The sequence below is a fragment of the Perca fluviatilis genome, chromosome 3 (genome assembly GCF_010015445.1).
Source record: "Perca fluviatilis chromosome 3, GENO_Pfluv_1.0, whole genome shotgun sequence".
Lineage (NCBI taxonomy): Eukaryota > Metazoa > Chordata > Actinopteri > Perciformes > Percidae > Perca > Perca fluviatilis.
The window spans coordinates 42762155-42906333 of NC_053114.1; the positions used below are offsets into that span (position 1 = coordinate 42762155).

The following is a 144179-nucleotide window of genomic DNA, read 5'->3' on the forward strand; positions in this document are numbered from 1 at the left end:
TAAATCTATTAGAACGTGATACCCTCACGTTATTTTGAAGATTTACGTGTTGCTGTCACGTTTTTTATACTAATGTATTTCAATGAGAAGCATCTTACGTAATCACAGCACGAAACTTTCTGCCAGTCGGGCTGCAGCAGAGAAGCTGGATACAGCTTTGATATTATTGGTGTTTTTAGCCCAATAACCGCTGTTTTAATCAACATTTATTCACCAGATCTTATCAGTTTATATGTATTTCTTTTAATGTTATTATTTCGGCCACGGAAGCTGGATTGCTTTGTTGTTTATTGATATTTTTAAAACTATAACGCTACATCTTTCAACATGTATTTAGCTGTTATCATGGTATGCATTTCTTTATTTTAATAATATTATTTCGGTCTTATTACCGGTGAAATATTACAGTAAATAAGACAGAACAGTAGGTTACGATATGAGCCGAGCTGGGCGCATTCAAAGCCGATGTCCCACGATGCAACGCGGGCATTCATTCACAGAATCAGACAGCGATCAGCGGGTCTTTAACGCCTGTATCACTTCAATGTACGTTAGGGATCACGTAGAGCGTTGTTATAGCGACTACAACAACGGCGGGGTGATCAGGACCCCGACGCCAATCTTCTTTCAGCGGATCGATTTATAGCTCTCCTCCAGAGGGAACAGAACTGCGTCCATGGCAACGCTCTGCTGCATGGCAACGCTGTGTTATACTTAGCAACGGTCTGTTATCAAGAAAATAACAGACCGTATTCTACATTAGAATTCAAGCAAGCCATGTAATAAATATAATATAATATAATATATATAATCAGTGGTTTTGTCACCAGCAACAACGTGTTGCTCAGTTTTGTTCCAGTAAGTTATGCACCGTTTAAAAAAATCAGCTGAAGACTCCGGAAGTGACGTCGTAATTACCGCTCGGCGGGTAGAAAAGATACAAATACATAATATTCGTAATATTGATGTTTTTGTCTAACGTTGTATTTGAGGAGTTAAACAATAAAAATAGCAATAATAATAAAATACAGTTTCATGTATTTGTCTCATGTACTGTTTGCTCGGCCGGCCGGCGGGCGGCCTCAATCTGAAATGGAACGAAGCCGAACACGTCCGCCCACCCACCCCAGAAGAACTACAATGCTCAAGCTTTGTAACAGATTCTGGGCCGCGTCTATAGTGGGAGTTGTAGTTTTTAAATATATTGGTATATTTCTCATAAGTAGAAGTTGGTAGTGTAGAATTTTGGATACACCCTGGGTTTTTTGGGGATGGGGAACACACTGGTGTCATCAGATTTTAAAAATCGAATCGTTAAACAGGTGAAAATAGCTTATTACCATATTTGACAGTGCTTACAGTGGGTAAACTTTGGTGACCATCTCTACATGATAGCTGAGGTCCAGAGCTTTTTTATGTGTGTTGCACCTTCTGTATCTAAATGACATCAGCTGAAGACTCCGGAAGTAGTAATTACCGCTCGGCGGATAGAAAAGATTGCTGCACGTAAAAAAATAAAACAAATTGCTGCACATTGTACGTGAGAATTTATAAAATTAAAAAAAAAAGTTTTATGCTAAGCACTTTGATTTGCCTTGTCGCAGAAAAATACTAGGCCTATATAAACAAACTATAGTTGAGTGTTTAGAACTACAGCCTAATAGCTTTTTGACTAATTGGCATTTGTTTTGACTTGTAGGCTACTGTTGTAGCAGTTCTGTTCCCTCTGGAGGAGATCTATAGAACATAGAGCTAAAGAACAAAAGATTGAGATGGATGTGAACACCTCGGAGCATACTGGAGTTTTATCAGGTATGTCTGTTGTTGTTGTTGTTGTTGTATACTTTGAGCTGGTGTTTGATCTGTGATGTTATTTCTTTGACTGTGAAGCACTGTGTGACCGGTGTCTGGGTAAGCTGCTATATAAATGAACCCGTCTATTGCAGCAATCGGAAGGGTCCTGGGTTCATTTCTGTGGGGTTGAGATGTAGGGGCACTGGAAAAACACAATTTCTAAGATTCAAATATATTCTGCCTATTTTGCAGGTTGCTTTTTTTTCCAATGGAAAACTTTTGGGGCATTTTAGGCATTCATTTTTTTACAGCTGAAGAAATGAAAGGGGAGAGAGAGGGGGAACGACATGCAGCAAAGGGCCGCAGGATGGAGCCGAACCCTCTATACATGGGCACGAGATGAGAAGGGTATGTATCGACTTGTCTTACTCTGGGGGTTACGGTGAATAAGCTAAATTCCCAATAAGTCGGCGTGTTCCTTTAAAGAACACCTTCACAGATTATCACTTGTATGAATTTATAAAATATGATGCCTTACAGAGTCAATAAAACCATCCAAATATTCAAAATAGGCTGCATACATTAGCTCCTACAGTACAAACATATAATATAATGCATTGTGCTTAAGTATCTAAATACATGGGCGCACGCCCCGACAGGTAAGCTACCCAGGTGCCCGGGTTTCTTTCTCTTTTTAAACAGTTGTGTCATTGTGTGGGACAACATACCTTTCAGCTGAGCTGCTAAAACTTTCCACTCCTAACATGTGACAGTGCGTCTTGGCATCAGCCCAGTGAGGAAAATGAAAGAACACCTTCACAGATTATCACTTGTATGAATTTATAAAATGTGATGCCTTACAGAGTCAATAAAACCATCCAAATAGTCAAAATAAGCAGCACACATTAGCTCCTACAGTACAAAAATATTATATAATGCATTGTGCTTAAAGGTGCTGTAGGTAGGATTGTGAAGATCCAGGACTTAACCAAAGAATTTGAACATCAACAACTTCTCAGCCCCTCCCCCCACAAGGTAAAATGAATGCGTGTCCATGAGCAGTGATTGAAACGCAGTTAGACACCCCCACCCCTGGCCCTGATTGGTGAAGATGAACAGGGAGCGGTGAACATTCATACCCCAACACATTCTCCCTCAAATCCTTATTTAGTAAAAATAAGTTGAACATATACACATGATGTGAACTCAATATTACAACAGTGGCTGTGCTTGTGACTCTTGTTGCAGAGAAACATTCATGGCTGCAAGGTGAATTCAGAACACTTGGTTTTTTTTCACCAAATTTTGAACAAACATGGCACCAAAGCTGCAATATTCATCCAATATTGAAGCATTCAAAAAGTAGATAAATATACCAGCAAATTTGTCATAAATCTTCTCAATAATGTAATGTTTAGCTCTAACACGCTGCTACAGGAGTTTCTTGCTGAAGCGAGTCGTAGTTAACTTAAAGCTTTTATGTTGCTTTTATATATGTTACGATATCATACAAAGGTGATGGCGTTGTGACAGTAAAAGAGTTTTGTCATATTCAGCAATGTGAGAAATCTGCTCAAAGACTGTGTTCAGATGATCAGCTGTGATCGATAACGCTGAGTCACTGTCTGAATGTCTCACAGATCTGCAGACGTCACATATCTTTCTGTTCGGGACTCGGAGAGATCAGCAAACATGGCGGTCATCCTCTCTGAACTCTGCATGTCTCTGTGACCTTTGACCCTCGGCAGACGTGTTGCTTTTCTGCTGATTTCACTTCAACTGAAACACGTTGATTTAACCTTCTTTTGCCGGCTAAATTTAACTGTAACGACCGCTGTCAGGACCCTAACCTCACAGTGACCGGTCCCCAGCTCACAGTCATCTTTTCTTGGCTAAACCTAACTTTCATGTGACCGGTCGGTCGTTACCATAATTTCGCAAGGTATCATACAAATTGTTGTGCGTAGGTTTTCGTGCGGCGATATCATCTGAACCTGTTCATGGGAATGCGTTGCACATGTACTGTTTATCTAAGTCACATTTCTGCTGACACTGAAGACAAAGGTGAGCTGCTTTCCTGTATAGCTGCAGGTGCAACGAAGGATGGGCTCGGAAAATGTTTCTCAGAACATGTTTCTCAGAACATGGCATGACAATAAACTGTACATTCTACATACTGAAATGATGACTAACCCAGACCCACATGCTGGAGTTGGCTCAGCAGCGAGGCAAAGCAGCTATATTTGTTTCGCACATTTCAGCAACAGGGCAATTCAAAGTGCTTTACATAAAACATTAAAGAGCAGTTAATAACAATTAAAAAATTAAAAACATCAACAACTGCATCAAAAAGAAAGGTCTTCAGCCTTGATTTAAAAGAGCTGAGAGTTGGGGCAGACCTGCAGGTTTCTGGGAGTTTGTTCCAGATATGTGGAGCATAAAAACTGAACGCTGCTTCTCCCTGTTTAGTTCTGACTCTGGGGACAACAAGTAGACCTGTCCCAGACCACCTGAGAGGTCTGGGTAGTTCATAGTGTAGCAACAGATCAGAAATGTATTTTGGCCCTAAGCCGTTTAGTGATTAATTAACCAGCCAAATCAATTCTTTGAGGGACAGGAAGCCAGTGCAAAGACTTCAGTACTGGAGTGATGTGATCCACTTTCTTGGTCTTAGTGAGGACTCGGGCAGCAGCGCTCTGATTCAGCTGCAGCTGTCTGATTGACTTTTTAGGGAGACCTGTAAAGACACCGTTTCATTTGTCAAGTCTATTAAAGATAAAAACATGGAAAAAAAATTCCAAATCCTGCTGAGATATAAGTCCTTTAACCCTTGATATATTCTTAAGGTAATAATAATAAGGTGATAATAGGCTGACTTTGTAATTGTCTTAATGTGGCTGTTGAAATGCAGGTCTGAGTCCATGACTACACCAAGATTTCTGGTATTCTTGTTGTTTTTAACATTGTCGTTTGAAGCTAAGCAATCACTTTTAATGGTTCCTCTTTTGCTCCAAAAACAACCACCTCCACATCTAGTCCTTAATTTGTTAAATGCACTTACTCAGTTTTTGTATTGGACTCTAGTTCCCTGGTGATAGGGTTATGTAAATTTGTGTGTCGTCGCATAACTGTGGTAACTTATTTTGTAGTTTTCCATAATCTGAGCCAGTGGAAGCATGTAGATGTTAAACAGAAAAGGCCCCAGAATTATGCTCCGATGCATAATTACCTATAGACACAAAGTAGTCCCTATTCTTTAAGTAGGATTCAAACCAGTTTAGCACTGAGCCAGAAAGTCCAACCCAGTTTTCCAATCGGTCTAGTAATATGTCATGGTCGACCCTGTCAAATGCTGCACTGAGATAAAGTCATACTAAAACTTCTGCCAGTTCTGCGACTATCTGTGTTTAAGTGGATGTCATTTGGGGCGGCCTCTAGCTCACCCAGTAAGAGCGTTCACCCCATGTTGGCTGTGTCCTGCAGCAGCCCGGGTTCAAATCTGACCTGCTGCCCTTTGCTGCTTGTCATCCCCCATCTTTCTCTCCCTCTTTCAAGTCTATCCACTGTCACTTCATAACAAAGGGGAAAAGCCCCCCAAAAAATTAACTTTAAAAAAAATGTCATGTGTCATTAAAGACTTTAACAAGAGCCGTCTCAGTGCTGTGGTGTGGTCGAAAACCCGACTAGAAGGCAACTGTTATTGACAAGAAAAGGTTGAGTTGAAAAAACGCTTTTTCACTTATTTTACTTAAAAATGTAAGTTTTGATACCGGCCTATAATTGCTCATTAGTGACGTGTCTAGATTGTTCTTTTTTAAGAGTGGCTTGATGACTGCAGTTTTCAGGGCTTGTGGGAAGATACCAGAAAGAAGAGACAGGTTTACAATCTGTAGAAGATCTAAAGCCAAACAATTTGACATTTTTTTGAAAAAGCCCATTGGTAGAATATCAAGACAACAGGAGCAGCAGCCCTGCTGCTGAGAAACGGGATGCAAATATATAAGTTTCAAACAAGATGTTAAAAGATAACATAAAATTAATTCTGCATCTGATTTGTGGGTGTGCCAGCTGCCTCTCTGAGTGGCACAGGCACACCCGTCATTATCCCACAGCTTTTAATAGAACAAAGGAATAATGTTTCTCGGTTGCATATGGAGAGTATTATGCATACCTATATTTTGATTCATTTAATATTATTGCTTCCTCAATACAGACAGAAATAATTATTAGTGATGGTTTATTGCTGCTTGCATGCGATGCAGGAGACGTTTGTTCATACTCTGTGGAGAAAGTTTCTCATCTGTATTCTGTATGGTGTGTTGTTTGTCATCTTGTCTTGTTTCTGACATTCCTTTTTCATCAGCCATCAAAACCTTATTCAAATTATGTAAATAGAATTACTTCATGCCATAAATGGAGAAATACCTCAGCAAAACAAAAGACAACATTGTTTCAGATTGACAGTCTAAGTTAAGTGGCAAGTCTTGAATACCAAGTCAAAGTTGAGCCGTTTATAAATATAAGTCAAGCAAGTCTCAACTCCTCAAATTTGTTGCTCGAGTCTGACTCGAGTCAAGTTGTGCGACTCGAGTCCCCCGCCACTGAAACACACTGACCACATTGCTAATCATCATGCCATTTAATGTTTCTCATTTGACGCCAGTAGCTCCAGGCTTGAGGAGTATCAGAATACATTAAATAGAGTGTTTTATTTATATGTAATTAGGATACAAAAAAAAAGGTCACTGTGTTCATAAGACATAATTAGATTTAACGATACATTAAGTAAAAATGGGAATTATGAGCAAGGTTACATTTTTAAAAGTATAGTTGGCTGCAGTGCATCTTCTAAAAACACAGTTAAACCTTTTAAACTGGTTTAACTATTACCTGTTGGCTCTGGGTTTAGGATTACTGATGCCAGGTAGTGAATATGAATGCCGGTAACTTTTGAAAACACAGGTGAAACTAGTCCTACTACATTCTTCATTATTCTAACATATCATTTAGAAAAAAAACATGTATTGTCTTCATTTCCTTGCAGAAGAGTATTTAAGTAGCAGATCCCACTGAAGATGAGGCATTCAGGAGAATGGCTTCTCTCACAGTGCTGCTGCTGCATCTGCTGCTCATGCTCTCATCTGCCTCTGCATGGTACTACTCGTACTATGGCGGATCACTGACCTTCACCCCAAAAGCACAGTATTCAGATGGGACTTATAAGGTAAGTTAAACATTGGGTGTCAAGCAAATCTCATTAGAGGGTATCCAGACACATCCTGATTAAGTTAGGTATTTTCATTGTCAGAGAAAAAGAAGATTTCCTCTTAAATCTAATATAATGAATTATGATAGTCGGATCACTTCTAGATACACGTACATTTAAAGTTTGGCTGGCTTCATTGTTGATTAATCTGTTGATTGTTTTCTCAATTAATCGATTAGTTGTTTGGTCTATAAAATTACCAGATGGGGAAAAATGTTTTTCCCAAACCCAAGATGACGTCCTCAAATGTCTTGTTTTGCCGACAACTCAAAAATATATGACATACTTTGCAGCTGTATTTAACACCTGCTTTTCCACATTTTACATTTTTGCTAACCTAAAGTTCAACAAACTGTGGGTCGATTGCTACATGTGTTATCTTTGCATAATCTTTTTACAGGTGGAACTTCACAACAAGCAAACTACAATTTACTGCAATTTGAATTACTACTCATGCTCTTCTGGTGACTGTGGGACCCAGACCGAAACCACCAGCACAGCTTTTTACAGTAATTCCTTGGGTTTCTACTGGTGCCAATATGACGCGGTGAACAAAATAAACCTCAACAGCAACCTCCCCTTTGAGATTAGGTGAGATATTACTTATAGCATTTCTTAAAGAGCCTCTATTATATACCTTTTTAGCATCATATTTGTACTCTTGGTGTCTACTAGAATATGTTTACATGCTTTGATGTTCAAAAAACACATTATGTTTCTCATACTGCCCATTGCTGCAGCACCTCTGTCTGAAACACTCTGTCCGAGCTCTTGGCCCGCCTTCCTGAAAAGCCCTGTCTGCTCTGATTGGTCAGCTGACGCACTCTGTTGTGATTGGTCAACCAAAATCAAACCAGCAGCATTTTCAAACACTGATTAAGAAATTTCAAACATTTGTATTGTAATTAAGAACATGTGAATATAGTTTGGAGCTAACATCGGATTGCTACTTCCCACTGTGCCATTTTATTGATAATTATTTGCTATATTGTACTCATTATTCCATTATTTTTTCACACAGATACCCCACTAATGTCATACCTTACATCGGTCTGGGCGTCTGGGCATCAAACTTCAGGAACTCAATGGGTAACTGGATAATGACAGCACATGTGGACCTGGGAACCAGATCTGATACTGGTGAATCCAACAGATCCCCCATCATTGATATGCTGCCTGTTCTCAGGTAATGACATGCTTTTTACTTTAGAAAATACATGCAGCTTCTTTAACTAGTTAGGGGATTAAATGGTTTTGCTGCTAGAATATACATAATATTCAGGAGAGTGTTTATGAGGCAGGTATGATTTTTACTATTGTCACATTCATAGACTGTAAAAATTGTGGACGTAGCATCCGTGACGTCACCCATTGGCTGGTGGGCTGTCTTTTTGAAGGCGTTGAGTTTGTCGATACTGCTGTCGCCATCTTGTGTTTTTGCAACCCGACGATTTTTGAAGAGAGGGCAGAGCTGGGGAGGATGACGCAGCTCAGCCAGTGTCGTTTATGGTTGGAATGGCGCTGCGCTAAGCTAAATGCTAAAAAGGGAAAGTTGACGATTTTCAACCCTTCTGAGCCAAGTCATCCAGTGGAGATTTATTGGTAGCTAAACGCAGACCTCTGGGTACTGCCACCGTTCATCTGCAAAGCAGAACAGAAAATCGTCACACTTTACATAAAGTTACCAGCTAACGCTGAACAAGATATTTGTAGGAGACCAAATGTCCCAATAAACTTTGATGGAGTGAAAACACACAGTGAGAGGGTCAAAGTTTAAGACGAAAACACGGACACCAAAAAACAAGGTTCAGGTCTATTTTAATGTACGCATTGCTAAGCCTCTATCAAAGCATTCCCTGCTTTCTCATTTATTCTAAAATAAATGGGATCATAATTTACAAAATGAACATCATACTGTGTTGAAGAAGACTTGAAACTAGTGATTGAGACCATAAAGTCATTATGAAAATCTATACTGAGGTAAATTATAGAGTGTGGTCTAGACCTTCTCTATCTGTAAAGTGTCCTGAGATAACTCTTGTTATGATTTGATACTATAAATAAAATAAAATTGAATTGAATTGAATTAAATCAAGTGGGAGGTAGGCTCATTTTATCATAGACTTATATAGAAACAGACTTCTTTTTGGAGCCAGTGGAGTCGCCCCCTGCTGGAAATAAGATAGAATGCAGCTTTAAGTCACTTCTGAATTGGCTTCACTTTCAGGCCCGGAAGCTTTGTCCATTATTTGTACAGTCTATGGTCACAATACACACTAAGTACAACTGAGCCTGATGGGAATGTCATTATTGTTGCAAGCTTTTCATTCGAAAACAAAGATAGAGCTAAAGCAGACATCAGGGGCTCATCAAAATCATTTTCATCCTGGGAGACATAGTTGTGTGTACCAAATTTCATGGCATTCCTTTAGTTGTTGAGACATTTCACTCACAACCAAAACTGTGAACCTGCTGGTTGCGCTAGATGGAATACAAAAGTCATTAGGATTAATTCTCATGGTACCATCGATATCTGATCCAGATTTCATGACAATCCATTAAACCGTTGTTGAGATATTTCAGTCTAAACCAAAGTGTTGAACCAACTGACTGACACCTTATCCAAGTATAAACTGGGGAATCAGTGTGTGTGTGTGTGTGTGTGTGTGTGTGTGTGTTTGTCTCTATTGTCCACTCTACTTCACACATGGTTTCCTGGGTATCCTATGGAATTTCGGAAAACAGTTTGGATATTGGATATTAATAAACTGGGAATAAAACTAAACAACCCACAATAAATGTTGAGGAAAAAAGACAAAAGAAGAGCTGCCATAACGCTCGCTCTTTCTTGTCTACCCTTCACAATACAAGCACATATTAAATTTACTCAGAGCATTTCGCAAAGAGGTAGGCTTATGCAATAAAAAGGCATTTTTGCCGAAACTAGATATCAAACAAAAGCCAGACACTATACACAGCAGAGGATAACGTCATCTCGGAGCAGACGGGCAAAGAGAGCTCTCTTCCTCCATCTCACTGACTCCCTCTGGGTCCGGTTGTTTAAGTGTGCTGATAACTTAACACTACAGGCACATCTTAAATGGGCACTGTACTAGTAATTTTACATTCTGCTAAGGTCTAGTCAAAGACCAATCTCCATGATGGTGGATGATGAAGTTGAATATTCTTTTAGACACAGACTGTTCCTGATTCAGTTGATTCACTTGTTACAGAGTAACGAGGAACTGCCCACGATCATTCAACATGGCAGTCTTTGATCCGGATGGTGACAAAGTCAGATGCAGGGTACCAACAAACTCAAATACAAATGAGTGTGGGCTGTGTGGGCTGACTGCAGGTTTCTCTTTAGATCAGGTAAGGAATTGGCCAAAGTTTCCATCTATCTATCTATCTATCTATCTATCTATCTATCTATCTATCTATCTATCTATCTATCTATCTATCTATCTATCTATCTATCTATCTATCTATCTATCTATCTATCTATCTATCTATCTATCTATCTATCTATCTATCTATGTAATGATAACACCTCACAACACCATTCCGAGTAAGAAAAATCATGATAATGATTTGCACTTTTGTGCGTGACTTGTGCCAGGGCTAGCATCGCTAATCATAGCTTACATCAACTTTTACTAGCAGTGATTTTAAATGGATTTCTCCAAATAGCATGCCAAACTTTACCTGTTGAGTAGAAACTTCGCGACTGAGGCATCAGTGGGAAGCCCAACCTGTGCTTTTAGCGCACGCCAGCGTGTGAAAAATTCTCCAAAAAACACTCCGGTCTTGTTTCTTTCTTCAGAGACCTTTCTCTTTTTATCATACAATTCCTAGACACTTTTTCTCTTGCGACCCTCAGACATTTTGAAAAAACACGGTGAGAACGGCGAGCTTCAATGAATGGCTGAAACCGTAGCTAACTACGTATGCTCACCACACATATACACCTGAAAGTGCGCATGCGCAGAAAGCAAAAACTACCTAGGGACCTAGGGACGAGCGCGTACGACGGCCTTACATAAAGATATCACCAGAATGATTGACAACTAGGAGGACCAATAGTCTTGATGATCCACCCAGAAAAAGAAAATCCTCCATAATACCTTTAACTGATGATTTTAGCAACCTATGTCTACAAGAGAGGGCAAGTTAGATGTTAGTAATTTAATGTTAGCTATGTGTTAGCAAGCTAAGCTACTTTTGCTTTCTGATTCATCCAAATTCCACTGTTACACAACTTGCATACTGTTAAATGTGGCCATATGCAGTGGACTAATGCAGAGACTACTCACACTCAACGGGGGCCATCTTTGCTAAGACCAAAAGCTACGGGACCACCAACGTATTTTTGAAACTTCTGAATGGGTGAGGAAGTGGTTACTATTGAAATGGCAAAACATGAACTATAACGAACTATGTAATTAGGGCCCGAGAACCGACAGCGGCCCTATTGAAATTCAATTCAATTCAATTCAATTTTATTTATAGTATCAAATCATAACAAAAGTTATCTCGAGACACTTTACAGATAGAGTAGGTCTAGACCACACTCTATAATTTCCAAATCCCCAACAATTACAGTAATTCCATCAAGAGCAAGAAACTGAAGGAATTATTATTATTCCTTTGTCCAGAAAATTAATAATCTTTTTGAGGGGCTTTACAGTTACTAAAATGAACGGTTGCATCAAGCCTGGTGAAAATGTATGTACTTTAAGGGTTTCGGGAATAGGCGCACAAAAATGGCTCGCTAGCGCCCCCTACAAAATTAAAATAAATGGAGCCCTTGCAGTACGTTTAACGTAGACTAATGAAACGTGGTACACATATGTAGCATGTGAAGATGTACAAAAAAGCTCATTGGAGCCATACTCTAAACCAAACAGGAAGTATGCCATTTTGAATTGAAAGTTCAAAATAAGTGTGATTTTGGCCATTTCCCCTTGCCGTACTTTAACGAACTTCTACTAGAGATTTCATCCGATCAACTTCAAATTTGGTCTGTGCCATCTTAAGACCTTAAAGGAGAATTCCGGCCAATTTTTACGTTAATCTTGATCGCTATAGCTACGCGAGTACTTTCGATAGAAAACCCCCCGACCCGAATTAGTGCAGCTAACACGGAGAAGCTGCAGCTACGTACTACAAGCGTCCCCTGACCTAAAACGGCAGTGGTCGGGGCAAGTTTTAGAGTGCCTCTGTGCCTCTTAACAGACACAAAATGCAATTAATATGTCTGTGCCACATGAATAGGGCCCTTACGTGTCAACAAGATGCGTTTTCAACTCAGACATTGTTTAAATTCACCTACCCTGGTCCCTGTCAAGGGGGTAAGATTCGCTTCAGAAGTCGAGCCATCTATGGCGCCATTTTGTTGCTACCTTTATACATTGTTTATTTCTAAAGAAACACGACAATGTATAAAAGGCTCCATTACCTTGTACCTCACGTTATGGCTCCGTAGCAGACGCTTTTGTAAAAATAGGCTAACGATTGGGTCATAACCACGAGACTTACTGTCACACAGTAGAGGAATTACCGTATAGTACAGGAGAAGCTCGCAGGCAGTTTCGACTTACATTAGCTGTTTAGGTTTAATTACTAATGTTAACTAGCATGTTAGTTAGCAATAATTAGCCTGTGCTTATGTTATCTCCTTACATATACCTACACTCTCCATCTCTGTAAGATTGGGAATGATTGAGATTTCTCTTGGCACAGCTACCAGAAGACTTACAACTTTCAGACACGTTGCTCACGTCACATTTACGTTGTCTCTCTCAGTTGGAGGCTGCGCAGTAAAGCTGGCCATCACTGGTCTCCGTCCAGAGCAACGGGGTCTATTGGTCCATTTTATATATGTCAATGGTCCCTGTCTCGATCCTGCTGGTAGCTAGCTTGCCCTGCTAGCTGATAGCCGTTAGCTGCTAGCTGCCGTCCGTTGAGTGTATTCAGACAGGCTTCTGTGATAATCATCCCAATAACAATCCACGGAGCGGCGGTAGTGTGGCTATGTCCTCCAGAGGACAGGTCATGTCACGTCTTGAAGTGTATTCAAGAAAAAATAAAAAAAACAGTAGTGTGGTAGTAGCTGTTAGCTGCTAGCTGCCCTCCAGTGAGTGTGTACAGCCAGATAGCTGTTAGCTGCCCTCCGGTGAGTGTGTACAGCCAGATAGCTGTTAGCCGTTAGCTGCCCTCCAGTGAGTGTGTACAGCCAGATAGCTGTTAGCTGTTAGCTGCCCTCCGGTGAGTGTGTACAGCCAGATAGCTGTTAGCCGTTAGCTGCCGTCCGGTGAGTGTATTCAGCCAGGCTTCTGTGATAATCATCCCAATAAAAATCCACGGAGCGCCCGGTGGTCTGGTGGATGTCCTGCATAGGACAGATCATGCCTTCGCAGCGAAAGGTTTAGATTATTTCCCCCTCAAAATAGGTAATTGAGCACTGTAGTGGTTATGACCATATCAGTGACTATGTAACTACATGGAAACGGGATAAACGATGTCTGTGGCTTGCACAGTAATAGCGTTACTGAAGCTTAGCTGTAGCATCGCGCTGTCTCCCGGGAATTCAGTTGTAGCAGGAAAAGGTAAACAGTAGTGTGCAGATTGGAGCGTATTGTGTGAAGAGTGAAGACCGGAGTTGTTAATAAGGGAAGAAGCTTGGAGTATGAAGAATATAGCAGATATACAACACACGGAAGAGCCTTTTGAGTTTGATGGTCGTCCTTATTTATTCGAACCCGAGTATACAGACGAAGAACTAGCCTCACAAGAGTTGGAAACGCATTTGAATGAGAAGGTGTGTCCAAACTTTTGGCCTGTACTGTATGTATATATATATATATATATATATATATATATATATATATATATATATATATATATATATATATATATATATATATATATATATATATATATAAAAAGTCCATGGAATAAAAATTCAGAATAGAAAGATCCGTGGTTTCACCCTGCACGTTGAAAAAGTGACACCAAGTGATCCCTACCAACAGTGTTTTAAAATTACCCCCACGGAATACCAAGAGTGTCAAATATCGCCATGGCTTGCATCTGAATTAGTTGAAAGCCACCTGTGTCTAACGCACACTAAAGGATACTTTTTGCACCAAAGGCTCATGATCACGCATCAGTTTTTGATGCCCTGGGAGTGAGACTGTGTTGTTGGTATGTATATTGTGTAATGAAAGTATCTCTCCTTTTTGTCAGAACTCCTGCTCCCTAAAGTATATAAACAGTAATCAATATGGAAACCATCCAATTGAGCTTGTGGTGGAGGACTTTCCCAACAAACCCATTACACTGTCCTACTCTGATGGATCCTACACGACAAAGCACCCTCTTTCAGTGTTGAGGCTTAAACGAGCAGCAACCAGAGCCACCCTAACTACAGCTGCACCAACAACAGTCGCTCCAACAGCTGCTTCAACCACAGCCGCTCCAACAACAGTCGCTCCAACAGCCGCTCCAACAACAGCTGCTCCAACAGACGCAACAACAACAGCCGCTCCAACAACAGCCGCTCCAACAGCCGCAACAACAACAGCCGCTCCAACAACAGCCGCTCCAACAGCCGCAACAACAACAGCCGCTCCAACAACAGTCGCTCCAACAGACGCAACAACAACAGCCGCTCCAACAACAGCCGCTCCAACAGACGCAACAACAACAGCCGCTCCAACAACAGTCGCTCCAACAGACGCTCCAACAACAGTCGCTCCAACAACAGCCGCTCCAACAACAGTCGCTCCAACAACAGTCGCTCCAACAGACGCTCCAACAACAGTCGCTCCAACAACAGCCGCTCCAACAACAGTCGCTCCAACAACAGTCGCTCCAACAGACGCTCCAACAACAGCCGCTCCAACAACAGTCGCTCCAACAGACGATCCAACAACAGCCGCTCCAACAACAGCCGCTCCAACAGCCGCTCCAACAACAGCCGCTCCAACAACAGTCGCTCCAACAGACGCTCCAACAACAGCCGCTCCAACAGCTGTTCCAACCACAGCCGCTCCAACAACAGTCGCTCCAACAGACGCTCCAACAACAGCCGCTCCAACAACAGTCGCCCAACAGACGGCTCCAACAACAGCCGCTCCAACAACAGTCGCTCCAACAGACGCTCCAACAACAGCCGCTCCAACAACAGTCGCTCCAACAGACGCTCCAACAACAGCCGCTCCAACAACAGTCGCTCCAACAGCCGCTCCAACAACAGTCGCTCCAACAACAGTCTCTACCACTACAGCCACTCCAACAACAGTCTCTACCACTACAGTCGCTCCAACCACAGCTGCTCCAACAACCACACAGCCTTACCGAACAACAATTGCTCCTTTGAGCAAGCTTCCTCTGCAGTTCACGGTTTATGGTATGGTTATGTTCTATATATTCAAACAACCAGGGGTGGAACCAGACATTGTTAACAGCACATCAAACCCATATAGGGGGTCCTGCGGCATCCTCTGTAGGGCAGCAGCTATATGCGCTACTTTTCAAGCCATTTAATTTTAGAATGCCTAAACACCTGCACATCATTTTGGGAAAAACATGATAGGTGCCAAATCTGTAGAGCTGACATCCTATTTTGTGTCTAATAGCTCTATGACCTAAAACCAGAACAGGACAAATGTTAAGGCTGACTTATTTTCACTCTTGTCACCTAAAAAGAGGCAGATATTGTCTGATACTGTTTTTGAGTTACATAAGGTAACGCCGTAAACAGCATTACTAATCTTGAGAGTTCAGGATACAAGGCTATAGTTTCGCAGTAGATCTTTTTCTTCATTGATTTACTGATCCAGTCAAAGACACTGAAGGGAAGTGACAAAACGTTGAAGTTATTTTATAAACCTAAAATATTTCGGGCTTGTGAGAATCCCTCCCCCTGCTGCACCACTGTTAAAAAGACTGATTTGAATATTAACATTTCATAAACTTTTTTAATCTCCTCCCTTCTGATTTTCAGTGGACTATCACAATGCCCCTTCATGCCTCGATGGGGATTACTTTCCCGTTTTCTCGTCACCAACTCCGCGTAATGGAGTGAATCTTCCTGCGTATGTCAACCGCACCCTCGAAATCAAAGTCAAATCTGAAGCACAATACACCACGTAAGGAATAATAAAATCATCGTATAATTTTGCAGAAATGTGTTTTTTATGCGTTACTGTAATGTGCACCAATATGACACTTTTGACAAGGTTTTTAAATCTACTTTGAAAGAATGTTACCCATTTCAAAGTTATGAAAGCATTATTTCTCCTGTAGGATTTATGACTTGATTGTCACTGGACCAAAGGGCATTTCAAAGCAGAAAATCTCCACAGAAGAATTTATCATAAATTGGACTCCAACTGAAAATGAATTGAATGATCATTTTCCTATTTGCTTCATTTCGGAAGCAAGAGACATGTGAGTTTTTATACCTAATAGTCTTTTATTTTGTTTTTTGTAAAATTTTGCATCAGCTAATTGGATCATTAATTCCCTGGCACAACAGTTCATATCATTAAACTATCCATTCTCTCCAATGTTTTATTCTAGGTATTACCAAGTCTTTCAATCAGAGCCACGCTGTGTGATCGTGGATGTTGGATCCGATGGTTAGTTGACTTTATTTTAACTCTAGGGATATAGTTTTATTTTTTAATGGATGAATGAAATGTTTGTCTTTAAGTGGATAGATTTCAAGTTTAACGTAATTTACCAACACAAATAAATGTTCACCCTTTTTTTTTAGAAACCACTGTGACATGCAATGAAACAACGATAACTGTGGAAGTGGAGAAGTCCTACCTCATCAGACACAACGAGGGCAAATTGCATCTGAACGACTTCAGCGAAGCTTCCTGCGACCTGACAACACGCTCCAACACTACCCACCTGGTGGCTGTCATGACGCTGAACACATGTGGAACCACCGTAGAGGTACAGGACGCAAAACTGTACCACATCTGTGTACCACATCTGTATTCAGCAATTATTTTAATCAAAGAACTCAACAATGTGGTTCCACAAGTGAAAATCCCATTCCCCTGTAGATGCCACAAGTCCGTACTACACTACCCACAATCCTAAGTGTGACAATGATGTCTCTGTTTGGTGGAGCTCACTGTTACTATGGAAATGTTTACCGAATCCAAAAACCGACTAGCGAATTGCTACAATTGAAGTCTATGGTTGTTTAGGTACCCATTCGTGTACTTTTGCCTTTTTCCATTGTCAAAATGTTCTTTTGCAGAAAATCTAATGTTTTATAGTCACATTTCATCTCGTAGTTGGTTGACTTGGTTCCAGGCTTAAAACTCTTTGGCTTAGCACAACTTGTTTCATTGTTTATTTGGCTGGTCAGGTTTTAGTTTTTGCGATTTAGCTCCAATAGCTAAATTGTCTTTGTTGGAGAGCAATGTAAAGTCAGCATGCCTGGTAGCTAGACTTATGACTAGTGATGAATGGCTCGCCAGAATTGGCCAAAATAGACCGTGGATTTTGAAACCAACAACAAAGTACCAGAAGTGCTACCAGCTGAAGCTAACTGTCAGCTCCAGTCTGCTAGCGAAGTTGTAAATGGATCATTTTGGTCATCTGATCCCGAAACAGCTGAGGGCACCAAACTAAACTTAGACAACTTCTTGGTTGTAACATGTGAAAATAGATTCATAATGCATTTTATTTTAGATATCAGTCTCCAAACTCACTAGTAACGGCTTCATTCATCAACACATTTGAAGATTTGTTTCTTAAATTTATTCGGTTACACTTTACTTGAAGGTATCTACATAAGAGTGACATGACACTGTCATGAACGTGTCATAAACATTATAAACAAGTCATAAATGTTTATGACATAAAGCTTCTTTTAGTAAGTGTCATTCGGTTTTGTCATGATAAGTTATGGTTAGGGTTAGGGTTCTGCGTAATGACTGTGTCATGACAGTGTCATGTGTTCATGACAGTGTCATGTCACTCTTATGTAGATACCTTCAAGTAAAGTGTTACCATTTATTCTTTAATCTAATAAGACTGTCTGACTTATACATGTCACTATTTAAGTATTGACTTGTAGTAGTAACAACTATTCCTATTGCTTCCTCTCCTAATTAAATTCTCTTTCATTTTTAGGAGGATGAAAACAACATCATCTTCAAAAACATGATCACATCCGGTGACCCAACTGAAATCATTTCCAGAAAAAATGACGTTGAGATCGTCTTTTCCTGCGCCTATCCAAAGCGAACCAACCTGACACTGGGATTCACGCACAAGAACCCGTACGTCTTCACAGAGAAGGGCTTCGGGGCTTTCACCTTCCAGTTTGAATTCTTCCAGAGCCAGCGGTTCAGAAAACAAATTGAAAGCAGCACACTTACCCAGTGGAGGTGTACCTCAAACAGATGATCTTCATGCAGATCGAGGCGACCACTTCCATCCCCAACACAGAGCTGTTTGTGGAGTCCTGCAAGGCGACTCCATATGACAACCCAAACTCTCGCATCAGCTACACCATCATCGAAAATGGGTAGGTGTACGCAGTGAAAAGGCTTTTGTTTGGTACCAGAAATGTCTCTTTTTATCAGTTATTAACCATTGTATCTGCATCATGCCACAGGTGTGTAAGAGACAACACGGTGGAAATCTACAACAGCTCCAAATCTCAATTCAGATTTGGAATGGAGGCTTTTGAGTTCATTGGTGCTCATGAACAGGTAAGGTGTATGTTATAATGTATAATGTAAATTATATCTTTAAATCTTCACAACCTTTCCCCACCTAAAAATTTAATTTAATAGCATGATTATAAATTTAAAAAAAAAACTCTGCCGTGTTCAACAAATACAATTATTTATCTTCTTTAAATGGCATCTCTTTGGTGTGAATGCAAAATGTCCCACCGTTGGGAAATACCTGACATCAAAACCCTTATGTTGGTGTTAAAATATCAGATTTTAGGGACTCTGAAAGTTGGAATTAAGCAGTTCAGTCAGGAACACTCTCATCATAGATTTAACCGTTGATTGCACTAAATGGAAATACAGTTATGCTTGGCGCTGATGGCTCCGCTCTTGATAAGGCTCCCTGGACCAGCCAAGCAGCATGCTAAGCTGAGACAGAAAGCACCATGCAGAAACCCCCCTGGGAAAAAAAAAAAGAGTGAGCCAAAAGAAAGACATTGCAAAGCATTTTAAAGTTTGATTCATGTTAGGACTCTGAACTTGTAAGGTGGAGGCTGGGGTGGTGGAGGCAAAGTGTTGCCAGCGGCAGCAGCTGTGAGTGAAGCAGCGTCAGTGTAGCAGGGACCAGTGAGGAGGGAGTCACATTAAAAAGCACCACCTTGATGTAGGAATGGCTGTGATTGGTGAGTGTATGATAGGAATGATAATTTAATCAGCAGACGTATGACTTCCATGTCCTGCATGAAATAACGCTGAGCTTACTTAAATGAAAATGCACTTGCACAATAGTCTTCATTACACACATACTTTGTTTAGAACGTACATAGAACTTTTTACGACTTTACCTCTGTGTGTCTGCAGGTGTACATCACTTGCTCGGTCATCCTGTGTGAGACTGGCGTTCGCGGGAGCAGGTGTTCTCAAGGATGCATCAACTCCAACTCAGGGAACCTTCGGGTCAAAAGAGAAGCTGTGGCCCAGTCTTCCCGCCACACCATTTCCCAGGGACCTTTGCACCTGGCTAAAACTTCTGACAGCCAAGGTGAGTGTGCACATACACCAGCATATACTATCAAATCACCAGATACACTGAGGTCACGTATGTAAATTAAACATGGCTGCTGCTGAAGGGTTGGGTGGTTTGTCAGGCTCCACTCCAATCCTTTTTAACTTATTTTTTCTGCTACTAATTGGCAGAATAGCCTTTGCCTTTAACCAACTAGTTACTGGCTCAAGAACAAAACAAAGAAACCAGTTAAATAACAATCAAAAGATGAAGGAAATGGTCATTACTACTCTGCTGTTGGCTTCTGCTGTCACTACTTGGTCAACATTTAAAAGCCAAATAAACAGATGTCCCAGGTTGATAACGACCAGTCGGTAAATACAAATAGAATGCCGAGATTGAACTTTTTCGGATGTGGATATCTTGTCATCTACTCGATCAACAAACAATTGGATCACCCTGTTGCGCCATGCCGAGCAAACAAAAAACCAACATCGCCATCTGCTCACGAGAAACAATTTGAGTTCCCCCCGCCGCGGCATGAAGAAAGTAGGACAACCAGAGAAGAAGCAATTGGCATGGTTTCAACGTTCCCTTGATTCTGATCCTACTGTCTGGGGACGGCAACTAAACCCAGGTCCAATTACTAACCTTTCCCCGGAGGGTGTACGCGGGTGGACTGCGCAGCTGGCGCGAGCCTCGGAGGGACGGACATCTTCGCAGAGGCAACATCAATTCCACCACGGTAAACACGGTGTCCAATCAGTAAGAAAACAACGAGAATTCAGATTCTTTCAGACTGTAAATCACGCAAGGGTAATATGGGGAGCCTACATCTAAACCTAAAGGCATTCTGGGTGGGACACTTGAACATTCCGATTATATTGCCAAAATGTGATCAGATTCAACATCTGCTAACCGACTCTAATTTAGACTTTTTGGCATTGAGTGAAACATGGCTGCACAGTAACATCCCAACCAGTATGATTAATGTCCCCGGTTACAGAAAGGACAGAACATCCGCAAAGGTGGCGGGGGGCTACTATTCTATATTAGAGACACTCTGAATTGTAATGAAATCAAACTGGATACACCATTAGAATGTTTGGCTTTGAATGTTGTATTATCCCCTAAGATGAATTGTAACATTGTAGTGCTATATAATCCACCATCCCATGATGTTTCATTTTATGATAACTTAGATAAACTTTTTAAATATGTAAATAGTCGAACCGAATCTATCTTTTTGGTGATTTTAATATTAACTGGTTAGAGAAAACCGTAGAAAAATATAAAGAAGATGCTGTTAAAACACAGTTTTCAGCATAATATGAAGGGCCCAACAAGGATTACACGGAAATTAAAACTATAATAGATTTGATAGTCACTAACAGACCTAGCGAATCATTAGAACGTATAATCTGTTAACGGGGCTCTCTGATCATAATATGACTTTGGCTGTCCGAAAACTTACTAAACAGCGGTCACCAATATTTGGGAAGAAAAATAAATCAGAGAACACGGTCATCCCCAAAAATAAGCTGACACAAGTTAAAATGATCTAAATAACCTAGACTGGAATAACATTTTGCAAACGAATGATTTGGAAAATTGTTGTAACTCCCTGTCAAAAAACCTCACAAATCTGATTGGGAAATACACAAAGACATTTAAAGGTAAACAACGAAAAACCTCCCTACCATGGCTGAATAATGATATTCTTCAGCTAATGAAAAAAAGGGGACTATGCATTGGAAAAAATCGCTGCTTTCTAAAACAAATACTGATCTCCTCATCTTTAAAGGATTGAGAAATGCAGTAGTTAGAGAACTGCGTATGGTAAAGACCGCTTATTTTATGCAACTGATTGAGGAATCTGAAGGAAACAGCGCATCCCTTTGGAAGCACCTCAATTGCCTCACTAAACTCAAGCCCAGTCACAAAAACAAATAACTGAATTAGAAGTAAATGGAGTTACCATCCATCCATCCATCTATCTTTGTCTGCTTATCCGGTGTCGGGTCGCGGGGGAGCAGCTCCAGCAGGGGACCCCAAACTTCCCTTTCCCCGAGCAACATTAACCAGCTCCGACGGGGGATCCCGAGGCGTTCCCAGGCCAGGTTGGAGATATAATCCCTCCACCTAGTCCTGGGTTCTCCCCGAGCGCCCTCCTCCCAGCTGGACGCGCGGGGGGGACCACCTCCCTAGGGAGGCGCCCAGGGGCATCCTTACCAGATGCCCGAACCACCTCAACTGGCTCCTTTCGACACAAAGGAGCAGCTGCCTACTCGAGCTCCTCACGGATGACTGAGCTTCTCACCCTATCTCTAAGGGAGACACCAGACACCCTCCTGAGGAAACCCATTTCGGCGCTTGTACCCCGGATCTCGTTCTTTTTGGTCATGACCCTACCTTCATGACCATAGGTGAGGGTAGGAACGGAAACCGGATCAGATCGAGAGCTTTGCCTTCTGGCTCAGCTCTTCACAACGGTGCGATAGATGGAATGTAATACACGACCCCTGCTGAGAACCATGGCCTCCGATTTAGAGGTGCTGATCCTCATCCCAACCGCTTCACACTTGGCTGCGAACCAATCCAGTGAGTGCTGAAGGTCACAGGCCGATGATGCCATCAGGACCACATCATCTGCAAAGAGCAGCGATGAGATCCCCAGCCCAACGAACTGCAACCCCTCCCCACCCCGTACTCCTCGATATCCTGTCCATAAATATTACCAACAGTATGGTGACAAAGCGCAGCCCTGGCAGAGGCCAACCCTCACCTGAACGAGTCCAACTTACTGCGAGAACCCGGACACAGCTCTCACTTTGGTCGTATAGAGATTGGATGGCCCTGAGTAGAGACTCCCTCACCCCATACTCCCGCAGCACCTCCCACAGTATCTCCCGGGGGACCCGGTCATCCACGCTTTTTCCAAATACAAAACACATGTAGACCGGTTAGGGCATACTCCCAGGCTCCCTCCAGGATCCTTGCGAGTGAAGATCTGGTCCATTGTTCCACGACCAGGACGGAACTGCCATTGTTCCTCCTCAACCCGAGGTTCAACTATCGGCCGAACCCTCCTTTCCAGCACCTTGGAGTAGACTTTACCAGGGAGGCTGAGAAGTGTGATACCCCTGTAATTGGCGCACACCCTCTGGTCCCCTTTTAAAAGGGGAACCACCACCCCAGTCTGCCACTCCTTTGGCACTGTTCCAGACTTCCACGCAATGTTGAAGAGAGCGGTCAACCAGGACTGCCCCTCCACACCCAGAGCCTTGAGCATTTCTGGACGGATCTCATCAATCCCCCGGGGCTTTGCCACTGTGGAGTTGTTTGACTACATCAGTGACTTCCGCCTGGGAAATCGACGATAATCCCCCGTCATCCTCCAGCTCTGCCTCTAACATAGAGGGCGTATTGGTCGGATTCAGGAGTTCTTCAAAGTGCTCCTTCCACTGCCCTATTACCTCCTCAGTTGAGGTCAACAGTGTCCCATCCTTACTGTACACAGCTTGGATGGTTCCCCGCTTCCCCCTCCTGAGGTGGCGAACAGTTTTCCAGAAGCACTTTGGTGCCGACCAAAAGTCCTTCTCCATGTCTCTCCAAACTTCTCCCACACCCGCTGCTTTGCCTCTTTCACGGCAAATTTACACGTTTGGGCTTACCAGGTCTGTCCAGAGTCTTCCCCACCCCTGACCCAACTCACCACCAGATGGTGATCGGTTGACAACTCTGCCCCTCTCTTCACCCGAGTGTCCAAAACATACGGCCTCAGATCAGATGAAACGATTATAAAATCGATCATTGACCTTCGCGCCTAGGGTGCTCTGGTACCAGGTACACTTATGAGCATCCCTATGTTCGAACATGGAAGTTACCAGTACTAACAATTTAACTATTGCAAATTAATTTAATAACTTTTTGTTCAGTCAGTGGAGGAGCTTGCTGAGAATTTTGAACCAGCAACCCTATCACAGACCACAAAGTATGAGTCATCAAAGCTTTTCCAAATTAAGGAGGTCAGTAAGGATAAAGTACATAACATAGTTAATAAACTAAATAAGTCTAAGGCAAAGGATATGTTTGGGTTGGACACTGCCTTTATTAGAACTCACTGTTCTGCCTTGGTTAAACCGGCAACCCACTTGGTAAATCTTTCCATAAGAATGGGTAAATTCTCACAAAGTTGGAAACAAGCTATCATTACTCCAATTTTTAAGGCCGGTTGCAAAGGACCAAGCTGAGGCCAATTTCAATACTGCCTGCTCTTTCCAAAATTTTAGAAAAGATTATCACAGAACAGCTAGTAGAGCATTTTGAAAGTAATAAACTTATCAACTCCAAACAGTTTGGATTTAGACAAGGGTACTCTACAGAAATGGCTACCTTACCGAGAACATTAAGAGTAAGTTGGACAAGGGTAATGTTGTGGGAGCTGTGTTTATAGACCTAAAAAGGCCTTTGACACTGTGAACCACAACATACTCCTGAATAAACTAACCACCTTCAATTTCTCTGAATATGCTATCGGTTGGTTTGCATCATATCTGGAGCATAGAGAGCAACGTGTTAAAATAAAAACTGAACTCTCAATGCCCCTACAATCCACAATGGGTATCCCACAGGGTTCCATCTTGGGGCCTCTGCTCTTTAGTTTATATATAAACGATTTACCAACATGCTGTCAGTCAGCTAACTGTCAAATGTATGCTGACGATACTGTGATTTATGCATCAGCTAGGACACCAAGCGCAGTAGCAGAGACCCTGACCAAGGAAATGGAGGGTATATCCTAGTGGCTTAAAGATAACCATCTGACGCTCAACATCAAAAAGACTGTATCTATGTGCTTCTCTATAAGAGGGAAAGCCAAGCGTATTATCAAAATAGACCAAGAGGTCATACAGGTAGTTGAGGAATTTTAATTTCTCGGTATTATTCCGGGATTCCCAACTCAAATTCAATAAACACATTAATAAACTCTGTAAGACTGTGCAGACAAACCTGAACTGTTTTAGAATGATGAGGCATTACATACCTGTTAAGGCAGCTGTATTGTTTTTTCATGCCATGATACTCTCTCACTTATCCTATTGGTGTTACTGTATGGGGCCAAGCTTCCCAGACAACAGTCAAAACTATCATATCATTATATAAACAGGCACTGTAAATAATGGATCGGAAACCAACAATGTGGCACCACTGTTTGATAGTACAGAAATACAAGCTTTTAAATTTTGATAGCTTTATTAAGTTTTCTTTTCTTAAACTGACTTTCAAATGTGCAAATAATCTAGCTCCAGCCATACTCTGTCCTTTTGTGATAAAAACAAATACAAGGAGAGTGGCCACTAGGGGGAGGAGGTGGCAACTGCACAGCAGAGGGCGCAAAACTACTTTCGGCCAGTCATGTTTTTCAGTGATATGGACCCATCTCTGGAATAATTTACCAATCAAAATAAAAACCACAAACTGAACTGAAAACATTTAATAGAATGGTGAAATACTGGCTGAAAGAAACCAAAAATGTAAGCACTGAGTCAGTTGTGTTGTAGTAATGTATTATCTGTGGATGCATGGCTGTTTGCATATGGCTGCCAAAGTTATGGTTAGGGTATAGGTGAGTGAGTGTGAGTGTCCGGTGCGCGGGGGTTTGTGTTGTTACGTGATATGCTGTTCTGTGTAATGTGGTCACGATTCTGTGAAATGTTGATGTAATAGTATATAACGTATTAGCTGCATGATTGTGTAATTCACACTATGTAGTTTTCTTTATATAAAATTATATTTGGATTAACTTTTTAGAAATGCCTGACCAAGGACTGGGGTTGCAAATTAGCCAATTGGCTAGAAACCTTTTATGCAACACATCTACTCACATTGTTATGGCTTGATGATATGGTATGATAATTGTATGTAATAATGTGCGCTGCATTGTCCTTGATAAATAAACTACTACAAAAAACAATTCAGTTTGCAAATTCAGCAGCGGGGAGATGATGCTGATTAATCCAAACACTCAAATCTCTTATTTCGTTTAATGTGTTTTATGTTTGGACACAGCTATTCACACTGGCCTGATATATAAATATACATATATCATGTTATTGATCTAAATTTTAGTCTGTTTGTTTTCCATTTCAGCATCTGGCCCGAGCCTGAATATGGGCCTGAACATCATCTTCATTGTTGGCTGCCTCCTGGCATGTGGAGTGGTGATCTACAGATCGAGGAGGTCCAAAGCTAAATACCAACCGCGCCAACCTTTGAGACAGACTGAAGACAGAGACGCCATTTAGCTCCAGTCTGATTATGAGAAAGATTCTCAGCTACGATGTAATGTTTTTTTAATCTTTTTAGGGTATTAGTGGTTTGAAACATTATATAAGATGTGCGTACATGCAAGAAAGCATTTAATCTGAATATATCTTTTTATTTACTTGTGGAAAGTGGTTCTGCCTGCTGTGAAGCATCTAATCTGCCACATACTCTATTTAACAAAAGAAGATGAATTAATCCCAACTTTATTGAGATGATTCGATGCATTCCGGCTTTGTTCATTTTTAAAAACATGCTGACATTTCAAGCCTTTTGCCATCAAATAATTGTTGGATTAGCCCCGTTATTCTACCACTACACTGGTGGTTTGAATCATTGTCACACAGTGACGCAGTGCGTACACAGGTTTAGTCAGCACATCAGCTGCTTGGAAATTTGGAAAAAGAAAATTCCTGTGGGCAATAACATTTGAGTCACTTGATATACAGTATATAAACTTGCTGATGAAGTATGATTCAAATGTCTGCTCATAACGAAATAATGCCTGCCTTGACTTTTATATTTACAGACACACATTTTTACCTCCAAGGTTTGAAACACACATTTAAGAGACAAATAATGAACAATAAAAGACATAATGGGTAAAATAATGGGTCTTTTTGATGTCATCTTATTTATTTGTTTTGATTTGTCTAAAGTAACATCGTAATGTGCAGTTATTTTCTTTTAACCAACACAAAACATCTCTGTCTAACCTCGATATGTCGCAGCCGTTCACAATGTGTATGATGTGGCAGTTGATATTGCAAAGACGATAAAAAATTAATATATTGTGCAGCCCTACACTCAGTGATAGCAGTGTAGAAGTGCACCATCATAGTCTTTGACATGTTAAACTGTTGCAGGAAGTACATCCTCTGCTGGGCTTTTGGAGGTCCTGGGGGAAGATGGCGCCCAGAAAGCGGCGGTAACTCCACAATGTTGTCTGCAGAGTCACCCAGGATGATGGGTAAATCGCTATTTTTGAAACATTAAGAAGGTTCGACACAACATGAAACTTTGCTCCAAGTATCACCAGGGGATCTACACATGGACTCAGCATTGAGAACATTGGTTGTGTTCACAGAGTTTACTAAAAAGAGGTTTTGAACAAGTCACTTTAGCAGTTGGTTTTCTGCTCGCCGCCATTTTGCCAGTCAAAAAGTGTTGATCTCCGTGATTTTGATGCGATCATTGTAGTGCCCCTAGCACTCTCATTCAAAAGGCCATTTGACCGAAAACGAAAATACGGTAAATCTTAAAAGTGGCGTTTCCGTCCTAATTATGCTTTTAAACAAAAGTTTGACTCGGGTACATTTACAAAAACACCCTGGGTTGCATTTTGGCGATAGTTGCGCTTTAAATGATGGAACATCCAAAAGTCATTATACAAATGAGCAAAGCAATGTAGACTATTAATACATGTTCTAATTACACACAACTGCAGGGGAAAATAAGGTGGGACTGTGATTCATTACCACCTCAGTGTTTTTTCTAAGAATATAGGCGAGGTTACCAGTCAACCACGAAATAAGCCTTTTTTTATGATTAAATGATTGTGTTTTAATTAACTGAAAAAGTTAGATGTGTAATGCCCTTTGTCTAATGACGCAGATGATGTAGGAATGCAAGTTTCTTTGGATAAAAGCCTCATGTAAATAAATGTAATTTCAGGACTCCTGAAGCATTGCCAGGCAAGATGTTGAATTACTGGCACTGCTATTGTTCAGAGCTGGCACCGCACCAGCTGCATTACTTGTGCTCTACCTAAAGTGTGTAGGGTAGTCCTATTCAGTGCCTGAGTTGGTCCAAAACAGGTGCCAGTACTAATTCAGTAGTTCCATGACATGATTATTGCATGTGTCTATGTATATCTTGTACAGGTGACACGAATATATAGATACAGTATATATTATTCATGAATTCACCTATTCGATGATTCAGTCTAAGGAGCCTGATTCGACCGCCAATCTCACAGTCAAAAAGAATCATTCCATTTGGGCTCTATGAGGGTGCTGAATGTCTGATTTTAAATAAAATTGCTTGGATTTTTCCCAATAAATTGTGATATGTAGCCAATTTTTGTATAAATATCAGCCTATTAAAGCAACAACAAGGATTCTTTTGTACCTTAAAATAATGTTTCCAAAATTATTTCAGTGGATCATCAACTCGTAACAGGGTGAACGGCACTGCTGCATTCGCTTTGAGGCCCTCTATCGGCTATAACCGCACTATGCAAGTTTGCCAGATGAGGGTTGTGGATCTGTAGTTCAAATGAGACATAATGGGACAATTCCGCTTCCAACCTGTAGGGGGACCAAAGAGGAAAAGTGCTTTGGTGTTGCTTTAATAATACTGTCAATAACAATTAGAAGTAAGGGTAATGAGTACAGGTGAATACTGGCCTGTTCTAGGCACTAATCTTATTAGCAGTAGAGCGATATGAGGGGGATTTAATCTCCCTTGTTAGCAAAATGACCAAAATGCGCGGCCATGTTTTTAACCGTTACAAGTTTGGTATATGAACTAGTATTTGCAATATATCTCTATATACCCACTGGCACGTTGTATTGCCAATGGGTGAACGGATTGTAACGTAACTTAAAAAACAGAGACCTTCCGTGACTTTCTTGGTTGCCTATAACAACCTGTGGACTGATTTCTATGGAAAACCCAAATATGTGACGTTTATGCGTGGCCTGAGCGCTTTGCCTTTCTTAGCAGGTGACCATAATCATAATCATGTGTGGAATCATCATATCTATGTATCTAATCTCTTATTTTGGAAATTGTCAGCACATCAATAAAGATAAGAAAATGTCTATTTATCATATGAGAACAAACTATTAGTTTCACTTCAGTAAGTGAACGTATTCTTAGATATTCAGGTGACTTGGACCATTGCCTAGTCTCACCCTACTCATAACCAGATAATCGCAGGTGTTCAGGTTTCTCAAAGCATTCATTGCATGAAAAATGACACTGATAAGCCTATTGGAGTCCATGGTATGTGGGTATTTACTTCCTTGTAGATTTAGCTTGATAGGCGTTAGACTGGCAGTGCGTGTTTAGACCAGGTTTGTAACTTTAAACCTTTCCATTTAAAATGTAAAAGAATAGCATCTGGACTGTAAATCTATGTGATTAATCCATTTAAAAAAAACAACAAAGAAGTTGTTCAAGTTCTTTTATTGTCATGTATCAGCCCAGTCTCTCTCCCAACTCATGAAATACGGCAGCTTGGTTGTTGGCAATACGTTCCAAACTGTGATGCTTCACTGTGCAAGCAGTGGCCTTTAGGTTTTATAGTAATTATGATGGGAGTAGGGGTGGGCATTCGATAAAATTTTCTTACTCGATCATCGATCGACTATTGATTAATCATTAATATTTTTATATTAAAATTCATTATTTATTTAAAGTGATGGTTCGGATTAATTTACCCTAGGGTCCTTTGCACCATGACCTCGAGCCAAACACCCCCCCAGAAGCTTTTTTCACCTGGGTCTAACACTGGGCGAGTTAGCGTAGAGTAGCGTTAGCCGCTGAGTAGCTTAGCGCGGGGCTAATGGACCCACGTTTGTATCTCTTAAATGACCCCACTAATAATGCCCGAAATGATACCAAAGGTCTACACTAGTACATATAGGAATGCTGTCATAAAATGATGGATTGGAAAGTTTGTAAGTACACCAGAAGTTTATGAACCCTTGCCTGCTCTCTTCTGCTCTCTGTTGCTGCTGCTACCTGCAGTTAGACGAGTGCTTAGGGCCGTCTATAAATTACAACACCGAAAAGAGATACAACAAAAATATGTATTCATTTAATGATTAAATAAGGTAATGTCTCCAAACTTACCTCAATTATTACTTGTCTCCTGCTACTTATATTACAGCACTTACTTTAAAAAATAAGTTAAATTAAAAAATATTTTTGTTGCATCTCTTTTCGGTGTTGTAATTTGTAGATGTCCCTAAGCACTCGTCTCACAGCAGCAACAACAACAGCAGAGAGCAGAAGCCAGCAGGCAAGTGTTATTTACATAAACTTCCATACCTGTCAAGTATCCCGTTTTGGCCGGGAAAATCACGTATTTTACCCTTCTTTCCCGCCGTCCTCCCATATTAGTATTTTCCCGTAAATCTCCCGTATTTTAACCTGCGTTATTAAAAAATAATAATAGCCCGAACCCGAGCGGAGTAAAAAAAAAAAAAAACATTCCCAATCTGAGCTCTGTCACTAGCCTCGCGATAACCTGCAGTAGGCAGTAGCCCATAGATATATGGGCAGTAGCCTACTACAGGTACTGTAGGTGGCAGTTGTCGCGAGGTTAGTGTGTGAGGTCAGATGATGAATGACAACGCAGGGAAAAAAGAAGAAAACAAAAACAGAGACGGATGATGGACGCTATTTCAGAGACGGTGCGCTGCCAAAACGTATGAAGGCTTTACTATGCATTCCCCAAAGCAATGCAAGTTGAGAAAGGGTGTTTAGCATGGTACGAAAGATTGTTACAGAGAATAGGATGACGTTAGACAACAGAACTGTCTGCGCTCTACTCTCATGTAACATGAACCACTCTGGCCCCGCCCACAAATACACTCCTTCCAAAACAGTCTTAAAGAATGCAAAGTCTGCAACAAATTTGTACAATAACTCACTAAAAGAGTAAAGAAAAGTCATGTGAAATGAAAAGAAAAACTGTAAAAGAAAAGCAATATGAAATGAAAAGTGTGGAATGAAAATAAAATGTAAATGTAAAGACAAGCAAAGTTATAAATTGTAAATGTTTTCAGCATTTTGCATCAAGTGGTGATTTTAGCTTTCTTGTACACCTGTGGGGTGGTGGGACTGCTCGCGGTGGGCGCCGGAAAATTTCCCTTATTTTCAAATCCAAAACTTGACAGGTATGTAAACTTCTGGTGTACTTACAAACTTTCCAATCCATCGTTTTATGAGTGCATAACCTATATATACTAGTGTAGACCTTTGGTATCATTTCGGGCATTATTAGTGGGGTCATTTAAGAGATAAAAACGTGGCTCCATTAGCCCCGCGCTAAGCTATTCAGCGGCTAACGCTACTCTACGCTAACTCGCCCAATGTTAGACCCAGGTGAAAAAAGCTTCTGGGGGGGTGTTTGGCTCGAGGTCATGGTGCAAAGGACCCTAGGGTGAATTACTCCGAACCATCACTTTAACTTCTAAAAAATTAAAAATGTAATGAAAATACAAAAATACAGCATGTTTTTCAGGTCAGACACGACCGCTACCCGGTGACCGTCAGTCCAGCCGCCGAAAACACCTGCGCTGCCGAGATGCACAGGTACCTCCGCGCTAACTTGGCCAGCCCGGGGAACCTTATTCCGTTCTTCGTAGTGAGTTTCTACCAGTCTGGTGATGGTACGTTGTGACGGAATGTGATATGCTGGTTCCAATATCCATTTCAATGAACTTGCAGATCCCTTGGGTAATTTTCTCTGCTCGTTGAGCATCGCAGCTCCTCCGTGCTAACGCCGAGTTTATACTAGTGCCCTATATTTAGAGAGTGTGGCCAACTAGGGAATTGAATGTTCTGAGCTATCCCGTTATGCGATTGGTTCAGAGGTGGTCACGTGTTTCGTGGACTCCATGTTGGATACCAACATTCATCTGATTCCCATTGACATAGCGCAGGGAATAGTGGAAAAAAATAATAAATTATTTTAAAAAATGACATAAATCACTGAAAACATGCCCAACTGTTGCGCGTTTGGTTGCAATGAAAGACAGGGAAGCAGCAAAAGATTTTCACAAGTGAACCAAAAAGGCAAAAAGTATGGAAGCTGTTCATTATTGTGTGAGGTAACTTTCAATTTCTCTCTTCGATATGATAACTAATTACATAGGACAAATATAGTAATACCATTGTTAATGTGTACCATGCTGTCAAAGTTCTATCACTGCTTTAGAAATGAATGAAGTTTGAAGTTAGGGAAAGTGAAACATGGACGGGGGATGTTGTTCAGCTTTTCACAAGTTTAGACAGCTAGCTAACGCTACGCCGACGTTTGCTAATGTTAACGCAACAGCGTTAGCCTAGCCGGCTAGGTAAATATTACGACTGGCTTCGGAGTTTCCTATATCTGCGTCCACGTTGTCAACATAAGACCTGTGGTGTTAGTGATCCTTTTGTACCATAATTTAAATATTGAGCTCCGCTCCGCTGAGATTGGTGGGTTTGTGTTACGTTACACACAAAGCTAGCTATAGTTAGCCTGTATGCTAGCGGACATTAGAAAAGTAAACCCTACCAAGAGACTTATTAGGCGTCGTGGTCACTCACTACATGGGCATTTTTTAGAGGCCCATTTACGATATAGAAGGTAAATATACACTGGAATATTTCCGTAAGGGCCTTTCACATATTGACAAACGTTGATAATAACATGTAGGCTATATGCCTGTTTAAGGTGAAAATATACGATTTATTTCAAGATAGCATATCCGCCCCATAGGGTTACACTGTAGTCAACTGACATTGGTATCCAATGCCCATGCTTTGAGTTGGCCACACTCTCTAAATATAGGGCACTAGTTTATGTTAGGTTGAGACTGAGAGCAGGATGCACCACGGCCGCCACCAACATTAACCAGGGTCGGCTGCACTTTGTTTAGTGGTAGGCTACATAATTTGAGTCGTGACCGTGTTGTACTTACACGGCTTCTCAGTGTTTGCAGTGAACTAAGTCGTTTTTAAAATCAAAATGGTCCCACGCCACACTTCGCCGTGTGCTCTTCATGATTACTTTTGAAATCAAAACGGAAACTCGCAGCCAGGTAACTGAGTATGGAGTCAAATATTGCCCTTGGGTGGTAAAATGTTTAATTGCTGCCACACTGTGAAATAAATTTAATTGCTTCAAGACTCACACTACACAACGCAACCAGCATTAGTTTAATCGATAACAAATTAACGTGATCAACGAAATTCTTAATAATAAATTATCGATCGTCAAGAAATCATGCCCATCCCTAGATGGGAGCAAAGGCGGAACTCGGGTAACAAAGTATAAAGAGCGATAAAAGCAACTTAAAGCGGTGACGTTCAAGGGACCGCTAGAGCGTCCATGAAACATTTCAACAAGTTGCCTTGGAAATTGAATATCACAGAGCATCATTGTAAGTGTCAGGTTTACATGGACTTTCAGTTGGTTTTCATGGATTTTCAGTTGGTTGTCATGGACTTTCAGTTTGTTTTCCCATTCACTGTCATCAGCACTCATTGTTCACACCTGCAGTCCATCAGCACTGATCACTCACACCTGCACGTTGTTAAGCCACGTCATCAGTTCACCACCTTCACCTCATCAGTCCACCATCTTTATAAGCAGCAGAGGCACATTCATTCTTGGTCTGGTCTTGTACGTCTATATGTCGAGGTATGTCTATGTGTACGCTTGTGTCACGACTTTTAGACTTGCTCTCATTTCCTACCTGTTGGAGTGCTGCCTGTGGACCTGCTCTCTGTTCCTCCTGTTGGATTTTGTATAATAAAGTTCAACTTCACTTACCTCCATCCTGACTCCTGCTCCGTCCGTGACAGTAAGGGCTACTTCTTGCAGCAACTGACCTCACTCTGAACATAATATATAATATTTAATTCAATTTTAGTGACAAATCATAACAGATGGGCACTTTACAGAGAGATTATACAGTATATCTGTAACAAATATACTCTTCCCTAAAACTACTAACAGTAGAATCTAATATAAACAAAATATTGTCAAATACTATAAAAAGCCTAAAATAGCCTGACGTGGCCATACTCAGATTCTAGTCAGAATGTGAACTTCCCGACCTCGAATTTTGTGGGCGGGGCTAAGTTCGGCTGGCATCCAGGCTAATAAAAACTTAGAATTACCTGAGCACTTTCAAATATTGCTGGGCCAATAATTCCGCTGAAAACTTGAAAACCAATTATTCTCTCGTAGTTAGTCTATATCCACGGTGTTCCTCTTCCGACGTTCCTTCCTCTTTCTTTGTGTTGGAATTTTAAACTCTGTTAGATTTGTGAGGACTATGTTAACTGCTCCTCAGATCTCTGCAGGGTAAATCCAGACAGCTAGCTAGACTATCTGTCCAATCAGAGTTTTCTCTCGCACGAATAAAACAACTTTTGAACGTACATATGGCACCTAAGGCTATTTTGCAGTGGCTCCATGTGTGATTGGTTTAAAGAAATGCCAATAAACTAGAGCATGTTTTTCTCCCATCCCAGAATGCTATGTGGACTAGCCAGACCTTCCTCCGCACCGCTGTAGAGGAAAGTCTGGCAAAGCGACACTACTCCTAGTAGACAGTTGGTCTACAGCATCAGGAAGTGTTGGGATGGGATTGCCTATGCGTAAACATATTTTTTAAACAGTCTAGGAGCGGCATTTGCTGGTTGTATTTAGCTGCTACAGAGCTCCAGTACGGCGGCTACCAGTGGCAGTTGTTTAGCCGCCAATAGGTGACTGTGAGTGGTCACAGGCACTGTAAGATGACAGTCCTTTCAGGGGCCATGGTAGTGAAATTTAGCCAGAAAAAGTGAGCGTCATGCAGCGATGACAGTTAAGTTTAGGAAAAGGATCGTAGTTGGGATTAAAACACTCCCGAGGGACGAACGAGCATTTCCAGGGTGAAAGTATTTTGTTGTCGCCGCAAAGTGAACTTCGCTCTCCGGCTTGAAAGTGCTGTGTTTTTTCTTGGATATTGAAGTTCATTAATTAAGTGTTTTGCCATGGATAGCCAAGTTGTGCTCTATCCATGGTATAAGGGGGATTTAATTCTTTAATGTTTTGCCCCCCCCCTCTGCTTTTTTCACAAATTGCATCCTGCACGTACGTAATTTACATTTATATGCACTTAAGTATATAACTTACGTTACGTAACAAACTTACCTTTTGTTACCTAAACTACAATCATTTTCTAATCCTAAACAAGTAGTTTTGTTGCCTAAACCGACCCAAACTGTAACCTTTTCACAACATGTTGTGCAAAGCGGACGTTAGAGGGGTTCTTTGAGCGTCATAGGGCCACTGAACAAGCTGCTGTATTTGATGAGTTGGGATGTATAGCAATAAATGGTTAATTAATAAAAACACCTTCTTGAAGATGCAGCACAATGAGTGATAAATTCTGCAGGGTGCATAATAAAGCCGTCAAAGTTACACAGAACAGAAACCAAATCTGTCGATTATGGAGTTATATTCCTATCTTTAATCAAGAGCGCATTCTTTCAATTTGAGAGCATTTCTCACTGATATTACGTTCAGATTTTGTAATAATTTCCCTCAAAACCTTGCTCTCACACTCAAATAGTCACTGCTCGCTTGGATTTGCTCTGCTTGTGCCCAAAGTTTGTGCTTCGCGCTTGGATTTGCTCTGCCTGCACTCAAACTTTCTGCTTGGACTCAGATATGTTGTTGTTTGGACAGATTTCCTGCTCTCAGCTTTGAACCTTCTCCGCCGACTCTGATTCTGCTCACTTGCAAAGTTTCTGCTCTCGATTTTCTCCTGCGGCGGTTTTTTTTGTGTGTTATAACCCTATCAAAAGTCAACAACCAATAGAATGCCAGCTGTAGTGTTGACCAATGAAATGATCCCAACCCCGTTGAGGGTGCGTTCACTTTACTTTAGAACGTGTGTTGAGGGCGGCTGCACTGTAACCTGACTGTAACCAAGTTTATATATCCCTGCGCCCGTTTATAGATTTATTATAAGTATATGTCAACAATATGCACAGAATGGTCGACGCCTTTCACCTGCACCCGTCAGGAAACGGGAGAAAGCTTTGAAGTGGGACGTATGAAGTTATGTCCACAACTACGCGGGTGAGTAACATAACTTAAGCACCTAGCTAGCTAGCTAGCATATGGCCTAGCATTGATGTCCAGAAACAAATAGAGGTGGTTTAATGTACCTAAACAATGATCAATGATTACCAAATTTCTCTCTCATATTGCTCCTCATAACCACTGAAAACTGTCAAAAAATCTAACCCAAAGTCCAATTATTATGGACGTTATGTGACTGATAACTAATTGATATCTGATTGATCATTGTTTAGGTACATTAAGTTACCACGTTAAGCTTTTCACGTTAAAGCGTTAGAATGTCCCGGCTGCTGTTGAGGGAAACTGTAGTCTATAACTTCCTGAGCGACTGATCGTCCATTTTTGCCCCTTTACATAATAAATATGGCTATGAAATGGAACATGAAATACATAAATGAGGCAATACATATATAGGCATTAGTCATTATAGTTCAATAGCCTAAATACATATGTTTTACTTATATTTATTTCAGGGACTTTTATTTATTCCGTCTATTTATATGCACGTTTTATTCAAAGGAAGTTTAGTTATCTCACAGGCTCAGACTAAAAGCAGCAGCAAGCCTGCCTGACATCAGTGCATAGCATATCACTGCAAAGTAAATAAAATATGAATAAATCCCGTAGCGGTAGATTCCCAGGTCAGCTAGAGCGTGGTCGCAGCTCTGCAGACGGACCAGAGTCAGTCAGCACCGGGAGCGAACCGCGGGGACCAAGCTCACAGGGCTGGTAGCTAGCTGCTAGCTAGCTGCAGCAGCTAATATTAGAATATTAGACCGAGCACCGGAGGTCGAGATCCCCAGGATTTAAAACGAAAATCAAATAACCATTTTGTTTTTAATACCTGTTTATGAAATGAAAATCAAATGAACGAAAAAGTACACCGGATCCAGTCTGTTAAGTACAATTTCACCACTAATAAAACAGATCTAGAGATGATATGCTTTATTTGCAACTTAAATGTAATTTTTTAATTAATACAAAGCAAACTGAGCAGAAAGAACAAGTATTTTGTTGGTTTGTTTCTCTTCTTCCAGGTGTGACGCAGTACCCCTGTTGAGCTGCATCACAGCTGCACTATGTGCATGGACCTGTGCCAGTCAGCACATCACTCACCTGTGTGCAGAGGACAGGCAGCAGTAGCACAAACCAAGAAGGTTGGCAAGTCTGATAATAATGCAATTGTAAAAATAATAATAATATAATAGTAAAATCATGTTACATACACTTATGTTTCTTGCTTAAATTCACAGGGTGCACAACCAGGCCTGGGAGAGAAAATTACTGATGTCCACAAAACCAAATCAGAGAAGGTAAGGTAAGATAGTAATGATGTTAAAGCAAGCTATGTACACCTAATATATTACGTGTTGATGTCTATGAATCTGTCTTTAATAGGAGCATACTATACAAAGACAACAGTGGAGAGTTCCTGGATCGGTCTGTCCTCAAAGTGCCAGAGATCTACAAGGACTTCAACCCTTTTCTGCACCATCAGCGTATAATCAAAGTGATAAAAGAGAGAACAAATTATTGTTTTCTCTGTTGACATGAATAGGTGCCTGTAATGTCTGTCCATATATTCAATCAATTCAATAAATGTTGATAAGTATCACTGCTATTTCTTAAATCATTGTAGTTTTTCAGAGCAATAAGATACAGATTATTAAAACCATGTTCACATTTGCAACAAATTAAAACCCTGATCAAGGCAAATTGTTTTTCATGTTCCATAACATTTATAAAAAAAAAACAGTACAATTAAATTTACCAGAGCTGACACTTGGTAAATAGCTTTAATTTACCTTGTCAAAACAATGAGTAATTCATAACAAATTGCACAATATTTGACACAAAACCTTAAAAGTGTATGGTTCATACACGGTGAAGCAGTACAATGTGCCTATAGGATTTACTGTAGCAGGAACATTGATATTGGCAAACAGATGACCCAGGTTCAGGTGAGTTTGTGAGCAGGGTTATGAATAAAGATAAGATAGGCCTAGTGTTCACAAGAGGGATGATTCAGGTATGGCAACACAAATTAAGAATAATTCAATTAAATAGGAGGTATGTACAACTAGTAGAAGATAAATTAACTATACAAGAGCAATTAAGGTAAAGTTTTGAGGTGGCAAGCTAAAGTATAGTCAATAGCATGGAGTCAAGTCAACAGTGTACACCAGAATAATATATACTGTGATTAAGTAATGATACTTACTGTTGTCTGTACTAATATAACACAAAAAAATAATACAGTGTTTGATGCAGTATGGAGAACAACCAAGTCCCATATGAACCCAAGAGACTTTAAGTGCAGCTGTTGATGATGTTCACTACAAACAAAACTTGCAGATGGTTGTAGTCTGTAGCCAGTCATACAGTAGGTAGATCTGGAGCAGATGGTTGTAGTCTGTAGCCAGTCATACAGTAGGTAGATCTGGAGCAGATGGTTGTAGTCTGTAGCAAGCCGTACAGCAGGTAGATCTGGAGCAGATGGTTGTAGTCTGTAGCCAGTCATACAGTAGGTAGATCTGGAGCAGATGGTTGTAGTCTGTAGCCAGCCATACAGTAGGTAGATCTGGAGTAGCAGGGTGAATTCTAGCTATCATGGGTTGGTGATATAACACACAGATCAACAGGGTCAAACCCCTCAGCCCCACCTGGATGAAAAGAAAGTAAAACAAAATACTTGTTTTTTCAGTTCAGTTTGCTTTGTATTAATTAAACAAATAACTGCTATTTAAGGAGCAAATAAGAAACCATATCATTTCTAGATCTGTTTTATTATAGTGATAAAATTGAACTTAACATTACGTTTTATACAGATTGCTATGAATCTATTTTCAAACTAATGTTATATGAAGGAATGAAGACTAAATTCTGATGAACAACACACAACAATGATGCAAAAACTGACACAAACAATCCAGTTTCTTGTGTTCTTTCAGTTATATTACAGTTTATGTTTTACTACTGGCTCTAACATGAAATTAGCCAAATCCCAGGAACATGGTTAACCAAACGAGGAAAAAATACAAAGTAGGGTCATCACATATACACACACTGTCCGTCATATGTCGTTCAATCTAGCTAGCTATACAATAAAGAACATATATTTGTTTCTGGACATCAAGCTAGGCTATATGCTAGCGCCATATGCTAGCTAGCTAGCTAGGTGCTTAAGTTATGTTACTCACCCTCGTAGTTGTGGACATAACTTCATACGTCCCACTTCAAAGCTTTCTCCCGCTTCCTAACGGGTGCAGGTGAAAGTCGCGTCGACCATCTCTGTGCACATTGTTGACATATACTTATAATAAAGCTATAAACGGCGCGGGGATATATAAACTTGGTTACAGTCAGGTTACAGTGCAGCCGCCCTCAACACACGTTCTAAAGTAAAGTGAACGCACCCTCAACGGGGTTGGGATCATTTCATTGGTCAACACTACAGCTGGCATTCTATTGGTTGTTGACTTTTGATAGGGTTATAACACACAAAAATCCAAGCGCCGCAGGAGAAATCCGAGAGCAGAAACTTTGCAAGTGAGCAGAATCAGCCTGAGTGCGAGCGAGAAGGTTCAAAGCTGAGAGCAGGAAATCTGTCCAAACAACAACATATCTGAGTCCAAGCAGAAAGTTTGAGTGCAAGCAGAGCAAATCCAAGCGAGCACAAACTTTGAGCACAAGCAGAGCAAATCCAGCCGCGAGCACAAACTTTGAGCACAAGCAGAGCAAATCCAAGCGCCGAGCACAAACTTTGAGCACAAGCAGAGCAAATCCAAGCGCGAGCAGTGACTATTTGAGTGTGAGAGCAAGGTTTTGAGGGAAATTATTACAAAATCTGAAAGTAATATCAGTGAGAAATGCTCTCAAATTGAAAGAATGCGCTTTGATTAAAGATAGGAATATAACTCCATAGTCGATAAGATATGAGATCAACTTGAAGATAAGGCAAGCTATACCATCTATCTATCTAGCTATAAATTACTGGAATGTCTGTCTGTGTGTCTGTGTGTCTGTTATTTGCATATCTCTTGTCCGATGGATTTCAAACTTGACAGGTGTCTTGCTATGGGCAAGAGTAAGTGCATTGCCAAGTTTGACATTGTTTGGATTAGAAATGCAAAAGATATTGTTAAATATATATTGGTAAAAGAAGCACACATTGGCTTTTGCTGCTGGCCACTCCCACTCTCATACTGCACACTGAGTGAGCGCAATGCAGGACCAGAGACAGAGAGGGTCAAAGAAAGCAGCGGAACTTTGGCAGCTGAAATGTGAAATACACCTTAGACCCACAAAAATGTGCAAAGTAGCACTACTTTGGACTGTCTTTGACTTTGAATAAACAAACGACAATTCCCGAATTTAAGGCCGTTTCAGAATCCCACACATGCAAAGCACAACCAGCTTCAGACAAGTGGCAAGAAAAGCGTGATGCCACTTATAGGCAGACATAGTATTAAATTGCTGTGAGCTGTAGCCTACATTCACCACTTCTAAACAGAGGCAGAACATAACGTAATCTTGGAGATTATTCCTTCACAGCGCTGTGGATTCTCAGACCTGAACCGGGAAGACACAGCAGTACTAAACTGGTTTGAATTCTACTTAAATAATAGGTACTACTTTGTGTCTATAGGTAATTATGCATATACAAATATGACATATATATATATAACAAATTAAGGACTGGATGTGCCAGAACTTTCTTAAATTAAATTTGTTGGTGGTTGTTTTAGGAGCAAAAGAGGAATAATTAAAAGTGAGCGCTCAGCTTTCTTTCTGCTACACTATAAACCATCCAGACCTCTTAGGTCTGCTTTCTGTCCCCAGAGTCAGACCTAAACAGGGGGAAGCAGCGTTTAGTTTTTATGCTCCGCATATCTGGAACAAACTCCCAGAAATGCAGGTCCACCGCAACTCTCAGTTCTTTTAAATCAAGGCTGAAGACCTTTCTTTTTAATGCTGCCTATCTTTAAATAATTGTTAATTTCTTATACTGCACTGTAACTTTTATTCTCGTATTTTATCTGTTTTTAATTTTTTTATTGTTTTTAACTGCTCTTTAATGTTTCATGTAAATCATTTTTAATTGCCCTGTTGCTGAAATTTGCGAAATGTGCCTTGCCTCGCTGCTGAGCCAACTCCAGCATGTGGGTCTTAGTCATCATTTCAGTATGTAGAATGTACTGTTTATTGTTTTAAGTCATGCCATGTTCTAAGAAACATTGTCTGTGCCCAGAATTATACTGTTTATTGATCCCCAGTGGGGAAATTAAAATTTACACTCTGTTTGTTAGAACAGACACACAGGCCTGAAATACACACAGACATGCTCAGGAGGTACGGTGCCTTGCTCAAGAGAACCTGGCAGTGCCCAGGAGGTGAACTGGCATCTCTCCAGCTACCAATCCACACTCTGTACTTTGGTCCGTACTGGGACTTGAACCACGACCCTCCGGTTCCCAGCCCAAGTCCATACGGACTGAGATACTGCCACCCCCACATGAAAACCTACCTTGCAAAATTATGGCGATCTCCGACCAGTCACATGAAAGTTAAGTTTAGCCAAGAAAAAAATTACTGTGAGCTGGGGACCGGTCACTCTAAAATTTGACTCTTTTGATGTTACAATGCCATCACCTTTGTATGATATCGTACAAATAATGCCGACCGATTACGTGACAAAGTTTAGCCGACCGGTCCCGTGACAGTTACGTTTGGCTGTTTTTACAGTTAATAGCCAAGAATAACATGACAGTGAGCCAGGTACTGGTCACTGTGTGGACGGTCCTTACAGCTGTGAAGACAGTTTTATTTAGACATCAAAACAACTAGTCATAGGAAAGATAAAGGAGGATTGTTATGGTGACAAGAGAGAAAAACCTGGACGGTAACAACAGCTATAAAACCCAACCAGTTACTGGCAGTGGTTGCTACGCCAACACAGTCCGATCTTTTGACCTGAGTGAAGTTGAAGGTGAAAAAAAGGTGCGCGTGATGCTGCCGAGAGGAACAACTGAAGCAACATACCTTCATTGCATAAAACAAAGGGACTGTGATGAGAGATGTAGAAAAGCTGGTTGTTCTAGGAGGAGGAAGGCATATTACTGTTCTGAAAAACATCTGATTGATGCTGTTACAACTGCTTAACAGATAAGGTATCAGAATGGTTTCATTCACTAAAGTTTCTCTTTTGAAGGGGAGAAACCTGGTAGTAAACATATATTTTAGCATTTTTATGACAGCACACTATTTTTTTAATTTTTCCTGCATTCAGTTCTATATATATGGATGTCTGCAACCATTTTGGTTTAAAGCTGTCTTGCACTACAATAGAGCTGCAAAGATGTATCGATTAGTTGTCGACTATTAAATCAATCACCAACTGTTATGATTTGAGTAATCGGTTTGAGTCAATTTTTATGAAAATAAAAGTAAATATGTTCTAGTTTCTTCTCTCCTCTGTGACAGTAAACTGAATATCTATATATATCAGAATAAGACATATACACATTAAATAGATAAAATATACAAAAGTATTAAAGGTAAATAGAAAAAACAGACAGGTAAAAAATAAATATATAATACAGTATATATATACATATATAAATGTATATATATGTTTTATATACACATATACTAGCTGGGTAGTGTGGATGAATAGAAATGGCATATTGCACAGTAGTATCTTCTGACATTTTATAAACCAAACAACGAATTAATTAATTGAGAAAATAATCTACAGATTGATTGACAATGAAAATAGTCTTTGGTTGCAGCCCTAACACTAAAATGAGAGTGCTTCGGTTTCAATTTCTCTAACATTTGCAATGAGAACAGTATGTATTCATTCTGCCAGCAAACATTCTTTTGCCATAGAAGAGTTCTGTTTCATTTTCACGCTACATGTTGTTTTAAAGGAGGCGTTTACAGTATAAAATACTTTCAATTCGGTCTGTTTTTCTGTAAAACTGGTTTTGCAGCTAACCCATTGTTCTGGAACATTGTGTGCATACTGTGCCATTAAACTAGGCAGGACCAGCGTCTCCGACCAGCCTTTCAGTGTATATAAAGATGTTGCAGGTGCATGTGAGCGGCAGAGGATCTGGAGATAGAGGTGAGTTTGGGACTTCATGGCTTCCACACTGGTACTCCTGCTTCCGATGCTCCTGGCCTCGCTGGCCTCTGCGTCACATCACTTTGGGGGAAGCGCAACCTACACCTACAAAGGAAGAAACCCTGATGGGACATTTAAAGTGAGTGGTACAACTTTTAATGGTATGCAACATGCATTATAGAATATAATGCATATATATTATATGAATACGTTTTCCTTGTTACGTGACAGGGATGCTTTATTAAATCCCTTTATTATTCGTTTTTATTGTGTTGGATTACTCTGATTAGAATATCGAAAGTCTTACATTTATTTCAGATGCAGTCTTTGCTATTTATGTACTGGTTTTTGTCTCATGTTTGTAATTTTGTTCATTTTTAAATTTTCTTTTGGTATTATTTTGCCTCTTTCATTTGACTTTCAATTTGTTATTGGGTCTTATTTTTTAATATTGTTTCTCTTGTGAAGCACTTTGTGACTTTGCATGTAAAAGGTGCTATATTAAATAAACATTATTATTTGTAATTATTACTTTGCCAGGGCTTTATTGATGAATGTCCTGGAAAAGTAAAACTCCCCCTGATACTAATGTTAATGAAAGGGCTGCAGCCTTTTTAACTATTCAAGATATTTTTAAGTTTTACAACTCCAAGTGTAAGGACAAGTTATTTATCGTTAGTGCTTGGGGATTATTTTACATACTGCCACTGTCGGATGGAAACCTTGTATATCCGAAAACCTTGTTTTGCAGGAAATACATTTTTAAAAAACATTATACTGAGCACTTTACCTCAGACAAAGTCAGACGAAATTGCTTCATCATTGTTTAAATATTTGTAAAAATCCACAGACAGACATAAAAGGAGATAATTATTTTGATATTGTCTTATCTTGCTGGTTTTGTATTGTTTATTATCGCTGCTTTAATTGCTGTTCAATTGTTTTGTTGCTGTCTGTTATTTCTGTGTTCCTTTAATTGTAAAGTGCACTGAGACCATGTTTAATGGTGATTTTACAATTACAAAGGTCCCATGACATGGTGCTCTTTGGATGCTTTTATAAAGACCTTAGTGGTCCCCTAATACTGTATCTGAAGTCTCTTTTATATAGACCTTAGTGGTCCCCTAATACTGTATCTGAAGTCTCTTTTATATAGACCTTAGTGGTCCCCTAATACTGTATCTGAAGTCTCTTTTATATAGACCTTAGTGGTCCCCTAATACTGTATCTGAAGTCTCTTTTATATAGGCCTTAGTGGTCCCCTAATACTGTATCTGAAGTCTCTTTCCCGAAATTCAGCCTTGGTGCAGAACTACAGCCACTAGAGCCAGTCCCACAATGAGCTTTCCTTAGGATGTGCCATTTCTTTGTCTGTAGCTATTGAGGAGGAGATAGGGGGGGCAAGGTGGAGGGTGGGGGTGTGGCCTTGACCAACTACCACTTTGCTCGTTTGAAAGCCATGATGTCTCTCTCTCTCTCATGGGTGGGCCAAATTCTCTGGGCGGGCAAAGCAGAGAAAGGGGAGGTAACCTTATAAGGAGCAAGATTCCAGAACAGCTCATCTGAGCTTTCATTTTCTCAAAGGCAGAGCAGGATACCCAGGGCTCGGTTTACACCTATCACCATTTCAAGCCAACTGGGGACCATAGGCAGGCTGGGGGAACTCATATTAATGTTAAAAAACCTCATAAAGTGAATTTTTCATGCCATGGGACCTTTAATTGCTGTTCAATTGTTTTGTTGCTGTCTGTTATTTCTGTGTTCCTTTTAATTGTAAAGTGCACTGAGACCATGTTTAATGGTAATTTTACACTTTAAATGAAATTTGATTGATTGATTAATCAATAGCATGGATTTGCAAAAAATGTGTCGGGCAAAGAAGCCTATCATACTTTAGCATGGGTTTTTGGCACAACATGTACAGGAACTCTATGTCCATATTTCTTCATCCCTGAGTGTGGGTCTTAATTTATGACATGTTTTGACTTAAATGTTAAAATTTTACCAGCCACTCAATAGATAACCATTGTTCTTTTGGGCTGGTGAGTGGAGCAAATCTACCAGCCAAGTGAATATTTTTACCAAAATTTGGCTGGTCAATGGTTCTAATTTTAAACCCTGGTTTCAACCCTAAATTGTTCATTAGTTATTTCTAATATTTTGTATTTTTGCACATTTCAACACTTTTTTTCTTCAAGAATACCAGTGTGTCTATAGAATACCTGTTTTTTTTAATGATATAAGATATGGCCTTTAACGTGTGTTGTTACTGTTGTTGATCAAATGTGATGTGATATCTTTCCGCAGGTGGACTTTCGCAACCGGGCAACCTATGATGGGTGTCAGTACTCCCATGACTGGTATTGTTACAACGGCAACTGTGGCAGGAACCCCAGCAATCAAGTAGGCGTACTTGACAGGAGCACCAATGCACCCCAATATAACAGGGAATGGTGTGAAACTGAAACAGTCAGTACGAGAAATGTCCCAACTGACAGACCTTTTCAAATGAGGTAAGCATTCCTTTTCACTTAAATCATATTCATATTGTTGCTGCTGTTGTTAACAAAGTTTGTGGAGCATCATCTTTTTCAATAACCCTGCTTAATTAAGGTCCCATATTATGCTAATTTTCAGGTTCATATTTGTATTTTGGGCTTTTACTAGAACATATTTACATGCTTTAATGTTCAAAAGACAGATTATTTTTCTCATACTGTCTGTCTGAATATAACTGTATTCTCCCTCGGCTCGAAACGCTCCGTTTTAGCGCCTGTCTCTTTAAGCCCCCCTCCTGAAAAAGCCCAGACTGCTCTGATTGATCAGTGTTACCGGGTCTTTCGCATCTGTGCTCTCGGAGTCTCTGCACCGTCATTGAAGCCGGGGAATGACTGTTACAGCACTGCAGCGGCACTTTCTACATATATATATAGTATAGCTATGACATCACAATCTTACAGAAGTCCTAATCGGTCGTTTAAAGACACCGTTTCTGACTACTGGCTGTGTGCATTTCTCTGTGGATTGAGTGTTTTGGTACTTTTCACAGTATTTATATGGCACCTCGATCTGCTTTTTTTAATAAAAAAAAATACATGAAAATCTTAATTTTTACAATATGGGACCTTTAAAGTCATCCAGTATTTTAAAAGTGTTGTTTTCACACATACCAGGGCAGACAGCTGTTGTTGGATCGCAAATCGTAATGGGCTTTCTAATTGGAGACTACTGACTTCAGTGGATTTGGGATCAAGATCTGACACCGGAGAACCCAACCACTCACCTGACATTGCCATTCTACCTTTCCTACGGTGAGTCCCCTGCAGTTGGCATGAAACAGTTTGGTTAACCCTAGTCACCACATTGCCAGACCTTTCTCCACAGAGCTGGAATACGGTCTGGCTACACCACAGATGCATTCTGGGATAGGAGAAAAAACTGTGTTTTTTGCATTTCTTTAGACCAATCACAATCGTCCTGGGTGGCGCTAAGCTCTGGATGCAGCGACGATGGCTCTGCTAAATAGTCTCGGGAAGGAACTTTTGCACACTGCTAAATAAAACACCACAATATTAAATGAAGTTAACTGTTTACACAATACAGTAATGTGAACTATTTAACCCTCAGGCCCTCCTCAAAAAAAATAACACTGGACACCTTCGAGGCAAAAATGTCCACGCACACAAAAACTGTTTTTAAATCATCATATATCAATTTTTCTGCTTTTTTTTCATAGATCACTTAAACAACTTCTAACTTCTTCAAAACTACCAAACATTCAATAGTTTTTCAGGATTTTAACCCTTTAAATGCCAGTTTAATTCTTTAAAGCAATTATTATTTATGAAAAACCCAACAGAACATTAATTATTTTCCATAAAATAAATCATAGGAGAATGGGGCTTTGGTGGTGATTAGAGTCTTGGATATTTCAAAGATAAGCAACAAAACTGATTTGATTGCATCTGTATTTTTTTTATGTCACACACCCACCCACATACATAACACACACCACACACACACACACACACACACACACACACACACACACACACACACACACACACACACACACACACACACACACACACACACACACACAGCTCCATAATATAACTGTAAAAAATACAATGATTTCATGCATCGGCCTAAAAGGGCAAAATGGTTGAATCTGGTGAAATACTGTAAAAATGTCAAATATGACCACTTTTGTTCAAAATGAAATGCTGACATTACAGAATGCATGGTTTTATACTGTAAAGGCAGTGAGATCAAAAAACATGTTGTTATAATGGAAGTCAATGGGGCATTTTTGTCCACGAAGGTGTCCAGAGGGAGTATCTGGAACTACATAAACAATACTAATGCAATCAAATCAGTTTTGTTGCTTATCTTTGACATATCCAAGACTCTAATCACCGCCAAAGTCCCATCTCCATATTATTCATTATATGGGAAAAAAAATAATTTTTTGTGTGTGTTTTTTTTTTTTTTTTATAAATAATGACATACTTCAAATAAATAAACTGGCATTAAAAGGTTTAAAATCCTGAAAATGATGGAATGTTTGGTGATTTTGATTAAGTTAGAAGTTGTTTAAGTGATTTATGAAAAAAAAGCAGAAAAAAATATTGATATATGATGATTTAATAACAGTTTTTGTGTGCATGGACATTTTTGCCTCAAAGGTGTCCAGAGGGTACAAAATGAATCATTTAAGTATAAAAAAACATGTAAGAGTAAAAAACACTGGATTTAAAAAAATTTACTAAAAAGAAAGGTTCCCCACAAAATCATCATATATATCATATATATATTCCCACAGAGAGCGGAAGGTAACGGGCAAAGCCTGACGTCTGGCGTGTCATACTTTATCGTGGAAATGTACTTTGTTGATCTAGACTGCGCTAACATTTAATCATTTTGTTAAATAATCTGTGGGATCATGTTCTACTTTGCTGCCCCCCAGTGGTAGTACGAAAGGTGCATGGTGGTAGTTGGAAAGCAGTTCAACTCCAAAAATAGTGAAATGAATGGGCCGAAAGCAAAAGATAACCTGCGACTATTTATACTGGGATTGTACACTATAGTACTGTACAAAGTATGTCTGCAGAATAATTTGGAAAATGCTGTAATCACATAAAATGAATTGCTTTATATTCATGTTTTCATCTAATAAAAATGAGGGTGTTCACTTAACATGGATCTTTGACATTTTTTATTTTCTGAATTTTCCTGTTGACAACAGACAACACCTTTACCTTTACTAGCATGTCACTGACTTTGTATTACTTCTTGCATTTGCTGATTGGATCCTTTTGTGTAAAATATCCTTCTGTAGAAGATAATTGATGTTGATGTGTCTATTCAAGAGTTCCCCAGAACTGCCCACGGACATACAAGCTGATGTCCTTTGACCCTGATGGCGACAGAGTTCGATGCAGATATGGAAGTGTCAGTGATGGAGAGTGCAGCACGTGTAACCAACCCTCAGGCTTTATCTTAGATGAGGTAAGTTGAAAAATAAATTTCCTAATACACTGAATAATACCTGACTGAAGCTTTGCCTCCCTTAACTACTAAATGTTCACATTGTTAGGGCTCTTGCTCATTACACTACCTCAACTCCAACGCCAACCCCAGCCCTTATGGATTTGAGTTGGTGGTGGAGGACTTCCCGCAAAGGCACATTACTCTGGCCTACACTGATGGGGGCAGAGACTCCAGGGCTCCACTGACAGCGAGGAGAAAGAGACAGGTCACATATCCAGCAGCATATACCAGCGTATCCCCATGGGGGTCTTGGGGGCAAACTACAGCTGAACCCACAACTGCAATACCAACCACAATCCCATGGTGGAACTGGTTTAGTACTACAACCCAACCCACAACTGCAGCACAAACCACAACTGCAGCACCAACCACAACCCCATGGTGGGGCTGGTGGTATACTACAGCCCAACCCACAACTGCAGCACCAACCACAACTGCAGCACCAACCACAACTGCAGCACCAACCACAACCCCATGGTGGGGCTGGTGGTATACTACAGCCCAACCCACAACTACAGTCCCACCCACAACTGCAGCACCAACCACAACCCCATGGTGGAGCTGGTGGTATACTACAACTACAGCCCAACCCACAACTACAGCTGAACCCACAACTGCAGCACCAACCACAACTGCAGCACCAACCACAACCCCATGGTGGGGCTGGTGGTATACTACAGCCCAACCCACAACTGCAGCACCAACCACAACCCCATGGTGGGGCTGGTGGTATACTACAGCCCAACCCACAACTACAGCACCAACCACAACCCCATGGTGGGGCTGGTGGTATCCTACAACCCAATCCCCAACTACAGTCCCACCCACAACCTCATGGGGCTGGTGGTATACTACAACCCAATCCCCAACTACAACCCCACCCACAACTCCATGGTGGTATACTACAATCCCATGGTGGTTTTCTACAACTGCACCACCTGCAACTACTACAGTCTACACGTACACAACGTACCCTAGCACCACAAGAAACCTGCACGCCACCACTTCTCCTCTCAGTAAACTACCTTTGCAATTCTCCTTACTTGGTGAGTCAGGGTTTTGCTTGTCCTCATTTTGTCTGGTGCCATTTTCAATGAGTCAATCCACATAAAAATAACCTGTTGCTGCACCGCTTTCACTGGGTTGCGACTTTCCTGCATGTTGCAGCTCTGGCAACAACTTAATGTGTGATGTTACACATGGCAGCAGCCATCATTTGAGAAATATTTAAGAGTAATTTGTTTTCTTTTCAACTTGGACCCTATTTTTCCATGAATTGGTGTCTACGTGAATAACCTGAACAAAAATCTTTGAAAGTGGTCCAATATTGACCAAGAACGCAGTTAGCGGCAGCCCATAACCGTAGGGCTGCACGATTATGGCCAAAATGATAATCACGATTATTTTGATCAATATTGAGATCACGATTAATTATCACGATTATTTGTTGATTTTAGCCAAAACAAATTATATTGTCACATAATTAGATAATTATAACTGCTTTTACATCCATATTGTGCTACATTCCTACTAATACATCCATATTGTGCTACATTCCTCCTTTATTGAAGGATACTGTGAAGGAGTATGCCATTTCAGCTGTTTCGCGACCGCTTTCCACACGTGCAGGTTTGCCGTGAAAGATACAGGCAACGCAATTTTCTGTTCACGTTAACGGCGCATGTGGTGCCTGGTATCTACCAGACGAAATAGCTACGCGGTTTTCTGTGGCTCATTACACTGCCACTTACATGTCTGCGTTGCGCTCTGATGCTCCGAAACCCACGTTAGAGGCAACATAAACATCGCTGAATGTCACGCTAGTAAACACTAACACGTTACACAGCAGGTAACGTTAGCCTACCGTTAGCCACAGTAAACACTAATAACACGTTACACAGCAGGTAACGTTAGCCTACCGTTAGCCACAGTGGTAACTGGATTAAACACGGCTAAAATGCTGACTGCTAAACAGTGTAGTGTGTCTGTATTTCACTGTAGGGTTCCAACAGCGGGACGTCCAACAGTCTGCTGCTAAAGCTATGAGCTAAAAGACACAAACTAGCACTGGTCACTGCTGTTGTCTGAAAAACAACACAGACGGGACAAAACGTTGCGTTGACTGGTAAACTGGTAAACATTGTGACCGGCTTATGATGACCGACTGCTACCTGTTGTGGAATTTTCCTCACGTTACTCTATCCTCTGTGACTGTCTACATCTAGAAACTAAGCTGCGCGGTGCAGGGAACAGCTCTGATTGGCTCATGGAGACATGTGATCAGACAGTGGTTTATGGAGCGCTAGATTGGCTTTGCAAAAACTGTTCTATGAAGGGAATGACGCATTTTAAATATCGCTCGATCACGCAAATTTGATCGTGGGAAGCCAAAATTGTGATCGTGATTAAAATTCGATTAATTGTGCAGCCCTACATAACCGGGCTGCAAAGTTAAAGGCAAAGTTTATTTAGCCTAAGAAGTAGGAACATTTTCTAAACCTGTGAAGGAACACTTATAAGTTAATCTAAAAACAAAAAAATCATTACATTAGGAGATAATTAGCTTTTACTGGACAATAGCCTAAGAGTAATCAATGCCCAACCCAAATTTCAGGAAGAAATACACAGAACACACACGCTGTCAGTGTCAGCTACAGCCTGAAGTTACAGCAGATATTTTGCCTTTAATGGATAATGACAATAACACTTTCCGCGACAGCTTTAAAGTGTTGACCAACAGACAGTGTGAAAAAGTGGCAGCTTTCTCATGTATTGATTACTTTTTGCACTTTGGAATTTGAATGAATTTTTGTTTTTTCAACTCCAGTGGACCCACCTGCTCCCTCATGTCAGGTGGGACACTACTTGCCTCAGTTTGTGCACCCTACACCTGGAAATGGAGCACGCATCCAAGCAGAGATCAGCAAAGAAGTGGAGATCAGAGTCAAAGCACAAGCTGCATACGCAACGTAAGTGAGAACCGACGTTATTGGTGTAGCCATCGTCGAAACTTTGTCATCATTTTAACAAGTAAGTGTAACATCAGCCATAAGAGGAAATCTCTGCTCTCCTTGTTTTGTTTTCATACAGAATACAAGATATCATCATCACTGGGCCACTGAATATCAGCAAGCACAGGACCTCATATGACGAGTTTGCCATTAAGTGGTCGCCTAACCTGGATGACCTGGGACACCATTACCCAATCTGCTTTGCTGTTGAATCAGTGACCGGGTGAGCCTTTGGTTTGATTGCTTGATTGAAATTTATTTCAAACATGTTAAAGAAAACAGAAAATAATGACATTACACACAATAGAAAGCCTAGAGATACATGAATGACAAACACTTGATGATTTGGGAAGAAGTATACACTTCTTTAATCCCACCCCTTCCCCATAAGTCGCTGTTAGTAAAAAAAAAAGCCTCAGTTACACTTTTTTTTTCAACTCATCCAAATATATAATTTTACTAACCAAGTATCCTACAAAATATGGTTAATTTCTCATGTGTTCATGTGTTCAAATATATATAATAATTACTTGCATTTATTATTTTTTTTTTATATTGATGTAATCAAAAATATAAATTCATTCATAAATTCAAAATTGAAAAAGTGGGAACTAAGACAGAATAATTATCATCTAAATAAATCAACAAACAATGATAATCAAACCCCTTCATCCCTGGTCCCGGTGAGAAACATTTCCTTATATCTCTTTTTGAACTGTTTCATGTTTGGACATTGCTTGAGTTCCTCATTCAAGCTGTTCCATAATTTTACACCCCAAACAGAAATAACGTACGCACCTTTCCAATTTGGAATTTATATAATCCCCTTAAACCAGGGGTCTTCAATGGTTTTCAAGGCAAAGATCCCTTAACTGAGAGTAAGACAGGGCAGGGACCTCCTACTACATATTATATAAATTAAGTTGCATATTAAACTGGGTCTACAATTACATGTAGGCCTGCCTAAAGCCTTAATACATACCCTCTTGAATAGAATAACAAGCTTTTAAAATAGCCTCATATAGTTCATTCATTTAAAAAATCTGGTTTTAATTTTAAAACATGCATGTGGCACAGTGAATCCTCAGGATGAACTCTATCTGTGGATGGCTACCTTAGTGACTACCTTATCTATCCTCAGTGGTGATTTATATTTGCTAATAATATGTTGTGATTATTTGACTTTCTAATTTTTGAAAAAAACTTTCAAAAGTTAACAATAATTTGAAGGCCCCCCTGCAGTGACTCTGAGGACCCCCTAGGGGTCCCGGACCCCCTGTTGAAGATCCCTGCCTTTAACTATAACTCCCTTCTCTTTCAATGATTTTTTTTTTTTTTGTCGGTAGTTGATTATTTTGTGCTTTACACAATAATTGTGCTGTTTGAAATTTAGCCAGGTCTGCCAACTTTAATACTTCTAACTGTATAAATAATGAATTTGTATGAAGTCATTTCCTTTATGGTAGAACTAGTATGCACAGAATGAGTGTGTGAAACCAGGATTTCACTTTGACACATTTTGCAGATCTGCTGGAACCCCTCTTCCAGGCACAACCCTCAGTTACCATTACCACCCCTCCCCATCCTCACAGTAAGTAACCTTTCTTTGTGTTCTGTGTTTTTTTAAATACATGTCTTAGCGATAAGGTAGAGTGCATATAGCTCTTGATGCAACTAGACTGAGAGATTGAAATGAAGAAAGCTGTGAACATAAAAAAATGAACCGATTAAGCGGCCAATTTCAAATAATTCACATTCATTCATTAAACATGAAGTCAGAAGCAACTGTGTATCACAAGATAGACTATACAAAGCCCGACAGCTTCTGCCTTTTCAAACAGAAATGCTCAGCTCTTTAAATGACTTACATTGGTTACATTTAATTGAGATCGCTGCGAGGGATAGGTAGACTTTAAAGTTTTAAATCCGTGTTCGCTGATGCCTTTCAGGTCTGGGGTCTATCAGTCCGAGATGAGGTGTGTTCTGGTTGACGTCCGGAAGGAGCAAGGTGAGTCCAAGGCCTTCTTCAATGTTAACATTTTGTAGTTGAACTGCAGCTCTAACGGTGAATATTTTAACAAATATATAACATGCTAAATGATATGTTGGTGCCAAATATTGGCCGTATGGCTGGAGTATTGGCTGATAAACACCTGCTTGCTTACATAGTTTAGTTTATTGGTTTAGACATATACAAATACTACAGATTAATATACACATAATCAATAAAAGATTTGATGGAGAGGTGCAACAAACCCTCAGAGTAGTGTTCATTTTGTCACCTATTTTTAATTTAGTCTTAGTCTTAGTCTTGTGCGAAAAAATTTTGTTAGTCAAGTTTTAGTTGACTAAAAGTCTCGTCATTTTAGTCTAGTTTTAGTCAAAAGAGAACTCAAGGTATCTTAGTCAAGTTTTAGTCAAAACATTTTAGTCTTTTTTTTAATAAATAATTTCTGATAACCATTTCAGTCAAATAGTTATAAAAATAAATAAATTATATAAAGTTATATAAATATTGAGCCTCTTCCTTATTTCACCAGTAAATGACAAAAACAACAACTGCATGGGAAAGGGATATTTTACAATAAAATAAATGCAGCACGAAACTGGCGAGGCGGTAGATAACGGTAACAGCTGAATATTCTATCTCATGATGAAAAAGTAGAGACGATTATAGACAAAAATGAAGAGAGATTTTATCTTAGTTTTTATTTTATGCAAAACATTTTAGTCTTGTCTTTTTTCGTCAACAATAATGCATGTTAATTTAGTCTTAGTCAGCGTTTTTGGACATCGGCGCAGTCTCGTCATTGTCTCGTCTTAAGCCCCGTTTACACGAAGGGAAGACGCAGATATTTTCCTGCGGTTTGGCCTCTCATTTACACGAAAACCCCGTTTTTATCACAGAAAACGATTATTTCTAAAAACTCCGGCCAAAGTGGAGATTTTGGAAAACTTCGTTTGCACGTTTGCATGTAAACTGAGACAAACGGAGGTTTAGGCAGCCGAGAGAGAGAAAGAGGACGTGATTGGTTGTTGTTGCTATTGTCGGGATTCTGATTGGCTAACGTGGGCTTGAGCTTCTTGTTACACTGCCACCTACAGGTTTGGCATGCTCTTGACTGCATTGACGGCATATATACACTGGTACATATAAACGAACACTTTTCTGAAAACCGAGAGGTTGAAATGTCCGTTTATGAAAATAGCCGGCCACGTGTAAACGTAGCATTAGTCATGGAAAAAAAGGTCGTTGACGAACATATTTAGTCTCGTCTCGTCTGACGAAATTAACACTACCTCAGAGGGGCTCAATCTGGGCACTCTCCAATGCATATTCCAATTAAAGTAGAGAGAAACTAAAATACTAAGGGAAAAGAAAAAAAAAAAAAGCCCAAACTAAAATGACACACATTATCAAATCAACAGATTAAATATGAAAGGTAACATAATACAAGGAGTTACATGGGTTGTTAACAAGACATCTCATAGGGATAACATTACACAGACAAAAACAAACCTTTAACAGCTTAAATCGTACACGTACTAGCTTTGAAAAATCTCCTAGTTACAATATAGAAATAGCAACATAAAACATATCAATAAAGAATGAATTATTATATATATATGTAATGTAAATTACATTCCTGCATTAAGCGACATTTTCATGTCAAAAATATTGCATAATGCAGGTTATATCACACAATATTCTTTAGAAAATATTTGTATTCAATTTTTTTTATTTAATACCTCTTGAGGAATACCTCTTGAGATGTGTCATCTCATTGTAGAGAGGGTCCTCGGTAGAACTAGACAGTACAGAAGACAAGACATTGCAGTACAACGTACACATTCACTCACATACAAGCTTACAAACTCCCCCTAACACACCCCCCCACCCACACACACACACACACACACACACACACACACACACACACACACACACACACACACACACCCATGCCCAGACATCACTAGTATTAGAAATGATCATAACCGAAATGTACGAGTAGGGATTAAAAACAAAAAGATAGAGAAATAACAGAAAACTGTGAGAAATCAGACTAACCAAAAACTATAACACCAAAAAGAAATCAAGCATTAGTTAAAGAAATGTTCAGCTTTTTTTTAAATGGTTTGAAAATGTCTCTCTCCTTAGTTAAATCCCATGTGAGCTGCGGCGAGTCCACAATGACGGTAGAGGTTGAGAAATCTTCGTTCCGTGGACTCAGTGAGGAACATTTGCGGCTCAGTGACCCCAGCAACACCGCCTGCAGCCTCCAGAGCTACTCCAACAGCACTCACATCATCGCCGTCGTCCCCCTCAACGCTTGCGGCACTCAGATTGAGGTAACGTCGGCTCATTTGTTTCATCACCTGCTGCGTAGAGCTGGCCGCTATGGAGAAAATCAAACACCTCGAAAAACGGTCTGGACGATATTGTACAAATGGTGCTTTCACCAAATATTTACCCAATGAGATTTCAGAAAGTTCAGAAAAGTATATAACTTTACTGTAATGCAGCCTTTAAAACCAGGAAAAGACGACAATTGTGTCATATTACGATATTACAATCCAAAATCTAAGAAGATATCATATATCATATCATGATATTGATGTACATTGATGTATTGCCCAGCCTGCTGTGCTTTCAACTTTCATATTTTCTCCTCTGGGAAAACACGGCCGCGTTGCATTGTGGTATACGAGAGTAAAATGCAGGGTACATCGTATATACACTCAAATTAGCAGTGCATTGTGGCTATTTTTTAGTGGGCTATATAGTGAATGAAATTAACCAAGGAGAATTTGAACACCACTACAAAATGTCAAACACACTATATAGTGCACTCTCTGTGATAGGGAATGGTTTCCAACACAGCTTGAGGTGCTAAACCTATTCTAGTAGACCCCAAGAGTACAAATACGATGCTGAAAAGGAGTATAATAGGGGCTCTTTAATGCATAACCTTTATCTCTGCAGGAAGATGAGGAAAACCTGATCTTCAAGAATGAAATCACCACGGTCGACAGCACAGAGTACCTGATCACCAGGAAGAACCAGCTGGAGGTGCAGTTCTACTGCCAGTACCCCAAAAGTGGGAATGTGACACTGGGCTTCACGGCGCACAGGAGGAACGTCACAGTGTGGGAGAAAGGCTTCGGCACGTTCACCTACCAGTTTGAGTTCTATCCCAACGCCCAATTCCAAACCCAGATCGATCCAAATGATTACCCTCTGGAGTACGACATAGGGAGCCGGATTTACATGCAGATAGAGGCCACCACCTCCGTCGAAAACACTGAGCTGTTTGTGGAGTCCTGCAGAGCGGCACCATATGACAACCCAAACTACTGGCCAACCTACCCCATCATTGACAACGGGTAGGCATGACTACACCCCCTGGTGGCAACAGAGGACGTAACAATGTGTTTTTAAAGAGCAGCTATTATACTACTTTTCTAGTCTTAGTTGTTTTTTATACTTTACTTTAAATTGTTCTCAGTCACACAGTAAACTAGACAGGGCAACAATAAAAAAAACACACACACGTTGAGTGCGTTCCATTTTCCTCGGGAACTCAGAGCTGGGAATCACGTCACACCCGAGTTGAATGTGTTCCATTTACAAGTTTATTTGATTAGGACAATGCACATTAATAAACATAAATGCACCATTGTTAGCCAGTCTGCTAATGTTCAACTGTAGTACTAGCATGCATGTCTTTATGGTGGGAAGAAACCAGAGCACCCAGAGGAAACCTACACAAACACAGGGAGAACATGCAAACTCCACACAGAAAGGCCCAGAACAACCTGGACTGGCACCTAGAACCTTCTTGCTGTGAGGCAGAAGCGCTAACCACTGAGCCACCGTGCTGCCTTTCCAAATTCATTGTTTTCATTAGCTCTAGCCAGGTTAGCCATTGCTAGCTATACCTGTTGATAACAACGCTGTTTTTTGTGCATAAAAACATGTCCACAGATAGAAGAATGACTGGACTGTTTGATTTAGTGAGACACAAATAAGACAGAAGTGCTTTTAACTGTATGTTACTACAACTTTCACTATATTGATGCACGGAGCAGCCATGTTGGATCCAACTCGGGGTACTGCGAGGTGTTCCAATTTCCGACTTCGGAAATCCGAGGTCATGGGGAGTGTTTCCGACTTTGACCTCGGAAAATCCTTCTTCCCTTACCTCGCCTCGGATGATCATTTAAAATAGCGGTAGCGGTAAAGCTATGGCTCACCAATCAGCCAGTCTCCATCTTTGGCATTACCCACACTCCTTATCCTTATCATGTAAATACCTTCAATAGAACAATACCTCTTCCTCTATAATAGCATCCATTGTAATACATAGAGTTACAGAGGCAATGTTTCTTATGTTTGGTTTGCTCTGACTAGGTGTAATGTGGACCCGACTGTTGAAATCCATTCCCCTGCCCACCAGAGACAATTCCAGTTCAGCATGGAGGCCTTCAAGTTCATCGGCTTGCACGACCAGGTAAAGAACGGACTACGCGTTTAGTTTAGTTTATTTCGATCACATAGATACACAACATCACGTACAAAACAAAAATGTCACCTAAATTCATACAGTGTCATCTTAACTGATTTATAATCAATACTGACCGAAAAGGTGCAGGTTGAAGCTTATTACACCAACCCTTTTTACGTTCTATTTTATTCATATTTTGTTCTTAGGTCCTTCAGAATCTTATCAGTCTTATTAAATGTATTATTATCTTCTGTATGTTGTATACATAATACATAGAATAGAATAGGTCTTTATTGTCATTGTAACAGGTACAACGGAATTTAAAGTGCTCTCCAGTCAGTGCATCATTCATTGAGTCTATAAAAATATAATATAAAGTAAGTGCTAGTGTTACTTAAAAAAAGAATAAATAGAAACATATAGCAGCATTAGCAGCACACATAAACACACACAGTCATACACACCCAGGCATTGCATACAAACAGTATGAACATACATCTACAGACATGCTCTCTTTCTGTCATTAGATTTATCTATTTCCCATCAGCTTCCATATTGCACATTATTATATAATATACATCCATATTATTATTTCACATAAATACATACAAGTTCTACACACAGTCCAACTGGAACACAACCGTAACAGGATGAGGACAAATAAATACCAGTACAAGGTGCATGGATAGCAGTAACCTACACAGGGTAGGAAAAGTGCACATCAGCCTACAAAGTTGACACAATATAATCAACAACGACCATCGTCAACAACATCAGCATCCATTACATCACATCACCAACCCCTTTTATCAACGTTTCTGACATCCTCAACACATAGTCAACCGACTCGAACATATAACCAACCAAGGAATAAAGAAAGAAAAGAATTTTAAAAAATGGAAGAAATGAGGTAGCCAAAGTGTGGGGTCTGGGTGTCCTCCCCCAGGGTTATTTTGAGCATCAAAGACTAATATCCTGCATTCTGATACACTTTTATGCACCAATTACTGGTGGCAATACCTTTATTTAGCCTATGAGAAGGAAAACACCTTAATGACATTCAAAATATATAAAAAATATAACGGAATATATAGCAGTAAGGGGGGCTTTCACATCAGGGACCTAAGCCTGGATCACAAAATGTGACGCCAAAGCAACGAGGACAAAATAAAATAGGCTGCTTATATTAGTCTTAAATGTGAGGTGAAGGAGGATACCGTTAGTGTAGGCGGAGCATTGGGGCCCGGTCGCTACGCACACATTACGCACTGCCCTCGGATCGATGAAAGATGAGAAAAGTCTCTCGGCATGTTCTGCAGCGTTAGTTTAGTTTGCTGTCCCATTACTCGACCCCGTATTTGTGAATACAAATATCTGAAGGGAAAGTTCTGTCACAAAAGTATGTTGCGTATCATTGCACATTTTGAAGTGGGTATATGGGAATCCTGGAGATTTCTTAGTGGGTATACTGCGTATACCTGCGTATCACGTAGACTACACCACTGACGTGAGCTATTTAAATTAGCTGATACATGGTTAAACTTCATTAGCTGTTACCAGTGTAACCAGTAACCAGTGTCTCCGCGTGTACTTCGTCCACAGCAATCCCACCAATCGGTCCCAAAATGTCCCAGTTAGAGAGGAAATGCCGTAAATATATTCTTTGTAAATCTTAGGACAGACGGCGGCATGTGTGCTGATATAATGACAGCGTGTTCTGTTGCATTCAGGTGTACATCAGCTGTTCAGTGCTGATATGTGCGGCAGGGAGCCCCGGCACCAGCTGCTCACGGGGATGCCTCAACTCCACATCAGCCGGTCACCAACATCACCGCCGAAGGAGAGAGGCTGCCACTCAGACTGCGAGCCACTTCATTTCCCAGGGTCCTCTGCGCCTAAGGAGAGCCGCAGAAAGCTCCGAGAGCCCAGGTATGAAAACGAGAGAGTGTTTTTCTTACATGACAGCACACCTTGCCTCACTTGAGTCCCAGTTGGACTTTGGACAAGATTGAAATTGTGCTTCTCTTTTTCTCCAGTGATCAACCTGAATCTGAACCTGGTTTTCATCGCTGGATGTCTCCTTGCAGCCGTTGGCATGATCAGTGCCGTGGTCATCTACAAAGCCAAAATATCAAGGGTCAAATACCAACCTTTGCCCGCATTTGAAAGTTAAGACAGAATACCAGTTAGCAATGTATTAATCACATTTGACTATACATAAAGCTATTTTGATTTGCTATGCTATCAAATCTTGAGGATTCATGTATCTAATTATTCACCCATTTAACCCTTGTGTTGTCAACCATGCAACTTTTAGTTTTTTCTGTGTCACAATTTTAAATGAAAACCTTTTTTTCAACCTTTTTGTTGTTATTTTTCGACACTTGTCACTTATCACAATGGTTTTGTCGAATTTTTTTTCCAGGTTTTTTCGTCACTATTTGACGTTTTTGTCGATTTTCTTCAAAAAAAAATTTGTCGGTTTTTTTTTTTTCAGTTTTTTGTCACTATTTACGACGTTTTTGTCATTCTTTTTTTTTTCAAATGCTATCAAATTAAATAAAACACCCAAATTCAGTAAAAGTAGTGAACTGATCATTTATTTTACCTGTGAAAAGTAATGGTTGTATGGAACCATCCACATTGGTTTCTTTGACAATTGGTGACAAGAAATCCAAATTTCTGATATGGAAACTTTTTAAAAATGGGTCAAATTTGACCCGAGGACAACAGGAGGGTTAAATGAATAACGTTTATATTGACACCTTTTTCGAAATGTCTACAGCTATGTACGAGGAAATTCTTCAGCTAGGAAAAATCTGTGGGAAATGGAATCTAGAAAGGTTTTTAATTAAAGTTTTATAATAATCAACATTGAAAAGATCACTGCTGCTGCTGCTGGTCTCTTGTGGTGTTTTCCGTGACTCTGTATGACCGTGGGAGCCCATGTAGCTTTACAAATGCTTCCTCTGTTATGTATTATGATTGTAAACAAGTATCTTGATTGATTTATGGACTTTTATCCAACCATTATCATTCCAGTAGTCAAATGTCATCATTACATGACAAAAGCTCTCGACAGTTATCAGTCAGTTATCATGCACTTGCTTAATGCATCAATAAAAACATATATTCTTATACATATATTTTTGCTTTTGTCCTCTTTACTTCTCTTTCCTAATCCAGTACACATTTTCTACACATCAATTCAAGTCAATTGAGACAACTGAGACAGTTAATGAGTGAGAGGAAAGAATATAAGAACCTTGTAAAAAAACAATTGCACTGCATGTGTACTTGTATGTGCGTTTGCATTTTTGCACATTAAAGGAGTGATAGAATGCAAAACCGATTTTACCCTGTCATAGTTGAATAGTTCGGTGGGTAAATAGGACAAACATATAAGCTCAAAATCCCATTGACACCCTGTCACGCACGGAAGGAGCAGGAGTCAGACTGGAGTAAGTGCAGTGAGCTTTATTTACAATGATTCAACAGAGAGTAGTGTGAACAGGCTGGATACCGGCAGGATACGAGGTAATGCTTCAGAGCAGCAGCAGACAACAGGATGCCAACAACAGGTAAGTAAGTACCGGGACTAAACTAGACATACAAGAGCAAGTCCGAGTGTCATGAACAAAACGCAAGACTCGACAAAGAGTGAGTGTGCCTATGCTGCTTAAGAAGGTGGTCACTGATGAGATGCAGGTGGTGAACTGATGATGAGGCGTAATGCAGTGCAGGTGCATGTAATCGGTAGCGAACTGCTGAGAGGAGTGAGTGCTGGGGAATGTGAATGGGAAACACAAACTGAAAGTCCATGAAAACCTAGAAAGTCCATGAAAACCAACTGAAAAGTCCACGTAAACCTGACATTATCCCCCCTCCCACAAGGCACGACCCGTGCCGTAGAAGGCAAAACACGGGAGGGGGGGCGGGCAGCCTGGAGTCCGGGACAGGAGCAGGACAGGGCGAATGCGGATGGACTCCAGGCTGTTCCCCAAGACCTGGGTGGAGCTGGCTGGAGGTGTGACTACGGCGGAGCTGGCTGACCCTCGGGCGGCCATGGCGGAGACGACCCCTCTGGTGGCCATGGCGGTGCTGACCCCTCTGGTGGCCATGGCGGTGCTGATCCCTCTGGAGGCCATTGCGGTGCTGACCCCTCTGGTGGCCATGGCGTTCCAGGGGACCGTGGAGGGCCCGCCGACACGACCCTTAGGAGGCGTACTGCCTCCCCCCAAAATTTTCTTGGGGAGGCTCCCCGGGATCATGTCCAGGACAGGCAATGAGGGCCGGAAGGATGCTAGCTAGCTGGGGCTCAGGAAAGATGCTAGCTAGCTTAGACTCAGGGGGGCCGCTACACGGCCGGGACTCTAGGAACTCTGGGGGGCCGCTACACGGCCGGGACTCTAGGAACTCTGGGGGGCCGCTACACGGCCTGGGACTCTAGGAACTCTGGGGGGCCGCTACACGGCCTGGGACTCTAGGAACTCTGGGGGGCCGCTACACGGCCGGGACTCTAGGAACTCTGGGGGGCCGCTACACGGCCTGGGACTCTAGGAACTCTGGGGGGCCGCTACACGGCCGGGACTCTAGGATATCTGGGGGGCCGCTACACGGCCGGGACTCTAGGAACTCTGGGACACTAAAGAGCTCTGGGACACTAAAGAGCTTCGGGGACACAAGAAGGCTCGGGGACACTGGAGAGCTCGGGGACACTACGGACATTAGAGGACTCTGGAACACTAGGGACACTAGAGAGCTCGGGGAGCTCGGGGACACAAGAAGACTTGGGGACACTGGAGTCAGGGGAACTGCTAACTAGCCTAGAGTCAGGGGAACTGCTAACTAGCCTAGAGTCAGGGGGAATGCTAGCTAGCTGGGACTCAGGAAAGCTGCTAGCTAGCTGGGACTCAGGAAAGCTGCGACAAGGCTAAGACATTTTCACCAACAGTTCTGCCAAAACCAAAATTCTTTTGCAGCCAAATTAGGCTACGCCTAATAAAGACATTTTCAACAACAGTTCTGCCAAAACCAAAATTCTTTTGCAGCCAAATTAGGCTACGCCTAATAAAGACATTTTCAACAACTGTTCTGCCAAAACCAAAATTCTTTTGCAGCCAAATTAGGCTACGCCTAATAAAGACATTTTCAACAACTGTTCTGCCAAAACCAAAATTCTTTTGCAGCCAAATTAGGCTACGCCTAATAAAGACATTTTCAACAACTGTTCTGCCAAAACCAAAATTCTTTGCAGCCATCACAGTAATGTTCATTTAACAAGCATGCTGATGCATTAAATACATGAATAGGGCCCGGGTATTATACAAATACTTGTAATATCAACCCTCCTGTTGTCCGCAGGTCAAATTTGACCCATTCTCAAAAGAAATTTGGGTTTCTTTCAACCAAATTGTCAAAAAAAAATAGCGTGGATAGTTCCGTACAACTATTACTTTCCACAAGTAAAATAAATGATCAGTTCACTACTTTCATTGGATTTGGATGTTTTATTCAATTCTATAGCATTTGAAAAAAAAACAAAAAAAACGTTAAAAAAAGTGATACAAATGTCGGAAAAAAGCCTAAAAAACGCACGAAAAAAATCGACAAAAACATCGGAAAAAATGACCAAAAACTTGGGGGGAAAAAAGTGACAACAACGTCGGGAAAAGTGAGAGTGTGTCGAAAAAAAGAACAACAAAATGTTGAAAAGTTTGAATTTAAAATGAAAACAAACACAATAAGCTACATGTTTGTGTCTATCTGGATTTTAACTTTGCCCACTCCCCTACTTTCTCTCCCCCGACCTGAGCTCTGGCACTTGACGCGGACTTCGGGGAAACCAAATTACGCCCAGATCCGCTCCCTCTCGCACTAAAATTGCTTAAAAAAAATATATAGAATAGAATTTGTTTTTTATTATTATACTGTAATTTTTAGGGGGGCTGAGATCAAATTTAGGGGGTCTTGAGCCCCCCTAAAAGAGTCTAAATCGCCACTGGCAGCATCTCATGTCAAGTTTCAGAGTTCAGAAAGTTCAATTTCTGTGGTTCAGTGACGCAATGAGAGTTGACGGAAATAAATGCTGTCTCTTTTTTCCAGTCTTGAAATATTATAGCTAAAAAATCTAAAACTGAAATGATTTAAGTTCATTTTTATTTTATTAGCTTTGTAACCTGGCAATATTGTTTCAGTTTAGTTTTTCTTGAAGGTTTTAATTTTTATTTAGTTTCAGTTTACTTAAATATTTACTTTACTATAATAACTCTGCTGGAGATACCAAGCACGTTGAAAAATGACCCAGGTAGTCAAAAATCGTCGCCGATGGGATTATATTGGAATTAGTTGCAAGTCACCTGCGTCCAACTGAGATGCTAAAGGAGATTTTTTGCATCAGTAACTGACGCCAAAGGCAGCTGACCAAGCGTCTGGTTTTGACACGTTGGGAGTGTGACTGTGTTTCAACTTGGCTGTTTCAGCTTCGAGATGCCTGTTGCTTGTACACTGTCATGCTACTTCACTGCTGTTGGCCAGTTTGCGCTACTTTGCACAGTGTACTCTGCATATAGTTTTGCATATTTCATATACACTGTACACATTATTGTGTTATTTACAATTATATTTATTCTTGTAAATTGTGTTGATTTTATACAGAACCACTAAAGTAGACAGTTGTTCAGAAGGAATGTCGTTGTGTGAATTGAAGGGGTACCTGTCTCCAACACCATCTTTCTTACCAGAAAGGCAAGGCAAGGCAAGGCAGCTTTATTTGTATAGCACATTTCAGCAACAGGGCAATTCAAAGTGCTTTACATAAAACATTAAAGAGCAGTTAGAAAACAATTTAAAACAATTTTAAAACATTAATAAACAAATTAAAACAAGAATAAAATTGATAGTGCAGTATAAGAATAAAAGTTACAGTGCAGTATAAGAAATTAAAGTTAATAAAATAGATTATTTAAGGAAAAGCAACATCAAAAAGATAGGTCTTTAGCTTAGATTTAAAAGAACTGAGAGTTGCAGCGGACCTGCATGTTTCTGGGAGTTTGTTCCAGATATGTGGAGCATAAAAACTGAAAAGTCAGCGCTCAGAAAGGTCCTCTAAATGGGTTTTCAACATGAAGGGAGCCTTCACAGCACCAAAACTGGGCTTAGGGGAGCACACCTACCCAGTAAGATCTCTGTGGTGGAAATTCAAGCACCTGAGGGAGCTGCCCATTTAACACTTTATGAGCGTCCATCCACTCTGGCTGTTAAGTTCAGACCATCGCATCTAAGAACAACAGTGGAGCCAGTGCATGGGGCACCACCTGGGGTGCCAGTGGCAGTCAGATCCTGGTTTGGATGGACAATTCAGGGTCACAGAGCAACACTGCCTCTTCACATTCTACACCTTTATGAAAAAGTTAAGAGATTATGGCCGAGGGCATGCTACCCTGATGGAGTGAAAGGGCCAGCATGAGATCACATCAAGTTAAAGAGAACCTTAAACTATCCATTCTCTCCAATGTTATATTCTAGGTATTACCAAGTCTTTCAATCAGAGCCACGCTGTGTGATCGTGGATGTAGGATACGATGGTTAGTTGACTTTATTTTAACTCTAGGGATATAGTTTAAATCTTTTTTAATGGATGGGTCGCGTATGTTTGTCATAAAGTGGATAGATTTCAAGTTTAACGTAATTTACCAACACAAATAAACGTTCACCTTTTTTTTTTAGAAGCCACTGTGACATGCAATGAAACAACGATAACTGTGGAAGTGGAGAAGTCCTCCCTCATCAGACACAACGAGGGCAACTTGCATCTGAACGACTTCAGCGAAGCTTCCTGCGACCTGACAACACGCTCCAACACAACCCACCTGGTGGCTGTCATGACGCTGAACACATGTGGAACCACCGTAGAGGTACAGGACGCAAAACTGTACCACATCTGTGTACCACATCTGTATTCAGCAATTATTTTAATCAAAGAACTCAACAATGTGGTTCCACAAGTGAAAATCCCATTCCCCTGTAGATGCCACAAGTCCGTACTACACTACCCACAATCCTAAGCGTGACAGCGACGTCTCTGTTTGGTGGAGCTCACTGTTACTATGGAAATGTTTACCAAACCCACAAACCGCCTAGTGAATTGCTACCATTGAAGTCTATGGTTGTTTATATACCCATCTTGTACTTTTGCCTTTTTCCATTGTCAAAATGTTCTTTTGCAGAAAATCTAATGTTTTATAGTCACATTTCATCTCGTAGTTGGTTGACTTGGTTCCAGGCTTAAAACTCTTTGGTTTAGCACAACTTGTTTCATTGTTTTTTTGGCTGGTCAGGTTTTTGTTTAGCTAAATTGTCTTTGTTGGAGAGCAATGTAAAGTCAGCATGCCTGGTAGCTAGACTTATGACTAGTGATGAATGGCTCGCCAGAATTGGCCAAAATAGACCGTGGATTTTGAAACCAACAACAAAGTACCAGAAGTGCTACCAGCTGAAGCTAACTGTCAGCTCCAGTCTGCTAGCCAAGTTGAAAATGGACCATTTTGGTCATCTGATGCTGAAACAGCTGAGGGCACCAAACTAAACTTAAACAACTTCTTGGTTGTAACATGTAAAAATAGATTTATCATGCATTATATTTTAGATATCAGTCTCCAAACTCACTAGTAACGGCTTCATTCATCAACACATTTGAAGATTTAATGTTTCTTAAATTTATTCGGTTACACTTTATTTGAAGGTATACATAAGAGTGACATGACACTGTCATGAACGTGTCATAAACATTATAAACAAGTCATAAACGTTTATGACTTGTTTATGACTACACTCTTATGTAGATACCTTCAAGTAAAGTGTTACCATTTATTCTTTAATCTAATAAGACTGTCTGACTTTTACATGTCACTATTTAAGTATTGACTTGTAGTAGTAACAACTATTCCTATTGCTTCCTCTCCTAATTAAATTCTCTTTCATTTTTAGGAGGATGAAAACAACATCATCTTCAAAAACATGATCACATCCGGTGACCCAACTGAAATCATTTCCAGAAAAAATGACGTTGAGATCGTCTTTTCCTGCGCCTATCCAAAGCGAACCAACCTGACACTGGGATTCACGCACAAGAACCCGTACGTCTTCACAGAGAAGGGCTTCGGGGCTTTCACCTTCCAGTTTGAATTCTTCCAGAGCCAGCGGTTCAGAAAACAAATTGAAAGCAGCACACTTACCCAGTGGAGGTGTACCTCAAACAGATGATCTTCATGCAGATCGAGGCGACCACTTCCATCCCCAACACAGAGCTGTTTGTGGAGTCCTGCAAGGCGACTCCATATGACAACCCAAACTCTCGCATCAGCTACACCATCATCGAAAATGGGTAGGCGTACGCAGTGAAAAGGCTTTTGTTTGGTACCAGAAATGTCTCTTTTTATCAGTTATTAACCATTGTATCTGCATCATGCCACAGGTGTGTAAGAGACAACACGGTGGAAATCTACAACAGCTCCAAATCTCAATTCAGATTTGGAATGGAGGCTTTTGAGTTCATTGGTGCTCATGAACAGGTAAGGTGTATGTTATAATGTATAATGTAAATTATATCTTTAAATCTTCACAACCTTTCCCCACCTAAAAATGTAATTTAATAGCATGATTATAAATAAAAAAAAAAAAACTCTACCGTGTTCAACAAATACAATTATTTATCTTCTTTAAATGGCATCTCTTTGGTGTGAATGCAAAATGTCCCACCGTTGGGAAATAACTGACATCAAAACCCTTATGTTGGTGTTAAAATATCAGATTTTAGCGACTTTGAGAGTTGGAATTAAGCAGTTCAGTCAGGAACACTCTCGTCATAGATTTAACCATTTATTGCACTAAATGGAAATACAGTATTGCTGGGCGCTGATGGCTCCGCTCTTGATAAGGCTCCCTGGACCAGCCAAGCAGCATGCTAAGTTGAAACAGAAAGCACCATGCAGAAACCCCCCTGGGTAAAAAAAAAAGAGTGAGCCAAAAGAAAGACATTGCAAACCATTTTAAACTTTGATTCATGTTAGGACTCTGAACTTGTAAGGTGGAGGCTGGGGTGGTGGAGGCAAAGCGTTGCCAGCGGCAGCAGCTGTGAGTGAAGCAGCGTCAGTGTAGCAGGGACCAGTGAGGAGGGAGTCACATTAAAAAGCACCACCTTGATGTAGGAATGGCTGTGATTGGTGTGTGTATGATAGGAATGATAATTTAATCAGCAGAAATATGACTTCCATGTCCTGCATGAAATAACGCTGAGCTTACTTAAATGAAAATGCACTTGCACAATAGTCTTCATTACATACATACTTTGTTTAGAACGTACATAGAACTTTTTACGACTTTACCTCTGTGTGTCTGCAGGTGTACATCACTTGCTCGGTCATCCTGTGTGAGACTGGCGTTCGCGGGAGCAGGTGTTCTCAAGGATGCATCAACTCCAACTCAGGGAACCTTCGGGTCAAAAGAGAAGCTGTGGCCCAGTCTTCCCGCCACACCATTTCCCAGGGACCTTTGCACCTGGCTAAAACTTCTGACAGCCAAGGTGAGTGTGCACATACACCAGCATATACTATCAAATCACCAGATACACTGAGGTCACGTATGTAAATTAATTCAGTGGGCAAATTCAGCAGCGGGGAGATGATGCTGACTAATCCAAACGCTCAAATCTCATATTTTGTTTTAATGGGTTTTATGATTGGACACAGCTATTCACACCGGCCTGATATATAAATATACATATCTCATGTTATTGATCTAAATTTAGTCTGTTTTTTTCCATTTCAGCATCTGGCCCCAGCCTGAATATGGGCCTGAACATCATCTTCATTGTTGGCTGCCTCCTGGCATGTGGAGTGGTGATCTACAGATCGAGGAGGTCCAAAGCTAAATACCAACCGCTGCCAACCTTTGAGACAGACTGAAGACAGAGACGCCATTTAGCTCCAGTCTGATTATGAGAAAGATTCTCAGCTACAATGTAATGTTTTTTTGTATGTTTTTTAGGGTATCAGTGGTTTGAAACATTATATAAGATGTGCGTTTACATGCAAGAAAGCATTTAATCAGAATATATTTTTTTTATTTACTTGTGGAAAGTGGTTCTGCCTGCTGTGAAGCATCTAATCAGCCACATACTCTATTTAACAAAAGAAGATGAATTAATCCCAACTTTATTGAGATGATTCGATGCATTCCGGCTTTGTTCATTTTTTAAAAACATGCTGACATTTCAAGACTTTTGACCATCAAATAATTGTTGGATTAGCCCCGTTATTCTACCACTACACTGGTGGTTTGAATCATTGTCACACAGTGACGCAGTGTGTACACAGGTTTAGTCAGCACATCAGCTGCTTGGAAATTTGGAAAAAAGAAAATTCCTGTGGGCAATAACATTTTAGTCACTTGATATACAGTATATAAACTTGCTGATGAAGTATGATTCAAATGTCTGCTCATAACGAAATAATGCCTGCCTTGACTTTTATATTTACATACACTCACATTTTTTACCTCCAAGGTTTGAAACACACATTTAAGAGACAAATAATGAACAATAAAAGACATAATGGGTAAAATAATGGGTCTTTTTTGATGTCATTTTATTTATTTGTTTTGATTTGTCTAAAGTAACATCGTAATGTGCAGTTATTTTCTTTTAACCAACACAAAACATCTCTGTCTAACTCGAGATGTCGCAGCCGTTCGCAATGTGCATGATGTGGCAGTTGATATTGCAAAGACGATAAAAAAATCAATATATTGTGCAGCCCTAGACTCAGTGATAGCAGTGTAGAAGTGCACCAACATAGTCTTTGACATGTTAAACTGTCGCAGGAAGTACATCCTCTGCTGGGCTTTTTGGAGGTCCTGGGAGAAGATGGCGCCCAGAAAGCGACGGTACTCCACAATGTTGTCTGCAGAGTCACCCAGGATGATGGGTAAATCGCTATTTTTGAAACATTAAGAAGGTTCGACACAACATGAAACTTTGCTCCAAGTATCACCAGGGGATCTACACATGGATTCAGCATTGAGAACATTGGTTGTGTTCACAGAGTTTACTAAAAAGAAAGGTTTTGAAGTGAAGTGAAGTCACTTTAGCAGTTGGTTTTCTGCTTGCCGCCATTTTGCCAGTCAAAAAGAGTTGATCTCCGTGATTTTGATGCGATCATTGTAGTGCCCCTAGCACTCTCATTCAAAAGGCCATTTGACCAAAAACGAAAATACGGTAAATCTTAAAAGTGGCGTTTCCGTCCTAATTATGCTTTTAAACAAAAGTTTGACTCGGGTATCGTTCACAAAAACACCCTAGGTTGCATTTTGGCGATAGTTGCGCTTTAAATGATGGAACATCCAAAAGTCATTATACAAATGAGCAAAACAATGTAGACTATTAATAGATGTTCTAATTACACACAACTGCAGGGGAAAATAAGGTGGGACTGTGATTCATTACCACCTCAGTGTTTTTTCTAAGAATATAGGCGAGGTTACCAGTCAACCACGAAATAAGCCTTTTGTTTATGATTAAATGATTGTGTTTTAATTAACTGAAAAAGTTAGATGTGTAATGCCCTTTGTCTAATGACGCAGATGATGTCGGAATGCAAGTTTCTTTGGATAAAAGCCTCAGGTAAATAAATGTAATTTCAGGACTCCTGAAGCATTGCCAGGCAAGATGTTGAATTACTGGCACTGCTATTGTTCAGAGCTGGCACCGCACCAGCTGCATTACTTGTGCTCTACCTAAAGTGTGTAGGGTAGTCCTATTCAGTGCCTGAGTTGGTCCAAAACAGGTGCCAGTACTAATTCAATAGTTCCATGACATGATTATTGCATGTGTCTATGTATATCTTGTACAGGTGACACGAATATATAGATACAGTATATATTATTCATGAATTCACCTATTCGATGATTCAGTCTAAGGAGCCTGATTCGACCGCCAATCTCACAGTCAAAAAGAATCATTCCATTTGCGCTCTATGAGGGTGCTGAATGTCTGATTTTAAATAAAATTGCTTGGATTTTTCCCAATAAATTGTGATATGTAGCCAATTTTTGTATAAATATCAGCCTATTAAAGCAACAACAAGGATTCTTTTGTACCTTAAAATAATGTTTCCAAAATCATTTCAGTGGATCATCAACTCGTAACAGGGTGAACGGCACTGCTGCATTCGCTTTGAGGCCCTCTATCGGCTATAACCACACTATGCAAGTTTGCCAGATGAGGGTTGTGGATCTGTAGTTCAAATGAGACATAATGGGACAATTCCGCTTCCAACCTGTAGGGGGACCAAAGAGGAAAAGTGCTTTGGTGTTGCTTTAATAATACTGTCAATAACAATTAGAAGTAAGGGTAATGAGTACAGGTGAATACTGGCCTGTTCTAGGCACTAATCTTATTAGCAGTAGAGCGATATGAGGGGGATTTAATCTCCCTTGTTAGCAAAATGAAAGAAAATGCGCGGCTCTGTTTTTAACCGTTACAAGTTTGGTATATGAACTAGTATTTGCAATATATCTCTATATACCCACTGGCACGTTGTATTGCCAATGGGTGAACGGATTGTAACGTAACTTAAAAAACAGAGACCTTCCGTGACTTTCTTGGTTGCCTATAACAACCTGTGGACTGATTTCTATGGAAAGGACTTTTTTTTTTTTTTTGGAAAACCAAAATTATGTGACATTTATGCGCGGCCCGAGCGCTTTGCCTTTCTTAGCAGGAGACCTTAATCTTAATCATGTGTGGAATCATCATATCTATGTATCTAATCTCTTATTTTGGAAATTGTCAGCACATCAATAAAGATAAGAACATGTCTATTTATTATATGAGAACAAACTATTAGTTTCATTTCAGTAAGTGAATGTATTCTTAGATATTCAGATGACTTGGACCATTGCCTGGTCTCACCCTACTAATAACCAGATAATTGCAGGTGTTCAGGTTTCTCAAAGCATTCATTGCATAAAAAATGACACTGATAATTGGAGTCCGTGGTATGTGGGTATTTACTTCCTTGTACATTTAGCTTGATAGGCCTTGACTGGCAGTGCGTATTTAGACCAGGTTTGTAACTTTAACCCTTTGCATTTAAAATGTAAAAGAATAGCATCTGGACTGTAAATCTATGTGATTAATCCATTTAAAAAAAACAACAAAGAAGTTGTTCAAGTTCAACAAGTTCAACAACATTTACGTTGTTCAAGTTGTTCAAGTTCCAGTCCCTCTCCCAACTCAGGAAATACGGCAGCTTGGTTGTTGGCAATACGTTCCAAACTGGAATGCTTCACTGTGCAAGCATTTGCCTTTAGTGTTTATAGTAATTATGATGGGAGTAGGGATGGGCATTCGAAAGAATTTTCTTTATCGATCGTCGGGAGAATTAACGATCGACTATCAATTAATCATTAATATTTTTATATTAAAATTCATTATTTATTTCACTTTTAAAAAATTAAAAATGGAATGAAAATACAAAAATACAGCATGTTTTTCAGGTCAGACACAACCGCTACCCGGTGACCGTCAGTCCAGCCGCCGAAAACACCCGCGCTGCCGAGATGCACAGGTACCTCCGCGCTAACTTGGCCAGCCCGGGGAACCTTATTCCGTTCTTCGTAGTGAGTTTCTACCAGTCTGGTGTGGGTGTATGGCTACGGAATGTGATATGCTGGTTCCATGCATCTCAATATCCATCACAATAACTTGCAGATCCCTTTGGTAATTTTCTCTTGCTGTGTGAGCATCGCAGAGCTCCTCCCCGTAGCGCACCGAATATGCTAGGTTGAGACTGAGAACAGGATGCACCACGGCCGGCACCGACATTGACTGGCTCGGATGCACTTTGTTTAGTGGTAAGCTACATAATTTGAGTCATGGCCGTGTTGTACTTACACGGCTTCTCAGTGTTTGCAGTGAACTAAGTCGTTTTTTAAAATCAAAATGGTCCCACGCCACACTTCGCCGTGTGCTCTTCATGGTTACTTTTGAAATCAAAACGGAAACTCGCAGCCAAGTAACTGAGTATGCAGTCAAATATTGCCCTTGGGTGGTAAAATGTTTAATTGCTGCCACACTGTGAAATAAATGTAATTGCTTCAAGACTCACATTACGCAATGCAACCAGCATTAGTTTAATCGATAACAAATTAACGTGATCGACGGAATTCTTAATAATCAATTATCGATCGTCGAGTAATCATGCCCATCCCTAGATGGGAGCAAAGGCAGAACTCAGGTGACAAAGTATAAAGAGCGATAAAAGGGACTTAAAGGGGTAACGTTCAAGGGACTTCTTGCGGCAACGGACCTCACTCTGAACATAATATATAATAATATAATATTTAATTCAATTTTAGTGACAAATCATAACAGATGGGCACTTTACAGAGAGAGATTATACAGTATATCTGTAACAAATATACTCTTCCCTAAAACTACTAACAGCAGAATCTAATATAAACAAAATATTGTCAAATACTATAAAAACGTAGCCTGGATGCCAGCCGAACTTAGCCCCGCCCACAACATTCGAAGTCGGGATGGACTTGCGCCGTTGAGGAGCAATTATTGCCCGAACAGGATCTGTTCGGAGCCAATCAGATTAACAGACAGATGATCGACAGTAACAGAATCAACCACGTCACCAAAGAACGCTTGGGTTGAATTTGTTTACAACAGGTGCCGCTGGAGAACTGAGAGGTGTAAATTCCACCGTCGCGTCTGTTACAGAAGATATCCATTCCATTTTAAAATCCTCAGCAGAGGAGCCTCAACAACTGCCCGAAAGCACAGTAGCGTTATGTGGTGGAGCGAGATACCAGCGGCAGTATTTTAGCCGCCAATTGGTGACTGTGAGTGTTCACAGGCACTGTAAGATGAAAGTCTTTTCAGGGGCCATGATAATGGAATTTAGCCAGAAAAAGAGAGCGTCATGCAGAGATGACAGTTAAGTTTAGGAAAAGGATCGTAGTTGGGATTAAAACACTCCCGAGGGACGAACAAGCGTTTCCAGGGTGAAAGTATTTTGTTTTCGCCGCAAAGTGCCCACCCCCTCTGCTTTTTCTCACAAATTGCATCCTGCACGTACGTAATTTACACTTATATGCACTTAAGTGTATAACTTACATTACGTAACAAACATACCTTTTGTTACCTAAACTACAATCATTTTCTAATCCTAACCAAGTAGTTTTGTTGCCTAAACTGCAACCGTTTAATGGTTAATTAGTAAAAAACACTTTCTTGAAGATGCAGCACAATGAGTGATAAATTCTGCAGGGTGCATAATAAAGCCGTCAAAGTTATACAGAATATATACAGAATTTACAGAAGTTATACAGAAACCAAATCTGTCTATAAGCTATGAGATTAACTTGAACATAAGGCAAGCAATACCATCTATCTATCTATCTATCTATCTATCTATCTATCTATCTATCTATCTATCTATCTATCTATAAATTACAGGAACGTCTGTCTGTCTGTCTGTCTGTGTGTCTGTGTCTCTGTGTCTCTGTGTGTCTGTTATTTGCATATCTCTCGAACCAGTCCGATGAATTTCAAACTTGACAGGTGTCTTGATACGGGCACGAGTAAGTGCAGTGCCAAGTTTGACATTGTTTGGATTAGAAATGCAAAAGATATCGTTAAATATATATCGGTAAAAGAAGCCCACATTGGCTTTTGCTGCTGGCCACTCCCACTCTCACACTGCACACTGAGTGAGCGAAGTGGCTCCCCTGAAAACGTGATTTGTGAACTTTTGGGAGGTTCTCTTAAAATATTAACAGTGTGTCATTTTAACGTGCAATTTCAGTTTTGTGTAATGTGATCATCGTGGATTATTATGTGTAAAACTGCAAAAATATAATTAATTCATGCATGACGGCGATTTAAACCTAATTCACTAGAGAACTATAGGCTTACATGCCATGAGCATCAAGGAGTGGCGGCGCTGCGGTGCAAATTCAACTCATGTTTAGTAGGCTACATGTTAACTCAAAGATTCGTAGAAAAAACATAAACATTGGAGGCCATTAATCGTCGTGCAAAGTCCTTAAAATCCATTCTGCAGTTAGCATATAGCCATGGCAAAAAAGAAAACAAGGCAGTTTAATTGATTTTGGTTTTACTAAGAAACTGTGTAGCCATGATGTTAATAATATGACCAATTCACCTTCTGCAAGCCCTGTTAGACACCTCCCGTCGGGGTGACAACGCGAACAACAACAACAAGAAGAAGCTGAAGAAATAACGTCCTCTCTGGCTGAAGATGGAGGTTGTAACAGCTCGTCAGAGGCCAGTCACCATCCTAACCCCTCTTGCTCCTCTCTCCCGTTAAATTGGAACAGCCAGCAGTGGAGAGACTGGAAGAGCCGATATACATGGCTGTTTGTTAAGGATGAAAGCTTGGGGTGCGTCGCTAAGGTCTAATTGAACGGAGGAATTATGGTATTCTTCGGTAGTCTGAGTAACTTTAACCGTTGTTTATGTGAAATCTCAAAGACTGATGCGAAGGGCTCCCCCGAAGGCCACGGTATAGTTCGAACACTGCTGAAATGTGAAGTACACCTCAGACCCACAAAAATTTGCAAAGTAGCACTACTTTGGACTGTCTTTGACTTTGAATAAACAAACGACAATTCCCAAATTTGGACTGTCTTTGACTTTGAATAAACAAATGACAATTCCCGAATTTAAGGCCGTTTCAGAATCCCACACATGCAAAGCACAACCAGCTTCAGACAACAAGTGGCAAGAAGAGCGTGATCCCACTTATAGATACCACTTTCACCACTTCTAAACAGAGGCAGAACATAACGTAATCTCGGAGGTTAGTCCTTCACAGCGCTGTGGAATGCGAGAAAATCTCAGACCTGAACCGGGAAGACACAGCAGTACTAAACTGGTTTGAATTCTACTTAAAGAATAGGGACTACATTGTGTCTATAGTTAATTATGCATCTGACATATGACAAATGACATACGGAGTACCCTAAAGCTCCGTTCTGTTTAACATCTACATGCTTACACTGGCTCAGATTATGGAAAACAACAAAATAAGTTACCATAGTTATGCGGACGACACACATATTTACATAACTCTATCACCAGGGGACTAAAGTCCAATACAAAAACTGAGTAAGTTCATTGAACAAATTAAGGACTGGATGTGCCAGAACTTTCTTAAATTAAATTTGTTGGTGGTTGTTTTTGGAGCAAAAGAGGAACGATTAAAAGTGAGCGCTCAGCTTTCTTTCTGATCTGCTGCTACACTATAAACCATCCAGACCTCTTAGGTCTGCTTTCTGTCCCCAGAGTCAGAACTAAACAGAGGGAAGCAGCGTTTAGTTTTTATGCTCCGCATATCTGGAACAAACTCCCAGGAATGCAGGTCCACCGCAACTCTCAGTTCTTTGAAATCAAGGCTGAAGAAATTTCTTTTTAATGCTGCCTATCTTTAAATAATTGTTAATTTCTTATACTGCACTGTAACTTTTATTCTCGTATTTTATCAGTTTTTTATTTTTTTATTGTTTTTAACTGCTCTTTAGTGTTTTATGTAAAGCATTTTTAATTGCCCTGTTGCTGAAATGTGTGAAACAAATATAGCTGCTTTGCCTCACTGCTGAGCCAACTCCAGCATGTGGGTCTGGGTTAGTCATCATTTCAGTATGTAGAATGTACAGTTTATTGTCATGCCATGTTCTGAGAAACATGTTCTGAGAAACATTTTCTGTGCCCATCCTTCTTTGCACCTGCAGCTATACAGGAAAGCAGCTCACCTTTGTCTTCAGTGTCAGCATAAATGTGACTTAGATAAACAGTACATGTGCAACGCATTCCCATGAACAGGTTCAGATGATATTGCCGCACGAAAACCTACGCACAATAATTTGTATGATACCTTGCGAAATTATGGTAACGGCTGACCGGTCACATGAAAGTTAGGTTTAGCCAAGAAAAGATGACTGTGAGCTGGGGACCGGTCACTGTGAGGTGAGGGTCCTGACAGCGGTCGTTACAGTTAAATTTAGCCGGCAAAAGAAGATTAAATCAACGTGTTTCAGTTGAAGTGAAATTAGCAGAAAAGCAACACGTCTGCCGAGGGTCAAAGGTCACAGAGACACACAGAGTTCAGAGAGGATGACCGCCATGTTTGCTGATCTCTCTGAGTCCTGAACAGAAAGATATGTGACGTCTGCCGATCTGTGAGACATTCAGACAGTGACTCAGCGTTATCGATCACAGCTGATAATCTGAACACAGTCTTTCAGCAGATTTCTCACATTGCTGAATATGACAAAAGAATTTTAAAGGTGCAACTTGTAAAATTTCATTCTTTTGATGTCACAACGCCATCACCTATCATATCGTACCAATATGCCGACCGGTTACGTGACAAAGTTTAGCAGACCGGTCCGGTGACAGTTAAGTTTGGCTGTTTTTACAGTTAACAGCCAAGAAAACATGACAGTGAGCCAGGTACTGGTCACTGTGTGGATGGTCCTTACAGCTGCAGTTACATTTAGACATCAAAACAACTAGTCATAGGAAAGACAAAGGAGGATTGTTATGGTGACAGGAGAGAAAAACATGGGCGGTAACAACAGCTATAAAACCCAACCAGTTACTGGCAGTGGTTGCTACGCCAACACAGTCCGATCTTTTGATCTGAGCGAAGTTGAAGGTGAAATAAAGGTGTGCGTGATGCTGCCGAGAGGAACAACTGAAGCAACATACCTTCATTGCATAAAACAAAGGGACTGTGATGAGAGATGTAGACAAGCTGGTTGTTCTAGGAGGAGGAAGGCATATTACTGTTCTGAAAAACATCTGATTGATGCTGTTACAATTGCTTGACAGATAAAGTATCAGAATGGTTTCATTCACTAAAGTTTCTCTTTTGAAGGGGAGAAACCTGGTAGTAAACATATATTTTAGCATTTTTATGACAGCACACAATTTTTTATATATATATATATATATATATATATATATATATATATATTGTTATGGTTTTGGTGTCTTGTCTTATTTTGGTGGTCTGTTTTGTGCTCTGTTTCCTGTTTTATTTTGAAGTCTTTGGTTTTCTGTCTTGTCTTGTCCTATTTACTTCCTGTCTTGTGTTTCCCTCCTTTTGTTGATTGCTCTGCCCTGCCTAATGTGTTTCACCTGTTTCCCAGCCCTTGTGTCACCTGTCTTGTGTTATCTCATTAGTCTGTGTATTTAGTCTTGGTGTTCCCCTTGTCCAGTGTCAGATGATTGTTTGTTTGTGTGTTTCCCAGTTTCCCAACCGTGTTCAGTTCTGTCTCCTCGTCCGTGAGTTTTGGTCAGTAGTTCTGTTTCTGGTTTTCCTTTGTTTTCTTAGTCAGTTCTCTGTTGGATTTTTGGACTCTTGGTTTGAATAAACCTTCCACCTTACACATTCTCCTGCCTGCCTGCCTGTCTCTGCATTTTGGGTCCGCCATTCCCTACTCCTCCCTGCTACACCCGACATATATATATATATATATATATATATATATATATATATATATATATGGATGTCTGCAACCATGTCAGTTTTATTGATTAGTTGTTAACTATTATATCAATCACAAATTGTTATGATTTGAGTAATCGGTTTGAGTCAATTTTTATGAAAATAAAAGTAAATATGTTCTAGTTTCTTCTCTCCTCTGTGACAGTAAACTGAATATCTATATATATCAGAATAAGACAATTACACATTAAATAGATATAGGAAAAATCTACAAAAAGTATTAAAAGGTAAATAGAAAAAACAGACAGGTAATATATATATATATATATTATCCATATATATTCTCAATTAATTGATATATATATATATATATATATATATATATATTCATTAATTGAGAAAATAATCTACAGATTGATTGACAATGAAAATAGTCTTTGGTTGCAGCCCTAACACTAAAATGAGTGTGCTTCGGTTTTAATTTCTCTAACATTTGCAATGAGAACAGTATGTATTCATGCTGCCAGCAAACATTCTTTTGCCATAGAAGAGTTGTGTTTCATTTTCACGCTACATGTTGTTTTAAAGGAAGCGTTTACAGTATAAAATACTTTCAATTCGGTCTGTTTTTCTGTAAAACTGGTTTTGCAGCTAACCCATTGTTCTGGAACATTGTGTGCATACTGTGCCATTAAACTAGGCAGGACCAGCGTCTCCGACCAGCCTTTCAGTGTATATAAAGATGTTGCAGGTGCATGTGAGCGGCAGAGGATCTGGAGATAGAGGTGAGTTTGGGACTTCATGGCTTCCACACTGGTACTCCTGCTTCCGATGCTCCTGGCCTCGCTGGCCTCTGCGTCACATCACTTTGGGGGAAGCGCTACCTACACCTACAAAGGAAGAAACCCTGATGGGACATTTAAAGTGAGTGGTACAACTTTTAATGGTATGCAACATGCATTATATGAATACGTTTTCCTTGTTACGTGACAGGGATACTGGGAATTGCTTTATTAAATCCCTTTATTATTCAGTTTTATTATTGGGTTGGATTACTGTGATTAGAATATCGAAAGTCTTACATTTATTTTAGTTGCAGTCGTTGCTATTTATGTACCGGCTTTTGTCTTATGTTTGTAATTTTGTTCATTTTTAAGTTTTCTTTTGGTATTTTTTGCCTCTTTCATTTGACTTTCAATTTGTGAAAGGTTTGCCTGTAAAAGGTGCTATATTAAATAAAAATTATTATTTGTAATTATTACTTTGCCAGGGCTTTATTGATGAATGTCCTGGAAAAGGCTTGCTCGCTTGTTATGACCTCATAACAAGCAAGATTCCAGAACAGCTCATCTGAGCTTTAATTTTCTCAAAGACAGAGCAGGATACTCAGAGCTCGGTTTACACCTATCACCATTTCAAGCCAACTGGGGACCATAGGCAGGCTGGGAGAACTCATATTAATGTTAAAAAACCTCATAAAGTGAATTTTTCATGCCATGGGACCTTTAATTGCTGTTCAATTGTTTTGTTGCTGTCTGTTATTTCTGTGTTCCTTTAATTGTAAAGTGCACTGAGACCATGTTTAGTGGTAATTTAGACTTTAAATGAAATTGTATTGATTGATTAATCAATAGCATGGATTTGCAAAAAAATAAAATGACAAAATATGGAGATGCCCGACACTGACGATATTATAAACGTAGGAGTGTCCACATGAGAAGCCTATCATACTTTAGCATGGGTTTTTGGCACAACATGTACAGCAACTCTATGTCCATATTTCTTCATCCCTGAGTGTGGGTCTTAATTTATGACATGTTTTGACTTAAATGTTAAAATTTTTACCAGCCACTCAATAGATAACCATTGTTCTTTTGGGCTGGTGAATGGAGCAAATCTACCAGCCAAGTGAATATTTTTACCAAAATTTGGCTGGTCAATGGTTCTAATTTTGAACCTTGGTTTCAACCCTAAATTGTTCATTAGTTATTTCTAATATTTTGTGTTTTTGCACATTTCAACACCTTTTTTCTTCAAGAACACCAGTGTGTCTATAGAATACCTGTTTTTTATGAAAAAGATATGGCCTTTAACATGTCTTATTACTGTTGTTGATCAAATGTGATGTGATATCTTTCCGCAGGTGGACTTTCGCAACCGGGCAACCTTTGATGGGTGTCAGTACTCCCATGACTGGTATTGTTACAACGGCAACTGTGGCAGCAACCCCAGCAATCAAGTAGGCGTACTTGACAGTAGCACCAATGCACCCCAATATAACAGGGAATGGTGTGAAACTGAAACAGTCAGTACGAGAAATGTCCCAACTGACAGACCTTTTCAAATGAGGTAAGCATTCCTTTTCACTTAAATCATATTCATATTGTTGCTGCTGTTGTTAACAAAGTTTGTGGAGCGTCATCTTTTTTCAATAACCCTGCTTAAATGTCCCATATTATGCTATTTTCAGGTTCATGTTTGTATTTTGGGCTTTTACTAGAACATATTTACATGCTTTAATGTTCAAAAAACAGATTATTTTACTCATACTGTCTGTCTGAATATGCTTGTATTCTCCCTCGGCCTGAAACGCTCCGTTTAGCACCTGTCTGTTTAAGCCCCCCTCCTGAAAAATCCCAGACTGCTCTGATTGATCAGTGTTACCGGGTCTTTCGCATCTGTGCTCTCGGAGTCTCTGCACCGTCTTTGAAGCCGGGGAATGACTGTTACAGCACTGCAGCGGCACTTTCTACATATATATATAGTATAGCTATGACATCACAATCTTACAGAAGTCCTAACGGGTCGTTTAAAGACACCGTTTCTGACTACTGGCTGTGTGCATTTCTCTGTGGATTGAGTGTTTTGGTACTTTTCACAGTGTTTATATGGCACCTCGAACTGCTTTACATACATGAAAATCTTAATTTTTACAATATGGGACCTTTAAAGTCATCCAGTATTTTAAAAGTGTTGTTTTCACACATACCAGGGCAGACAGCTGTTGTTGGATCGCAAATCGTAATGGGCTTTCTAATTGGAGACTACTGACTTCAGTGGATTTGGGATCAAGATCTGACACCGGAGAACCCAACCACTCACCTGACATTGCCATTCTACCTTTCCTACGGTGAGTCCCCTGTAGTTGGCATGAAACAGTTTGGTTAACCCTAGTAACCACATTGCCAGACTCTCTAAGCTCTGGACGCAGCGACGATGGCTCTGCTAAATAGTCTCGGGAAGGAACTTTTGCACACCGCTAAAGAAAACACCACATACAATATTAAATGAAGTTAACTGTTTACACAATACAGTAATGTGAACTATTTAACCCTCAGGCCCTCCTCAAAAAAAATAACAATGGACACCTTTCGAGGCAAAAATGTTCACGCACACAAAAATCATCATATATACATTTTTTCTGCTTTTTTTTCATAGATCACTTAAACAACTTCTAACTTGTTCAAAACTACCAAACATTCAATAGTTTTTCAGGATTTTAACCCTTTAAATGCCAGTTTAATTCTTTAAAGCAATTATTATTTATGAAAAACCCAACAGAACATTAATTATTTTCCATAAAATAAATAATAGGAGAATGGGGCTTTGGTGGTGATTAGAGTCTTGGATATTTCAAAGATAAGCAACAAAACTGATTTGATTGCATCTGTATTTTTTTTCGTGTCACACACCCACCCACATACATACACACACACACAGCTCCATAATATAACTGGAAAAAATACAATGATTTCATGCATCGGCCTAAAAGGGCAAAATGGTTGAATCTGGGGAAATACTGTAAAAATGTCAAATATGACCACTTTTGTTCCAAATGAAATGCTGACATTACAGAATGCATGGTTTTATACTGTAAAGGCAGTGAGATCAAAAAACATGTTGTTATAATGGAAGTCAATGGGGCATTTTTGTCCACGAAGGTGTCCAGAGGGAGTATCTGGAACTACATAAACAATACTAATGCAATCAAATCAGTTTTGTTGCTTATCTTTGACATATCCAAGACTCTAATCACCACCAAAGTCCCATCTCCATATTATTCATTATATGGAGAAAAAAAAAATGGTTTTTTTTTTTATAAATAATGACATACTTCAAATAAATAAACTGGCATTAAAAGGGTTAAATTCCTGAAAATGATGGAATGTTTGGTGATTTTGATTAAGTTAGAAGTTGTTTAAGTGATTTATGAAAAAAAGCAGAACAGAAATATTGATATATGATGATTTAATAACAGTTTTTGTGTGCATGGACATTTTTGCCTCAAAGGTGTCCAGAGGGTACAAAATGAATCATTTAAGTATAAAAAACATGTAAGAGTAAAAAACACTAAAAAAAATTGACTAAAAAGAAAGGTTCCCTACAAAATCATCATATATATCATATATATATTCCCACAGAGAGCGGAAGGTAAGGGGCAAAACCTGACGTCTGGCGTGTCATACTTTATCGTGGAAATGTATTTTGTTGATCTAGACTGCGCTAACATTTAATCATTTTGTTAAATAATCTGTGGGATCATGTTCTACTTTGCTGCCCCCAGTGGTAGTACAAAAGGAGCATGGTGGTAATGGAAAGCGGTTCAACTCCAAAAATAGTGAAATGAATGGGCCGAAAGCAAAAGATAACCTGCAACTATTTATACTGGGATTGTATACTACAGTATGTACAAAGTATGTCTGCAGAATAATTTAGAAAATGCTGTAATAAAATAAAATGAATTGCTTTATATTCATGTTTTCATCTAATAAAAATGAGGGTGTTCACTTAACATGGATCTTTGACATTTTTTATTTTCTGAATTTTCCTGTTGACAACAGACAACACCTTTACCTTTACTAGCATGTCACTGACTTTGTATTACTTCTTGCATTTGCTGATTGGATCCTTTTGTGTAAAATATCCTTCTGTAGAAGATAATTGATGTTGATGTGTCTATTCAAGAGTTCCCCAGAACTGCCCACGGACATACAAGCTGATGTCCTTTGACCCTGATGGCGACAGAGTTCGATGCAGATATGGAAGTGTCAGTGATGGAGAGTGCAGCACGTGTAACCAACCCTCAGGCTTTATCTTAGATGAGGTAAGTTGAAAAATCAATTTCCTAATACACTGAATAATACCTGACTGAAGCTTTGCCTCCCTTAACTACTAAATGTTCACATTGTTAGGGCTCTTGCTCATTACACTACCTCAACTCCAATGCTGACCCCAGCCCTTATGGATTTGAGTTGGTGGTGGAGGACTTCCCGCAAAGGCAAATTACTCTGGCCTACACTGATGGGGGCAGAGACTCCAGGGCTCCACTGACAGTGAGGAGAAAGAGACAGGTCTCCATTGTACCATCATGGGGGTCTTGGGGGCAAATTACATCTGGACCCACAACTGCAGCACAAACCACAACCCCATGGTGGGGCTGGTGGTATCCTACAACCCAACCCCCAACTACAACCCCACCCACAACTGCAGCACCAACCACAACCCCATGGTGGGGCTGGTGGTATATTACAACTACAACCCAACCCCCAACTACAACCCCACCCACAACTCCAAGGTGGTATACTACAACTGCACCACCTGCAACTACTACAGTCTACACGTACACAACGTACCCTAGCACCACAAGAAACCTGCACGCCACCACTCCTCCTCTCAGTAAACTACCTTTGCAATTCTCCTTACTTGGTGAGTCAAGGTTTTGCTTGTCCTCATTTTGTCTGGCACCTTTTTCAATGAGTCAATCCACACAAAAATAACCTGTTGCTGCACCGCTTTCACTGGGTTGCGACTTTCCTGCATGTTGCAGCTCTGGCAACGCCTTAATGTGTGATGTTACACATGGCAGCAGCCATCATTTGAGAATAATATTTAAGAGTAATTTGTTTTCTTTTCAACTTGGACCCTATTTTCCATGTATTGGTGTCTACATGAATAAGCCTAAGAAGAATTTAGCAGTAGGAAGAAGTAGGAACATTTTCTAAACCTGTGAAGGAACACTTATAAGTTAATCTAAAAACAAAAAAATCATTACATTAGCAGATAATTAGCTTTTACTGGACAATAGCCTAAGAGTAATCAATGCCCAACCCAAATTTCAGGAAGAAATACACAGAACACACACGCTGTCAGTGTCAGCTACAGCCTGAAGTTACAGCAGATATTTTGCCTATTTTGACAGCTTTAAAGTGTTGACCAACAGACAGTGTGAAAAAGTGGCAGCTTTCTCATGTATTGATTACTTTTTGCACTTTGGAATTTGAATGAATCTTTGTTTTTTCAACTCCAGTGGACCCACCTGCTCCCTCATGTCAGGTGGGACACTACTTGCCTCAGTTTGTGCACCCTACACCTGGAAATGGAGTACGCATCCAAGCAGAGATCAGTAAAGAAGTGGAGATCAGAGTCAAAGCACAAGCTGCATACGCAACGTAAGTGAGAACCGACGTTATTGGTGTAGCCATCGTCGAAACTTTGTCATCATTTCAACAAGTTAGTGTAACATCAGCCATAAGAGGAAATCTCTGCTCTCCTTGTTTTGTTTTCATACAGAATACAAGATATCATCATCACTGGGCCACTGAATATCAGCAAGCACAGGACCTCATATGACGAGTTTGCCATTAAGTGGTCGCCTAACCTGGATGACCTGGGACACCATTACCCAATCTGCTTTGCTGTTGAATCAGTGACCGGGTGAGCCTTTGGTTTGATTGCTTGATTGAAATTTATTTCAAACATGTTAAAGAAAACAGAAAATAATGACATTACACACAATAGAAAGCCTAGAGATACATGAATGACAAACACTTGATGATTTGGGAAGAAGTATACACTTCTTTAATCCCACCCCTTCCCCATAAGTCGCTGTTAGTAAAGAAAAAGCCTCAGTTACACTCATCCAAATATATAATTTTACTAACCAAGTATCCTACAAAATATGGTTAATTTATCATGTGTTCATGTGTTCAAATATATATAATAATTACTTGCATTTATTATTATTTTTTTTATATTGATGTAATCAAAAATATAAATTTGTTCATAAATTCAAAATTGAAAAAGTGGGAACTAAGAAAGAATAATTATCATCTAAATTAATCAACAAACAATGATAATCATCCCTGGACCCGGTGAGAAACATTTCCTTATATCTCTTTTTGAACTGTTTCATGTTTGGACATTGCTTGAGTTCCTCATTCAAGCTGTTCCATAATTTTACACCCAAAACAGAAATAACGTATGTACCTTTCCAATTTGGAATTTATATAATCCCCTTAAACCAGGGGTCTTCAATGGTTTTCAAGGCAAAGATCCCTTAACTGAGAGTGAGACAGGACAGGGACCTCCTACTACATATATTATATAAAATTAAGTTGCATATTAAACTGGGCCTACAATTACATGTAGGCCTGCCTAAAGCCTTAATACATACACTCTTGAATAGAATACTAAGCTTTTAAAATAGCCTCATATAGTTCATTCATTTAAAAAATCTGGTTTTAATTTTAAAACATGCATGTGGCACAGTGAATCCTCAGGATGAACTCTATCTGTGGATGGTTACCTTAGTGACTACCTTACCTATCCTCAGTGGTGATTTATATTTGCTAATAATATGTTGTGATTATGTTGACTTTCTAATTTTTGAAAAAAAAGTTAACAATAATTTGAAGCCCCCCCTGCAGTGACTCTGAGGACCCCCTAGGGGTCCCGGACCCCCTGTTGAAGATCCCTGCCTTTAACTATAACTCCCTTCTCTTTCAATGATTTTTTTTTGTCAGTAGTTGATTATTTTTTGCTTTACACAATAATTGTGCTGTTTGAAATTTAGCCAGGTCTGCCAACTTTAATATTTCTAACTGTATAAATAATGAATTTGTATGAAGTCATTTCCTTTATGGTAGAACTAGTATGCACAGAATGAGTGTGTGTGAAACCAGGATTTCACTTTGACACATTTTGCAGATCTGCTGGAACCCCTCTTCCAGGCACAACCCTCAGTTACCATTACCACCCCTCCCCATCCTCACAGTAAGTAACCTTTCTTTGTGTTCTGTGTTTTTTTAAATACATGTCTTAGCGATAAGGTAGAGTGCATATAGCTCTTGATGCAACTAGACTGAGAGATTGAAATGAAGAAAGCTGTGAACATAAAAAAATGAACCGATTAAGCTGCCAATTTCAAATAATTCACATTCATTCATTAAACATGAAGTCAGAAGCAACTGTGTATCACAAGATAGACTATACAAAGCACGACAGCTTCTGCCTTTTCAAACAGAAATGCTCAGCTCTTTAAATGACTTACATTGGTTACATTTAATTGAGATCGCTGCGAGGGATAGGTAGACTTTAAAGTTTTAAATTCGTGTTCGCTGATGCCTTTCAGGTCTGGGGTCTATCAGTCCGAGATGAGGTGTGTTCTGGTTGACGTCCGGAAGGAGCAAGGTGAGTCCAAGGCCTTCTTCAATGTTAACATTTTGTAGTTGAACTGCAGCTCTAACGGTGAATATTTTAACAAATATATAACATGCTAAATGATATGTTGGTGCCAAATATTGGCCGTATGGCTGGAGTATTGGCTGATAAACACCTGCTTTCTTACATAGTTTAGTTTATTGGTTTACACATATACAAACCCTCAGAAGGGCTTAATCTGGGCAATCTCCAATGCATACTCCAATTAAAGTAGAGAGAAACTAAAATACTGAGGGAAAAGAAAAAAAAGCCCAAACTAAAATGACACACAATATCAAATCAACAGATTAAATATGAAAGGTAACATAATACAAGGAGTTACATGGGTTGTTTACAAGACATCCCATAGGAATAACTTTACACAGATTACACAGACAAAAACAAACCTTTAACACCTTTCTTAAATCGTACACGTACTAGCTTTGAAAAATCTCCTAGTTACAATATAGAAATAGCAACATAAAACATATCAATAAAGAATGAATTATTATATATATATGTAATGTAAATTACATTCCTGCATTAAGTGACATTTTCATGTCAAAAATATTGCATAATGCAGGTTATATCACACAATATTCTTTAGAAAATATGCACAGTTTTTTATTGAATTTTTTTTATTTAATACCTCTTGAGGAATACCTCTTGAGATGTGTCATCTCATTGTAGAGAGGGTCCTCGGTAGAACTAGACAGTACAGAAGACAAGACATTGCAGTACAACGTACACATTCACTCACATACAAGCTTACAAACTCCCCCTAAACACATCCCCAAACACACACACACACACACACCCATGCCCAGACATCACTAGTATTAGAAATGATCATAACAGAAATGTATGAGTAGGGATTAAAAACAAAAAGATAGAGAAATAACAGAAAACTGTGAGAAATCAGACTAATGAAAAAACTATAAAACACCAAAAAGAAATCAAGCATTAGTTAAAGCTTTTTTTTAAATGGTTTGAAAATGTCTCTCTCTTTAGTAAAATCCCACGTGAGCTGCGGCGAGTCCACAATGACGGTAGAGGTTGAGAAATCTTCGTTCCGTGGACTCAGTGAGGACCATTTGCGGCTCAGTGACCCCAGCAACACCGCCTGCAGCCTCCAGAGCTACTCCAACAGCACTCACATCATCGCCGTCGTCCCCCTCAACGCTTGCGGCACTCAGATCGAGGTAACGTCGGCTCATTTGTTTCATCACCTGCTGCGTAGAGCTGGCCGCTATGGAGAAAATCAAACACCTCGAAAAACGGTCTGGACGATATTGTACAAATGGTGCTTTCACCAAATATTTACCCAATGAGATTTCAGGTAAATAATCATCAGTAATGTGGATTTAAAGACTAAGTGGGTAAAAGTCAATAATAGAACAGCTAGAACAGTCTGGGAAGTTAAGAAAAGTATATAACTTTACTGTAATGCAGCCTTTAAAACCAGGAAAAGATGACAATTGTGTCATATTACGATATTACAATCCAAAATCTAAGAAGATATCATATCATATCATATCATGATATTGATGTACATTGATGTATTGCCCAGCCTGCTGTGCTTTCAACTTTCATATTTTCTCCTCTGGGAAAACACGGCCGCGTTGCATTGTGGTATGCGAGTAAAATGCAGGGTACATCGTATATACACTCAAATTAGCAGTGCATTGTGGCTATTTTTTAGTGGGCTATATAGTGAATGAAATTAACCAAGGAGAATTTGAACACCACTACAAAATGTCAAACACACTATATAGTGCACTCTCTGTGATAGGGAATGGTTTCCAACACAGCTTGAGGTGCTAAACCTATTCTAGTAGACCCCAAAAGTACAAATACGATGCTGAAAAGGAGTAGGCTCTTTAATGCATAACCTTTATCTCTGCAGGAAGATGAGGAAAACCTGATCTTCAAGAATGAAATCACCACGGTCGACAGCACAGAGTACCTGATCACCAGGAAGAACCAGCTGGAGGTGCAGTTCTACTGCCAGTACCCCAAAAGTGGGAATGTGTCACTGGGCTTCACGGCGCACAGGAAGAACGTCACAGTGTGGGAGAAAGGCTTCGGCACGTTCACCTACCAGTTTGAGTTCTATCCCAACGCCCAATTCCAAACCCAGATCGATCCAAATGATTACCCTCTGGAGTACGACATAGGGAGCCGGATTTACATGCAGATAGAGGCCACCACCTCCGTCGAAAACACTGAGCTGTTTGTGGAGTCCTGCAGAGCGGCACCATATGACAACCCAAACTACTGGCCAACCTACCCCATCATTGACAACGGGTAGGCATGACTACACCCCCTGGTGGCAACAGAGGACGTAACAATGTGTTTTTAAAGAGCAGCTATTATACTACTTTTCTAGTCTTAGTTGTTTTTTATACTTTACTTTAAATTGTTCTCAGTCACACAGTAAACTAGACAGGGCAACAATAAAAAAAACACACACACGTTGAGTGCGTTCCATTTTCCTCGGGAACTCAGAGCTGGGAATCACGTCACACCCGAGTTGAATGTGTTCCATTTACAAGTTTATTTGATTAGGACAATGCACATTAATAAACATAAATGCACCATTGTTAGCCAGTCTGCTAATGTTCAACTGTAGTACTAGCATGCATGTCTTTATGGTGGGAAGAAACCAGAGCACCCAGAGGAAACCTACACAAACACAGGGAGAACATGCAAACTCCACACAGAAAGGCCCAGAACAACCTGGACTGGCACCTAGAACCTTCTTGCTGTGAGGCAGAAGCGCTAACCACTGAGCCACCGTGCTGCCTTTCCAAATTCATTGTTTTCATTAGCTCTAGCCAGGTTAGCCATTGCTAGCTATACCTGTTGATAACAACGCTGTTTTTTGTGCATAAAAACATGTCCACAGATAGAAGAATGACTGGACTGTTTGATTTAGTGAGACACAAATAAGACAGAAGTGCTTTTAACTGTATGTTACTACAACTTTCACTATATTGATGCACGGAGCAGCCATGTTGGATCCAACTCGGGGTACTGCGAGGTGTTCCAATTTCCGACTTCGGAAATCCGAGGTCATGGGGAGTGTTTCCGACTTTGACCTCGGAAAATCTTCTTCCTTTACCTTCGCCTCCGGATGATCATTTAAAAATAGCGGTAGCGGTAAAGCTATCGCTCACCAATCAGCCAGTCTCCATCTTTGGCATTACCCACACTCCTTATCCTTATCATGTAAATACCTTCAATAGAACAATACCTCTTCCTCTATAATAGCATCCATTGTAATACGTAGAGTTACAGAGGCAATGTTTCTTATGTTTGGTTTGCTCTGACTAGGTGTAATGTGGACCCGACTGTTGAAATCCATTCCCCTGCCCACCAGAGACAATTCCAGTTCAGCATGGAGGCCTTCAAGTTCATCGGTGTACGACCAGGTAAAGGAAACGGACTACGGTTTAGTTTAGTTTATTTCGATCACATAGATACACAACATCACGTACAAAACAAAAATGTCACCTAAATTCATACAGTGTCATCTTAACTGATTTATAATCAATACTGACCGAAAAGGTGCAGGTTGAAGCTTATTACACCAACCCTTTTTACGTTCTATTTTATTCATATTTTGTTCTTAGGTCCTTCAGAATCTTATCAGTCTTATTAAATGTATTATTATTATTATTATCTTCTGTATGTTGTATACATAATACATAGAATAGAATAGGTCTTTATTGTCATTGTAACAGGTACAACGAAATTTGATGTGCTCTCCAGTCAGTGCATCATTCATTGAGTCTATAAAAATATAATATAATGTAAGTGCTAGTGTTACTTAAAAAAAGAATAAATAGAAACATATAGCAGCATTAGCAGCACACATAAACACACACAGTCATACACACCCAGGCATTGCATACAAACAGTATGAACATACATCTACAGACATGCTCTCTTTCTGTCATTAGATTTATCTATTTCCCATCAGCTTCCATATTGCACATTATTATATAATATACATCCATATTATTATTTCACATAAATACATACAAGTTCTACACACAGTCCAACTGGAACACAACCGTAACAGGATGAGGACAAATAAATACCAGTACAAGGTGCATGGATATCAGTAACCTACACAGGGTAGGAAAAGTGCACATCAGCCTACAAAGTTGACACAATATAATCAACAACGACCATCGTCAACAACATCCGCATCCATTACATCACATCACCAACCCCTTTTATCAACATTTCTGACATCCTCAACACATAGTCAACCGACTCAAACATATAACCAACCAAGGAATAAAGAAAGAAAAGAATTTTTAAAAATGGAAGAAATGAGGTAGCCAAAGTGTGGGGTCTGGGTGTCCTCCCCCAGGGTTATTTTGAGCATCAAAGACTAATATCCTGCATTCTGATACACTTTTATGCACCAATTACTGGTGGCAATACCTTTATTTATCCCTATGAGAAGGAAAACACCTTAATGACATTCAAAATATATAAAAATATAACGGAATATATAGCAGTAAAGGGGGCTTTCACATCAGGGACCTAAGCCTGGATCACAAAATGTCGCCAAAGCAACGAGGACAAAATAAAATAGGCTGCTTATATTAGTCTTAAATGTGAGGTGAAGGAGGATACCGTTAGTGTAAGGCGGAGCATTGAGGGCCCGGTCGCACTCAGCACATCACGCACTGCCCCCCGGATCGATGAAAGATGAGAAAAGTCTCCGCATGTTCTGCAGCGTTAGTTTAGTTTGCTGTCCCATTACTCGCCCCTTATTGTGAATACAAATATCTGAAGGGAAAGTTCTGTCACAAAAGTATGTTGCGTATCATTGCACATTTTGAAGTGGGTATATGGGAATCCTGGAGATTTCTTAGTGGGTATACTCGTATACCTGCGTATCCGTGAACTACACCACTGACGTGAGCTATTTAAATTAGCTGATACATGGTTAAACTTCATTAGCTGTTACCAGTGTATCCTCGCGTATCGCCGTCCACAGCAATCCCACCAATCGGTCCCAAAATGTCCCAGTTAGAGAGGAAATGCCGTAAATATATTCTTTGTAAATCTTAGAGACAGCGGCATGTGTGCTGATATAATGACAGCGTGTTCTGTTGCATTCAGGTGTACATCAGCTGTTCAGTGCTGATATTGGCGGCAGGGCGCCCCGGCACCAGCTGCTCACGGGGATGCCTCAACTCCACATCAGCCGGTCACCAACAACACCACCCGAAGGAGAGGCTGCCACTCAGACTGCGAGCCACTTCATTTCCCAGGGTCCTCTAAGCCCTAAGAAGGAAAGCTCCGAGAGCCCAGGTATGAAAACGAGAGTGTTTTTCTTACATGACAGCACACCTTGCCTCACCTCGCGTTCCCAGTTGGACTTTGGACAAGATTGAAATTGTGGCTTCTCTTTTTCTCCAGTGATCAACCTGAATCTGAACCTGGTTTTCATCGCTGGATGTTTCCTTGCAGCCATTGGCATGATCAGTGCCGTGGTCATCTACAAAGCCAAAATATCAAGGGTCAAATACCAACCTTTGCCCGCTTTGAAAGTTAAGACAGAATACCAGTTAGCAATGTATTAATCACATTTGACTATACATAAAGCTATTTTGATTTGCTATGCTATCAAATCTTGAGCATTCATGTATCTAATTATTCACCCATTTAACCCTTGTGTTGTCAACCATGCAACTTTTAGTTATTTCTGGGTCACAATTTTAAAATGAAAACCTTTTTTCAACCTTTTGTTGTTATTTTCCGACACTTGTCACTTATCACAATGGTTTTGTCGAATTTTTTTTTCCAGGTTTTTCGTTGTCACTATTTGACGTTTTTGTCGATTTTCTTCAAAAAAAATTTGTCGTTTTTTTTTTTTTTCAGGTTTTTTGTCACTATTTCGACGTTTTTGTCATTCTTTTTTTTTTCAAATGCTATCAAATTAAATAAAACACCCAAATTCAGTAAAAGTAGTGAACTGATCATTTATTTTACCTGTGAAAATTAATGGTTGTATGGAACCATCCACATTGGTTTCTTTGACAATTGGTGACAAGAAATCCAAATTTCTGATATGGAAACTTTTTAAAAATGGGTCAAATTTGACCCGAGGACAACAGGAGGGTTAAATGAATAACGTTTATATTGACACCTTTTTCGAAATGTCTACAGCTATGTACGAGGAAATTCTTCAGCTAGGAAAAATCTGTGGGAAATGGAATCTAGAAAGGTTTTTAATTATAAGTTTTATAATAATCAACATTGAAAAGATCACTGCTGCTGCTGCTGGTCTCTTGTGGTGTTTTCCGTGACTCTGTATGACCGTGGGAGCCCATGTAGCTTTACAAATGCTTCCTCTGTTATGTATTATGATTGTAAACAAGTATCTTGATTGATTTATGGACTTTTATCCAACCATTATCATTCCAGTAGTCAAATGTCATCATTACATGACAAAAGCTCTCGACAGTTATCAGTCAGTTATCATGCACTTGCTTAATGCATCAATAAAAACATATATTCTTATACATATATTTTTGCTTTTGTCCTCTTTACTTCTCTTTCCTAATCCAGTACACATTTTCTACACATCAATTCAAGTCAATTGAGACAACTGAGACAGTTAATGAGTGAGAGAGGAAAGAATATAAGAACCTTGTAAAAAAAAAAATTGCACTGCATGTGTACTTGTATGTGCGTTTGCATTTTTGCACATTAAAGGAGTGATAGAATGCAAAACCGATTTTACCCTGTCATAGTTGAATAACGACAGTTCGGTGGGTAAATAGGACATACATAGAAGCTCAAAATCCCATTGACACCCCTTTACTATGAAAATCTCATATTTTGAAACTGCCGCTGAAAACGGGCGAATCTCAACAAAGCTAGTTGCTTACGTAAGCATCTCAAAATCTGTACCTTTGTCATGGGTATATTAAGAGAACGGTCACGCCCCAACATTTACATAGGCTACACAACTGACCGGAGATCAGGTAGTCTTCTGAATCTAGGTCGCGCAGATCTCCGCTATTCCATTACAAAATTCACTTCTGAAACTTTTTTATGCGAGAAATCAACTATATAAAGCTCAAATATGGGCCGGTTTTCGAAAATTGATGCCTAATTGCAAAAATTTGTCCGACTGTGTGTCGGAGTTCAGCGGCCGGTGCTGCCTGGGTTGCTACATCGCTGCCCGGCCTGTCCTCCGTCACAGACCCCGGCCTGCTGTGAGCTCGATTATGCTCGGCCGGTGGCCTGGTGCTCAATACCCGCGCAAACTCACCCTTTCCAGGGTGACTGGAACTACCACACGCTGCTGCCCTGACAGAGCTCCAGGGCCTGCAGCTCGCTGTTCTCCCTCCCCTCTTCCTGCTACCGGCCGGCCGGTGAGTGACTGAGAGTGTGGTCAGCGAGCTTGTTACGCCCGCAATCTCTTACCGCAGCCCAGAGGTTCCAGTTAATCTTATAATGGGTATGTGTGTTGAGTTATTTAAACAATAAATCTGGGAAATAAACGCCTCTTGTCCGCGAGTCTCATTGATAGAGCCGCGGTCAGCTGAAGTCCATCAATGAGAGCTAGCTAGCCTCCTCCTAATTATGACATTCAGAAAAATGCATTCAATTGAAATCCGAAATCGGACAAGTGTTAGCTAAGCTTGGTAACACCTTGGGGAAACTGTAATATACATGCAGTGACGAAATTGAAACTGTAAATATACTATAGTTATGCCGAAAGTGTAGCTAGCTAGCTGCGATATTTCCCCATTGCATTCAATGGGACATATAGCTAGCTAGCTAGCTGCTCCTCGTAACAAGACCCTGAGTTCATAAAAATACCTTAAATTCAAATCGGACACAACGTTAGCTTTGTAAGACCTTGGGGTAGCTGTGATATCAATGCCGTGACGAAATTCAAACTGTAAATATATTATAGTTATGCCGGCAGCTGGCCGCGGAGCCCCGTATGCAGTATCCACAAAGGGTGACTTTGCCCTGGGTATGGAGCCCAGCAGGCTGTCGCTTTCTCGTCTGTGTGGAGCTCCTAAAGTCCGACACGTCTTACCCAATTTTGCAATTAGCCATCAATTTTTGTAAAACAGCCCATATGTCAGCTTTATATAGTTGATTTCGCGCCGCATAAAAAGTCTCAGAAGTGAATTTGGTACGAAACATTGCAGTGTCTGGAATATGAGATTCTGCGCGTCTCTAATGTGTGTGTATGGGGGATTCGCTCAACCAATCAGCGCGCGTCTCTAATGTGTGTGTATGGCGATTCGCTCAACCAATCAGCGTGCAGCTCATCTAAACATTCATGAACATACCATATTTGAAAGAAAAGCTCTTGTTACAAATAGGGCCAAAACACAGTGATGCATAAGGGCCAATAAAATATCAACCAGGCCATTTTCAGCCCAACCAATGTTACATACCCCATTAGGAGACCATAAGGAACAGTGTGAAATACCCTATATCAGGGGTCTCAAACTCAATTTACCTGGGGGCCGCTGGAGGCAGAGTCTGGGTGAGGCTGGGCCGCATCAGGTTTTCCGCAAGAAAAGCTTTGTTAAAAAAATTCCAATCTTCTCAAATCTCTTTATTTTTATTATTTATATTCTTTTATCCCGCCGCGTACGCATCACTTTGATTTACTTTGTCGGAGAGAGAGACCTCATATTAACTCTCTAAGGGCCATTTTTTTCCCGGGGGGGTATACCCCGGACATATATATATATCTATATATATATATATATATATATATAGAATATATATATGTATATATATATATATATATATATATATATATATATATATATATATATATATATATATATATATACATATATATACATATATATATATATATATATATATAAACATATATATAGATATATACATATATATATATATATATATCTATATATATGTCGGGGGTATACCCCGGGAAAAAAATAGAAAAATAAACCGTTAAATGGCACTTTCTGGAGAGTTTTGGAGAAATTGAGTCTTACATGATATGTGCAAAACTGCAAGGTTAAGAGCCTATACTCTGCATTGTTGTAGTATCAACAGGTATTAGGGCATTTAGCATTTGCATTACTGTTAATCAGTCATCACTTGATTACACATGGTATTACCTTTTTATGATATAAGAAGTGACCCAATGTGCCAAACATAATGTGCTGCATGAAGAGACAGTGCAGCATTACAGTAGCAACAGCTGAGAAGATTTGGGTCTGTGGTGACCAGGTCCACCTCACACAAACTTCTTCTCCCATTCTCTCTCTTTACTCACACACACACACACACACGCGCGCGCGCGCGCGCGCGGCACCGAGTGGGGCTCTCTGATGCTCGGAGGCGAGCCGTGGCCGGCTCGGAGCCCTACCGCTGGCGGAGATGCGACAGTGAGGACTGGTTCAACGGCTTGGTCAGCGACATGAACTCGTAGCGGACGGTGGAGGATGCAAACGGGGTTTTTAGCTTTATGAGATTTTATCTGTTAGTCCTACCGACGGAGACACTTTGGCGTTATGTAGTTGACCCGCGGTGGTGAAATGTCTGCAGTTCTGGGCGGGTTGTTCCCGTGTTCTGATTGTTCTCATCTCAGCTCCGCCAAGACAAAATAGACATGCCATTTCAAAAAAATGTCATTTATTCATGTATCATCATCATTCAAATATCATGTTTTCAAAAGCATCACTTTCATCAAATTCTTTGTGACATATTTAGACTGCAAGCAGGCACATCTGGACAAACTAGCAGGCTTATGTGCCGGAGCTGAGCCCCGGAGAGCCTCGGCCCAATTTAACCCCTCGTTATATATATAACGAGAGCTATATAAATGTATATACATTTATATACATATAGGCTACGTATAATGTCCTGGGCAGCAACTTAAAATAAGTGGTGTTGTGAACGCAGCGCGCTGGGACGAATGTCCGCATGTGCCCAATAGAAACGAGGCAGCCAGCCAGGCACGGAAGAAAACACTCCATGGCAACGCGGCTGTAACTTTCACTCATTGAGGAATGTTTCTCTGCTTGCATCAAGCCCGGCCGATGTCCCGCCCCCGAGAGCCATATACCCCACCGTGATTGGTGGGTTCGTTCAGCTCCGCACACAACACTGTAAAGTACCATACATATCAAACTCGCGGGCCGCACTAACATTAAACTTTCATATTAAGGCGGGGGCCACAAACTATCGTCCCGCGGGCCGCAATTGGCCCGCGGGCCGCGAGTTTGAGACCCCTGCCCTATATAATCATTCTATCACCCCTTTAAAGTAAGATAAACAAAGGATCTTTTGGTGCCACTCTCTATAATTAATAATACATTCTTTATACATGGTTTATAAATTATAAATAATGGCTTGAATAGATCACTTATAAGAAATTAGCAGAAATTGAGTTGCCAGTCTGTGAAAATGTCTCTAGCTGGTGTTTATTTAATGATTTCAGTAATTTTCCAGTTTGGGATTAGTCAAGTCCATCCATCGTTCTATCCATCTATCTCTCTCTGTCTCTCTCTCTCTCTCTCTCTCTCTCTCTCTCTCTATCCATCCATCCATTTTTTTTTAAGATTGTTTTTTGGGGAATTGTAGGCCTTTTATTCTAGCCTATAGGACATCTGAAGATGTGAAACGCTCTACCAGGTGAACTATCCATCATCTATCTATCTGTCTATCTATCTATTTATATATCTATCCATCCAACAGTGGACTCTAGTGGACTCAGTGAAAGCAGATTTGCCTCCATCTAGCAGTCAGGCTGGATGGAAAGGAGAAGCTGGTGCTCAGGTACCGCTGTTATGTGACTTTTGGAAAGAGACTGGATGAGTCACAGCGAGTCAGGAGAGAACACAAGCCAGTGTTTGATTTTAAAACAATGGTCCATGCTTCCGAGGGTCTTTTCTACCCTCCTTCAGGGATAGACACACACACACACACACACACACACACACACACAGTAGTGGAATGTAACTAAGTAGGCTACCTATTATATTAGTATTACTAAAGTACTGTGTTTTGAAAGTACAGTTTTAATTAAAAGACTTAATTTTCATATGTAACTTACACCAGTCGGACATTGACACAATGATTTTAGAAATATTTTTATATTTTAATATAAAACCTGGACACGTCACGGAGAAGACACAAAAAGTACAGATACATCAGAGCAGATATTTGGCTGCAGGCAGCATCCAGACTGGATAGAAAGAAGACATGCCAGCTGTTATGTGACTTTTGGAAAGAGAATCTTTGGTTCAAATATTGACAAATTTTTCCAAGGATCTTTTTCCCCCCTCCTTCCAGATCCTTGCCTCCAGATGGAGATACTCATTTTTACCAGGTTTCAGATGGAAAGGACTGATTGCGAGGCAATGGGGTTAAAATCCCCCCCAATGTGAAATAAGGAAGGGTAGAAATATCAGATGGAGCACGAGATCAGCTACAATCACATGGGGATGTGTGGGGTGCCTGGTTTGCTCACCTTTGAGCGTGCGCCCCATGTACTGAGGCTCAGTCCTTGTCGCAGCGGCCGCGGGTTCAGGCCCTTGTCTGCATGTCATCCCCCTCTCTCTCCCACTTTCCTGACTTAATCTGTCCAATAAATAAAGGCAATAAATGCCAAAAATAATTTGTTTTAAAACGTCCCTAAATCAAAATGTCGCTTCTACATTTTGTTATTATCACCTATAGTTTTTATAGCTATATAGTTATAGTTAGCTCAGTTGGTAGAGCGTGCCCCTGTATATAGAGGTTTACTCCTCGGCGCAGCGGTTGCAGGTTCAACTCCGACCTGCGGCCCTTTGCTGCATGTCATTCCCCCCTCTCTCTCCCCTTTCATGTCTTCATCTGTCCTATGGAATTAAAGGCCTAAAATGCCACCCAAAAAAGAATCTTAAAAAAAAACAGGAAATAAATAATTATATTTATTTTAGCCCTATAGAAAAAAAATAACAAAATAAATGAAAAAGTATGACTCATTAGGAATTTATTTGAAAAAATATATGTAGGCTATTATTTTATATTGTATATATAGCCTACTCAGCAGAATATTGGAATTATCTTGATTTATTTTTACAGTTTTAAGAAACTAACTTCAAGATTTAGACGTAGGCCTGAGACACGCAACTTTTTAAAAGTGAAAAAAAACTCCTCAGTGTTCCACTTTCGCCTTTGCAGCGAGCTCCATCGTCACACGCCTCTTTCTTCTGGCGCTCACAGCTGCAGCTGCCACAGCACCATATCTGGTCATTTTCTGGCAGGTCGTTAGAGTCCCAGACTTCTTTTTCTTTGAGCAGAACTCTGTAACCTTTTTTCAGCTTTTTTTCTTCGATTTCATTTGGCATGGACGTCACAGTTACAACATCATAACACCTCTTCTAATATTAGCCTATTATTAATATCCAGTTTTATTCTTGCTCTGCCATAAACTTGATTATGACGGACTGATGTTTTTTTTTTTTGTGTGTGTGTGTCTGTTTTCGTTTTGTTAACTGTTGTGTCTAATTATGATTGTAGGCCTACGGTATGTTTATTTATTGTTAAGGACCGCCTCGAAAACGAGATGCTGCATCTCAAGGGTCTAGGCTACGACAAGGCTAAGACATTTTCAACAACAGTTCTGCCAAAACCAAAATTCTTTTGCAGCCAAATTAGGCTACGCCTAATAAAGACATTTTCAACAACAGTTCTGCCAAAACCAAAATTCTTTGCAGCCATCACAGTAATGTTCATTTAACAAGCATGCTGATGCATTAAATACATGAATAGGGCCCGGGTATTATACAAATACTTGTAATATCAACCCTCCTGTTGTCCGCAGGTCAAATTTGACCCATTCTCAAAAGAAATGTGGGTTTCTTTCAACCAAATTGTAAAAAAAAATAGCCTAACGTCGATAGTTCCGTACAACTATTACTCTCCACAAGTAAAATAAATGATCAGTTCACTACTTTCATTGGATTTGGGTGTTTTATTCAATTCTATAGCATTTGAAAAAAAAAAAAAAAAAACGTTGAAAAAAGTGATACAAATGTCGGAAAAAAGCCTAAAAAACGCACGGAAAAAATCGACAAAAACATCGGAAAAAATGACCAAAAACTTCAGGGAAAAAAGTGACAACAACGTCGGGAAAAGTGAGAGTGTGTCGAAAAAAAGAAAAACAAAATGTTGAAAAGTTTGAATTTAAAATGAAAACAAAAACAATAAGCTACATGTTTGTGTCTATTTGGATTTTAAAACTTTGCCCACTCCCCTACTTTCTCTCCCCCGACCTGAGCTCTGGCACTTGACGCGGACTTCGAGGAAACCAAACTACGCCCAGATCCGCTCCGTCTCGTCTGATCTCAGTCCGACACTGCGAGACTCTCCGTGGACATTACGGACGGTGCAGCTCGATTCCATCTGCCATCTGGTGGGAAATGCATCACAACCTTAATTAGGTAAAAGTATGCAAGTATTATCAGCAAAATAGGCTACTCATTGTATAGTAAAATGTTCCCTGTGAATTTTTTATTATCTCTGATGTTTCTGGGTTAATGTGCCTGCTGCATGAATGTGTAAGTAGCATTTTACTGCTGTAGATGTTTAAGGATTAACTGCCTTTTTATATAGCCTACTGTTGGGTAGTTTAATCTATAGCTTATATGCTTCATTTTTAATAAGATCGTCATATGTTTGTAGCGTTGCTCTCCTGTGAGAACCACGTATCTCTAAAAAGTTCTAAAACTTTTCATGGTGTCAGAAAAACAGCCCTGTTTTCAGCTCTGTGACAGTGAAGCTGATCCGAGAGGCTTTTTAAAGACTTCATTTAGCTTAAGAAGAAGTAATTTTCTCAACACGTAAAGGAAGACTTCATCCTTCAGTTTATCACAGACATTCAACATCAACACATCTGGAGATACATGGTTATTATAGGTGGGAATTTCCCATCAGTTTTTTTTATTTTATTTTTGACTTTTTAGTTTCGATTTAGTTTTCAGTGTTTAAAAAAGTGTTTTAGGTTTTATAGGCTATTGTTTTAGTTTTACAGTAGTTTTGTAAAGGCCAGGTTTAATGTCTCATGTATATACATGAACATACATGGTTGAAGAACTGTAGGCATGGCCATGATGTTTAAAGTTCAAATTTGCGCTACTTTAGTGTCTGATGTGAAGCTGTTAAGGCACTGCAGCATCCAGGGGCGATTCTAGGATCAGACCTGTAGGGGGGCTCAGCCCCTAATGAGAAAGTGACAGGAAACAGTGCCTTGCAAAAGTCTTAACCCCACCCCCCTGCTAAATCAGTAATTTCACTGGATAACAATGAATATATGTATTTATTATTATTACAGAGGATAAATGCTAAATATTTAACATATGAAACAATTACAAACAATAAATAAATAAAAAATAAAACTTTCCTTGACTGGGTTACAGGTGTATAGCATTGGCGCCAGCAACACAGGATATTAAACCTGTTTCTTTGAACCTGTAATTGTCCTCTGTCACTAACAGACATGTTTGCAAACTCTAACTTGAAGCACTAAAATTGATTAAAAAAAAAATATAGAATAGAATTTTTTTTTTATTATTATACTGTAATTTTTAGGGGGGCTGAGATCAAATTTAGGGGGTCTTGAGCCCCCCTAAAAGGGTCTAAATCACCACTGGCAGCATCTCATGTCAAGTTTCAGAGTTCAGAAAGTTAAACTTCTGTGGTTCAGTGTCGCAATGAGAGTTGACGGAAATGAATGCCGTCTCTTTTTTCCAGTCATGAAATATTATAGCTAAAAAATCTAAAACTGAAATGATTTAAGTTCATTTTTATTTTATTAGCTTTGTAACCTGGCAATATCGTTTCGGTTTAGTTTTTCTTGAAGGTTTTAGTTTTTATTTAGTTTCAGTTTACTTCATTATTTACTTTACCATAATAACTCTGCTGGAGATACGTGGTTTTCACTGGACAGGAGATGGAAAACTGTCATCTGAAAAGTATCCAAAACTACTTGAGTAAATGTAGCCTACTTGGTAAGATTCCATCAGTGCTAATTGTTTGCCTAAGTATGTGTTAGTTAACTGTATTACAGTTAGTAGTGTGTAACTTCATCTATGTGTGACTAACATCAATGTACCAAACGGCTGCACCGTAGGGACGCTTATTACATACCGGTACCAAGGCATGTACAGTTTCTAACTCAGTCTGCTTTTAATAATTGGTTCAATTACCCTGCACATATTTTATCAGCCAGCAGAGGTCAGTGCTGCCTTGCTAATGGACATAAACCTGCTGCTAAAGAGTGACTTGGCCAACCCATTCTCAATCCCAACTCTTCAAATACTGACACTTAGTCAGTGGCTCATAGCGCCCAATACAGATGCACAAGGCACGCGTTATTATGGATCCCACGCAACTTCTAGGCAAGTCCCGCCCTACGAAGCAGCACGATTGGTTGGGGTTAGGCATTGACCTTGAGTAGTTAAGCTTTGGGTTCCGTTACCTTGCGTAAGCATGGACGCCAGGCCAATAGTAGTGTGTGAACGCTATTGAAGGGCGGGTCTTTCCTAGAAGTTGCGTGGGTTCATTAAAACGCACAAGACACCCTTTAGTGTCTGTATGGGATGCACAGGGCAGAGCAGCAGCATAGTATGAAGATTGACAACGGTAGCAAGTAGTATGAAAGACCAAAATCCGCATTAGGACGCAGGTTGGGGTGGTGGATGGGTCACACAACACAGTACTTTATCCCAAAAGACCAGGGTTCTTGTCCCGCTGCATGTCACTTAAACGTACATTATTTAACCACACTCATTATATTACACTAAATGGTTTTACCCTGCACGTTAAAAAATGACGCCAAATCAGTCAAAAATTGGTGCAAAGTTGTCTCAACCAAGCACGTTGAAAAATGACCCAGGTAGTCAAAAATCGCCGCCGATGGGATTATATTGGAATTAGTTGCAAGTCACCTGCGTCCAACTGAGATGCTAAAGGAGATTTTTTGCATCAGTAACTGACGCCAAAAGCAGCTGACCAAGCGTCTGGTTTTGACCCGTTGGGAGTGTGACTGTGTTTTAACTTGGCTGTTTCAGCTTCGAGATGCCGGTTGCTTGTACACTGTCATGCTACTTCACTGCTGTTGGCCAGTTTGCGCTACTTTGCACAGTGTACTCTGCATATAGTTTTGCATATTTCATATACACTGTACACATTATTGTGTTATTTATAATTATATTTATTCTTGTAAATTGTGTAGATTTTATACAGAACCACTAAAGTAGACAGTTGTTCAGAAGGAATGTCATTGTGTGAATTGAAGGGGTACCTGTCTCCAACACCATCTTTCTTACCAGAAAGGTCCTCTAAATGGGTTTTCAACATGATGGGAGCCTTCACAGCACCAAAACTGGGCTTAGGGGAGCACACCTACCCAGTAAGATCTCTGTGGTGGAAATTCAAGCACCTGAGGGAGCTGCCCATTTAACACTTTATGAGCGTCCATCCACTCTGGCTGTTAAGTTCAGACCATCGCATGTAAGAACAACAGTGGAGCCAGTGCATGGCGCACCACCTGGGGTGCCAGTGGCAGTCAGATCATGGTTTGGATGGACAATTCAGGGTCACAGAGCAACATTCCTCTTCAGCCCCCCCCCCCTTTAAAAAAAACGGGCCCTCCCCCCCCAAAAAAAAAAAAACAAAAAAAAAAAAAAAAAAACCCCACCCAAAACCCTTTCCCCTCTCTTTGCAATTCAGCAGGTGGAGGTAGATGGTTTTACCGTTATGCAATCACAGGATCAGTAGGTACGGATATGGTGCCGGAGAATGAAAATATCTGGTGACCAGTTAAAAAAAAAAAAAAAAAAAAAAAAAAAAAAAAAAAAAAAAAAAAAAAAAAAAAAAAAAAAAAAAAAAAAATCAAAAAATATAATTACCTTTAACATAAAAAAAATTTTTGTTATAATTAATAAAAAATTTTTAATACATTTTATTATATTAAAAATATTTTTAATCAAAAAGGAAATTTTTTTTTTTTTTTTAATATATTTTTTTTTTTTTTTATTTTTTTTTTTTTTTCTTTATAAAAAAAAAAAAAAAAAAAAATTAATATTGCCTTTTGTTTGGAAATTATTAAATAAATTTTTTAAGTTTTAAAAAATAAAAATATTTTTTTTTTTTTTTTTTTATTTTTTTTTTTTTTTTTAATTAAATGTCATAAATTTTAAAATTTTAATTTTTTTTTTTTTTTAATTAAATAAAAAAAATGCTACTCCTTATTTTATTTTTTTTTTTTTTTTTTTATAATATTAAACATTTTCATGATGGATTTATGGTCTCAATCTGGAGTTTCAAGTCTTCTTCAATACAGCATGATATTCATTTTGTAAATTATCGTCCCATTTATTTTAAAATTGATGATAAAGCAGGGGATGCTTTAGGGTCGTGACTACACAACAATCAAGTTGTTTTTGGGTGTTGTCCATGTTTTTGTCTTAAACTTTGATCCTTTCATCTGTGTTTTCATTTTATCAAAGTTCTTTGACACTTGTTAGGCTTAGGTAAAATGGGTGGGATTAGTTAGGGTTAGGGTAAGAATGTCAGGGTAAGCCAATCAGAGGCAGAGTAAGGCAGAGTAGAGGAGGACATGCCCTCACCCTCCTTGGAAAACAATACTTGCTTACGGTAGTCATGTGTAAAAACTACACTGCACATAATTTATTGGCCAACAGAGGGAAGTGCTGCCTTGCTAATGGACATATACAGGCGATGCTAAAGAGCGACTTGACTTGGCTTTCAGCTTCAGAGATGCCTGTTGCTTGTACGCTTTCATGCCATGCTGTTGGCCAGTTTGCACTACATTGCAGTTAAGTAGTTTTATTTTGTTCACATGTACTGTATACATTCTTGTGTTGTTTATGGTTATATTTATTCTTGTATATGATGTTGATTTTATACAGAACCACTTGTTCACCAGACAGGTGTGCAGAAGGAATGTGGTTGTGGTGGTGGAAATAAACGCATTGGAGCTGAAGACATCTGTCTGGTTCTGATCGGTGACCTGCAGTGGATTACTTTTTAAGTGATTCCAGCAAAGAAACAGCAGGGGAGAAACACCATCTCTACAGCTATGTTGAAGGGCCCAATATTGGCTGCATGGCTGGTGTATTTCCTGTGTCATGTTTATCCTGGTAATAAACACCTGCTTACTTACATATCCTTACATAGACAAGTAGCAACATAAGCATACAACATAATTATATTGTTATATAATTAAATATGATATATAATACTGCTAGCAGGTTTTCTGAGCTTTTTCCTTCTGCTTCTTTAACTGCCTTTAATCCATATTTTACCATAGAGGACCTGGTTTCCTCTTTTAATCACACCTGTCAGAATGTCCTGGAATCTGTTGCCCCCTATAACTACAAAAGGTCATATATTATATTCCAGCCCTGGCTAAAATAATTCACCCAGGAATTAAAGAGAGACTGTAGGAGAAATTAACGAAATTGGAGGAAAAATACGTTTTACATGTATTTTATGACATCTAGAAAAACACAATGAGGAATTATCAAAAGACAGTTAGAAGAGAAAAATGCTCTTGCTTCTTTAATTTTAGCAAATCCCTCTTACCCCAGAATTTTATTTTAGGTTAAGGAAGTCCCCTTGTCATTTTAGAGAATTACATTTTCAACAACTCACATCATCTGTGGTGTACCACAAGGTTAAATGTTAGGTCCAATTTATTTCCTATTTTCATGCTCCACTTGGACAAAACCATCCAACGTCACAATGTCTCTATGCAATGCTATGCTATGCAGAAGACACACAGATATATCTTCCCCTGCCACCTGGTGACCCAAAAAGCCTAGCTGCTTCAATTGTCTTAAGATATCTACACTATACGCGATAAAACTTCTATGCGCTGGTCGCTCCATGGATTTCCTATAGGTGGAGCGGATTTGCGCCAAGCTCATCCTTGAAGTTCCACTTCCAGGATTGATCCGGTGCCACAGGGAATTCCGCCGGATGCATGCACGTATTTTCACCAATTTCCGTTTCATTCCGCTTTCTTTTTTTGTTGGAATTTTAAACTCTGGTGGATTTATGAGGGCTATGGTTAACTGCTCCTCAGATCTCTGCAGGGTAAATCCAGACAGCTAGCTAGACTATCTGCCCAATCTGAGTTTTCTCTCGCACGACTATTTTGCAGCGACTCCGTCCAGCGCTAAGCACTGACGAATATGATTGTGATTGGTTTAAAGAAATGACAATAAACCAGAGCATGTTTTTCTCCCATCCCACAATGCTATGTGGAGTAGCCAGACCCTCCTCCGCTCCGCAGTGTGTGGATGGTCTGGCAAAGCGAGACTAAGTTGCCGCTGACCTTTCAAAGGCACAACAACTTCCAGAATGTTCCTGCGCTGCGCTTTGCCTTTCTGCTCTGCCCCCTACCTCACAGTTCTACCACGGATTATGTGTAGGCGGCTTTAGTGATGTCAACTGTTGGATGGCAAAATGTTTCTTCAACTCAACTTGTTTGCAAATATGAAACTCGCTGGCAGAAATCTGGAAATACTATTTAAGCTTGGAACCACAGATCAAAAAATGCTGTACATTCTGGCTTCCTTTAAATAACAACAAAAGATGTTGAACCACGTGTAAACATTTGAAAGCGCTCATAAGGGGGCGCCACCTGTTTTAAACAATTGCCTAGGCCTGGCACAAAATTGGCCATAACTCAATGAAACTCTGTCCAAACATCACCAAACTTGGTGGATATCTTTAACTAAGCTGAAGAAACAATGCTATCTAAATTGACCGAAAGAGGGTGACAGTGTTGCCCAGCACAGATTTGGTCATAAATTAAATGTCTGTCGGATTGCCTAAAACCTGTTTGTTATCTTAATTGCAAAGGTCTTGATCCTGTGGCCGGGTTGGCTCAGTGGTAGAGCAGGCGCACATATACTGAGAGGTTTATGCCTCGACGCAGTGGTCCAGGGTTCGACTCCGACCTGTGACGATTTCCTGCATGTCTTCCCCCTCTCTCTCCCCTTTCTCACTTAACTGTCCTATCAAATAAAGGCAGAAAAGCCCAAAGAATAATCTTAAAAAGGTCTTGATCTTTTGCAGCTTACAACTTCTAAAGGCTTGAACCCTAATATTGCCACTTTCGGTAATATTTATAGCCTGCTTTTATGTGATTCTGTCTTTTATTGCTCTTATTCTTTTATTTGTATTTATCTATGATTCATTTTGTCTTGCTTTTATTTGGCCATACTGTTTGGCTCTCTGTTATCTTGTCTTCTGAGTGTCCTGCTTTTGCTTTGTCTGTCAAAGCACGTTGTAATCTGTTTTTAAAAGTGCTATATATAAATGAATGTATTGTTATTATTACTACATTAAGCAATATTTTCCTGTCAAAAATATTGCTTCATACAGGTTTTTATCACCCAATATTAATTTGAGAATATTCACAGTTTTCAGCATGTGTATATTTTTAACTTGTTTGAAAATATGTCTCTTGTTCTAGTCAAATCCGGTGTGATCTGCGATGAGTCCAAAATGACAATAGGGGTGGAGAAGTCTAAATATCGTAGACTCATTAAGGTGGATTTACGGATCAATGACGCCACCAGCGCCGCCTGCCGCCTCAGCTCCAACAGCACTCACTTCTTCGCTGAAGTCCCCCTCAACGGTTGTGGCACTCAGATCGAGGTAACGCAGGGTCATTGGTTTCATTACCTGCTGTGCCTTTCCCTCAGCTATTGGTTTTGCTTTTTATTTGCAGTATGACTGAATGCATAACCTTTGACTCTGCAGGAAAATGGTGAAAACCTCATTTTCAAGAATACAGTCACCTTAGTCAACAACATAAACGACGTGATCATCAGGAAATGTCTGCTGGAGCTGAAGTTCGAATGCACGTACCCCAAAAGTGTAAAAGTGAAACAGAGCTTCAGTGCACACAGGAAGAATGTCGTAGAGTCGGAGAAAGGCCTCGGCACGTTCACCTACAACTTTGAATTTTATCCTGATAAGCAGTTCCAAGCCCCGCTTACACCAGATTCATACCCTCTGGACTGTGATAGTGAGCAAACGCTTTTCATGCAGATAGAGGTCGCCTCCTCAATAGAAAACATTGAGCTGTTTGTGGAGTCCTGCAGTGCGTCACCATACGACATTCCAAACTACGAGACAACCTACTCCATCATTGATAAAGGGTAGGCATGAGTACACCACAAGTGGACTTATAGATGGTAATTAAATGTCTCTCTAACTTCGACCAGTGTTTCACTTTGTAGATTGATTTTCTTCTCTTACCTTAGACGCTCATCTATGCAATAGGACCATGTCAGGATGTTAAAGTGAATGCTTCACTTACTTCATCTTTGGCATTATATACTTCTTTTCCTTACGTTGTAAATAACTTCAATAGAATACCTCTGTCCCTAAAATATCACCCATTGTAATACACAGAGTTACAGAGGCAATATTTCTCATCAGTTTGTTTTGTTTTGCTCTGACTAGGTGTAAAGTGGACCCGACTGTTAAAAATTATAGCCGCTCCCACGACACAAAATTCAGGTTCAGCATGGATGCCTTCAAGTTTATCGGCTTGCATGACCAGGTAAAGAATGGACTATGTGGTTAGACTGGAAGAAGAACTTTGTTAGAGGCCAACGTGTTGGTCATGGAGCTTCATCAGGCTTCAAATACACTATGTGAAACAACAAATACATGAATCCACAGGGCATTAACAACCAATTTAAGAAGAGGACCTGATTCTCTAAACACCTGAGGCATTTATTATATCAATAATTGATAAACGATAAATAATTAAACATCCCTTTAGCAATTCCAGAAATTGTAAAAAAGCAAACAATTTTTTGAAGAATTAGTTTAGCAATGTGCTTTTGTTTCCACTGTCAAAGCACTTTGTAAACTATTGTTTTTAAAGGTGCTATACAAATAAAGTTATTGTTATTATTATGTCTGCTGACATAATGACAGCGTGTTCTGTTGCATTCAGGTGTACATCAGCTGTTCAGTCATAATCTGTAGATTAGGAAGACCTGACACCAGGTGCTCGCAGGGATGCATCAATTCCAGAAAACGACGAGATGATCAGCAACATCACGTCACAAAGAGAGAGGTTGTCACTCAGAGTTCAAGGCACTTCGTTTCCCAGGGTCCTCTGCGCTTAAGGAGATCAGCAGAGAGCCCCGGAAGCCCAGGTATGAAAACACAGTGTTTACCCTTGTTTGAGTCCCAGTTAGATTTCGGACAAGCTCAAATTGAAACTGTGCTTATTTTCCCCCAGTCATCAACCTGAATCTGAACCTGGTTTTCATCGCTGGATGTCTCCTTGCAGCCGTTGGCATGATCAGTGCCGCAGTCGTCTACAAAGCCACACTATCAAGGGTCAAATACCAACCTTTGTCCGCATTTGAAAGTTAAGACAGCAGCGTGTGCAGGATACCAATCATGTATTAACTACATTTGACTACATAAAGCAAAGTCATTACTCTTAAACTAATGCTATGCTATGCCGCAATTGCTTCACAATTAATCCCTATAATTTCTCACATGCAGTCTAGTCTTGGAGAATTAAATAACAAGAACATGATTAAAATATTGTAGTAGATCAAATGCTGTGTAACCAAGCTCTTCAGCTCAGCTCTGTTGTTAGCCATCAGGATGAAGTTACAGGTGACAAGTGTGGCTGTGAAAGAGTACTCAAGTTGATTCCCAAATCAAAAGATTTAAACATTAAGGCCATTTCTACACAGTTGTCCAATCATGTATTCTTTATGTATATGTAGTGACATACCTTTGAGACATTAGACACAGCCATGACAAAAACAAACTTAAACTTAACCTTTCTGCAAAACTAGAACTAAACTAAAATTAGCAAACACACTCTGAAAACTAACTAAAACGAATATAATATGAAAATAAAATAAATTGAACATTCAACTATTATAACATTGCAGCTGCTGGTCACTTGGGGTTTTTACTGTGATTCTGTAAGACCATTGGAGCCCATGTATCTTACAAATGCTTCTACTATTATGTATTACACTACGATTTAAAACGTAAAGTATCTTGCTTGATATGTGTAGTCCTAACCATTCATAATCATTCCAATGTCATCATTACATGACAAAAGCCCTTTATTGCTTAACCAAAGTCAACAATCATACACTTGTTTAATGGATCAATAAAAAAACATATTCTGTTGCATATATTTTTGCTTTTGTCCACTTTAATTCTCTTTCTTTCTAACACACGAATACAATCTTCTCCCATTGAATGTGAAGCATGTCTGCTGTAAATCAACTGTTGCTGTGCTGCAATAGTCTCTGTTTTTCTCTGAATGTTAGATACTTGGCTCCAGCTAGCAGGCAGACTGGATGGAAAGGAGAAGCTGGTTCTCAGTAGCCCGGTCCAACTGTTATGTGACTTTTGGAAGGAAACTTGATGAATTACAGCGTGTCAGGACAGAACACAAGTGTTTCTTGATTCAAAACATTGATCAGGGCTTCCAAGGATTTGTTTTCTATGGGTCTATGGCAGGGGTGTCAAACTCAGTTTCCCAGAGGTCCACACTGGAAAATGAGAATCCCATCAAGTTGGAAAAAGTCCGGAAGAAAAGCGTCAGAATTGTCTCAAAAAGTTTCAAAAACATCAGAAAGTGCCAAAAATATCGTATTAAGCGCCAAGAACTTCAGAAAAAGTGGCAAAACATTGAGTAAAGCTTCAAAAACGCTAAAACAAAGTGTCTAAAACATTAAAAAAAAGTGCATAAACCACCAGAAAAGGCATAAAAAATGTCAAAATAAAGCAACAAAAATGTAAAAAAAAAAAAAAAAAGAAAACACCCAAAACTCTGGAAAAAGCGACAAAAACTAGGTGGGCCTAAATTTATTGTGAACCTAATTTGAAATGCGTAATTGAAATTTACATTTTTTTTTTACCTTGGATGGCGAAGGCATGACCCGCCCTACTCTCCTTCGGATTGGCTAGTACTCGTTGCCTTCATTGGTTGGGTTGGTTAGGTTTAGGTAAAATGGGTGGGATTTGATAGGGTTAGGGTAAGAATGTCAGGGTAAGCCAATCAGAGGCAGAGTAAGGCAGAGTAGAGCGGGACATGCCTTCACCATCCTTGGAAAACACTACTTGCTAACGGTAGTCATGTGTAAAAACTACACTGCACATAATTTAATCGGACAACAGAGGGAAGTGCTGCCTTGCTAATGGACATATACAGGTGATGCAAAAGGGTGACTTGGCTGTTTCACAGATTGAGGTAACACAGGGTCATTAGTTTCATTACCTGCTGTGCTCTTCTCTCAACTATTGGTTTTGCTTTTCATTAGCACTATGAGGACTGAATACATAACCTTTAACTCCGCAGGAAAATGGTGAAAACCTAACTTTCAAGAATGAAATCAACAACAGCAAACATGACGTGGTGATCACCAGGAAATGTCTGCTGAAGCTGAAATTCTAATGCAAGTACCCCAAACATGGAAAAGTGAAACAGAGCTTCGGTGCACATAGACAGTGGGGATATACCTGACTTACGGAAAACATCAACAGTAATACCCATCCCCAAAACAAAATCTCCTAAAGACCTTAATGAATTCAGACCAATTGCACTAACTTCCCTGGTAATGAAGTGCTTTGAAAAGATCCTGAAGGACACAATCATCCCCTTAACTGTAGATAAACTAATCCTAGAAACCTGCATCACATGCAAGACTTTTATTTGCTGACTTCAGTTCAGCAAAAAAAAACTCATATTTTAAGTTACCCGAGCAGATCTTATTACTAGTTTTAAATTTTTTAACAAACAGAAGGCAGCAGGTAGCCTGACGTGGTCATACTCAGATTCTAGTCAGAATTTGAACGAACTTCCCGACCTCAGATTTTGTGGGCGGGGCTAAGTTCAGCTGGCATCCAGGCTAGGCAGCAGGTCTATGTAAATGGAAATATGTCCTCTGTCATTGTATCCAACACAGGCTCTCCCCAGGGCTGTGTGCGCTCCCCCCTGCTTTTTTATATTATACACTGACAGATGCAGGTCATCTTGGGAGAACAGCTACTTGGTGTAGTTTTCAGACAACTCAGCCCTGTTGTCCCTTCTCCAGGGCAGCCAATCTGACCATAACAGTGGCCTTACGGAATTTGTCAGATGGTGTGACGACAGCTTCCTTGATTTAAATGTGTCTAAAACTAAAGAATTAATCATAGACTTTAGGAAGCACAGTGTTGAACCAAAACCAAGTGTAATACACAATGAAAATCTTCAAATAGTCCAAACATATAAGTACTTAGGCACAGTGTTTGACCCGCAACTGAAATTCAGTGAGAACAGAGCTTGAGCGACATTGTTAAGGTATGTTCAAAAATGACTGGTACCCAGTTAAAAGATCTCTGTTCTCTCTAGAAAACATGAGTTGTCCAGAAAGCAGACAGAATATTGTGCCAACCAAATCATTTACTTAGTAATGGATTGGTTACTATGTGCCGATATGGAAAACTAACTGCTCTGCCAACTCATTCTTTCCCTCTGCTATAAGACTGTTAAATGAACAACATACAAGACTGTTAAATGAATACACATAACTACAACAAAACTGGTTCTTGCACCCCCCCTGCTGTGTTCCGTCACTGGCAGGTGAATGTGTGTGTGTGTGTGTGTGTGTGTGTTTTTGTGTGTGTGTGTGTGTGTTTGTGTGTGTGTGTGTGTGTGTGGGTGTGTGTGTGTGTGTGTGTGTGTGTGTGTGTGTGTGTGTGTGTGTGTGTGTGTGTGTGTGTGTGTGTGTGTGTGTGTTTAATGATTGGGTCATGTGTAAATGTGTGGATGTTATGGGAGAGAGAGAAGCATCTGTATACAGGGGGATGTATAACTGCTGCAGCACATATTTACTGTTTATTTTATAATTTTTTAACACGATATACATTGTATGCTAATGCACTTTTTAACTTTAACTCTTAATGGATGGGTAGGTTGTAAAACTGAATTGCCCCTTGGGGACTAATAAAGTTATCTGAATCTGAAAACAGAAATAATATTACAGTGTCGGAGAAAGACCTCTGCACGTTCACCTACCAATTTGAATTGTATCCTAACAAAAATTTCCAAACCCCAAATTATACCCTCTGAAGTGTGACTATAAGCAAAGGATACACATGCAGATAGAGGTCACCTCCTCAGTCGAAAACACTGAGCTGTTTGTGGAGTCCTGCAGAGCGGCACCATATGACAACCCAAACTACCTGCCAACCTACTCCATCATTGATAATATATTTTACATAAATCAATGGTGTGCTGGCCAAAAAGGCAGCAAAGTTACATGTTGATAATATACATACATACAAGTAAATACAAATGGTACAGAGTAAACACTAAAAACATAGCCACTTTAATGAAATCCAAGGTGCAGTGGTTACTGTTTAAATGGGTTAGCAGTATCTTACCACAGATATTGAGACACACCTACTGTACTGGGAAATATACACTGTAGGCTATAGATGATCCAATGATTACACCATTTCTGCAAAACAAATTTTTGAATAGATTCCAATTTTACTTGGTAGCTGCTGAAACATGTCTTGCACCAATGATATAACAGTCACGCCAAACAAAATCAGGTAGGCATTGGTGCATTTAACAGAAATACTTTTACTCAGACCAGGGAGTTTATTAATAGTTTAGGTAGCTTTCATAACATAAAACCAATAAAGCAATTTCAAAAAAATTAATGGTTTGAATTAGGGATGCCCAAATTGATCGACCGCCGATAATTATTGGTCAATATTTCCTATAAACGCATGATTGGGTGCTCGGCATTATTCTCTTCTGGCCGCATGCCTGTGTCTGGCTGCCTGTTCATATAAAGTAAAGTCCTCCCGCAGCCGCATCCCACCGACCTTATTAGCCAGGAGCCACTTGTGGTTGCTCAGACCATCTGAAAATCTGAAAATGGATGCAAAGTATGATGTGCAGCTGTGAAATAGTGGTACACAATGATGAATTATTAAAGGATGAATACATGACCCATTAGAACATTTAAGGGGTGCAAGTGGTGTGACATTATGTGCCGTTTAAAGTGGAGGATTTGTGATTTCTTACTTGACATATATAAGGAAAAATATCTGCTTCAATGAAATCCATGCTGTTAGCTTCATATTAGGCTGAAGGTGCAGTGGTTACTCTTTCAATGGGTTAGCAGTGTCTTTCAACAGAAAGTGAGACACACCTACTGGGAAATAAAACTATAAAGACGTTCCAATGATGATGCCACTTCTGTGAAAACAATACTTGAACAGATTCCAGTCTAGTTACTTTATAGTTCAATTATTACTTGGTAGCTGCTGAAACATGTCTTGCACCTATGATATAACACTAACAGAAAACAAAATCAGGTAGGCATAGATGTATTTAACAGAAAGACCTTTACTCAGGCTAACAAGTTTTATAATAATTGAAGTAGCTTCCATTACATAAACCCACTATTACAACTACAACCTGGTATAAAGCAAATTTCTAAAATATTAATGGTTTGAATAGAATAGAATGACTTTACATTATATATGCACAAACCCAAGTGGTATGCAAACATATATATGTGATTTAATTTATATTTAATTTATTATTTTTACTACAGCAACATGATCCATTCAAATGACCATAACTCCGTGGTTACAACAAGCTCCCCGACCTCAAAATAAGTCATTTTTCATTGTGTTAGACACAAAGAATTGCCTAGAAAATGCAATTTCTGAAGATATTGCGGTGTGAATGCTGTATGTTGAAAGGCTGACACTACATTGGATTGCTGGCTTGATTTTTGTAAGAAGAAGGTGAAGTAGTGAGAATAGTTAAAAAGTGGGAATGGATTTAATTAACATGAATATCTTTGAAAAGTTGAATAATACCCAGAATGTTTGAAAGGTGTGGCATGTATTAATTGTTTTAGTTGAAAAAGTGGGAATAAGTTTAATTAGTATGAATGTCATTGAAAAGTATAATATGAATAATGTCTTAAAGATGTGAAATATTTTTGGAAAAGGCTTACGCTACACTTGATTGCTGACTTGAATTGTGTTAGAAGAAGGTAAAGTAGTGAGAATAGTTGAAAAAGTGGGAATGAGTTTAATTAGTATGAATGTCTTTGAAAAGTTGAATAATACCTAGAATGTTTGAAAGATGTGGAATATAATAATTTAAGATGATGCTAAATGGGATTGCTGGCTTCAATTTGGATGATGAAGTAGCTAAGGGAGAATGAATGAGTCTGAAGAGTGAAAAATGTGTCAGATTAGGTAATCTCAATCAACTGACACACACACATGCGCACATACAAACAAACACACAGGAGGTGGGTAAGATAGGAAGAGGAGAAGAAAAGGAGATGAGGAGAAGAGGAAAGGAGGAGAGGAAGAAAGGAGATGAGGAGAGGAGTAGAGAAAGAAAAGAGAAAGACTGAAGAAAGAATGACTCTGATAACTGACCTCAGGCCTCAACACTAAGACGAGGCTCTGGCAAACCCTTGATAGTCCTGCTTCTAGCTCGAAAACCATAACTCCTATCGCTTAATGTACTGTGAGATATACACACACACACACACACACACACACACACACAATCACACAAACACACACAGACACACACAACCACACACAACCAGACACACACACAAACACACACAGACAGAGATATATATACACACACACACACACACACACACGCACACAAATGCACACACAACCACTCAAACACACACACACACAGTCAGACACAGTAACTTCATAGCAACAGGTCAACATGTCAGGGATCAGCTCACATGACCAACTGCAGTTAAAGGTTGCCATGACGACTCCTGTCTCAGAGAGTTCTTCTCACAGAAACGAGGCTCTGGCGCACCTTTCATAGTCCTGCTCCTAGCTCAAAAATCCTAACTCCTATCAGTTATTGTTTAATACTGTGAGAGATATAACACCCTGCTGAACATCCTGTGCAAGAATGGTGTGTGTTGTGTAAGAAATGTGAGGACAGTAGCTGTCCAAAAATGGCCTGTTTCTCTTCTTCTCCTGGTATTTCTGGTATGATTTAGTACAGGAGGCAGTGCGGCAGTTGGTGGACATGGCTTCACTTGGAAGCTCACCGTGCCTTGTGTGAAAGTCAGATTGCCTCCCCAAGCACATTATTAGAAAGGGCACACAATTCCTTATATTTTGACGTAAACGTAATGTATGAAGAGTTACATTTTTTTCCAATTGCTAACACGTTAAAATGAGATGCATAGCACAATTATTTAAAGTGCCTATATCATGAAAGAAACACTTTTTTCTGGGATTTGGGGTGTTATTTTGTGTCTCTGGTGCTTCCACACACATACAAAATTTGAGATACGGTTTCTGAATGTGTCCTGCCTTCAGTCTCCGGGTGAGCTGGTCAAAATCTGCAGGGCTTTCTACGTCACTAGCCGAAACGAGGGGGCTAGGGGACTAACCATTAGCATGCTATCACTAGCATACTAGCTCATTCTCAATGGCAAAACACTGCTACAACACACACAAATTCACCCTAATCTACAAAATAAATTGTACAGAACTACTTACATGTCCCTGTTCTACAGGTATTCCACGCAAAGTTGGAAGTGTGCCCTCGTTTAGAAGAAGTCTCTTGGCTAATCCTGCCTTGTACAGGCCGAAGTTCCTTACCTAGCTACTGCGCATGTGCGACTGCCAACAAAGATGTTAGAGAAGTTGAGTTGTCTCAGTCTGTAGCTAAAACAGAGACTTGACACAGGGTCAAAATAGGAGCTGCACCAATGTGCAGTACAACAAAAATATGGTGTTTTTTGAAAATTAAACCATGTAAACCTATTCTGATACAATCTCAAAATACAATTATCGAACCTGATAATGAGCATAATATGGGCACTTTAAACTGACACATAGAGAGCAAAACCTTTTCTCAAGTCTGTAAAAGGCTAAACACATTTTCTGCTTTACACACATTTTGCAATTCAAAATGGTACTTTTTAAATGCACTGAACATGGTTCTCCACATAAGACACAACAATCTGACATAAAGTCACATGTTTGCCATTTCAAAACACTGCCATTCAAAATGACACTACATGAGCTAATTGGCCAATATATGTGCCACCTGGCCAAACACCTCAATGGTTCATTGATACCACTTAAATCAGGAAGTAAGCACTATGAAAAGACCCCAGGTGAGCACATTTTCTTTTTTACACATTTTATTTTGAACATTTTTTCTGCATTTTCTTTTTCAGTTTACTGTTTTTTGTGAGCACATTTTTGTTCAGTCCAATGTAAATATATCTGCTGTGCATATGTTGCACTGACTTGTTTGGTGAATAATAAAAAAATATATAAATGTTTCAACAGCATGTGTGTGTATCTGCAATTATTTCTGTGCATGTGAAGAATCTGAAGAATTTCCTACAATTTGAACTATTTTAGTATTATGGCAAAGCATACTAAAGATGAGAGTGCTCTTCATTATGCCCAACAGTGTGTAGTTGGTTAGACAAAAATCTGGTAATATGAATGAAGTGTGTGCTATTTGGTGCAAAAGTTTGATTTTGATAATGCAACATGTAGTTTTGGTTGCAGTGCTTCATGTTCAGGATATATGAGGTATTTTGCAGTTTGGGTGTATGAATTGTGTTAAGTATTTTTTATTAAAACCAGCTTAGTTTGCAAAATTGTGTTTTAGCAATTGGAAAAAAAAACTGTAAAACTGTCGATTGTATCGCAAAGTAAAGAGAATTTTGCTTCTGCCTCTTTAAACTCAGTTGGGCCCTGCCCTCTGAATCTGAGCATTCCATCGGCACTTTGCATTGTGGGATACATAGGCAAGATAGACTGCTGCATACTGGAGGTTTTCTCCAAAATCAGTTTGACAGCAGGGTATTTTTGGCATACTGCATTTTTTGCCTTTTTTTTGTGCACTGCATACTACATGCTACATTTTGGCCAAGTCAGTAGGCAATACTGGTATAGTAAGTGGCCCCGTTTTTTCCTCAACTCAGTGTCAAATCATAGATAATATTACTAGGTTATTATCGGTCAGACAAATACAAGTATTGATGTGTTAGGGTCTTCGTGGTACTAATCTTGAGGTGATCTTGGTAAACTCTGAACTCTTGAAGTGTATTTTGTTTTTGTTTTCCTTTGACACACAGCAATGTATCGTCACATTATGTGATTTAATTATATTTTGCATTACATTACATTTATTTAGCTGATGCTTGTATGCAAAGCTACTTACAATGAGTGCATTCACCCATGTGGATACAACCCAAGATTGCAAAAATAATGCAGGTACATTGACTTCATTAAATATGCTGGACTGTTCTACATTAAAGGGATATTTCACCGTTGGAAAGATGAATATATCTTTAAATTGGGTCACTTATGTAGTAGAGATGTGAATTTTTTTTTACAAATTGGTGGCTTCTAGGCCGAGAAAAGCCAGAAAATGTGTTTTTGGCTTCTGTGGATGAAAGACACCAAATCCCAGAATGCACTTGCTTCGCTGCTTTAGCGTCTACTCCCAGGGGTAAGCTTCGCTTCAGAACTCGAACCTCCTATGGCGCCATTTTGATGCTACAAAACGATCACCTCCCATTAGCATTCCATTGACTCCCATTCATTTTGACGTCACTTTGACAGCGAATAACTTTACATCTGAAGCGTTTAAAGACTCTATTTGTCCATTGTTTATTTCTAAAGAAACACGACAATGTATAAAAGTCTCCATTACCTTGTACCTCACGTAATGGCTCCGTAGCAGACGCTTTTATAAAAATAGGACGACTAGCGACTTACTGTCGCATAGTAGAGGAATTACCGTATAGTACAGGAGAAGCTCGCAGGCAGTTTCGACTTGCATGAACTGTTTAGGTTTAATTACTAATGTTAACTAGCATTTTAGTGATCAATAATTAGCCTGTGCCTATGTTATCCTCTTACATATACCTACGCTCTCCGTCTCTGTAAGATTGGGAATGATTGAGATTTCTCTCGGCACAGCTACCAGAAGACTTCACACTTTCAGACAGGTTGCTCACGTCACTTACTTTGTCTCTCTCAGTTGGAGGCTGCTCAGTAACGCTCAGCCAGCACCGGGAAAGGGACTTCTAATATCCTTCACTGGTCTCCGTCCAGAGACACGGGATCTATTGGTCCATTATATATACTGTCTATGGTCTACTCTCAAGCCACGGCTACCATTTAGAGACAGACAGACAGTGAGACAGTCAACTCAACTTAAGTGTGTTTTAAAAAAAAAAAAAAAGCTTAATGCTAAATCGGTGAAGTATCCCTTTAAGAAACAATAAGAGATAAGTTTGATAAGGAACCTTTCTTGTTAACTGGCAGCACACTGATTTTGGTTTAACAACAGGATAAACTGATGTATAAAGAGCACTTCGTTTAGACACAACAGGCTTAGCCTGTTGTGTCTAAACGAAGGGACTCTAAATCACCTGTTAGAAGGCAAAAGTTGGTATTCATAATTTAAAACATGCATGATGTCAGAAGAGACGCTGTTAGCAAGCCTGAGCATGCTCTTATTTTGGGTTGTTTGAAAGGAGTTTGCAACAGATGGAAAGACTTGCCAATGATAAAGCTGCTTTTGTTGAAAGAATACTTGAATAGATTCAAGTTTTACTTGGTACCTGCTGGGACATGTCTTGCACCTATGTATGTATGTCTATGTATGTCTTGCACCTATCTAACAGTCACAGAAAAAAAATCAGATAGGCACTAATGAGTACATGCACAATAATATTCCACTATTATTCCTAATATGACAATATTCAGAATTTGATACAGGTCATGCAAACAGCATATTCTGTTTGGATATTCCGAAAAAGTTCTATTAAGACATGTGGGATATGCCGGTATTATTCGAGTTTTAGAAGCATTCTTTGGACATGTGTACAGCACATTGGGGATATGCGTCTCAATCTGGGTTTTTGCCATAGTTTGGGACAGTTTACGTTAGTGGTGGGCTGAAAATGAAACAACAGCAAGCTGTATAATTAGTAAAAAGGCTGTAAGATACAGTGGTAACACAACAAATTATACAAGTAAATATATGGGTTTTAACTTATTAAAAATCCAAAGGTAAATTCACAAAAACACTTAAGGGTCATGAAAATGTATTCAGATTCAGCAATTTGATGATGCATCCACCTTAATTATTAAAAAGTATCGGTATCGTATTAGTATCTGCGATTCTGGCCCTGTATTTTACTATTAATATTGCAGTATCGCACACAGTGTTGGAACATCCGCTCGGCATTTGTTACGCATGCAATGTAGCAGGCCCGTTACAGTCAGCTCTGTGTGACGCTATGGTTGATTTACTCAAACCAACTAGTAAACAGTTTGTAGAGATGAATGCCCAAAAGAAAAGGAGACACACAGATACTTCAAAACATTATCAAAGACTTGGATATCAGCAGGTTTTAGGATATGCACAAACATCGCAACACCATCCTTTTCAAGAAGATGGTTGAAGGAATGAAAGAGGGAGGCTGTGTTTACATGGTCCAACAAGTCCGCCATTGGTGGAAAACTTTGAAAAAATTATTCCATACTTTTTTGCAAGGCTGCATGTAAATTTATAGAATATTCACTTCCATTTGCAATGTAAACAGCCTACTCAGAATATTGTCTTTTTTAGAATAAGTGCAAAAACTGGAATATTATGTGCATGTAAACGTAGTCAGTGTATTTAACAGAAAGACATTTACTCAGCCCAGGATGTTTAATAATAATTTAAGTAGTCATCCTCATGTAAACCTACAATTACAGCTATTTTATTTTATATTTGACCTTTATAATGGTGTCCTGACCAAGAAGGCAGCAAAGTTACATGTTGATAACATACATACATACAATAAAATACAAATGGTACAGAGTAAACACTAAAAACATATCCACCTTAATGAAATCCAAGGTGCAGTGGTTACTGTTTAAATGGGTTAGCAGTATCTTTCCACAGATATTGAAACACACCTACTGTACTGGGAAATATAAGCTGTAGGCTATAGATGATCCAATGATTACACCATTTCTGCAAAACAAATATTTGAATAGATTCCAGTTTTACTTGGTAGCTGCTGAAACATGTCTTGCACCAATGATATAACAGTCACACCAAACAAAATCAGGTAGGCATTGGTGCATTTAACAGAAATACTTTTACTCAGACCAGGGAGTTTATTAATAGTTTAGGTAGCTTTCGTAACATAAAACCACTATAACTACAACTTATTATAAAGCAATTTCTAAAATATTAATGGTTTGAATTAGGGATGCCCTGATTGATCGACCGCCAATTATTATTGGTCGATATTTCTTATAAAAGCATTATTGAGTGCTCGGCATTATTCTCTTCTGGCCGCATGCCTGTGTCTGGCTGCCTGTTCATATAAAGTAAAGTCCTCCCGCAGCCGCATCCCACCGACCTTATTAGCCAGGAGCCACTTGTGGTTGCTCAGACCATCTGAAAATCTGAAAATGGGTACAAAGTATGATGTGCAGCTGTGAAAGAGTGGATGAAGGATGAATACAACAAATCAATGACCCATTAGAACACTTAAGGGGTGCAAGTGGTGTGACATTATGTGCTGTTTAAAGTGGAGGATTTGTGATTTCTTACTTGACATACAAGGAAAAATATCTGCTTCAATGAAATCCATGCTGTTAGCTTCTTATTAGGCTGAAGGTGCAGTGGTTACTCTTTCAATGGGTTAGCAGTGTCTTTCAACAGAAAGTGAGACACACCTACTGGGAAATAAAACTATAAAGACGTTCCAATGATGATGCCGCTTCTGTGAAAATATTCCAGTCTATTTTTTTTTTAATAGTTCAATTATTACTTGGTAGCTGCTGAAACATGTCTTGCACCTATGATATAACACTAACAGAAAACAAAATCAGGTAGGCATAGATGTATTTAACAGAAAAACTTTACTCAGGCTAACAAGTTTTAAAATAATTGAAGAAGCTTCCATTACATAAACCCACTATTACAACTACAACCTGGTATAAAGCAAATTTCTAAAATATTAATGGTTTGAATATAATAGAATGAAATTATATATGCACAAACCCAAGTGGTATGCAAACATATATATTTGATTTTATTTATATTTAATGTATTATTCTTTATTTCCTAAAGTAGTAAGGTTAACAACGAGCTACAAACTCATTTTCATCAAAACGAGCTGTCCTCCGACCTGGGGAAATAACTTTAGTCTCTAGGAGCAGCCGGCGCTGAGACGAGCGCTTAGGGACCGTCTACAAACTACAACACTGACACAAAAATATCTATTAATTTAATGATTAAATAAGGTAGTGTCTCCAAACTTACCTCAATTATAACTTGTCTCCTGCTAGTTGTGCTACAGCACTCAAAAAAAAATAAGCATATTCATTATTTTGGTCAATATTATTTGCCACTTTTTTTTTTATATATGTCACAATTACAGAGAGTCATATCTTGACACATCGAAGGCCCCATGCTGGTTGTACTACAGCACTTACCTTTCAAAAATAAGCGTAATATAATTTTGGGGAATATTTTTTGCCTAAAACATTTAATATTTTAATTATTAAATAGAGTTGTGTCTCTAAACTTAGTAAAAGTAAGTAAAAGTAAGTAAAAGTAAGTAAGTATTATCAGCAAAATGTTAAAGTAAAAGTACTCATTGTATAGTAAAATGTTCCCTGTGAGTGTTTTATTATCTCTGATTAATGTGCGTGCTGCATTAATGTGTAAATAGCATTTTACAGATGTTTAAGATCATTTAACTCTTTTTTATGTAGCCTACTCTTGGGCGATTTTAGACCTTTTATAGATTAAATTCTTATTTAGATAAAATTTCATCTCAGCCCCCCCTAAAAATTATAATATAAAACTTTAAAAAAAAATCAATTTTAGTGCTTCAAGTGAGAGTTTGTGAACACCAAGGACAAACAATTACAGGTTCAAAGAAACAGGTTTAATATCCTGTGTGTCTGTCGCCAATGCTATGCACCTGTAACCCAGTCAAGGAAAGGCTTAACAGAAACGTAGTGTTGGCCAATCGGAGATGGTTGTGCCAGACTCCCGCCTTTGGCTGTGTCTCAATCTAATCTGTCAGAGGTAGAGCAGGATTGCGGTTGTGAAGTTTAACGTTGGTAGTCCCCAGAGAAGAAGTTGGTAATTTCATAGCAGATTAGAACCCAAATTAAAAAGGTAAGCAACTAAAATTGCTGAATGTTAGAACATTGTGTGAAATTGGTCGTTATTACTGTGCCTTATAAAGTGTCAGGTTTAGTTCCATCATAGTGTTAATAGTGTCAAAAACGTACTAATTTAGCAGGGTGGGGTTAACACTTTTGCATGCACTAAATCAGGGTCACATTCTCATTAGGGGCTGAGCCCCCCTAAAGGTCTGATCCTAGAATCGCCCCTGAGCCTACTGTTGGATAATTTAATCTATAGCAATAATTTAATCTATAGCAATGCTCTTATTATTGAAATAAGATCATCATATATTTGTAGCGTTACTCTCCTGTGAGAACAACATATCTCTAAAAAGTTGTACATTTTATGGTGTCAGAAAAACAGCCCTGTTTTCAGCTCTGTGACAGTGAAGCTGATCCGAGAGGCTTTTTAAAGACTTCATTTAGCTTAAGAAGGAGTCATTTTCTCAACTCATGAAGGAACACTTCATCCTTCAGTTTATCACAAACATTTAACATCAACACATCTGGAGATACATGGTTATTATAGGTTTTAATTCCCAATGAGTTTTTTAATTTTATATTTGACTTTTTGATTGCATTTTAGTTTCGATTTAGTTTTCAGTGTTTTAAGAAGTGTTTTAGTTTTTATAGGCTATTGTTTTAGTTTTACATTAGTTTTAGTCTGTTTTGTAAAGGCCAGATTTAATATCTCATGTATATACATGAAATGGCCATGATGTTTGAAGTTCATCTTTATGCTACTTTAGTGTCTGATGTGAAGCTATGAAGGCACAGCGACATCTCATGTGAAGTTTCAAAGTTCAGAAAGTTCCATTTCTGTGGTTCAATGTCACAATGAGAGTCTCTTTTTTTCCAGTCATGAAATATTATAGCTAAAAAATCTAAAACTGAAATGATTTAACTTCATTTTTATTTTATTAGCTTTGTAGCTTTTGGCAATATCGTTTCGGTTTAGTTTTTCTTGAAGGTTTTAGTTTTTATTTAGTTTCAGTTTACTTCATTATTTACTTTACTATAATAACTCTGCTGGAGATACGTGGTTTTCACTGGACAGGGGATGGAAAACTGTCATCTGAAAAGTATCCAAAACTACTTGAGTAACTGTAGCCTACTTGGTAAGATTCCGCCAGTGCTAATTGTTTGCCTAAGTATGTGTTAGTTAACTGTATTACAGTTAGTAGTGTGTAACTTCATCTATGTGTGACTAACATCAATGTACCAAACGGCTGCACCATAGGGACGCTTATTACATACCGGTACCAAGGCATGTACAGTTTCTAACTCAGTCTGCTTTTAATAATTGGTTTGATTACCCTGCACATATTTTATCAGCCAGCAGAGGTCAGTGCTGCCTTGCTAATGGAAATAAACCTGCTGCTAAAGAGTGACTTGGACAACCCATTCTCAATCCCAACTCGTCAAATACTGACGCTTTGTCAGTGGCTCATAGTGCCCAATACAGATGCACAAGGCACGCGTTATTATGGATCCCACGCAACTTCTGGGCAGGTCCCGATTGGTTGGGGTGAGGCATTGACCTTGAGTAGTTAAGGTTAGGGTTCCGTTCACTTGCGGTACAGCATGGACGCCAGGCCAATAGTAGCGTTTGAACGCTATTGAAGGGTGGGTCTTGCCTAGAAGTTGCGTGGGTTCCATCTGAGATGCTAAAGGAGATTTTTGCGTCAGTAACGCAAAGGCAGCTGACCAAGCATCTGGTTTTGACACATTGGGAGTGTGACTGTATTTCAGCTTCAACATGCCTGTTGCTTGTACATTGTCATGCTATTTTACTGCTGTTGGCCAGTTTCGCTACTTTGCACAGTGTACTCTGCATATAGTTTTGCATTTTCATATACGCTGTACACATTATTGTGTTATTTACAATTATATTTATTCTTGTAAATTGTGTAGATTTTATACAGAACCACTAAAGTAGACAGTTGTTCAGAAGGAATGTCATTGTGTGAATTGAAGGCTCAGACACTTCATGAGGTGCCTGTCTCCAACACCATCTTTCTCATCAGAAAGTTCCTCTAAATGGGTTTTCAACATAAAGGGAGACTTCACAGCACCAAAACTGGGCTTAGGGGAGAACACCTACCTGGTTTGATCTATATGATGGAAATACAAGCAACTGAGGGAGCTGACCATTTACTGTAACACTTTATGAGCGTCCATCCGCTCTGGCTGTTAAGTTCTGACAATCTGCATCTAAGAACAACAGTGTAGCCAGTGCATGGTGCACCACCTGGGGTGTCAGTGGCAGTCAGATCCTGGCTTGCATTGACAGTTCAGGGTCACAGAGCAACACTGCCTCTTCACGTTCTACACCTTTATGAAAAAGTTCAGAGATTATGGCCGAGGGCATGCTACCCTGATGGAACGAAAGGGCCAGCATTAGATCACAACAAGTTAAAGAGAACCTTAACTGCTTGAAAGATTCAGCAGATGGAGGTAGATGGCTTGTACCACTATCCCACTCGTCTTCTCAGTGTCCAGGACTTCCCTGAACTGTGTTCACCCAAGGAGGCCATGTTCCCCCAGCTTCAGAAGAACAGGCTGTCTAAAGCTCCAGAGCTAGCCACATCCTACATCACAGAGATACAGATGCTGTAACAAGCTGGCTACATCATCACACTGGAGCATGATGGTGCAGAGTACTCGCCAACCAGTCTCTCTGATACCTGGTGCAACAATCCTTGCAAGTCACACTTGGAGCCCAGCTGGTGACAGAGAAAATTCTGAGGACAGTACTTATTGAAGTTGAAGGAATCCTCAACCTCAACAACCTTTGGGCTATCATCGTCAGACATTGCTTACCCCAATTCTATTACCCCAAACTCTTGCTAATCGGAAGGCCTGATGCATGTCTCCCACAAGTAGTGTATCCTGAATCAGAGCTTTTGGGCAGCTCCTCACTAAAGGTGAGACAACCGAAATTACAGATGCCCTGTGGCTTGAAATTAATGGACAGAGCTTCCAGGTCTGAAAAGTAAAGCCAATGCGTTAAGTGCCTTAAACCTGCATTCTATTTAATTTCCAGAAGGGGGCGACTCCACTGGTTGCAAAAGTCTGCTTGTATAGAAGTCTATGAGAAAATGACCCTACTCCTTACTTGATTTATTACCTTTGTAAACATTTTCATGATGGATTTATGGTCTCAATGGACCTTTTTCACAGTAGACATTTTGACTTGTCATAGTAGGAAAAGCACAGCTGAAATTGATAATCTTAACGATGGCTCAATTCCATCAAGTGTCCCAGTAAGATATTTCAGTGAGTCAGCATGCAAAATACCAGGGCCTCTCCTAAGTGGAATGCAGCCATCATTAATGGTTTTGAATACACCTGTGCTTTTCCTGCTATGACATGTCAACATGTCTGCCGTGAAAAAGGTCTACCAGGAGTTTCAAGTCTTCTTCAAAACAGTATCATGTTCATTTTGTAAATTATGGTCCCATTTATTTTAAAATGTATGATAAAGCAGGGGATGCTTTAGGGGCATGACTACACAACAATCCGGACAGAGGCTTAGCAATGCCAACCATGTCACTGTGTACATTAAAATAGCCATGAAGTTGTTTTTGGGTGTTGTCCATGTTTTTGTCTTAAACTTTGACCCTCTCACTGTGTGTATTCATTTTATCAAAGTTGTTTGACACTTGTATAGTTAAGTTTGCCTTGGGTTAATTTGCAATGTAACTAACATGAATGTACCAAACAACCACATCGTAAGGCCACTCATTACAATGCATGTACATCTTCAGCAGATACTGGATGCAAATTTTCTTTTTTTTACCTTGGATGGCGAAGGCATGACCTGCCCTATTGTGCTTCGGATTGGCTGGTACTTGTTGCCTTCATTTGTTGGGTTGGTTAGGTTTAGGTAAAATGGGTGGGGTTAGTTAGGATTAGGGTAAGAATGTCAGGGTAAGCCAATCAGAAGTAGAGTAAGGCAGAGTAGAGCGGGACATGCCTTCACCATCCTTGGAAAACACTACTTGCTTACAATAGTCATGTGTAAAAACTACACTGCACATAATTTATCGGCCAACAGAGGAAGTGCTGCCTTGCTAATGGACATATACAGTACAGGTGTTGCTAAAGGGTGACTTGGCTGTTTCAGCTTCAGAGATTCCTGTTGCTTGTACACTTTCATGCCATGCTGTTTGCACTACATTGCAGTTAAAGTGATGGTTCGAGTATTAATTTGTCTTTGCACCATGACCTCGAGGCACTCAAAAACACAAACTTCATTTCACCTGGTTATATAGCATTGGGTGAGTTTAAGCGGCATAGATGATAGATTTAGGGGACTAATGGACCGTTTGTATTTCTTAAATGACCCAATTAATAATGCCCGAAATGATACCAAAGGTCTACGCTAGTATATAGTTATGTGCATAAAACGATGGATTGGAAAGTTTGTAAGTACACCAGAAGTTTATGTAAATAACACTTGCCACACGCCTGCTAGCTTCTGCTCTCTGCTGTTGTTGGTTGCGCTGTGAGACGAGTGCGCTTAGGGACATCTACAAATTACAACAACCGAAAAGAGATGCAACAAAGATATTTTTAATTTAACTTATTTTTAAAGTAAGTGCTGTAATATAACTAGCAGGAGACAAGTAATAATTGAGGTAAGTTTGGAGACATTACCTTATTTAATCATTAAATTAATACATATTTTTGTTGTATCTCTTTTCGGTTTAGTAATTTATAGACGGCCCTAAGCACTTTCGTGTAACTGCAGGTAGCAGAAGCAGCAACAACAGAGAGCAGAAGAGAGCAGGCAAGTGTTCATAAACTTCTGGTGTACTTACAAACTTTCCAATCCATCGTTTTATGAGAGCATAACCTATTTGTACTACTGTAGACCTTTGGTATAATTCGGGCATTATTAGTGGGGTCATTTAAGAGATACAAACGGGGTCCATTAGCCCCGCTAAGCTACTTAGCGGCTAACGCTACCCTACGCTTAACTCGCTTCCAGTGTTAGACCCAGGTGAAAAAGCTTCTGGGGGTGTTTGGCTCGAGGTCATGGTGCAAAGGACCCTAGGGTAAATTACTCCGAACCATCACTTTAAGTAGTTTATTTTTTTTCACATGTACTGTATACATTCTTGTGTTGTTTACGGTTAAATTTATTCTTGTGTATTATGTTTATTTCATACAGGGCCACTCGTTCACCAGACGGGTGTGCAGAAGGAATGTGGTTGTGGTGGTGGAAATAAAAGCATTGGAGCTGAAGACATCTATCTGGTTCTGATCGGTGACCTGCAGTGGATTACTTTTTAAGTGATTCCAGCAAAGAAACAGCAGAGGAGAAACACCATCTCTACAGCTATGTTGAAGGGCCCAATATTGGCTGCATGGCTGGTGTATTTCCTGTGTCATGTTTATCCTGGTAATAAACACTTGCTTACTTACATATCCTGTAGCATCATAAGCATACAACATATTTTGTTATAAAATTAAATATGATATATAATGTAAATTATATTCCGATACATACTACATACTACAGGTTTTCTGAGCTTTTTCCTGCTGCTTCTTTAACTGCCTTTAATCCATATTTTAACACAGAGGACCTGGTTAACTCTTTTAATCACACCTGTCCTGGAATCTATTGCCCCCTATGAAGACAAAAGGTCATATAGAATATTCCAGCCCTGGCTAAAATAATTCACCCAGGAATTAAAGAGAGACTGTAGGAGAAATTAACAAAATTGGAAGAAAGGCTCTGACACACCAACCTGACAGCCGACGGTCGGCAGAAAAGGCAGTCAGACTGATCAGTCGGCTCCCGTCTCTCAAAAAAGTGACTCGGAACACACCAAAGCAATACCGACTTGAGCGAACGTTCTGTGCGTGCGCGTGGCGTAATACGTCACCATTACTAGCAGGCGGCGCTAATCTGTACTGTCGCCCAACAAATGAAAACCGGAAATGACGGAACATCTCTCTAGACCTAGTAAACAAAAAGCACACTGTCGTCAGTCATTGTTTTCATCAGAGAGTGTTGATAGTAGTCAAGAAGGATCGCTGTTGTCATTACTCGCTGAACGGAGGAAAATACGATGGCTAGTAATAACAAGACACTGGCGTTGTCAGCTCTCTGGCTTCTTCTTGTGGAAGAAGCACTGATTTATTGAGTCCGACTGCCCACTGGCTATTTCAACAAGTAAAATCCGGCAAAATGGATGCCGATGGCTCCGCCGACTGACGACAGCACGGAACACACCGAACAAACTCGAGTCACTGACCTCGCCAGACTGTCCGACGGCCGATAATCGGGGTGTCAGGGCCTTTACCTGTATTTTATGACATCTAGAAAAACACAATGAGGAAAAAACGGCTAGCAAATCACTCTTACCCCAGATTTTAGTTTAGGTTAAGGAAGTCCCCTTGTCATTTTAGCAAATTACATTTTCTACATTACTACCTTCACTGCCACATGGGTGGCAGTGAAGGTCAGGGCCTCGACGGACCAGACCCGGGCAGCAGACGCTGGCTCTGGGGACGTGAACGTCACTCTCTGTGGGGAAGGAGCCGGAATTGGTGCGGGAGGTGGAGCGCTACCGGTTGGATCTGGTGGGGCTTACCTCACGCACAGTCTCGGTTCTGGAACTGTAACCCTGGATAGGGTTGGACTCTTTTCTTCTCGGAGTTGCTCAGGGTGTGCGGCGCCGGGCGGGTGTGGGGATACTAACAAGCCCCGGCTGAGCCCGCTACGTTGCAGTTTACCCCGGTGGACGAGGGTCGCCTCCCTACGCCTGTGCGGGTTGTGGGGGAAAACTCTGAGTGTTGTTTGTGCATATGCACCAAACAGGAGTTCGGAGTATTCGGCCTTCTTGGAGACCTTGAGTGGAGTCCTGCATGGGGCGCCAGTGGGGACTCCATTGTTCTGCTGGGGACTTCAACGCGCACGCGGGCAATGATGGAGACACCTGGAGAGGCGTGATTGGGAGGAACGGCCTCCCTGATCTAAACCAGAGTGGTTGTTTGTTGTTGGACTTCTGTGCTAGTCATGGATTGTCTATAACGAACACCATGTTCGAACATAGGGATGCTCATAAGTGTACCTGGTACCAGAGCACCCTAGGCCGAAGGTCAATGATCGATTTTATAATCGTTTCATCTGATCTGAGGCCGTATGTTTTGGACACTCGGGTGAAGAGAGGGGCAGAGCTGTCAACCCATTCACCATCTGGTGGTGAGTTGGGTCAGGGGTGGGGAAGACTCTGGACAGACCTGGTAAGCCCAAACGTGTAGGCGGGTAAATTGGGAACGTCTGGAGGAGGCCCCTGTCCAACGGACTCTTCAACTCGCACCTCCGGGCGGAGCTTTTCATGCATCCCTGTGGAGGCGTGGGGGGCATGAACCAGAGTGGACAATGTTCAAAGTTTCCATTGCTGAAGCTGCGGCGAGGAGCTGTGGTCTTAGGGTCTTAGGTGCCTCAAGGGGCGGTAACCCACGAACACCGTGGTGGACACCGGTGGTCAGGGAAGCCGTCCGACTGAAGAAGGAGTCTTTCCGGGATATGTTATCCCAGAGGACTCCGGAGGCAGTTGCAGGGTACCGAAGGGCCCGAAGGGCTGCAGCCTCTGCCGTGAAAGAGGCAAAGCAGCGGGTGTGGGAGAAGTTTGGAAAGACATGGAGAAGGACTCTTCGGGTCGGCACCAAAGTGCTTCTGGAAAACTGTTCGCCACCTCAGGAGGGGGAAGGGGAACCATCCAAGCTGTGTACAGTAAGGATGGGACACTGTTGACCTCAACTGAGGAGGTAATAGGGCGGTGGAAGGAGCATTTTGAGGAACTCCTGAATCCGACTAATACGCCCTCTATGTTAGAGGCAGAGCTGGAGGATGACGGGGATTGGGCGTCGATTTCCGGGCGGAAGTCACTGATGTAGTCAAACAACTCCACAGTGGCAAAGCCCCGGGATTGATGAGATCCGTCCAGAAATGCTCAAGGCTCTGGGTGTGGAGGGGCTGTCCTGGTTGACACGTCTCTTCAACATTGCGTGGAAGTCTGGAACAGTGCCAAAGGAGTGGCAGACTGGGGTGGTGGTTCCCCTTTTAAAAAGGGGGACCAGAGGGTGTGTGCCAATTACAGGGGTATCACACTTCTCAGCCTCCCTGGTAAAGTCTACTCCAAGGTGCTGGAAAGGAGGGTTCGGCCGATAGTCGAACCTCAGGTTGAGGAGGAACAATGCGGATTCCGTCCTGGTCGTGGAACAACGGACCAGCTCTTCACTCTACGCGATCCTGGACGGGGCCTGGGAGTATGCCCAACCGGTCTACATGTGTTTTGTGGATTTGGAGAAGGCTTATGACCGGGTCCCCGGAGATACTGTGGGAGGTGCTGCGGAGTATGGGGTGAGGGGCTCTCTACCAGGGCCATCCAATCTCTGTACAACCAAAGTGAGAGCTGTGTCCGGGTTCTCGGCAGTAAGTCGGACTCGTTTCAGGTGAGGGTTGGCCTCCGCCAGGGCCGCGCTTTGTCACCAATCCTGTTTGTAATATTTATGGACAGGATATCGGGGCGTAGTCGGGGTGGGAAAGGGGTTGCAGTTCGGTGGGCGCGGGGGATCTCATCGCTGCTTTTTGCAGATGATGTGGTCCTGATGGCATCATCGGCTCGCGACCTTCAGCACTCACTGGATCGGTTCGGGCGCGCGTGAAGCGGTTGGGATGAGGATCAGCACCTCTAAATCGGAGGCCATGGTTCTCAGCAGGAAACCGATGGAATGCCTTCTCCAGGTAGGGAATGAGTCCTTACCCCAAGTGAAGGAGTTTAGGTACCTTGGGGTTTTGTTCGCAGTGAGGGGACAATGGAGCGGGAGATTGGTCGGAGAATCGGCGAGCGGGCGCGGTATTACATTCCATCTATCGCGACCGTTGACGAAAAGAGAGCTGAGCCAGAAGGCAAAGCTCTCGATCTACCGGTCAGTTTTCGTTCCTACCCTCACCTATGGTCATGAAGGCTGGGTCATGACCGAAAGAACGAGATCCAGGGTGCAAGCGGCCGAAATGGGTTTCCTCAGGAGGGTGGCTGGCGTCTCCCTTAGAGATAGGGTGAGAAGCTCAGTCATCCGTGAGGAGCTCGGAGTAGAGGCCGCTGCTCTTTGCCGAAAGGAGCCAGTTGAGGTGGTTCGGGCATCTGGTGAGGATGCCCCCTGGGCGCCTCCCCTAGGGAGGTGTTCCAGGCACGTCCAGCTGGGAGGAGGCCTTCGGGGAAGACCCAGGACTAGGTGGAGGGATTATATCTCCAACCTGGCCTGGGAACGCCTCCGGATCCCCCAGTCGGAGCTGGTTAATGTTGCTCTGGAAAGGGAAGTTTGGGGTCCCCTGCTGGAGCTGCTCCCCCGCGACCCGACACCGGATAAGCGGACGAAGATGGATGGATGGATGGATGGACATTTTCTACAACTCATATCATGTGTGGTGTACCGCAAGGTTCAATTTTAGGTCCAATTTATTTCCTATTTTCATGCTCCACTTGGACAAAACCATCCAACGTCACAATGTCTCTATGCAATGCTATGCAGAAGAAACACAGATATATCTTCCCCTGACACCTGGTGACCCAAAAAGCCTAGCTGCTTCTTTAGATTGTTTTAAGCTGCCTACACTATCCACGATAAAGCTTCTATGCGCTGGCCGTTCCATTGATTTCCTATGGGAGGAGCAGTTTTGCGCCAAGCACTGCGCTATTACAACTTTGACCTAGTTGCCACTAATCTATATCCTTGAAGTTCCACTTCCGGGATAGACCCAGTGCCACAGGGAATTCTGCCGGATGTATGTATTTTCGCCGATTTCCGTTTCCTTCCACTTTCTTTTTTGTTGGAATTTTAAACTGCGGTGGATTTGTGAGGACTATGGTTAACTGCTCCTCATATCTCTGCAGGCTAAATCCAGACAGCTAGCTAGACTATCTGTCCAATCTGAGTTCTCTCTCAAACAACTATTTTGAAGCAGCTCTGTCCAGCGCTTAGCACCGTCAAAGAGGATTGTGATTGCTTTAAAGAAATGCCAATAAACCAGAGCATGTTTTTCTCCCATCCAGGAATGCGCAAAGCGTGTGGCAAAGCGAGACTAAGTTGCCACTGACCTTTCAGAGGCGCAACAACTTCCAGAATGTTCCTGCCCTGCGCTTTGCCTTTCTGCTCTGCCCCCTACCTCACAGTTCTACCACGGATTATGTGTAGGCGGATTTGGTGATGTCAACTGTTAGATGGCAAAACATTTTCTTCAACTCAACTTGTTTGCTAATGCGAAACTCGCTGGCAGAAATCTGGAAATACTATTTGACAGCTACCTGTTTTAAACAATTGACTAGACCTGGCACAAAATTGGCCATAACTCAATGAAAGTCTGTCCAAACATCACCAAACTTCGTGGATATCATTAATTAAGCTGTTGAAACAATGTTTTCTAAATTGAACGAAAGGGGGTGACGGTGTTGCCCGAGTGTCTGTCGGATTGCCTAAATTGTTATCTTAATTGCAGGTGTGGGAAACTCTCAAAGGTTTTGATCCTTCACAGCTTACCACTTCTAATGGCTTGTGTTGGCTTGAACGCTAATATAATAATATATTATGTGATTCTGTCTTTTATTGCTCTTATTCTTTTATTTGTATTTATCTATGATTAATTTTCTCTTGCTTTTATTTGGCCATACTGTTTGGCTCTCTGTTATCTTGTCTTCTGAGTATCCTGCTTTTGTTTTGTCTGTCAAAGCACGTTGTAATCTGTTTTTAAAGGTGCTATATATAAATGAATGTATTATTATTATAACTACATTAAGCAATATTTCCATGTCAAAATTATTGCTTTATCAGGTTTTTATCACCCAATATTTATTTGAGAAATATGTCTCTTGTTCTAGTTAAATCCGGTGTGATCTGCGGTGAGTCCAAAATGACAATAGGGGTTGAGAAGTCTAAGTATCGTAGAATCCATAAGGGGGATTTCCGGATCAATGATGCCACCAGCGCCGCCTGCCGCCTCAGATCCAACAGCACTCACTTCTTCGCTGAAGTCCCCCTCAACGGTTGTGGCACTCAGATCGAGGTAACGCAGGGTCATTGGTTTCATTACCTGCTGTGCCTTTCCCTCAGTTATTGGTTTTGCTTTTTATTTGCAGTATGACTGAATGCATAACCTTTGACTCTGCAGGAAAATGGTGAAAACCTCATTTTCACAAATACAATCACCTTAGTCGACAATGCAAACGCAGTGATCACCAGGAAATGTCTGCTGGAGCTGAAGTTCGAATGCACGTACCCCAAAAGTGTAAAAGTGAAACAGAGCTTCAGTGCACACAGGAAGAATGTCGTAGAGTCGGAGAAAGGCTTCGGCACGTTCACCTACAAGTTTGAATTTTATCCTGATAAGAAATTCCAAACCCCGCTTACACCAGATTCATACCCTCTGGACTGTGATAGTGAGCAAAAGCTTTTCATGCAGATAGAGGTCGCCTCCTCAATTGTAAACACCGAGCTGTTTGTGGAGTCCTGCAGTGCGTCACCATACGACATTCCAAACTACAAAACAACCTACTCCATCATTGATAAAGGGTAGGCATGAGTACACCACAAGTGGACTTATAGATGGAAATTAAATGTCTCTCTAACTTTGACCAGTGTTTCACTTTGTAGATTGATTTTCTTCTCTTACCTTAGACGCTCATCTATGCAATAGGACCATGTCAGGATGTTCAAGTGAATGCTTCACTTACTTCATCTTTGGCATTATATACTTCTTTTCCTTACGTTGTAAATAACTTCAATAGAACAATACCTCTGTCCCTAAAATATCACCCATTGTAATACACAGAGTTACAGAGGCAATATTTCTCATCAGTTTGTTTTGTTTTGCTCTGACTAGGTGTAAAGTGGACCCGACTGTTATAAATTATAGCCGCTCCCACGACACAAAATTCAGGTTCAGCATGGATGCCTTCACGTTTATCGGCTTGAATGACCAGGTAAAGAATGGACTATGTGGTTAGACTGGAAGAAGAACTTTGTTAGAGGCCAATGTGTTGGTCATGGAGCTTCATCAGGCTTCAAATACACTATGTGAAACAACAAATACTTCTTCATCTCTAAACACCTGAGGCATTTAATAATTGATAAATGAAAAATAATTAAACATCCTTTTAACAATTCCAGAAATTGTAAAAAAAAATATATATATATTGTTTTTAAAGGTGCTATACAAATAACGTTATTGTTATTATTATGTCTGCTGACATAATGACAGCATGTTCTGTTGCATTCAGGTGTACATCAGCTGTTCAGTAATGATCTGTAGATTAGGAAAACCTGACACAAGATGCTCGCAGGGATGCATCAATTCCAGAAAAAGACGAGATGATCAGCAACATCACCTCACAAAGAGAGAGGCTGTCACTCAGAGTTCAAGGCACTTCATTTCCCAGGGTCCTCTGCGCTTAAGGAGATCAGCAGAGAGCCCCGGAAGCCCAGGTATGAAAACACTGTTTTTTTCCCCATGTTTGAGTAAAACTTCTGACAAGATCAAATTGAAATTGTGTTTATTTTTCCCCCAGTGATCAACCTGAAACTGAACCTGTTTTTCATTGCTGGATGTCTCCTTTCAGCCGTTGGCATGATCAGTGCCGCAGTCGTCTACAAAGCCACACTATCAAGGGTCAAATACCAACCTTTGCCCGCATTTGAAAGTTAAGACAGCAGCGTGTGCAGGATACCAATCATGTATTAACTACATTTGACTACATAAAGCAAAGTCATTACTCTTAAACTAATTAATATCCTTGAAAAAAACATAAACGTACACTGAAACAATATTGCCTGGTTAAAAGACAAATGAAAATAATATGAACATTTTCATAATATGAAAATATGAACATGAATTCATTTCACTTTTAGTTTTTAGCTATATTATTTTACAACAAAAGAATGCTATGCTTTTCCACAATTGCTTCACAATTAATCTCTATCATTTCACACATGCAGTCTAGTCTAGGAGAATTAAATAACAAGAACATGATTTTTGTTAGAATGGAGTGGAACTATCTGTTCTATACTCTGGAAAGATTTGGGTTTGGGGAGAAATATATATCCTGGACGAAAGTGATTTACTCCTCCCCACAGCCTCAGTTAGAACAAATACCATTCAATCTGGGTCCTTTCATCTCCATCGCTCTAAGAGACAGGGTTGTCCTCTAAGTCCTCTTCTATTCACAATTGCCATTGAACCCCTTGCTGTGGCATTTTGTTGTGACCCCCATATCTCTGGCATACACAGAAACGATATTGAATTAAAGGTTTCTCTATATGCTGATGATCTACTTCTTTTTCTTTCCAACCTCTCTGTTTCTATACCTGCCGCCCTGGCCTGTCTTCAGTCCTTTGGTCAAATATCTGGCTCTAAATTAAATCTTACTAAGAGCGAGATATTCCCTATCAATACAGCTGATCAGACATTCCCTTTACACAACCTGCCTTTCAAAGCTCATAGCTTTAAATATTTTGGGATTCATGTTACCCACAAATTTAAAGACCTTTTCAAGGCAATTTTTACTCCTTTGCTGTCTAAAACTCAAGAGGACTTTGATGGTTGGTCTCTTCTCGAACTTGTCTTTGGCAGGTAGTGTCAATTCTGTGAAGATGACTACTCTCCCACGTTTCTCATATCTGTTTCAATCTGTCCCCATTTTCCTCCCTCAGTCTTTTTTCCATAAACTGGACAGCCTAATCTAGAATTTATTTGGAATAAAAAGTTCCCTAGGTTGGGTAAACAATATTTACAGAGACCCAAACCAGTTGGGGGGGTTAGCTCTCCCCAATATGACATTCTATTACTGGGCCGCTAATATTAGAATTCTAAAATTCTGGCTCCAACTGGCTCCAATATGAAACTTTAGATTTAGGTAACCATGGAGGCATTTTCTAGAAAACCAGTTTCATTGAAGGCTGTAGTGCATTATTCTACTTTATCCTCCAATTCTCCGCAAGAATGTGCTTGTGAGAACTTTTCTTAGAATTTGGGCTCAATTCAAACGCTGTTTTGGTTAACAATCTTTCTCCATCCAAGCTCCAATAGCCACCAATCATACTTTCACTCCATCTCTTGTAGACAATGCTTTTTTCAATTTGGTCCAATCAAGGCATAGTATCATTTCAGGATTTATACATTAACAACACCTTTGCGTCCTTCCAACAGCTCTCAGAGAAATTTTCAGTCCCTAAATATCACTTTTTTAGATACCACAAGTTTGTAGTTTTGCTCGCACAACCTTCCCAAACTTCCCCAATTTGCCCAACGAGTCACCTCTTGATAGGTTTTTCAAACCTAGTTGTTCATTGAAAGGGTTAATTTCAGATATTTATAATCAAATTCTCTCTCTTCATCCAAAACCACTGGATCCCATAAGAGCCTTGTGGTAAGAGGATTTGGGGGAGGAGTTAACTGAGGTTTTGTGGGACGAAATTCTTAGTTGTGTGCATAAATCTTCAATATGTGCGCACCATGGCCTTATTCAGTGCAAAATTCAGCACCGTACGTATTACACCAAAGAGAGGCTGGCTAGGATCTACAAAGATATATCTGCAAAATGCAATAGATGTAAGCAAACCCCAGCCAATCTAATTCGTATGTTATGGCTCTGCCCATCTCTGCATAATTTCTGGACGGCTATTTTTAAAACTATTTCAGACATAGTTGAATAGAGGATCAAGCCGAATGCTCTCACCGTATTGTTTGGTGTCCCCTCCTTTGTGCCTTCCCTATCAAAATCTAATAGAGATGTTATTGCCTTTGTCACCTTATTAGCGAGAAGACTAATTTTAACTAAATGGAAATTAAGAACCCTCTTATCATGCACGCTGGTTGGCGGATGTCCTTTATTTCCTTCAATTAGAACAAATTAGACTTTCTACAAGGAGTTCTTCTCAAAAAATGTTTTAATGTATTTCTACATTTGGAGAATACTAGTTTCTCACATATTCCTGACTAAGACTGGATTGGCCTAAACTTGGCAATATGTCCTATTTTGTACTTTGTTAGGGTGACTACCTATTGAAACGTTTTGCTGTATTTTTGTATTTAACCCTCATTACTGACGGTGGGGGGTTGTTGCGTTTTAGTTTGCTTTGATTTGTTTTGTATTTTATATTGTGTATGTAAGCAAAAAAGGAAACTTGTTTTTATACATATCTTTTTCAACTGCTGTTGTACTGCTGTTTTGAAATTAATAAAGAAATCTGGGAACAAAAAAAAAGTATCTTGATTGATATGTGTAGTCCTACCCAATCATAATCATTCCAGTGTAATCATTAAAAGCCCTTTACGGCTAAACCAAAGTCAATAATCATACACTTGCTTAATGGATCAGTAAAAACATATTCTGTCACGTATATATTTTTGCTTTTGTCCACTTTAATTCGCTCTCTCTCTCTAACACATGAATACACTCTTCTCCCATTGAATGTGAAGCATTTCTGCTGTAAATCAACCGTTGCTGTGCTGCAATAGTCTCTGTTTTTAAGATTGTATTTCTCTGCGAAGCAACAGTGGACCAAATTAAATGAGAATGTTAGATACTTGGCTCCAGCTAGCAGGCAGACTGGATGGAAAGGAGAAGCTGGTTCTCAGTAGCCCGGTCCAGCTGTTATGTGACTTATGGAAGGAAATTGGATGAATCACAGCATGTCAGGAGAGAACACAAGTGTTTCTTGATTCAAAACATTGATCAGGGCTTCCAAGGATTTGTTTTCTATGGGTCTATGGGGATTGACTCACCTCAAGTGGCCACTGGTGGAAGTGCAGGTCAGTCCCGAAGCTGCTGCTTGAATAACATAGGCCACATGAGGATGACAAACATCATTTTTAGCATCTTACTGAGATTTCAAATGACTCAAAACTAAAACAAAAAAAAAATACTGGAAATTAGTTAGCTTAATTTTGTCACTTAACTTGATGTTATCTTAAAAGAGGGATTACTGTTGCCTCTTGTGATATTAACTTCAACACATTTGTAACCGTAAAATATTGTTAAACACCTTTGAAGTGTTGTTCCATGTTGCTTACTTTTGGCATTCATTTCGTATTCTATCCGAAAGCAGCACAAAATACCGTCTTTCCCTATGAGTCTTTATGGTCAGAAGGGGATCAGGTGTCCGTAGTAACATGGCGGCGGCAGAGACGCATGTTACATGCCGGTTGCAGTAGGATATCTACGTAGGCTATATAAATATGTAGGCTATATATAACGTTATAGGCTATAGGCCTGTAGTTGTTATTGACATAATCAAAACACCATTAAATTGTTGAGGAAATAATATTGATTTTGCAAGATAGAAAGTCACACTAAAAATACAGGATTAACAGTAGCCTATTGATATTAAAACAATCTACTATGCTATAGCTAGATAAATTAGAACTACTCATTTATTTGAAAAAGAAAACAAATGTATTTGGGACATTTTAGTTTTAAAAACCTGACTTAGGCTTACGATTTAAATGTGTACCTATCAGTGGTGTAGGCTAGTCTACGTGATACGCAGGTATACGCAGTATACCCACTAAGAAATCTCCAGGATTCCTATATACCCACTTAAAATGTGTAATGATACGCAACAACATAGTTTTGTGACAGAACTTTCACTTCAGATATTTGTATTCACAAATAGGGTGATATCAGGTAAAATGGGCCATCAGGTAAAATGGGCCATTTAAGGTTTGGGGGTCCCAGCCCCTCTGGAATTTAGAGCCAATGACTGCAAAGGATTTCAAACTGTTGTCTTAACTGTACTTGACAAGTAACAGGTGATTTGATTGGTTTATGGTTGCTATGGTGGGCAGGGGAATAATTCAAATCAAGACTGCACCAGAAAGCTGCATGGTAAGTAGCCTGGCATACCAAATCTAACTAAACTATTATAAGGATGATAAATCTATATAAAAAAACATGCACATAAAAAAACTATGCTTAATATCTGTCTTGATGGCATCAATCAGAAACAATGTTGTTAGTTTGGTATATGAACATATTTAAAAAAAACAATGTTTTTCTTGGCCCCAATTTACCTTAACCCACTGAGGTAAAATGGGCAACATGGTTTCAGCTAAAATGGGCCATCATCTGTGTCACTCACAAACACACATACGTGTTTAGGTAGGTGAGTGAGTGTATAATATGCGTGCGACGCGTACACACACACACACACACACACACACACACACACACACACACACACACACACACACACACACACACACACACACACACACACTCACCATGACCTCCCCAACAGTAATAATGGTAGTAGATATTGTTGTGTTTTCATCACACACAAACATATCAGTTATCAATTTTGAACGTGAATTTGCACATTTCGTTCTAAATGTGTTGTCACACACACACACACACGTTCACACACACACACACACACACAGACACACACACATACACACACATACACACACACACACACACACACACACACACACACACCACTGACATCAGTTCACTGATCTATGTTGTTCCATAATGGACTTTTTTTAATTGCACATTTGAATATGTGGGTTTGCACCCAAAATGTTCTTTTTTTTAATGGCACATATGAATGTTTGTTTAATGCAATTTAAATGTTATGTGGCTGTATAAGCAACTGTGTTTTAAAATTAATATTGATGATAAATTACTATTTCCCTTTGTAGTTTGACTGGCCCATTTTACCTGAACAGCTGGCCCATTTTACCTGAAACTGCTCATGCAAAAAAAGTTGGCACAGCTGATGTTTCAAGAACTGTAGGGCCTAAATAATTATATTTTATTACATAATTTCAACAAAAAATTATCAAAAACAGTCATTAGTAATCATAAAAACACAAGGAAAAAGCATATATGGTATTGTATTATTGTCCCAAACGATTTACCAAAAAGTGGCCCAATTTACCTGATATCACCCTACGGGGTCGAGTAATGGGACAGCAAACTAAACTAACGCTGCAGAACATGCCGAGAGACTTTTCTCATCTTTCATCGATCCGAGGGCAGTGCGTAATGTGTGCGTAGCGACCGGGCCCCAATGCTCCGCCTACACTAACGGTATCCTCCTTCACCTCACATTTAAGACTAATATAAGCAGCCTATTTTATTTTGTCCTCGTTGCTTTGTGGTAAACTTTTGTGAACCAGGCTTAATTCCCTGATGTAAAAGCCCCCTTACTGCTATATTCCATTTATTTTTTTATATATTTTTGATGTCGTCTGTGTTTTTCTTCTCATAGGATAAGGTTTTCCCACTATAAATTAGTGCGTAAAAGTGTATCAGAATGCAGGAAATGAAGTCTTTGATGCTCAATATAACCCTGCAGGGGGAGGACACCCAGACCATATATTAGGCTATAGCCTATTTATGTGGTAGCCTACAGCATACCCACTACAATACATTAGACTACACCAATGGTACCATTCATTTTCGCATTCATTTAAAACTTTTCACACTCCCCTACTTTCTCTCCCCCGACCTGAGCTCTGGCACTTGATGCGGACTTCGGGGAAACCAAACTACGCCCAGATCCGCTCCGTCTCGCCTGATCTCAGTCCGACACTGCGAGACTCTCCGTGGACATTACGGACGGTACAGTTCGATTCCATCTGCCATCTGGTGGGAAATGCATCACAACCTTAATCAGGTAAAAAAAAAAAAATGTAAGTAGTCTATTATCAGCATTATGTAGCCTACTTAAGTTAGGCCTATAAAAAGTAAAAATCTGTATTGTGCAGTAACATCCTCCCTGTCAGTGTTTTGCTTTTATATCTGATATGGATTTCTGGATTCATATTCCTGCTACATTATTGTTGCATTTTAGTTCGGTACGTTTTGTTTAAGGTTGTGCTCATTTGAACTCCTTTAGGCTATATAGCTTACTGTTGGGTAGTTTAATCTACAGCAATACTTCATAGTCTATATGGTCATCATATGTTTGTAGCGTCGCTGTCCAGTGGTGTAGTCTACGTGATACGCAGGTATGTGCAGTTTACCCACTAAGAAAGCTCCAGGATTTCCATACACCCACCTAAAAATGTACATAACAACATACTTTCCATTATATTTTTGATATATTTTGAATTGTCATCTGTGTTTTCCGTCGCATAGGCTGAATAAAGGTATTTCCACTGTAAATCGGTGAATTCAAGTGTATCAAAATGCAGAAAATTAAGTATTTGACGCTCAAAATTTTCCTGGGGGAGCAGACCCAGACGCCCCACTTTGATATGGCCATTCTGGTCCATATATTTATGCAGAACAGTATACCCGCTACAATACATTAGACTACACCACTGAGAACCAAGTAGTGTATCTATAATACGTTTTAAAACGTTTGAGTCAGAAAAACAGCCCTGTTTTCAGCTTTGTGACGATGCATTTTCCAGCTGATCCGAGAGGCTTTTTAAAGATTTCATTTAGCTGAAAAGTAACTAAAGCTGTCAGACAAATGTAGTTGAGTACAAAGTAGGTCTACAAAAGGCCTATATAACGACACATAATGATTATGGTAAATTGATTGTAAATTAGTAGTTATACTAGTATAGTAGTAATAGTTATTTTACTGTTATCAAACAAGAAAATTATGATTAATAAGTATATTAATTAATAGTTACCCTAACTAATTATTGTTATAAGTTATGTAATCATTAGATTTGTGTAATATAAATAATTAGTTTCTAAATGAACTAATTATTTATTCTTTACAAAGTATTTATTAACCATTAACAATGTATTGCAATCAACAGATGCAACTTTATAATAGGCATCCAGATAATGGTTTACAAATCATTTGGTAATTATATAGAATTGTTTAATATATTACATAAAATGTTATGACGTGTGCAACAATAAACTGTTAAGACAACAAGAATTATAGCATTACTATTAATTAATAAATAATAATAATTATCATTTCATTGTAAGTACAAGTTTAATTAACTATCAATTTATAATGTATTAGTGATTATAAAATGTTACCCCTTGAGGTTGTATAGGCTCATCGTACTTAATTAAATGTAACGTAGTCACACGCAAATAATTTGCCTCAGTGTGTGTTAGATAACCGTATTACAGTTAGTAGTGTGTAACTAACTTCATTCTTTTAGTATGCTTCTAGAGTTAGGTTAGCATTTGTAGTATTATTCCCCCCACCACCCCCACAGTTTATGTAACTGAGTCCGCTTTTAATTATTGGTAGAATTACCCTGTATATAATTTATTGGCCAGCAGAGGGCGACGCTGCCTTGCTGATGGACATAAAGTTACTGCTAAAGAGTGACTTGGCTGTTTCAGCTTTAAGGCTGTTTTAAGCTTCTGCGTCAACTCCACGCCGTAGCTACGCCGTAGATAAGCCGTCGCTCCTACAGCGTCGTGACCCGTTCGGGCTTGCTTTGCATCGCGGTGCATTTCACCGCCAGAATGCTAGGGGGTGATAAGTCTGCGATTATTTGCAAGGTGTCTGCCAGCCATTTTATGTAGCAAACTTTAGCACAACTGCCCACAAAGTTCTGCTTTCTGGCGAAGTGCTAATTTCAAAACGTTACAGACATATAGACACTTTACAAACAGATAACCCCGTCATTGTAACCAAAATAT

General features: G+C 40.0%; 6 protein-coding genes and 1 pseudogene across 14 annotated transcripts in view; all 7 read left to right on the forward strand.

The window, feature by feature from the left end:
• Nucleotides 1–6859: 6859 nt before the first annotated feature.
• On the forward strand, nucleotides 6860–26094 carry LOC120556516 (flocculation protein FLO11-like). The gene is given in 14 exon segments (XM_039796161.1): nucleotides 6860–7018; nucleotides 7461–7651; nucleotides 8082–8246; nucleotides 10294–10435; nucleotides 14312–15476; nucleotides 16074–16218; nucleotides 16376–16519; nucleotides 16652–16710; nucleotides 16848–17035; nucleotides 18230–18463; nucleotides 18466–18626; nucleotides 18717–18813; nucleotides 19642–19822; nucleotides 25940–26094. Coding segments are annotated over 14 exon segments (3159 nt in total). The 5' UTR covers nucleotides 6860–6886.
• A 16982-nt stretch (nucleotides 26095–43076) lies between these two features.
• On the forward strand, nucleotides 43077–61323 carry LOC120556323. Of its 4 annotated transcripts, none has more exons than XM_039795840.1 (15): nucleotides 43077–43243; nucleotides 45412–45617; nucleotides 46278–46415; nucleotides 48477–48615; nucleotides 48704–49229; nucleotides 49452–49703; nucleotides 51485–51626; nucleotides 51748–51891; nucleotides 53194–53259; nucleotides 53618–53676; nucleotides 55831–56021; nucleotides 56656–57056; nucleotides 58084–58183; nucleotides 59908–60106; nucleotides 60214–61323. In XM_039795840.1, exons 1-15 carry the CDS (start codon nucleotides 43121–43123, stop codon nucleotides 60348–60350), a joined length of 2823 nt encoding a protein of 940 aa, XP_039651774.1. In that variant the 5' UTR covers nucleotides 43077–43120; the 3' UTR covers nucleotides 60351–61323. The 4 variants fall into 4 exon arrangements, with proteins under 4 accessions (XP_039651774.1, XP_039651775.1, XP_039651773.1 ...); XM_039795841.1 differs by having other exon boundaries at nucleotides 48704–49086; nucleotides 49363–49703; XM_039795839.1 differs by having other exon boundaries at nucleotides 48704–49038; nucleotides 49135–49703.
• A 3978-nt stretch (nucleotides 61324–65301) lies between these two features.
• Nucleotides 65302–69789, forward strand: LOC120556517 (annotated as a pseudogene).
• A 9686-nt stretch (nucleotides 69790–79475) lies between these two features.
• Nucleotides 79476–92508, forward strand: LOC120556518. Its single transcript, XM_039796162.1, has 14 exons — nucleotides 79476–79647; nucleotides 80867–81072; nucleotides 81716–81853; nucleotides 83689–83827; nucleotides 83916–84174; nucleotides 84271–84429; nucleotides 85031–85172; nucleotides 85294–85437; nucleotides 86710–86775; nucleotides 87134–87192; nucleotides 88213–88403; nucleotides 89108–89508; nucleotides 90538–90625; nucleotides 92347–92508. Exons 1-14 carry the CDS (start codon nucleotides 79525–79527, stop codon nucleotides 92506–92508), a joined length of 2277 nt encoding a protein of 758 aa, XP_039652096.1. The 5' UTR covers nucleotides 79476–79524.
• An 8043-nt stretch (nucleotides 92509–100551) lies between these two features.
• LOC120556077 (ZP domain-containing protein-like) lies at nucleotides 100552–110444 on the forward strand. Of its 4 annotated transcripts, none has more exons than XM_039795457.1 (7): nucleotides 100552–100673; nucleotides 105165–105395; nucleotides 107741–107925; nucleotides 108031–108431; nucleotides 108739–108838; nucleotides 109241–109445; nucleotides 109532–110444. In XM_039795457.1, exons 2-7 carry the CDS (start codon nucleotides 105335–105337, stop codon nucleotides 109666–109668), a joined length of 1089 nt encoding a protein of 362 aa, XP_039651391.1. In that variant the 5' UTR covers nucleotides 100552–100673; nucleotides 105165–105334; the 3' UTR covers nucleotides 109669–110444. The 4 variants fall into 4 exon arrangements, with proteins under 4 accessions (XP_039651391.1, XP_039651395.1, XP_039651393.1 ...); XM_039795459.1 differs by having other exon boundaries at nucleotides 100553–100673; nucleotides 105182–105395; XM_039795460.1 differs by having other exon boundaries at nucleotides 100554–100673; nucleotides 105186–105395.
• A 13026-nt stretch (nucleotides 110445–123470) lies between these two features.
• On the forward strand, nucleotides 123471–138788 carry LOC120556078 (ZP domain-containing protein-like). Of its 2 annotated transcripts, none has more exons than XM_039795462.1 (7): nucleotides 123471–123517; nucleotides 128708–128938; nucleotides 134427–134611; nucleotides 134717–135117; nucleotides 135428–135527; nucleotides 135825–136029; nucleotides 136113–138788. In XM_039795462.1, exons 2-7 carry the CDS (start codon nucleotides 128878–128880, stop codon nucleotides 136247–136249), a joined length of 1089 nt encoding a protein of 362 aa, XP_039651396.1. In that variant the 5' UTR covers nucleotides 123471–123517; nucleotides 128708–128877; the 3' UTR covers nucleotides 136250–138788. The 2 variants fall into 2 exon arrangements, with proteins under 2 accessions (XP_039651396.1, XP_039651397.1); XM_039795463.1 differs by lacking the exon at nucleotides 123471–123517 and adding an exon at nucleotides 125980–126455.
• A 3289-nt stretch (nucleotides 138789–142077) lies between these two features.
• Nucleotides 142078–144179, forward strand: part of LOC120556079 (CUB and zona pellucida-like domain-containing protein 1) — a 9327-nt gene continuing 7225 nt past the window's right edge. Inside the window, exon 1 of one of the 2 annotated variants that reach the window (XM_039795465.1) lies at nucleotides 142078–142227. The gene's annotated coding sequence lies outside the window, so the exon portion shown is untranslated. The remainder of the gene's footprint in view (nucleotides 142228–144179) is intronic. The other variant, XM_039795464.1, reaches the window with a different exon arrangement.

Excerpts from the sequence above, each read along its gene's own strand:
- LOC120556078 (XM_039795462.1), top strand. The coding sequence starts at position 128,878 with ATGTTGAAGGGCCCAATATTGGCTGCATGGCTGGTGTATTTCCTGTGT. Across the intron at positions 135,118-135,427 it reads TACTCCATCATTGATAAAGG|GTGTAAAGTGGACCCGACTG; the intron begins GTAGGCATGAGT and ends TGCTCTGACTAG. Across the intron at positions 135,528-135,824 it reads TTATCGGCTTGAATGACCAG|GTGTACATCAGCTGTTCAGT; the intron begins GTAAAGAATGGA and ends TGTTGCATTCAG.
- LOC120556323 (XM_039795838.1), top strand. The coding sequence starts at position 43,121 with ATGGCTTCCACACTGGTACTCCTGCTTCCGATGCTCCTGGCCTCGCTG. Across the intron at positions 53,260-53,617 it reads CACCCCTCCCCATCCTCACA|GTCTGGGGTCTATCAGTCCG; the intron begins GTAAGTAACCTT and ends GATGCCTTTCAG. Across the intron at positions 57,057-58,083 it reads TACCCCATCATTGACAACGG|GTGTAATGTGGACCCGACTG; the intron begins GTAGGCATGACT and ends TGCTCTGACTAG.
- LOC120556518 (XM_039796162.1), top strand. The coding sequence starts at position 79,525 with ATGGCTTCCACACTGGTACTCCTGCTTCCGATGCTCCTGGCCTCGCTG. Across the intron at positions 86,776-87,133 it reads CACCCCTCCCCATCCTCACA|GTCTGGGGTCTATCAGTCCG; the intron begins GTAAGTAACCTT and ends GATGCCTTTCAG. Across the intron at positions 87,193-88,212 it reads TGACGTCCGGAAGGAGCAAG|TAAAATCCCACGTGAGCTGC; the intron begins GTGAGTCCAAGG and ends CTCTCTCTTTAG.
- LOC120556077 (XM_039795457.1), top strand. The coding sequence starts at position 105,335 with ATGTTGAAGGGCCCAATATTGGCTGCATGGCTGGTGTATTTCCTGTGT. Across the intron at positions 107,926-108,030 it reads GTTGTGGCACTCAGATCGAG|GAAAATGGTGAAAACCTCAT; the intron begins GTAACGCAGGGT and ends TTGACTCTGCAG. Across the intron at positions 108,432-108,738 it reads TACTCCATCATTGATAAAGG|GTGTAAAGTGGACCCGACTG; the intron begins GTAGGCATGAGT and ends TGCTCTGACTAG.